Below are 144,179 nucleotides of genomic sequence, written 5' to 3' on the forward strand. Positions count from 1 at the left end.
AGAGAGAGAGACAGAGAGAGAGAGAAAGGGGCCGGGCTGCACCATCTGCGCTTTAATGAGTTACCCCAAGTGCCAAAAGTAATTTTCAGATTCGGGTTATTCTTTTCTGATCTTGCCTTTTCTGACCTCCAGGAAACACCCTGTCTGGTTTTATAAGCGAATTTCATTTCCCTACAAAAGTGTGAAAGCCAAAGAAGCCGTAGATCATTGGTGCCCTCAGTAAAAAAAAAAAAAAACCTGTTGCTGCATGGATGAATAATGCGTAAAAGACGCCAAAATTGTTACTTTACGCGTAAAAAAAAGATGTCCCCGTGGGTATTTCTGTCCTGAAGGAGGCGATTTAAATAACGAAAACTCCCAGCTGAGACTCAGCCTGCAGGTTAATGCAATGCAACTCTTAAGGGATGCTGGGAGGACTCCAAAAAGAGACCAAGGGAGCTGAGCTGAAAGAACGGGAAGAGAAATAATTTTCCGTAATTAAAGTGGCGGTCGCAAAGGGAGGTTCCGCAGTAAAATACGAACCACTTCACAGCGGAGGAAGTGCTCTTTCATTTTTTTTTTCTCCCTCGTCGTTTTTTGGTGATGTGCCATCGTGGCCGAGCTGGGTCATTATGGGAGAATAGACAGTGTTTGATATGTTATGACATGAACACTCAATTAGATCACCGAGTTCAAATACTCCAATCAGCCGTTCGATGCCAAGCAGCTCTCAGAGGGTCCAGCTCGGGGTCATAGCCAGTGACACATCACATCAAAATCACAGGAGAAAGTGAGGCGTTTTTCCTATCAGATCAGTTCACACTGCAAGAAATGGCCACACGGAAGAGCCATTTACACTCATATTCACTGTTTAAACCTCTCTGTTTTTGTGTCAAACCAAAGTGTGGAGTGAGAATTCTTTTCAATGTCGTTTTTTCTATTTCAAGGAAAATGTGTCAAATCTTCTAAAACACGTTTTTTTACGCTTCGCTGAGCATAAATCTTGAAACAGTTTATCTGAATTGGAAATAACTGAAGTTGCACCTCACTCCGCTTTGCTAGGTTAAAAAAAAAGTGATTTAACCAGCCGACTCTAAGCATGAACAACTCATCAGGATGGATATTTTTTGCAGCGCGCAGTCTGCGTCCCAGAGCTGAGGCTCGGAGTGTTTGAGACAGGAGGGGACGCAAACAAAGATAGCTTTTATTTCTCCTGCAAAGATTAACTCGGCTTATGCCCCCTTGTGTGCGTTGGATGTGTTTGTGTTTATCAGATAAGTGTTTGTCCTCGCAGACCGGTCAAATCACTTGGTTACACATGTTAACTGACCCAAACACCTGCTTCTCACACCGACCCGCTCTGCCCTGGCCCCCTCCTCCCCCCCAGCTGCCTTTGTCAGCACAAGTTGGCTAGACTAGATTGGGCACCATGATGGCAGCACATTTCACTTTTAAAAAAAATATGTGTTGTGTTTGGGGTTTCAGTTTACTTAGCTTTTTAAATACTCGCGCTTGTTTCATGGTGTTTGTATTTGGAGAGCAGTGAAAAATCGAAAATGAAACAACCACTAAGGGCTGTAATATCCAAAAGTGGAAAAAAAAACTTTCCTCTCTATTCACGTGGAGCTTGGGAGCGGAATAGTTTTTTGCTGCAGCCTGCACTGACACTGATTTACAGCCTTCATTTAGAGAGCGCCTCAATTAGTGTTTTACTGTCGTGTTGCCCGGAGGTTAATTTAAGTGTAATATAACTTAATACTTTGAAAAAAACTACACCTTTCTGCAGCTGTGCTTCAAACAGACCTGAAACGTGAGGCATTACTCATGACTAACAAATAATCCTGCAGCTTTCAAGACTTTACTTTTGTGTAACAGCTACTTTTTATGATTTACTGATGTTTTTTGCGCGTAAAAGTTATTTTCCTGGTTAAAACGTGCGTAAAAGTTGCCGATGTGAACCTATTGCGCCTTACTTTTTTATGCATTACTGTAGTTTGAAGCCACTTTTAATCACAAGAGGAGAATATTAGTCCGTTGAGGGAAACGGTGTCAGAATTATGAGAGACTGAGCTGATGGAGCTGGCAGCCGACTGAAACCAACCTGTTCCTCTGTCCACAAAACTTGTTATGGTGTTGGCAGATTTAGACGACCGGAAAAAGCTTGCGTTTAGTCCGAGCTTCTCTGCAGCCGAGTATGTCCTGTATATAGAGAGCATGTATTCATGCGGCACAATATCGTCCTTTAGGTCTTCTTTGTGGTGGCTCACGATAGGATGCGAGGACGCGAAGATGTCTTTTAGGAATTTGGTTGACCTCTGTCCGTTCTGATGATGGATCCTGGCTCCCCTGTTCCTCCTCGGCGCAGAGGGAGAGATGATAGCAGCTGACTGGAAACACGGTATATTCCCAAGGAAAACAAGGAGCAGGCCCAGATAAAGCGTTACGACTCGAGATGCGTCCATGGCTGGAGAGTCACCGGGAGATGTTGAGAAACTCTTTCTTTTTTTTCTTTTTTCCCACCCCGCACGCACAGTGAAGTTGGATTCGGGGGCCTGCCGGAGCCGGAGATGGTGTGCGCGTCAGGGTTGGAGAGCTGCTACTTTTGCGCTCTCCGGTCGCACCAGAAGAAGTGCGTTTTGCGCTCTGGACTCCACACAAGAGCGGAGACTGTTGGGCCGAGAGAAACACGCCCACATGGTCGCTCAGTGCGGGGCTTCCCAAACAATTTCATGTCACAGAGCTCCAAACAGACGCACACAGAGCCTACTGACCGCCACAAGATACAGACGCAGGAGTCCATGTGGGAACTTTTTGTTGTGGGTTTAGCAGCAAACTGTCTACACTATACACCATTAAAACCTGACTAATGTGGTCGACAATAACATAAAAGTTGATTTAATTATAATGTACTTGGGTAAAAACAAATTACAGTGAAAATAAACAGTTTCTACCCTCAAGAATTAATTTAAACCACCGATTTAAACTACACAATGACTATTTAATCCATGTTTCCCTCATGCCAAGTTTAAAATGTGGAACAGAAGTCCGCACAACACTCCGAGAAACCCCAACAGAGTTATAATGCTTCTTATCACAGTCGTTGAGATAATGAAGCTGCCAAGGACACATCAGCTCAGATTAGATTAGATTTTACACACAGATAATCTGAAGACAATACGTGATCATAAAGTTGTGTCATTTCTTTTAAAGAGTGGATTTTGCAACTGAATTTTACACTTTATTTACAGAAAGAGTTCTTGAAATGATATGGAATGAATAATAAAATCAAATAAAAAAGGGTAGATGATATTTCAATGGTTGACTTTGTGTTCAATTCTTGGAAATTAAGTGATTGAATTCAGAAATAGAAACCTGGTTAAATTAAAGTTTTGTGCGTTTAAATGTAACAAAGGCTTGAACGTAATAAACCCAAATACATAAAGACTTGATGTGGAGTCATGCAACTGCATCAACACATTCAAAATGACTCCAGTGACCTCTAGTGGCCTTTTTCGTCTATTGCAAGACAAGCGTACAGGAACGAGGACGATTTTTGGCTGTATTAGTCCAACAGTCTAACAAATATATTTTTTCTACTGTCTTGTAAGTTAGATGCAACTTTCTGTACAATTAATTTATTGCATTTAAATTGGTAAAAAAAATACTATTAATTTGAAATGAATATCCCCAGTACTCAATGACTTTAGTTTTACTATGTGCTTTATCTTTCCATGTGCTGGATGTATACACACATATTTGGGTACATAGAACATCTAGGAGACAGAAATTGTTCTTTGGGATTATAACATTAATCCTGTCTTTTTATATCAGCTCTGCACTTCAATACCTGTATTTGTTTTACATCAATAACATTTAAGTGAAAACTGCAAAATCTAACAATTACAAATATGTGATAAATGAGGAAATTAATGATTTTTACTTGAAGTTGAAAGTGTGTATTCCCAACACTAAACACATTTCCTTATAGGTAGCATTTACAGTTCAGGAGGCATCTGGGTAATGTACACTCAAAAAAGTGCTGGGTTGTTTCTGTATATGCATTGTTGGGTCGATTATGCTGGGTCAAAGGGCCTGTAAGAGGTTTATTTATAGCTGAACAACTAGTTGGGTTACGTTGACCCAGCAGTTGGTTCATTAATGTTCCTACTCCTCTTTTGTGGAATTTTCTAGATCCTTTTCTTTCATAGGCTGGCACACAGATGTTAGGTAGGTTGTAAGGAATACTCTTAAAGTCATTTTACTGTTTAAAAAAATAAATAAAAAATACTGGGATCATAAGGGTCCCAGATAATATTAGTGGTTTTTATTCTTTGAAATTTATTACAAGAAACGTTAAGTTATGTTGGCTCTGGTTAGCTTGCTTTTTTTTACTGGGTGTTAGCAATCCTACCACTAAAACCACCAGGCAACTGTTATTTATTATGCTTACTTATTAAATGATCTGTTATGAAAATCTTAACTTGTCTTTATTTTGGTAGTTATACAAAAGTTACATGTGTGGTTCTCCAGCTGCACAGCTGCAGACAGGATAGCGCTCCAGAGGGTCATCACCACAGCCCAAAAGATTATCGGCTGCCCTCTCCCCTCCCTGGAAGATCTGTACAGGACATCTGTGCAGGAAAAGCTCTCCATATTCTCAGGGACCCATCTCACCCAGGACATTCGTTCTTTGAACTGCTGCCCTCGGGCAAACGCTTCAGGACATTGAGAGCACACACAAATACAGAAAACAGTTTTTATGCTAAAGCCATAACTGCACTAAACTGCATTGAATAATGGCTTCCTTTTTTAGAGGCAATTATTTATTTACTATTGTTTTCTGCACTTTTAAGGACTGCATTTTAATTTCACTGTGCTTTGTACAATGACAATAAAGACATATTGCTCTTTCTAATAAAAGGAAACATTGTAATACTTCATGTGCTCTGGCTTTTTAACATCGTACCAACATTTAGTGTAGTTGTCCAGCACACCAGCATCCCACCGTTTTGGATAGGCTAGCATCCTGTTGATATTGTTGACCAGTGTAACATCACAGTTTCCAATGCTGTTCACCAGCATCCGAGCACCAGCATCCCATGCTAGTATACAGCTTTTCTGGTTTTCCCAGCAGGGAAGCAAACTAACTAGTATTTGTTATAAGGTTAACTGATAACTACACTATTATCTGCAACATTTTGGAATATGGCAACTTATTGTGTTGTGGTCTCCTAGGTTCTCTGTTTCACTGGACATTTTTTTCTTAACATTTTTACGTAGTGTTAGCTGGCTATCAGTTAGCTAACGTTAGGTCCGCTCAGAGCCTTCAACCCTTATGCCTCACAAAGGAAATTTTTGGCCTTTTTCATCTTTACTTTCTTGATGATTTTAGGCTGTGTTCATGCATATGGCATAAACTTTGCCAAGGATTAAAAAAAAACAAAAAACAATAATAATAATAATAATAATAATAATAATAATAATAATAGGTCTATAATACACTGTATAGACAAAAGTGTCACACAAACATTCTTAGGGACCAACATGTCCCTATTAAAACAACATTTTTTGATCCCCTGCCAAAATATGACTTTCATGCATTCCTGATCTGGGCTGTCATTTGGAGGCCTGGCTTCAAAATGGTAGTTTTTACATTTTCCACAAGATGGCGACATTTAGCATTTTTTAGCCTATGGAAGAATGCGATGCAGTGCTTCTCTGATGCCTGTGGTATTTGAGATACAGAGAATAAAACATGAGCTTGACTTTGATAAAGAATTTCAAAGCCCCTCAAGAAATGATCCTTATAAGTGCACTTGCACATGCACTACAGAGGCCAATACACTCTTATCCAAGTGTTTCCTCAGGAAATAAACACAAAGGAGCATCTCATAGTGCTGCAAAAATGCCACTGCAGGGAAACCCAAAACAAAGTCAGGCTGAGTTTTTGAAGCTGCTGCCACAGCCAAATCCGTAAGTATATGCAGCCAGAGGTGCTGGTCATTTCCCACCTGGCAAGATGAAGAGACACGTGTCTGTGGAAGAAGCTCTGGATCATGTTGACAGCTCGAGAGTGGGGAGGCCACTGAGGAGACAGCCAATCCAGACTGAAAATCAGAGAATGGGAACATTTCCTGGTCTCCCACCCACACTGAGATGCTGCACTACCTCCCCGCTGCCTGTGTGACGCCGGGACCCACATGCTTTGCCATCTCCAGGATCACTACTGTAAAGTCATCCTCCAATCTTTTTGTTACCAACAACATCATAAAGCTCTTTGTGGACATATTGAACATGCAGGGGAGGCGTTCTGTGTCAGATTGGAGAGATGTTGATGCCATTGACCTCCAAGCCTGCATTGGGCCAGTGTCTACAAGTCCTGACACATCAACTTGCAGCCTGTGGGATGAGCACAGCGGTCAGACCGTATTTAGGGCCACAATGTCCTGCTGTTGATTTTCACTGATAAGCTCCAACCTGTGTTTTGATGATAGACTGACAAGACCCAGGTGCTGCAGGTTTGACAAGCTGGCTGCTTACTGACCCATCTGGGAAAAGTTGACCAGTCGGTTCCCCCTGCTTTTCAGACCTGGCTGGGACTTCTGCATTGACTAGCAGTTAGTACCATTTAGAGGCTGCTGTGGATTCAGCAGGTATTTCCCAAGCAAGCCAGCTAAATATGGAGTGAAAATATGGGTGGCCTGTGATGTCACAACATTATACAGTGGAGGATGCAGGTTTACACCAATAAACCCGAGAGCTGTCCTGCAGAGGTTAACCAGATAATGTTTTCACTTCCTATGCATTAGCAGAGGAGCTCCTGAAGAGAAAACTGGCCTTCATAGGGACTCTAATAAACCTAAGCTCCCCCCACACCTACTGCAGATAAGGAAGACAGCTATCTTATCCTCCTTGTTTGTGCTCACCAAAACTCACATCGCAGTTTCTTATGTTCCAAAAAGCCTTTTAAGAGCCTTTGTTTTCTTGAACATAGGGTTAACTATAGATGAGAGGCACTGCACTTTTTCGGTGACAGGTGAGTTTTGAAAGAACCAGCTACAGTATATGTATTTCAATTAGTGGTTCCTCCAATGAAATTGAGAACACTGCTATCTGTGCATTTCTAAACATTTCTAGAGTCTTGTCAAAATCTACAGAAAATCATTATTAAATGAATCTAAAGATTCACTTAATAATGGCCTCTGTGTCCTCAAAGTGTTGCCCTTTTGATTTTTTCACAAGCTGAGGCAACAGACAACTTTTCTAACATGCATTTTCTTGTCCTCTGTCTTTAAAGTGACATCTTTTTCCAGATTCAGCCTATTGCTCCTCACACATGGTTGCAGCCTCCTCTGTTGTAACATCTGGTAGCTGCCTTTGTGAAAATCACTCACTGTTCATAAAAGTGTGTACCGCCTTATCCCTAAGTCTGATAGCCTCTGTTTTACACTACCAGTTCATCAGTGTGAGGAAATCCCTCACTCTCTTGACTATATCAGTGTCTCAGTCATCTCATCTCTAACGTGTGTGTAGATGAGATCACTCAGTTGTTTGATGAACTCCAGAGTTTTCCTGCTGGAAAATGTGTCTAAGTTCTTAAACACAACCTCATCTCCACCAATAAGGACATTGGTCTGCTGTACGCCCTAAACATTGAAATGAAGGTACACATTTGAGGCAACCCCATCTCAACAAGGTTTAGTTGACCTGTTGCTGCACTGGCCACCACCTGTTCCATGTGCTGTTTTGATTGTACTCATCTACTGTAATAGTTTGTGCTGTCTATTATGGCAAATGTTTATTAGCTTGTTTTTCTGAGTTGATTATTCATGCTCTCAGAGGGTTGGATTTTTTTCTTAAAGATTTGTTCAAACTGATAAATCAAAATAGTTGGTGATTAAATAGTTGATAACTATTTGATTAATTGCTGTATTTCTAATCAGCCTACTAAATCCAAGTATTATATAATCTTTAAGCCAACTACCCAATCCACATACTGTTGTTTTATTGAAATAGCTGTTGTAATTATAAACAGATTTGGAAAAATAAATGTTTTAAAAAGAGATTTTTGTGTATTTAATTGTTTTGGTGACAACTGTGTACTAGGCCAAGGCCAACTTGGTTTCAAAGAAAAACAATGACTAGGACCAACAACTGCTAAGGGTTAAGCCAACCTAATATTTTGACTAGAAGAAAAGGCCAACTTGATTTGGGAGAGAAACAATTATTTGATCTGCATCCCAGTCTCATGGCAGTTAATGAAATAGTCAGTAGGAAGTACATGTCCTGCCTGCAGCACATTATTCAGGACCAGGAGTACATAAGCTGTATTGTTTTTATTGCATCAGTTTTCATTTTAAAAATATCACCACTACATTACTTAACATTAATCCTTTGGACATTTATCCTGCTTGTGTCTTTATCAGTCCAGTGGACAGGCCAGATAAGTTGCTGTTGATTTTATTTGTATAATTTTTATAATTTTAACACAAAAACATGTGTGTTCTTGATAACGCAACAAAATAAATGGTGAATGTCAGGGCCATTAGCTTTAATTCTGAGAAATCCTTTTTTTTTTTTTTTTTTTTTTGCAGTTTTAGACTATAGCAGAGGTGGCTACATTAGTCTATCCATGATCCTCAGTTTCCATTACTATGGTGAAGACGTCAGCAAAAGACATGGAACATTATATAGTACTTTTTCTCTCATTTCTTGTCACAAAAATCCGTTACTTTGATGCAAAGCTCCCTGAGCCCCGAAGAGATCTTCGTGTACATAATGTCTTCTTTAACCATTGACCTCAAAGAGACTAGTATGGTTTTTATTATTCTATTATAGTTCTTCATTCAAATGTTCAAATGTAGGCAATGAAAGGGAAAATGATCATCATATTGTGTGTGTATTAATTTGTCTGCTGGGGTGTGTTTTGCTTTATTTTTTGAAGTAAAAAAAATCATACAACATCAATTCTTTTTATATATTTTAAGTGTAATTACTTAAATTAAAACTACTCAATTTTGGATTATTGGTTGAAGATTGTATTACATTCAGGAACATTGAAACAGTGTCATTCACCACAGTAAAATACATCTGTGTCACACATTACAGATGGGCATCTTTATGACAATGGCTCAATGGCTGTTACTGAACTGCCGCCCATTGTATGACATTATCTTGTTGTTCCAGCAGAGGGCCTCAGTGATAAGAAGACAAACTGCTGCTCATAGGTCACATGCTAATATTCCATCAGTGCCACCCAGTATCAAGAGCTTCCTCAGAAACCAGTTTGACGCACTTAGAAATGATGAACACAATTAAAACATCACTGTGTAGGTTGTCGCTTAGAGATATGTGTTTGTTTGTTGAGGGGGGGGTTTACTCCTAATTAACTATAATGATGGTCAAACTATCTTCTAGTTTGCAATTATAATTTATGGCGCAGTTGCTTTGGCAAACATAATATTTTCATATTGCAGAGTCTGTAAGTGTCTGCCTCACAAATTAACACGCAGATACTTCATTTGAATAAAATTGGATAGAAGGCAAATAAGGAAGAGCGCAGCATCAATTCTTCCCTTATTTCAGCACTATGGAACCAACACGCTGATCTGAGAGCAGTTCAACAGACTATATTTATCTTAATGTACATTACTATACACACATATATTCTGTGGGGTGTGTTGAACATATACATGGCCTATAGCCGATGTCCTGCTGTGCCTTTCAGCTATTATAATGTGAATAAAGGAGATATTATATTCCACAAATAAAGGCAAAATGTGTTGTGCATTCCTGGGTGAATATTCTGAAAATGAAAAATAAAATGTATTTGTATCAAGATGCATGTCATGTGTTAAATACATCTAAATGTATAGCATATAGCTACTGACAGGGATTTAATTCAGCTACATTTTCATATGTGGGGCTTACCAACACGTCAATACCAGAGGCTTTACATATGGGCCTGTCTGCAGCTTATGTTTCTATATGATGGAAGGGAGTCGCTGCCTCACGCGTTATGTAACACACTTGGGATGGCGGTCATAAGTGCGTGCACCGTCAGTGGTCTCGCTTCTTGTCCAATCATGCGTGTCCTCAGTCTGCACGCAGCTCTCCTCCACCCAACATCCAAACAGCAGAGCGGAGGCTGCCACCAGCGGAGCACCAGCGGCGGCGGAACGACCCTTTGTGCTTCACCGACTGACGCGCATCCTTCTGAGAAGAACCATCACAAAACACCCAGGCAAGCGTTTTATTTATGTGGCTTTCATGAGAAATATCATCACAAGCAATCCATTATGACTATTAGGTTAGAATATGAAATGAAAGTGTGGAGAGGATGGGAGCAGGTGGGCAGAGGAGGAGCTGTTTACAAGTTCAGGAACGAGTCATTTTTAAATAATCCGGATGATATTTTAAATTATATCATATTTCGGGTGAAATCTGAGCATATTAGGTTTGAAGTTGGTTGTTTACATCACCATTGCTTACATCCTAGCCTACTTCGCATGTTTTTATTCTAGAGGCATTTGAGGAAAAAAATATACCTAACTGTGGGGGCGCCACATGGAACAAAACAAAGCCAGCTGCTTCAAACAACATGATATAATGTTAAATAAATATCTGAAGGCAAAGTGTGGAGATGTACTATCATTGTCAGGTGAAATCTGGACATGAAAATCTCATGAGCTTTTATGATGAAAATGGCTCAGCAGGGAGAGGTGGGAAACAAAGGGAGGCATGTAAACAATGTAAACAAAACACAGAGAAACCAATCAAGGCCTTTTTTGTTCATATGGTGGATTCAATTCTTAAAATAAATATTTTTTTAATTTTACTCATTAGTAGAAATATGGATATTTTTAATTTATAACATTTTTAACAGCACCATAAATGTGCTATGGGAAACTATATGCTATAATAATAGTGTTTGTATGGTACAAGCCCAATAAACATCTACTGTACTATCAGGAAACCATTTCAAGTATGTAGATATTGTTTCTATTATAATTTATGCTCCCAAAAGTGATAGTGAAAGTCAAAGTGTTTAGGGCTCAGTTATGACATCATGCGATGATGATGCAGTTTATTTAAGGCTCTGTGCTCTCTGAACAAGTGTGACCAATGATGTGATAGTCAAGAAAAATGACATAATTATTTCCTCCATGAGAGACAATGGAAGGTGTACTACTGACATTAGTGGTCAGTTACACCCTCCAGGATGGGATAATATTAACTACAGAAGTTCATCATCTTGCGTTAAATGTCACCATCAGTGAAAAGATACAACTTTGCATCTCATTAACAATCACATAAGCACAACAAATGGACTGAGTGCATGGAGGTATTATATTAAAAATGGAGTAAACAGCTCCACATTAGTCCATGTGCAAGATCAACATCAGAAAACACATAGACGGAGTGGATTAAAGGGAATTATTATTCACGCCCACGCCATGCTGTTTTAGACCATCTGGATGAGGGGAAATAGCTTGAGTGGAGGCTTAAAGACTTGTTTATCAGTCATGAACACATTCTATCAGTAGTTTGCTTCCCTCCAGCATCCATGCTAAGATGCAATATTAGGATAAACCACATCTCCTTTTCCCAGTTCATCTACTTTCTAAACCAGTTTGCCTGTTTGTTATGCTACAAGAACTGAAAATCCTTTGTTTGAAACTGAGATCATGCTTAGCTTCTCTCTCAGTAGGTAGCCAATCAAGGTTGTCTGGAGTCAAGCAGATGATCCAGGTTGGGGACCGAACTGGTTGTATAATCCTACTTTAGGCAGGAAGTGGAGACAGTTGAAAGAGGGGGAAAAAAACAAATGACAGGTAGCAGAGCATGTATGGGCAGGGTGCCTGTATCCAAAACACCTCACAGGCTTCTGGTTACTCTAGCTGATACTATAGAGTGAACATAAGCAAAGGAATAAAGGCAGGAGCTGGAACAAATAATAATAAACAGACCTTGGCTTAAGAATAAAACAGTGGAGCTCATCTCCTTTTCTTCATTCTTCATGTTTTGATGACACCGCCCTCTTATTTTTCCCCTCACATGGCTGCTTGTTGCTGCGTGGATTCATAACCCTGCTGATGAAGGACAAGGCTGCCAGTGGAGAGTCACTTCTTAATCATATTAGCTAAAAAAAAACCACACCCTGATTTTAGAATGAGCGCTCCTCTCATCTTCTCTCCTCACCTCTAATTTTTTTTCCTTTTCAACATCCATCATCATGACTTCCAGGCTTCCACCCTCATTCTTTCACTATTAGTTGCTTTTCTTTTCTTTTGGATAAAGGAAATGTGATCTATTGCACTTATGGCAAGAGTATCAGTTTACAAAGAAGCTTATGTCACAATGGTATGTTGGAATAAATTAAACTGTAGCTCAGTAGCTCTTGGCTAAGTACATAAAGATGCTCCCTGTGCTCTCTCTCACACACACTCTCGCAGGCCCAAGGACAGAATGTTTATTCAGAATGAGAAAAACACTCTTTACAGCTGAATGGCAACACACCCGCATCACCTCGGTACACTCTAGATATTTTCACAATGAAAGATGAGCGGCAGAAGCCTTCACGTTGTGCGGATTTACACATAATTGGTCCCTTCGTTCTTGCAGTGCTTTCCCCTCGGTTGCTAAGACTGTTGCTAGGGCACGGCCGTGGTGGTTGCTCTGCCCCGCTCGGTGCCTAATCTGATTTGGCTGTGCCAGTTTGCCATGCAGGCATCTGTGCATCGCTACAACACGCTGTTTGGATGCTGTGGATGTCTGCGGGAATGCAGGAACCTGAAAAGTGAAACAGTGGGTAAAAGAAGGCGCAGGCCACCCAGAACTCTAATCTATTTTTGTGTCTGACAATGTGAGGCAGCGTTTGATTCCCGCAGCTCTCTGCTCTATTTTTGCAATCCTCTCTGGTCCTCGGCGGTTTGAAGAAAAGAGGATTTTTTTTTTTTTGCATAAGTCTGAGCCGCTCACACCGGGTTCGGGCTTATTTTAGATCAAGCAGTGATATCATAAGGAGTGTTGTTATTGATAGAGAGTTGCTTGGGAGATGGAGGCCTGGCTGACAACTATCTCATGGTGCCAGGCGAATTTTAAAAAAGTAGCATCTGGATGAGGGAAGAGGATGACGGGTTGAGATTCATTGATGCGACAGCAGCGCACAGGCCTTGGGGTCAATTACATCATTCTTAATGCAAAAAAAAAGAAAAGGAAACACGTATTCGCTTACGTAACTGACCCCCTTAGGCGTCGCCGTTGTGAGGCAGAGTAATCAACAGGCAAGAGGAAGTGAAGTGATTCTATGAAGTTCATTCAAGCATAAAGGAAATTCTGCATTATTCAGCTCTGAAGCATCAATAAAAAATGTTTCCTCTTAGTTTAAATATTGGACGTACAAAATAAAAAAAACAAGTCCAGCGTTCAAATGTTTGGTCTCTATTTGAAATCATTTGTAGAGAATGTATAATCACTCCATCATCTATCAAAGAGGAACTTTGCAGCTTTTGGCACACGGCCACACAGTTTTGGCAACAGAGGGATAATAAGGAGTGTAATTTTGCTTAGCAGGATAACATAATAAAGTTGGACAGCTCTCATCTATTACTTCACTTTATCAGATCGTCTTAATCTGGGATAAAAAAGAAAAGAATATTACCCATCTTTCTTTATTATAGATGTATCTACACAGACTTTAAATCTCTTTAGAAAAACTTTGTCATCTATTCTTTCTTATTAATGTGCTCCTGACTTTTCAACTGTTTTATCTTATTTGTATATCTCTATTCATTGTGTGGCAGCTTTTGCAATTATACCTTTACTTTCATTTGATTGTTAACATTTTATATAGAGGGTTTTCTTTCACAAAAAAGGCACCTGCTGCACATTTATAGGGGTTACACACAAAGATTGTTTTCATAAGGTCATAAATTTAGTGTGTTTGGGTCATGGCTGGCTCTGTGCTCGTTGTGCCATCTGTACCAGGCAGGGTGTGTGTGTGTGTGTGTGTGTGTGTGTGTATGGGGGGAGGGGGGGGGATTTAGTGGCGTAACTGAGTTTAGACAGAGGGCCCTTGTTTGTGAAGGGTTTGAGTGCCACGTCAAATGCTGTTACATACACGGTCCGCAGGAAAAATGACTCACCTGATCTTTCTCCTCTTTTCTATCCGTCAGGGGAAAACGCTACGTGAAGCACAATGGGACCGTTCCAGGAATATGAGGTGAGTCGCTTTTTTAAATTTTTTTATGCACGTTGAAAGCTTTGCCAATACGACTCTTTTCCAGTTATCATCACAAGTCAAACATCAAACAATATGAATTAAAAAACTAAGCTTCCATAGCACTGCATCCCTTGCCTGCGGCTCTGAAACATATTACTTTGAACAGGAAAAGAAATCACCGGAGAAAGGAAGCCCCCGCAGCCGCATCCCACGCTTGGTCCTCCATCCATTCCGACCCAAAGACAAAGGATCGCCACTGTCTGACTCCCCGTTTTCAGAGGAGGAGGGAAAAGAGTGTGACATGAGCTCAGACCACTCCAAAAGGACCATCAGCACCAACAGCTTTTGCTCTGGTAAGAAGTTCAGCTCCAGTTCAAAGACAGCAGAGTTCATGTAAGAATACTAAAAGCCTCACTTACAGGCAGTCAGATGCAAGATTGCATTGTGATGCCCCATTACATTTTTATAAAAGCAATTAAACATTTTAATTCCAGTATTAGTTCATGTTCTATTTTAGCACAGCATGCAGGCTGCAACGCCAAACACAATTAATATTTTATGTTCATCCAATTTGGCTCCTTAAAAAACAGAGCGAATGAAAACCACAGATTACACTGTAAAAAGCGCCTCTATGTGTGTGTGTGTGTGTGTGTGTGTGTGTGTATAAACAGCAACCACTTGTCAACAACTCTATGAACGTGACGAGCTCTTGTGAAAGTCGTGGTGCTATCAGTCAGATAACACCCCGGCTGGACCTTGAGCTCTGGTTGACTGACTTGTGCTCGCTGCCCTGCCTGCCCTGCTACCCCCCCCCCCCCCCCCCCACCCCCCCACACCCCCACCCCGTTCTTGGCTATTACTGTCTGTGTGCCTGTCTACAATAGATGACACCGGCTGCCCCACTAGTCAGTCTGTGTCCCCCTCCAAAACCCCGTCAGGCTCAGAGCAGAGTGCCCACGGCTCGCCAGTACTCCCCGAGCGAAAGACCAAAGTGAAGAGGGTGAGGGTGATGGCCGAGTGGAGCGGCGAACCGAGGAGCGCGCAGAGGCACAAGAGGGAGCTGAGGTCGGCCATGAAAGCCAGAGGTGAGGGAGAACGGAGAGATCAGATGAAAAAGATGTGTTTTTTTCAGAATGTGGAGCAAGGATCGGGCACAATTTGAAATCTTTAAGTTCCACACAATTATAATCTGATCTGAGTATGTCTTGATTTGTGTGTCTTGATGGTACAAGCACTTCTTCACATGCTCAGACCTTTTAAAAAAACATGCCGCACATATATACTACTGCATGCCACTGTTTCCCTAAAGACCAAAGTACAATATCTGTGTATTTTTCACGTCAGCAGCTAGCAGATTCCCTGGCATGTTGATTTGAACAAACACTGGCTGGGAAGCAGCTGCTTGCTTAACAAGACAGTAATCACTGGAGTGAGTTTTCTCTCTGTGCTCCTTTAAAACATATCACATACACAGAGCTTCAGTCTAGATTTCCTTTCTTTTAATCTATTCAAATCTGCCAGCATGCAAAAAACTGCTTGATCATGAGTCAGAATGAGGAAGTAAGCTGATTGGTCGAGGAAAAAAAGGTTCAGGAGCTTAGCCAATTAGGCTGATTAACAAGAGGTTACTATACTGATTGTATGTGCACAGACACACATTCGACTCACCGTATCACTCAGTTTTAACCAGTTTTGTTAGTCACAGTCGTCACGGGATACAGTAACATGGTTTTGTTTGATGGCAAGAGATGCTACTCAGGTACGGCTTTGAATATGATCTTTAATAATCGCAACACAATACTGTTGTCTGCTGAAGGCAATGAAAGCATCCCAGGCATCAATATTGTGCTGAGGCTTCTAGTTTTAAGTGTCTATTCCATGCAACATTTGAGAAGATTGAGTTTCATGTTTGGATTTAATTGGCTGAGTTTTTGTGTTATTTGTAATGACTTAAATAGATCTATCTTGTTCAATTAAAGTGAGTTTGAAGAGAAAAAGACACAAACTGCTGTTGTATGTTTGTTTGAGGTTGTGCTGTCTGCTTGGTCCCCAGTTTACAGAGACTGAAACATGATACTCTGGCTTGATGCTGTACTTGATCCTAACAGGATAGGATGAGGCTGTTAGAGTGCATTTATTAAAGGAGAAGCTAAGATGAACACACACAGGAAAACTGGACACAAAGGCTAAATATAATTCCAGAATAAGAGCATGTATTTTTGTGGAGGTTTGAGGTTTTAAAGCAAGGACTAAAACCAATGAAATGTTTAGCTGTGATATGCTTCAATGTGATGATAACAGTGGCACAAGTAGACTAATGTTATGGAGTGAGCGATTTCTTATCAACTCAGCTTTTCATTTAAATGGTTGGATTGTGTTCTATCATCTTTCTTAATAAACATAATCTCTGCTTTAAGCCAGGATGTTAACACACTGGTTCTCCTCTGTGCAGGTAGTGAGGCAGACTTCAGCTCCTCCAGCAGCACAGGCAGCCTAAAGATCAGGGAGAGCCTCACTTGCAATGCAGCTGGAAAGAAAGCACCTTCACGCAGGTATGAGGTTTATATTTGTATTGTCAGAATTCTCTAGTCTTGTAATCCCCTAAAAGAGTTTAAAAAAAATATAGCTATAAACCTATTTTTCTATTTATGCTTTGTTCTATGTAGTCGCAGCAGTCACATCAGATCGCTCCCAGTCTTCAAACCAGCCGGAAGCCCAACAGCAAACCGCGATGCAGAACTCTACGCTCCCTACAGGACCCCCCCCAGAACTGCATACTCAACCACCAACAGCAGCAGCTGCAACTCCAGCCCCACCTCCAGGTACCATACATGCCTTTTTTTTTAATATGATGCATTATTGAAAAACCACAGAAGGATTAAAGGTTTTAAAGTTTAATACTCTGTTCAGTTTTTTGCAACATCCTGATCACGTCTAGTAAGGCCATACTTCTGCACTTGGATTCATTACAAATTCAACCTTCTCTGCTTGAGGGCATATGGATTTTGGAGACTGAGTGATTTAGATTTTGGCTCAGGCAATGTGCATCACATCCTTTTGCATGTGGGGGAGCTGGATTAGGCTCAGACTTTTTTCTATCTTCTGTTCTCTTGAAGGCGGCTGGGATTATATCGGTCATGATTTAGCTGCGGTTGAAATTAATGAGGACTCAGTAATGAAAATGTCTGAATATGGCATGCAGGCGGTGACCCTGATGGCTGCAGTTGACTTGTAACTGGATTAGAGTGAATGCACCTTGGTTTGGAGGGGGAGAACAGGGTCATAAATATTTCAGAGAAGCAGAATTGATGTGTGAGCAGAGTAGCCTGAAGCTTAAAAAAAAAGTGTTTGGAACACCATGTATTTCTGGCTCCATATTACTTGGAAGGTTTACTTGGTCTTTATGTATATTGGCAGCTCAGTGCCGCATAAGGTTTAACCTAAAAATTCTCTCAGCAGTTACAAAAAACAGAATAAAATATATTCAACTCAGCCATTTTTGAGTTTTTATGCAGTATCAGTATCTGCCCTCCTTTTTTTTTAATGTTGTTTACAGCTTTCACAGATTCACTATAACCCTCCACTCTTGTCATTTGAAGGCTTTCTCATCCCACTGTCAGCTTTTCCTCTGCCTGGCTAAGTGTCATGTGACATCTTTTGCCTCTCGCATTCTACTTTCTCCTGGGCTGTTTCTATTTCTGGCAGGGATGCAGAACGCTCGCATCAAAGCCTCGAGTATCCCAGGTTGCTAGGATATTGTGCGAGTTGGAAGAGGGAGAGAGGTTTGCATGCTGCTTTGCATACTGTCCAAATCCGCCCACTCACGCTCAGCTGAGGGGGGGAAAAAAACAAAACCATGAATCCTTTTTATCAGCTCTCTTTTTTTCTTTTTTTTTTTTTTAATGATGATAAAACACTGATCACAGGACATGCAAAGGGCATCTGAATGCTAATGCAATTAGGTTCTAGATTAGGGTTTTTACAAGTAAGGTGATTTGTTTCCTTGCTGACTGTGCTTGTATTTAGATAAACCAGCATTTTAAGGGTTTTTTTAGTCTCGAGTCGGCACACCAGTAATCCTGTGTCAGACACTAATTCCTGGCTTCACAGAGCATCTGTCCTGACACTGCTCTCTCAGCCAACCTAATTACCTTCTGCAGGATTTTTACTCTTAGAACATCAAAATTGTTTACTGCTGCCACTTCAAAATGTCTAGTCGGGGAATGATAGATAACGTTGGTTCCAGAGGGGTAAACTTTCACCAATGTGATGGTCTTTCTGCCCAACAGAAGAGCGAGCCTAGGCCGCTACCACTCTTGTGGAGACAACCATGGCATCAGACCCCCCAACCCAGAGGAGTACCTCACACCTCTACAGCAGAAAGAAGTGGCTATCAGACACCTGAAGACCAAACTGCTAGAATCTGACACCAGAGTCCGTGACAGGTTGGTGAAGGTTTAGCAGCACAGTACAGTAGCTCCTGTGATTTTTGTATCTGTAGCTTTTTCGTGGTTCTTAAGGCAGGATGGTTGTGGGCCAATCAGGAGGAAAAGTGATACTGAAGTCATGACGTTATTCCTATATTCAGAGGCTCTTCTCTGCTGTTACAATCTCCTAAAGTGTGAATCCACAGGGTAATGACAATTACATGAGGTTAAAAAAACCTCTGCATTATGCTGTTATATCTTGAGAGATATTTTCACTGTATAAGGCAACTTATTTGAATCCTATGCTTGCTGATTCATCTGCTCTACATTATATTTAGAGGAATGTTAGACTTATGCTTATTCGTTTTCTTGCTGAGGTCTAGAGGAGAAGATTTACACCACTTTCATGTGTCCTTTTTATGTGATGCTACTGCCAGTTAGTTAAATTTAGCCAAAGATTGTAAATGGGGCCTGGCTGTATTCAAAAGTAGCTAAATCTGCCTACCAGCACCTTTTTTAGAGCTCAATAAATAACACATTATATATTGTTTGCATCCATACAAAAGAAAACCATATAAAATGACAGTTTTACACAAAGTCTATGTGCCAAACAATTTCTGGAGGTGCACTGACTTCCTAGAGTGTTGTCCACAAACTGCAGGAGTGAGCAAGGCACCAAGAGCAATTTGTAAGATAAATTGCTTCTTTTCACTTCTTGTCATAACCTTGATGGCTTTGCTCTCAGCGCAGCCAAGCAGTTTCCCTCCTGTCATTCTGCTTGTATCATTTTGATGGGTCAATTCACAGCTGGAAGCAAATATGTCTAATCTTATTCTGATAGTCAGAAAATCTGGTCTCACCGCACCTTTTAGAAGTAGCAGTAGGCTAACTGGATGTTGGTTGTAGCCTTTTTTAGCACAGAAAGCGAATAAGCTTGCTCTACAAAATGTCAAAGCATCTTCTTCCCTCCTTTTTTTTTTATCAGAGAGACTGAGATTGAGGAGCTTAAGAGCCAGCTGAGCAGGATGAGGGAGGACTGGATCGAAGAGGAGTGTCACCGGGTGGAGGCTCAGCTGTCCCTCAAAGAGGCTCGCAAGGAGATCAAACAGCTGCGCCAGGTGGTGGAAACCATGAAGAGCAGCCTGATGGAGAAGGATAAGGGAATACAGAAGTACTTCATTGACATAAACATCCAAAACAGGAAGTTGGAGTCCCTGCTGCAAAGCATGGAGCTCGCCCAGAGTGGTGCCAACCTCCAAGATGAAAACACCTTGGATTTCATCTGTGATAGCCCCGATAGTGGCGGGAAAAAGGAGGTTGGGGAAGAAGAGGGTGGGATTGAGTTAGAAGACCAAGGGGCGGAGGCGATGGCGGACAGCGGGCTTCTGGTGAACGATGAGATGGCTAACAGAGCTGACATTTTGGAGCAGGTCTTTATGTCCACAGCATTGGATTTCAGTCAGGACTCTAGTGGCAAGCTGAGGGTCGGGGTAGATCCTGGTCCTGGGGTGTCAGCACTGTCAGAAGAAGAACAGTTACTTGATAATTCTATTGCACCTCCACTAGCCCAACCAGATAGAGGTTCCACCACCTTCTCCTCAAGCACCCTCTCCCAGCAGATCACAGAAGAAAAAGGGGTCCAGACCGACCTGACGCCCATGTCTCCAGATCTGCAGGCTCTGCTTCTCCAGTTGCTAAAGTTCCACGGTGCAACAACAGGGGAACCAGCTCTATCAGCCTCTAGCACTCTCCTGGGCCTCCCAAACCTGCCCACCTCCACTTCCACCACTGCTAATACGCACGATTCGACACCTACCTTACCACCTAACTTACCAAGCATGCCCAGCCCCGCTCCCCCTGAGAGCCCAGACACCTCTACCGATTCTGGCATGTTCTGCTCGGAGCCCGGAGAGCCACGACGGTTCATGGAGGAGCTGGACTTCAGCGTCACAGAGGAGGAACCCTCTCTGTCACCGGGGCTGGGCGTGGTCGGCAAGCGTTACTGGAGCAACAGCTTCCTGGTGGATCTGGTCGCAGTAGCAGCTCCTGTGTTGCCCACGGTGGCCTGGCTGTACTCGCAGCACGGCGTGGATGGCAGCGCCCCGGTGTACAACATTGCGGCACTCATCAGAGGTTGTTGCATCATGGGTTTGCACTCTCTTCGTCACGTCGCTCACAGGCCTAATGCGTAATGGCTTCCAACCCGCATGCGCACACCTAACCTTGAACTTAGAGCACTTAAGCATTTGTTTCTCTTTTTTTCAAGAGTATTTGTGAGTTTTTGTTTAACACTTGATGATATCAATGCAGTATTTTTGTTGGTTCTGACACTTTCTTTGCACTTGTACAGTTACCATGAGTTGAAGCGAAGTGGTGACATGAAAGGGATTATTTATAATGGGGGGGGGTTATTTATGTATTTATTATTTATGTCTAAGCTGATCATCTGGGTAGATGGTTATATGTTATCATTGTCCTGTGCTATCCCTAGTTGTTTTAGGAGGGGAAAAAAACAAGTTCTTCATGTTAGAATGAGATTTTTAACGAGATGAAAGATTGAATGTTGGTTCAGATTGACAGGTTCTGAAATTTCAACAGTTTTTGAGTTATTGTTCAAAAAGAAACCTTAAACCTTCAGCCAAAGTTTAATGTGAATTCACTGTTAAGTTTTTGTGAAAAAGTACATATATTTTTTTTCCTCCCCAGGAGTAGAGCTTTATTAAGTACAGCCTGTGTATTGTTCATAGAAATAAGTTGACGCTTTGAAGCAACTGACACTTGTAATGTGCCTGAGCTATGTGCAATACTGGTGGTTTACATCAAATGTCCTTGTATCTTTATTATTAAAGCATGATAAATTCTGATCACGTCTTTGGACTCCTGACATTGTTTTTTGGGTTGTTTTTTTAAAATCTGACAAGGTTATTACGTCGGCACAATCCTTTAAAGTTCGACTTACGTAAGAAGCCTGCTCACACTGTTCAGGGGGGAGGCGGAAGATCTGAAAGTGCAAGATGTTCACATAAATAAATAAAAAGCGCAAATATCTAGTCTCGACCAGCACGCAACTAACCACTGTTCTCATGGCAGCTCATCTTACGTAAAAGCTTTCTCGGCCTGTGTTTTCACATGTCCCTTGGGTTATGGAGCTAACAATGTAAAAGTGCATTAGATTCACTTTACTGGGATATCTCTGAAGCTGTAAAAATGCTGTCTGCCCTCACAACAATAAAAACTGGGTCAATGCCAGAGCAGTGGTACGTCTGTCCGCCCTCACAATGTTTTATTTTAAAGTGATGATATAACACCTACCCATTATCTACTGAAGACTAGAGGAAAAAAGCTGATTAGGGTTTTAAAAAATGTATAACATTTGTGTTCACTATAATTGCTCCATTTCCACTCAACCATATGGTGATTTATCTTAAATTGCATAAGCATGACCTCTTGGTTCATAAAGCATCAACAGACTGAGTCATCAGATGCCGTAATCCCTCCCCCCCCCCCCCTCCCCACACTAGGTCTGTGGAAGCTAGATTAAAATCAGCGGGAAGCAGCGGTTGTAAAGCTGGATTTACTGTAAATAAATCAGTACATAGCAGTCTTGTAAAGTCTGTGTAAAATGTGATTCTCAAACCTTTAAGGAGAATTGTTCATTTAAAACGCGTTCACATTCTGAACAGTGATGTGCCTTTTCCATTTTTTTTTAAAGTAGGTCAATCTCTGAGTGGGTTTTGGCAGGCAAGCAATGTCCTCAGATAGATGGGATAACATCATTACTGCGAGGGTGGGACGAGTGATGACAAATGTCTGTCAACCTAGGTTAAGCAGCACTGCGGCAATTCAGTAGTGCGCTTCCATAAAGGTAGGGGACTTATCTGATTCTTATGCTTTGGGGTATGTCTAGCCCAATTAAGACTCTCCTCATCACCTGCTAAAGGACCAGACTCCACACTCCCACTTTCTAACATTTTTAGCCATGCCATGAAATTGTGTGCAGGTGTTATTTGTCCCCAGAGGATGAGTCACACTGATACTGGTAATCCTCTGGCTTTTCCATCATACCACCGTGATAATTGACAATTATGGTTTTTAGTTAAACGTCTCGACAACTATTGGATGGATATTTGGCGCCAACGCTGCAGAGGATGAGTCCTAAAGCACCTTTTCTTTTCACTTTCATCAAGTCAAAATTGTGACTTAGTAGTTAACCAAATACCTTAAAAAACCAGTAACATTCCCATCAGCCACAGCTGTACTTGCACTCTTTCTAAACTATTATACCACACAGAGCAGCTGGCATGGCTGGAGACTATTGTTGTAGCTTCTCCAAGACCAACTAGACCCTGATGATATCATCTAGGTTAGTTTCTCCTCCACAGAAGATGTTACATAACTGTTTTCATAGGATGAGAAGTATTCCACATGACTAGTTCATATTTGTGTATTTAATCTGGCCCTTCAAAAGGTCAACTTTTAGAAGGCAGTCCATGTAATGCTGTGATATTAAAAAGCACAAATCCATATGTTCCACATACAGCAGATCTGGGTCAATGTAATAATACTAATTTGACACAAGCCGATCACATGACAAGAACAGATTTGGGTCTCATCTATTTAATTTGAATATGGAACTTTGAGAATTACTAACACTGGGTGTGTCCAGATCCTTTGAGTGCTGTTTCACGTAGTTGTAAGGTTCATGTAATAATTACACATAAGTCTGTCAAACCAATCAGGCTCATCTAACACAGCAATACTTTAATAATTAATTACTTTAATAAAGATCTGGACCAAAATCTCAGCTCAAGGTTGAACTCAGCACAGTTTTTAAGATGGCTCTTCTCAATGGGAGATCCCTCTCTAATAAGACACTTCTTTTAAATGATTTGATCTCTTCTGCTGATTTAGATTTGATGTTTTTAATGGTTATAATAGTGATCACAGTCAGCTGCTGAATTGCACCCTCCAGATTATGAATATTATAGGCAACCCAGGGATTGTGGACATGGTGGTGACCTTGTTACTGTCTACAGGAAGCATTTCAAATGTAACCTAATAGCTTGTAATGATTTCTCTTCCTTTGAAGGGCTCATGTTTGAACTTCACACCCGCTCCTTTTGGTTGTAATTTATCGCCCCCCTGCAGCTGGCTCTTTTTTATCCACATTTTTATGCAGTCTTGATTTAAATGATGGTAGACTTGTTCTTTATGGTGATTTTAATATTTACACTGACAAGTCTTTTTCTATTGTCCTTCCTACTGAGTTTTTAAATATCACAACAAAAAGCCTTTTATCATCTCAGATCTATTTTAAATGTTAGAGATGCAGAACCTGTAGTTATTTCATTTATCTCCTCACACTTTAATTACCACATCAGTCATTTTTCATCTTAATCACAACATTTAGAAACTAAAACAGTTTCTAAAACACAACTGCCAGACTTTTAATCAGAACTAAGAGGCACGATCACATCTGTTTTAGCCTCTTTACATTGGCTTCCTGTTTATTTTATGATTACCTTTAAAGACCTTCATGATCTGGTTCCTGATTACATTTTAGACTTTTTAATCCCTGATGAACCTTTATGTAGTTTGGGATCTTTTATGCAGAGGTCTTCTGTTTCGGTCTCTTCCAGTCTAGTCTGAAAAAGGGGACAAAGCCTTTGCCATCAGTGATCTGAACCCACCTGAGGAAATAAAGTCTCTAATTCTGTTGTTTTTTTTTACCGGCTGTTAGTTTGTTTTATTCTGTTTTGAATGTGTTCTTTTTATTGTAAATCACTCTGTAACACAGTGTTTTGAAATGTGCAACATAAATCAAGTTCATTATCATTATTAAAAGTTGTCGACCTCTAGCGGTATGAATCAAATCATTTTATTAAAAACCTGTGTGGGACTACAGCAGGTACACAGTCTGCCATCTCTCTAGATTGAGCTTGTGAACTCCTTATTTCAATGCCAAGTCCTCATTTGTGCTCAACCACAACAATTACAACAAGTCTTACTGTACATATCAATGACAAAACAAACAGGGGGTCCTCCATGATTCATTTTTGGTTAAATTAAATGTGCAAAATGAAAACAAACTTTAATGACATTAAATAATGACATGCAGCCTTTCTCAATCAAAGGAGTTGGATGAAGAGCAAATCCTCAAAGACAGTTTGCTGAATTCCCTTAAGATAAGCTTTCAATTTAACTTTTTAAACCTGATCAGTGTCAATAAATCATTTGATAGATAACATTAAATCCAGTATTTCATTTTATGCATAACACTGCTGTTAAAGTTTGTCTAACGGCAACATTCAGTATAGAAACCTGCTAACCTCAACCTCCTTTCAGTCCATTTATCTTAAGTCCAAAGACATCTAACTACAGAAATACTGCATAATGTCTGCACATTTCAGTTGATCAAGGCTTACTCCACCTGCAAATGTTGCCATGACAACAGCTTGCGGTCTGACATTAGTACCAATTCTTCCAACGCTGACCAGTTATTCCATTACAATGAAGCCTAACAGGATACTCAATCAAAACCACTGCCTTTAAAAATAATTACCCTTACATTTTCAGATGCGAAAGGAAGCAAGAAATTTGTTTTCTTATAAGCTAAGATAACTGCTCTGAGATTATGCTGTCATGGCAATGCATGTTTTATAAAGATGGCATCCCAGCAGTTACTGTATCAACTATTCAAGAGCAAAGAAACATTCCCTCCCGCTGGAAAACAAAAACAAAAACAAAAATCAATGCAGTGTTCATTGGATATTTTCCCTCAATATCACAAGCTGACAGAGGAGGAGCATGAATGACACATCAGTAGCCATGAGATTACCATAGGAACCCACAGCTAGCATTTATAGTTGGGCTAGATTCTAGTCTATGGTCCTTTGGGCCATTTATCCATACTTAATTTCAATGCAGATTTCCAGTGTAAAAGGGCTGCACAGTACAAGGAAATGACGTGAAATATCAAGCAACATTCATTAGAAAAAAAGCTGTTTTCAGACAATGAAAGACATAAATATAAAAACACAATAACCAAGCAAACCAAGGGATATCACTGGTAAACAGTGATGCTTTAAATTAATTACACTCCTTTGTCCTTCAAGGTTATAAATAAGACAAAGAAAAGGACTCTCTGTTTGAGTTTCAAAAGCAGTACAGGTACCAGTTTATAATCCTGGGGAAAACTGAAAGAGATCATTTTCCTGTGCTACCTAACAGAATGAATCAGAGTCTAAATGGTTCTGTCTAATGTTGCATCTCATCTTTAGTCTAACCTAAGATAAAATGGATGGTAGAAATGCTACTGTCTGTTGAAGACCAGATGACCTTGCCACATGAAGAGTGAGAACACCAGGTGTGTTATCTGCCCCCAAGAATGATGCATTTTACACTGCAGCTGGAAAACGGACTAAAATGGCTGCTGGTGGAAACAGGGTGGAGGAGGAGGACTGTTTGCTAACACATAAGTAGTGTGGGGTGATAATAATCCTGGTCGGTTTGAGGACTTTAAAGATAGACTAATGATTGATTCAGTGTCTTTCCAACCCATCCCTCTGGCTCAAAACTGAGCATTTCTGAAACGTTACGAGAGCTTGACTGCAATCTTTTGCTCCTTCTTCATCATCCTCTGAACGTCTTTCTCCATCTTCCTCCTCTGCTGCTCCATGGAGCGCTTTTCTCTCTCAGCCATCTTCTGTTGTCTGTTAAACAACAACAAGACAAACATGCAGTTGAGCACTGTGTCATTACAATGCACATCAACAGAAGCTGGGTCAGCTGGGAGCTTCCTCCTTGTTCCTGTGTTGTAATAATGGCATACAGTGCCATCTGCTGGCCACTGAGGGAACCTACAATTCTCTATCTACTGCATATATGATCACATGCATTCCTGACATATTACCTGAGCACCTCCTCTGCCTCCCAGGCAGCATCAGACTCATCTTCCCAGGCATTTGTGTCCCCCTGCCAGGTGTCCATTTCTCCCAGTTCAGCCTGTGCAAAAAGAATAAAACGGAATCCATGAAGATACAAGAGATATCATTCCTGAATGTCTCTATATAAAGCAAGAAATCTGTACACTAAATGTTTGTCTTTCATGTATCTCTTGAAGTGTTCATCCGTTCGACTCTACACTTGGCGGGTACATTGTTGGGAAAAAGGGGGGTGCTGCGATACGTTTAATAATAGACTTTGAATACACCAGCAGTTAGTGAGCCGCTCTGCTCTGTGCAAGGGCAGGGCGGAGCTTCAGGGCTCTGTCAACGTGACACATGTCAGAAAAACATGCTCTAAAGAGAGAAAGTAGAGACCGAACAGAGCTTTTAATCAAGAATGGACATTCTGAGCCTGTGTCTTGAGACAAAATGTGGTGTAAACAGCACATTTAGCACATCAGCATCGAGAGACTGCACAGGTGGCGTTCAGGTACATGGTTGAACGTAGGTAGGGCTGGGCGATATGGCCTTTTACTAATATCCCGATATTTTTAAGCCATGTCACGATACACGATATATATCTCGATATTTTGCCTTAGCCTTGAATTAACACTTTGATGCATACAATTATGCCAGTATGATGATTCTACATTAAAACATTGTTCATACTACATTAATATATGCTGATTTTAAACATTCATGCCAAAAGGGTGAATCACAACTAAACAAATTCATCAAAACTGTATTTATTAAAGAGTTATTAAGCAGTGGCACAAACATGCCATTTCAAAACAAATAAAGTGTCTTTTATGCATGATGTAACTAATATGACACATCAAAATAACACTAAATTAAAGTGCACATTTTCTGCATAATGCCACTAGGATATAAAGGTAGAGCTGACTCTGCTACGTAGATTATATCAAGTGTGTCGATGATCTTTCTGAAACCGGGCTTTTAACCACACTCACTGGGGCCATGTCTTTCTCTGTGTGGTGTGTTACTGCGGACGTTATCTCCTTCTGTTTTTGACTGTTTTAGTCGTACTGCTGTTCTGGAAAAAGAAGACGCTAGACTCAGACGCTAGACTCAGTTGCGTCAGTGCTGGTCGCTTCGGCACTTTCTTCAATATGTCACTGGCCGGAGATGTGCTCTTGCAGAGTTTCAAGCACACATGGTGATATAACTTTGTTGTACTACCAGCTTTTGTGGTGACGCTTTTATGGCATACTTTACATATTACGGTTTGTTGTTCAACGTCCTCCCTCTTGTACCCAAACCACCGCCAGATGATGGATCCTGAATTGTTTTTTGGGGAATTAATCTCCCTCCTCCACCTGTCCATATCACCTGCTGCTCCCGCGACCTGAGATCGCTGCTACTGCTGCTACATGCTACCGGGCATATGACGTTGCACGCACAACAGAATGTGTTGTACGTAACTAGGTGCGCTTGTTTTATCTCTCTGTGCGGAGAGATGAGAGAGTGAGAGAAACCTGTAGTTCAACGGGCCGCGACTAAAAACAAACTGCGTGTAAATTGAATGTATACTCGAATATTCACGATATAGTCATTTTCTACATCCCACAGAGAACAAGCCGCGATACATCGAGTATACTCGATATATCGCCCAGCCCTAAACGTAGGTCACACGTTTTCTCAAAGCTCTCAGAGCCACAATACACAATAACTGTTTAAAATGAAATAAATCTTTCCATGGGCAGTTTACAATCAGTTTGTCTCAGATGCTCTGGGACTGTGGTGATTGTGAAGCACCACTAAAGGCAAAGCACAAATCTTGGGCACAAACACAGTGTGTTTAGCACATCAGCAACAGCAGCCACTGAACCATTGTGTCTACAACGCATTATTTAGCTTAGGCTACCTGCATTTTGGAAGCACTCGGAGCATTATACACAATGGGACTCATGCAAGAAGCCATATGCGAACTAATTCCCTCTCATTTTTGGTATTTCAGTATGTTCTTATTTTGTTTCTCCCCATTGCTTTCTGGGATTCACCAGTGTTTTCTTATTTTTGCTCTTCTCTTAGGTAAGAGAAGATTTTTCAAGTGGTCGGGTGCGCACGTACCAAGATAAAAAAAAATCATCTCACACTCACATCTATAATAAATGGATTATTAAATATGTGGGCTCAATATATACTATTGGTCGATTGATCCAATTAGAACTATGATGAATGTTTTATTATTATTGTCAGTGTGCGACACACACGGAGCGCTCAGCTCCAGCTTGTCTTTTACAGAAATTTGAGAGTAAGTATAAGAGAAACTAAATAGAATGTTGCTGCATGAGGCCCTATGACTGTAGTTAAGCGTGTAAAATGATACTTCCACAGGCAGAAAACCAGTTTGTTCTGAGACTGTGTCCATTATTAAGCACCATTACAGAAAAAGCACAAATCTTTGGAGCAAACCCACTCAAGTCCAAACTGAAGGCACAGAAGTGTGTAAGTTGCACACTGGACCACTGTTTGCCACCAAATTAGCTGACACAGAACCCATACTATTACAAGCAAACAGAGCAAAGATGACATCCAACTGATGAGAGAATAAATAAATGTGATTTCTGGGCTTGATATGTAATCTGATATTTTTGTTGGTTTTTTATGTACTCACACTTAGCTGCATTTTAGTTTATACTCCTCTATGATAAGCTTCAGATAATATGAAACTGTAACTCACTGAGGGAGCCGTGAAGGTCATCATATCCTGAGAGGCCGCCAGTCTGCTGGAGAAACCTGATGAGCCATCTGGCACCAGGTAGTTCAAAGGCTCCCTTTTCTTCAGCACGATCTGTAACATGGAAACCAGAGAGAGACGAAGTGTGACTTCAACTGACACACTTAATGAGGCATTACTAACATATTACAATCCCACTACAGGCACAGATTTTGTCATTTTTATATTCTAATTAGACTAAATTAAAGCAAATTACAACATAATAATTAGATATGCTCAATCTTTTATGCATTATATCATGCTCATGTGCATTATTGCACATTCAGTAACTTATAAGCCTTCAATGTAAACTATTACCAGGAAAGACCAACTAATAGTAAAGACAGGAACATTCCAATCAGTCAGCTGATAATTCCACTAGCCTTTTATTTATTGCTCTAACCTGATATTTCAACCAAGGTTTTATAATCAGAAAATACAAGTACATTGCAATTGGCCCCAACTGTCAAACTGTATCATCTATAATTGCAGGAAAACTGAAATATACAAAATACAAATACTTTTTGAAAAAATGCTCCAAAATTTTGATTTATCCACTTTTGTTTTGTCTGTTCAATACGGTTACAGATTTAAGATGTGTACTAATATAGGATGCCTATCAGCAACTCCAAAACCTATTTACACGCCATTAATATGCATCTATTTGCTTTGTTGAAATTGAAAACGAACACCAAAATTTACTGTCATGAATTTGGCACTTGCTTAGTAAAACAACTGAAAATGTATTTTATTATCTGACTGACAAAGATACTGAATTTCTTATGTTTTAAGACAAGCAAAGGCAGCAGATTGTTGCGATGTGTATTGACAAACCTTCTGTGTTTTCCTGATGGTTGGAGTCATGTCTTTGAAGTAGTCCGGCTCTTCGTCATCATTGTTAGGATCAGGAGAAACGTTTCCATTGCCACCTTCAATCTTAATACTAGTAGGAGCTTCTTCATCCCAAGAGCTCCATTCTTCAATCTCTGGCTGTGTGGAATAACATTAAAAAATCATTTAAAAATCTATCATAAGACAAAAGTGAAGAGGAAGGTGTCTGTGTAGGATTTATCTCTATGAGCCAGAACATTCAAATTGGGAAATGTTGGAAAGCGGACAGACTTTGAATATCTCTACCAAAGCAAGCTACTACACTAGAATACACAGAGAGAGGACTTTGGACAGGTTCTGTCAAATGACCAAACACTGACCTGTTTTGGTACAGATGATGAAAAATCCACCGTGGTCGGGAGAGTTATTTGATCACCACTGAGCTTGCGGCCCCTTCCACTCCTGTAATATAACACAATAGAAAGGAGAAAAGGGTTAATCAATGTTATAAATAGCAAAAAACAAGGAAATTAACCTACATGTGATCCACCATGCAATGCTCTCTTTGATAATACATTTAACAGAGCAGCATTTATCAGAGCTACTGTACATTACATTAGTTACATGTTCACTTGTGCTTACCTGCATATCAACCTTTTAAAGAAAGCAAGCAAGTTGGCTAGACATGTGCAAATCTTGAAAAGACGGAACTGAGTGATGGCCATGATGAAACTAAGCTGGAAAAAGGGAAGAAAAGATAAAATATCAACGTTAGAGTTATGTTTTCATTGCTCCACACCACCAGGGTGTGCGGTGAACACTATCTCCAACTCTCTACTACGCCAATATTTACGCAGGGTGGCATGAAAACAAGGAATAGTAGGCCCGAAGTCACAACACATTAAAAGAAATGTATGAACAGTAAGCATTAACAACCAGTCAGTCATGTTCTTCCGCATCTTTTCAACGGAGAGCAATGACAACAAACCCCTTTCATAATGCTAACATGCTAATGGCTGAAATTGTGCAACTACCAAGTACACTACATGAAAAAAATAACCAATTAAAACAAAAAAAAACACAATTAAATGCAATAATGCTATCAAATTTCCATTATGTAGCATACTATTCTCTGCATACAACAAACTACCGTGCTAGGGCTGACGGTAGTTGTTGTGCTGTCAACATATTAGCACACATAGCAACACTCTATTGACTTTACATTAGGTTTTTATACATTCTAGCTACTATACAAATACACACTCACCTTGCTAGATGTCAGTACACTATTCGCAGAGCAGCTGCTTTCCTCTCGTGTGGCAAAAGAGACAAGTTCATTTATTTGCTAACCGCTGCTTGCTAGCTTAGCCCATAGAAAAACATGATATTCCTCAATCCTTCAATTGTCTAACCAAGACGACACATTGGCGTTAGCAAATAATATCACTGTCATGTCATAACCGTGTGTGTCGCAGCTGCACAGCCCGGTGTGTGTTTCATGACCAAACTCTTAAAATTGTGTCGTCGCTCTTCTCTGTCCCACGGCTGCCATCTTTGAGCTGGGAGGAACAGCGTGGTCCTGCCGCATTCATGGGTTCACAAAGTGTGGGAGATATGGGCATCAGAATAATCATTTTTGGCGAAGGATTTTTACTCATATGTCAATGTACTTGCACAGGAATACAACAACACAACAATCTTCAGAATAGACACAAAAACTGACTATATACATAATGAAGCCTCCTCTGGGAACTATATTACCATATTAGTAGGTAGTATAAGGTAGCTAGTAGGTGGTAGGTAGTTATGTGCAGTATACAATGCAATTCATTTAAATATAATATATAATATATTGTATTGACTGACATGTATTGTAGATTTTGTATATTGGACTAAAATGAATATACATCATTTTTAGATCCTGTGTGTATTTTGGTGGTTCAAGGTCATAAGATAATATTAGATGTATCTTTATTGATCCCTCTTGGGAGAAATTGAACGTGTACTAAAAATAGAATCAACAACAAATAAGACAAAAATAGGATAAAATAAAATACTACAGTAAACTGGAAATAAATTAATGTGCAATGTGTTCTCCAGCATCATTTACATTCATTTCTATACACACTGGTCACCCTCATAAACATGGATTGATTTTCTGTAGGCTATGTTGTTATACAGTATCCTTTTCAGTTTATGGCTGTCAGGGTAGGTACTGAATACTGTTCAGTCGAGAACAGAATCCCACATGGGTACTGTATGCAGTCCACTGTTGTTCAAAATCATGATTTCTCACATTTTTGAACAGGAGAGCAGTGGCGTACGCAGAAATTGTATTTTCGGTAGGATTAGTTAGAAAATCTGACCGAAGAAAAGTTAGAAGAATATAGAACAAATGGACAAACTGGAAACTCTGTCCTGTCTGAGGGATCAGGCAAAAGGGACTCGAACAAACAACACACATACATGGCAAGAATTTGAGAATTTGACTGTGGTTTAATGGCTCTCAATGTATTTACACAGAATAACAATACACCAATCTTCAAAAAACATTCACAAGGAATGACTATATACAGGTGAAGCTACTTGTGCAGAAACCAAATAGTGCAAAGAAGTGACGAGTGCAAGGAGTGATGAAATAAATATTACATTCATTGTAAAGAAGAAGAGACTTTTTTATTTTTTTAATTTTTTTACATATAATAGGCGGTTATGTACAGTATCATACCACACATAACATGACAAATATCTACTCACCTAATTGAATATCCTAAATAAACAGATGTTGTATAGAAAATGTAGCGTTTTCTCCCTCTCTCTCACTCTCACTTTCTCTCTTTTTTAATATTGTTAGCTGCCGATCCACTGCTACATAGTTGTCCAGTAGGTGGCGGTACTACACCTTTAGGCTGGTTTGCCCAGCACCAATAAACTCAAACGAAGAAGAAAAGGAACGCAGCACAAACTATCCAATCAGCACACGACTGGGACGGAAGTGGCACATTTGAAAACTGGCAGTTGAAGTAGAGGATTTTTCGTGCCCCAACAAGTGAAAAAGGACTAATTACAACGTAGATACGGTGAGTTATATTATTATTACTATCATAATCTATTTAATTGTTTTGGGGAAAAAGACTTTACACTTATATTTGACCGCAATCCGCGTAATTAGTAAGGAAACCAACTCGCAGACCTCGTTGACGTTAACAACATCGCTACATGTCAGCTGGCTAGCTAATCCAGCTAACTCAGGTTGTAAACACGAAAGAGTTCAACAATATGTAAAGAAACGGTAGCACTGCCCAGTAATCTACCTTGAATAAGTCGATCAAACTTTTATTTGCTTCGCAGGATACCCACAATGACTCATAAAGACACGTATTAATACTGAACGAGGTTAAAGCCAAACAAACGACACATAATTAAGCAGCATAATTAAGCAGCGTGTCGTTGTGGCACCTGAAATTATTTACAGTTAACTTTATGATGTTGTCTAAACTTTATGTTAAATGTCACTTGAAAGTTACTGTTTTAGTTTCTTTTTTTGAAGTGGGGTTGTATGAGATACTTATCTTAGTGTATAACCTGCAGTAGATGGGGGTCGGTGTTATATCTGACCCGGTTTTAAATGTCTTAGACATCGCTAAATACAAGTGTAAACAACCACCAAGATGCTTTGTCAGTCAAACCACTTACTGAGGTGGTCTCTGACCCATTTACCCACATTTTTGGAAGTGTAAACGCTAATGGGTAACGTTACTGATTCTGTTACATCCAGCCCCGCCCCTATCGAGACTCCAGAGGAAGCGCTCGTTCACAAAAAGCTCGCCCCCGAGATGCTTTACTAATGAATCCTTCAGTCAGAGGGGAAAACCACAGCTTGGAGGGAAATAATCAAACAAGGGCAGCAGCATTGGCATCGTGCAACAAAAGGAAGACACGTGAAATACAAAATAAAGTTGGAGTGGGAAGAAATTGTTTAATCAAAACACCAAAGAGCAAGTCATAAGTTGATTAAGAATTAGTCAGCAACCTGAATAGTACACTTTTTATTAAGGAAAAGCAGCAAACTGGTCATTATAATCTGTGTCTGGATTTTTGAGACGAAATGGACTGATTACAAAACTAGTACAGTTCATCATTAAATTTAGAGGCAGGTAGTAATGCAACTAAAGGATGTCATCTACCCTAAAAACCTAAAGAAGAACGATGTGCTTGTACCAGTGGGGTACTGCGTGGAGAGCAAAGGTTCTAAACTAACATTTCTATCTGATAAATGTTGTATTCTAGAAGTGAAAGGCACATTTCATGACTGTCTAATTATATTTTGAAAAATGGGAAAACGGAACCCGTTTGTTGCATTTCTCATATCAAAAGAAGCAACTACTGTTATAAAATATATTTATGAGAGAGAGAGTCTTCATTTTGGATATTGTAGACTTTTGGAAGAAGTGTTTGCTCATTCACATTACTGTGGTTTTATAAGCTCTGTTGTCCATTTTATCTCAGCCTTTTAGAGTAAACTATATCTGATGGTTTTCTGTCCCAACAATTACACTTTGATCATGTTTTACCGAAAAAAGGTCAAAAGAAAATTAGGATTTAAAAAGTAAAATCATCACAGTGTTTTAAGGTTTTATCTTTGTCTTAAAACCACCTCCATTATAGCTGCCCCCGTCCACATCAGTACATTGTTTAGCTTCTGTCCTGGTACATGTGCCTGTTTCTCCAAACTGGGAGGCGTGCCTACCATCATCTACTGTAGGTGATACACTGACTTTAGATCAGCACCTCATATAACCCCACTTCAACAAATCTGAACTATCTGTTGAAGGCCTTTTCAAAGGTCAGAGGTCATGTGTGCCACTAATGCACACTTCATGCCAAATGAGGAATCAGTAAATAAAATTGAATTGTCATAAATCTGTCAATTTCAGATGGAGGAAGAGGAGCATACAGACAGAAAGCAGCAGCTTGCCATGCTTTATCAAAAGCTCAACAAAATAAAAAAGTCTCTCAATGAAGAAAACGGTATGTAGTCCCGTCATGGTAAGAGCAAAACTAATATATCCCATACTTCATCAAGTCATCATAACACTTTGCACATGTTACAGATGATGCTGACAATATTGGCAAGATCATCAGCTCAAACTCTCCTGAAGAGTGCCTCTCATATTTGATGGACCTGGAGAAGAAAGGGGACCCTCACTTGGACTGTGACCACCTCACCAGACTGACTGACTTCTGCAGCAGAGTATTCTCCAGTATGCCACTTGGAAAACACTGTCAAAATGAGAGCTATGCCAGGATGTTGGTCAGATTTGCAGAGCTGAAAGCGTGAGTAACCAAGTGATTACTAATGTCTCAAGACCTTTGTCCACTTAGAAGTTGTAATTCCAACTACATCAGGGAAACTGAAGTGGTGAAGAGTATCAGACATATGTTTAAATAGTCATATAATAGCCTATATTTAAACAGCAATAAAACATGAATACTATGATCTAACAAATACATCGTAGTCAGCAGAATGAACTCATCACAAACTCAAGCCAAAGTGTAGGGATGTTGATGGAATGTGTGGGTTTTGAATCACATGACCGAACACTCAGGGAATCTCTGTGTCTTAGCAGCAGATGCAATACCAAACCTTTGCATAATATAAGCTTATATTTCAATTGTCTCATCTCCCTGACCAGCCTTTTTCAGAAGACATGAGGCGGTTGTACCATTGTTCTTATGCTGTTCTTCTCTTTTTAGAATTCAAGATGTTAATGAGGCAGAAACCAACTTCATTGTGGCAACATCTCACAGCCAGAACTTTGCATTTGTCCACGTCGCGCATGCACAGTTTGAAAATTCTCAAGGTACAGAAATGCAGTTTTTTTCTTTGTTCCAACATCTTCATGATATGTGATCTGGGGTATTTCAGTGTCTATAAGTGCTATATCACTTTACCAGGCAACACCAAGAGAGCCCTTTATATATTGAATAACGCCATCGAACTGGGTGCCAAACCAAAGGAACTGCTGGAGTCCGCCTTGCAGAGCATGCAGACAGGGAAAACACAACCCCCCTGTTCAGAGGACAAGGAAAATTTACCACGTTAGTATTTTTCCATGTTTTGTTTCATGGCTGATCGCCTATATTTAGTTTACTTCACAGATATACAGCATTTACATAGTCAGTTTGCTGTTATGTATGTTATATTATAACCATATCATTATTTGATTTTCATAGTTGTCGTCTTTTCTGTCTTACAGTATTGTCCAACAACGTCGTGCACGATTCTGTGAAAAAAGGCTCTGAGTTCCAGAAAGTAAGCAGGATATCAGATGGGACTGGTGACTTGCAGCTCTTCAGCATTTTTGGTTCAGGGTAAGAATGAAAGCGCAGCTTTGGAAACTTAATAAGGCTTAAGCTTAGTCAGAAATGCATCATGTGTTGCGTCTCCTCTGTGGCTCTTAGGACTGAGCCCCTTGGGGCATCATCAGATGACCAGCTACCAGGATGGAGATCTGCATCTCAACGCAAGAGAGCAGTCGGCTTGGTGAGAGCTGAATTACTTCCTGCTTGCCATCTCTTACTCTTTCTAATAGTTCATGAAAACTAATTAACCAAACTGTCCCTGATGGGTTTTTTTTATTTGCATTGTGAACTTCCAGCCAGGTAGAGTCCCCATAGTTTCTTTATCTATCCCAGAAAAGGATGATGATGATGACTACAATAATGGAAGGCCCCCTAAGAGAAAGGATTCATCAATCCCCTTCAGTTCGTCCAGGTAATTTTGTAGACTGAAATTGATTTCCCAAACTTTTTCATGTAAATGCTTTCCAGCTACATGCCATATGAAAACAGTTTGTTGCTAAATGAAATCCATGTTATGCATAATACTTTAAACATAGCTGCTTTTACTAAGTATAGCGTAACATTGGTGTGATAAATATGGTCGTCCAGGGAACAGCTGTAGTTCACCAAATGCCACGTAACACAACAGTAATGGTGGAAACACTTTTCTTTCCCAGATGCCTTTCTTGATTTAACAATTGAAGGCACATTTTGTTAAACATCTGTAGAAAATTCACAGCTGTGGTCGTCAGGATGTGGTAATAGCTTCTATTTGTATATTGTAAAGCATCGCTTTTAAGTTATTTTGTTTTGCTGCTGAGAAACCACATGGTCCCGCATAAAAATTGATTGAATAATGACACTGCTGTAATGTGTTAAGCTGAATTTTGTGATTTGTCATCCCCCCTGTTGACTTGTAATTCTTTTCAAGTGTTGTAATGTTTTTATGGCATCTATTGATCTCTACAAAATGGGAGTTTTAATATATTGCAGAGACTTAATTGGTTCAATTGTATTTTTAGGCAAACATCTGGTTCTAGCGTGAGCAAGATGTTTGGGTCCTCAAAGAAAATTGCTGGCGATGGACATTTACTCAATCTTCAGGTTGGTGTAATCAATCTTGTTTTGGACTATAGCGCCAGAATCCTCAAAGGGTTTTTTCACTCAATGGTTTTCATTATCTTTGCTCAGGACAGATGTTTAACATGAAGAACGAAGTGTAATGACTGTCTCTCATATTGTGCTTGCAGCCGCCAACCCTCAGTCCAGATCATTGTCCATGGGAAGACCAGGCCACTGTGGACTCAACCACTACTCTCCTTCACACACACACAAAAGACACCTTGAGGATGGAAGGTACTAGATCATCAAGAAAATATGCCACACCATAATACTCTAGATCTGTTTGAACATTGAGCAAGTCTCGTCATTCGCTGATGACATGTTGCTTTTCCTTTGCAGATGTCACTTACACTTTTGACCAGATCGTCAATTCAAATTCCCCCGAGTCATGTTGGACTTACCTAAAGAACCTGGAGAAAAGAGGCAACCCTCACACAGACATCAGCCTCCTTAATAAGCTCAAGGATTGTTACTCCAAAGTGTTCTCCAGGCTGCCAATAAGACAATACAGCAAAAACGCCAGCTATGCCAGAATCCTGGTCAGATATGCAGAACTCAAAGGGTGAGTGTGTATGTATGTAAATGATGGACATTTTGTCACAAAGCCATTATAAAGAGAGATGCCAAATATAATGGAATTATTGCCCAGCCCCTGGTGTGGTGTGTTTGTTACTGAGACAGTTGCCCCTTTCACACATGCAGTCTGCTTCTGAAATGTTCAGTGACATTTCCTGCCTGGGGTCGTGTGTAAATTCAGGGAAATCTGTACCTCCAATTTCCCAACCCAAGACCTAGTAACATTTCAGTGGAAATGCTGCTTGTTAATGAAAGCAATAATATTGCAGAGACAAGTATGTAAAGGGTTATGTCCATCTGACAAAAAACACTTTCATGTGGAATGAACCAATCACATGACTGATTACGTATCTGAATCAGCAGCCTGTTTAAATTTGTCATGATAATCATTCTGCAGTTGAATGCTTTTTTTAAAGAATGGCTGGAAATGTGACAGATTCAGAAATGAGGGATCCTCGCATCTGCTGGACTGGCATTGGCATGGCATGAGTGAAAAGGCGCAATGCGCCAATGTTGTTGGATGCAGCTGCATGTGTGAATAGTGAAATCACTAGCTGTGTCTGGAAGATTATCCCGTTAATTGACTGGGAACTATGTGTAAAAGCGGTTAATGACAGAACTGTTGGTATTCCTGCATGTCTATTCTTGTTTAACATTAGTGCATGCTTCCCATCAATCACTTTTTTAAAAAGGCTATTGTCACCAAAATGTCCACTTCAATCTTTGAAGTTCAACATCAAATGATTGTCTGGTGATTTTTAATGGTAACCATATTACTTTCTTTATTTTTTCTTTTAAAGCATTGAAGACCCAGATGAAGCCAATGACCACTTCATAGTCGCAAGATCCAACTGCAAAGGCTTTGCCTTTGTCTACGTAGCACATGCCCAGTTTGAGGTTTCTCAAGGTAGAATGTCTCATTTATTTTCATTTTCCAGAAATTTGATATATTGAATACACAAACAAAATGCACATAGCTGCACTGTACACTACTGATTTACTCTTTAACAATATAAGAACGAGACTTTATAACTGATTATCTGTTCTATCAGTATCCTAATTATAAAACTTACAACTGTGCAGTTCTTCTAAAGCAACATTCACAGTATCACAGCTTTTGCATGTGTCTCCTCTATGCAGTCTGTTGTGACAGTCCTACACTGACATACAAACTGCATTAATTAATGCTGCATGAAAGTTAAAATGAGCTAAGCTTCGACCTTAGCTTTGACTGTACCTTTGTGAGTTCAGACAGTGGCTGATAGTGATGTGAATAAAGGGAGGATGAAATGATAGTTATATAATAGTTATATAAAAAAGTAGTTTTCTTTAAAACAAAACAAAACTGTACAATAACAAATCATCATCATCATCACAATGACCCCAAAGGGAAAACATCTGCTGGAAAAATTTGAGCGTTAGGTTCAACTAGCAGGTTTGGTACAAAAACACTGAGTCTCCAGCGATCAGACTGCTGTTCATATTCAAATTTTAGAAACGCTTTTTTCACCTGATAATCAGAACAGATGGAAAAGCAAATATTAAGTGTTTTTTTGTCTATAAAATGGTGAAAACATGTTGATCACTGTTTGCCAAAACCCAAGGTGACATCCTCCAGTGTTAAAGCTTTTTCTAGACCAACAGCCGATAACCCAAAGATATTCAGTTTATTGACACAGAAGACTAAAGAAACCAGACAACATTAACATTAGAGAAGCTGGAATTACTGGACTTTGAATGAGTAATCAATAATTGAAACTGTTGATTCATAATTTAATAGTTGACAACTAATCAACTAATCGTTTTGGCTATAAATATGACTGTTGATAGACTATTAGTCAGTGAAGTTGATGCTAATCAGCCTTTTTGTAAAATATAAAGTACATTTTTTCTTATTCCCTCTTTTTTTTTTTTTTTTAAAGGTAATGTGGTCAAAGCAACTTCAATCCTGCACAAAGCCCAGACACTAAATGCCAAGCCAGCTGAGCTCGTGGAGTTGGCCATACGTAACCTTAAAGCTGGAGAAAAACAGCTGGTACCCACCAGGGAGGAGGAACAACCTACAGGTAGAGACTCACTGAAGGGTCAATCTTTGTCGATTTCAAATCACTGGGATGGACGTAGAGTGAAATTTTACAATTGTTCAAATTCATCTTTCTTTTAGATTTGCAAACAGTCATGGCATCTTGTGCGGGAAACCAGGAATTGCCGCTTCCTGCTCGGCTCCCTGTGAACCGCTCAGTGGAACAGCCTAAACCTGCCAGCAAGGAGACCCTGTCAGAGTGGAAGATGCCAACTCTGATTAACCGCCATGTTTCTCCTGAGGTCTGATAAAATGATATATAGTTATATACTACTATGTGATATACCACTATTTAATGCTATACAGTTACTATTAAATGGCAGCTACTACTGTTAGAGTAACAGCCTCTGCACATCTGACAACATGATATATTTGTTGATTTTCTTCTGCCTCCACTTTTACCTGATTTCTGAATCTAAATAGTTAAACCTGTGTGTTGTCACTTCTCTTTGTTTATTTTAAATCATTGACACACTGAACCAGATTTCGTTTTCAATCTCAAATCATTGCTTTTCCTTACAGGATAAACGGATAACACCACCTGACCTCAGACTTGTTCCTCGAGTGAAGGAGTCCATCCCTACTCCATCTCTCAATCTTCCGTCCAGACCGAACCCACAGACAGTCTGTCAGACACCAAACAGCTACAGAAACCCCTCTGCCAACAGGTAACATCTTGATCTGGACGTCCCCAGGTTCTGTAAAATAATCGATTTTCGTTAAAGGTGCAATGTGTAGAATTTAGTGGCATCTTGCAGAATGGACTTGGCAGAAATTGAATATTCATAAGTATGTTTTTAATTAGTGTTGTAATCACCTTAGTGTGTTTTTTTTGTTACCTTTTTTAAAACAAAAACATACTTTATTAAAACACTTAAAATGCTCCTTTTGGAATTTAATTTTCATATGAATGAACATTTTGCTCACTCTTACAAACCCATTTGTTTTATTTCTGTCTCTCTCCCCTTCAGCTTTGTTACCCCTGTTGTAAAGAGAGAGCATGTAGTGTATTCCTCTGCAGTAGCAGCACACAGAGCTGGACCTGGTCAGCAGCCCTGCACACCTCTAAACCAAGCACCATGTTTCCAAACTCCTAAGGTACAACATGATCACACCTTACCTTTGCTTTCATCTATCCTTCCAGGAATTGAGCCTTAGAAATGTCTTTCTGATTCTAAGGTTCCTACACAAAAAGACATTTGAGCTGTAATGCAAGTTATATTTTTAATCTCATTTCAGGCTTCCCTCAGCACATTGTCAAATGAATCTCTAACCATTAAAGACAAGCAGTTCTTCATTCTCAAGATGATTGGACGAGGTGGATCTAGCAAGGTAAAACATGCAAACAGCGTTCATTGTTTTTGGCAGAGTTCCAACACTTTTGTTGTTTTTACCATTAGAGTCTTTTGATGATTGATTGATTGATTGAGTTTTGCCTTACAGGTCTACCAGGTCCTCGATCACAAAAAACAGCTGTTTGCTGTGAAATACGTTGACCTGGAAGGGACTGATGATCAGACTATAGAAAGCTACAAAAATGAGATAGAACATCTGAACCACTTGCAGCAGTTCAGCGATCAAATTATAAAGCTCTATGACTAGTAAGTACACAACCTATCTAAAAGAATATCAACATGTAATGCTTTGGAATCATTTTGAAATGAAATCATTGCCAGTTGTGAATGATTTATTTATTAATCACAGAATAATTGAGGAAAATAAGAAGGAAAATAGGTGGATTTGTTACAGTTACTCAGAACAGGATGTGAAAAATTGCCATGTGGCAGTTCTTTGATTTCTGTTAATGGTCCTAATAGTTGTGTGTCTGTGTGTGTTTGCAGTGAAATAACCAACAGCTACATCTACATGCTGATGGAGTGTGGAAACTTGGACCTTAACACTTGGTTGCGAAACCGAAAGACTGTGAATCCGCTGGAGAGGAAGTTCTACTGGAAAAACATGCTGGAGGCCGTCCATACCATTCACACACATGGTTCTTTCTCTCTATGTCCCTCACTATTATCCTCTCATTGACTCGGTGCCCTTTACTGGCACACTAAAACCATCCAAATTTTCTAACCACTGTACATATGTCTTTTGTTTCTTCTACACAGGAATTGTCCACAGTGACTTGAAGCCAGCGAATTTTGTCATAGTGAACGCGACGCTGAAGTTGATTGACTTCGGCATCGCAAACCGAATCCAACCAGATGTAACGAGCATCATGAAGGATTCACAAGTAAGATTCCTAACACATTAAGCCTCCGACATCCTGCCCAAGCGATTGGATGGTAATTAGGTTGCTTAAAGTGAAGGTGTAAATGCACACAGGTTCCTTTGTGTACAGTTGTTCTTGGCAATGAAACTTGTCTGAGTAGACACAACCAGGAAATACTGGAAAGGTTTAGAGCCTTCAATTGTAATATGGGTGTCTAAACTGGATAATATGAAATGACATAATAAGGACACAAAAAGATTTGATGAAGTGTAGTACACTGGAGGCTGTTATTAATGCCAAGTTAAAACATAATGCCGCATTTTATATCTACGCTAGGTTATTCCATGTGGAAAGAGCGGTGTATGTGTAATAGACGGTTGTTTGTCAAACACAGGTAGGAACTCTGAACTACATGCCCCCTGAAGCTATCAAAGACACTTCATCCCAGCCAGGAAAAGCACGCGCAAAGGTACTCATACTCCTTTAATTCAACAGTCCAAACAGTAAGTTGTGATTATATAAACGGTGGTTACATTTTTTTTTTTTGGATTTTGTTCTTAAGATCAGTCCCAAGGGTGATGTGTGGTCTCTTGGATGTATCCTGTACTGCATGACTTACGGGAAGACTCCATTCCAAAGCATTACCAATCAGATTACCAAGTTGCACGCCATCATCGATCCCTCACACAAGATCGAGTTTCCTGACATTTCAGAGAAGGATTTGCTGGATGTGTTGAAGGTGAGAGAATGTGAATAAACTCTTGAACTCTGTCAACACGGTCAAATTTATTGTGTTCATATCACAGAGTTGCACCTGTGGATATCCAGTACAGTACTCGAAAAATATGTTTTATAAATGATGGTAAACTAGTACATACTGTGCAAATATGTCACAAAAAAGTTCATCCAATCAAGTATGTAGCCACACCGGTCATAAAAATCCATGCTTTACTGTTTGTGGGTCATTATAGCTAACTGATCAATAGGAAGAGATGTGTGGTTGCATATCAACTGGCAAAAATTCTATTTTCATTTTGAAAACCATTTGGCTGCTGAGGTTTAATTCATTCATCTTTTCTTTATCCAATAGTCCTCTTTACCTCAGCCATACCTCTAAGCCCCACCCACCTTTTTAGCGGTCCAATCAAACGCAAAGGATTTAATTTAGCTCTCTCTTGTAACTGTACAGCATTCAAATATGTCATTTCACTGGAAAATACATCACAGTACAGTAGTTGCAGGTTTGAGGCTGACAAAACAAGATCTGATTTTGTTCAGTAGATGAGCCCTGTATGTTATTGCATGCTAATTACTGATGCAGGTTTAAGAAGATAAGTCCTTATACTGTGAGGAGGACTTGAAAGTGTTGCTGAATTTGAGAACAATACAAATAAGCTCATTAATTATTTGTCTGGTTGTAACAGAGATGCTTGGTACGAAACCCCAGAGAGCGAGTCTCTATTACAGAGCTGCTGGAGCATCCATACCTGCAGCTGAAGCCACAAGCATCACCTCAGCCAGGTACACACACACACACACACACACACACACACACACACACACACACACACACACACACAATCAATGTATTTATGTGTATTTATGAGTCAGTTTTCACCACCTGTACTCCTCTCACCTATTTTAGAACGCAACAGTGATCTCCAGAGAATCCTAACGGACCTCGCAGCCCTCCAGTCTCCAAACAGCATCATCCGAGCTGCTAATGTAAGATTGACTTTTTGTGAAACCTTTTTTCTCCGTCCTGTATTTAATGAGATACTAATTTAACTTTCTGCTCTTCACAGAACCTGGCAAAAATGTGCAGCAGCGGCAGGAAGTTGGATGTTGCAGAGTGTGCAAAGTCATCCTCCTAACTATCCTGAAAATGTGATGTAAATAGTTTTTTTTTTTTTTTTCATTTTTTTTCTTTTTCTTTTCTTTTTGTTGATGCTCGAGGCTGTGTGATGTGATCCAAATCTCACATCCAGATATATATATAGGTCATTTCATATCCAGAAAACAACACATATCACGATACATAGCACGTTTTCTGTCAATTTAATGAAACTGTACCAAATGACAGACAAATACTGTCAAGATAGAGCAATAATAAATGATAATAGAGCATAATAAGAAATAGATGTTTTTCTACTGTCAAACATATATATTGTCATATCACACAACCCCTTGTTGATGCCACTTATAGACTTTTTTTTTTAGTTCTACATTTTACAATAGAAAAACTATAGTACTATAGTTGTTTTCTTTAAACAAAATCATTATATTGCTTCATATTTACTAATACTCTCTGGTAATAAATGTAAGCATGCAGCACAGTCAAATAAACTTACTGTATCTCTCACAGTTGTTGCTTTATTTGCCTCAGCTTACATGTATTTGAAAGGCCTCACAAAAGAAGTTTCAGAGGAGGATTCTGTAAATTAAAGGGTGAATTTTAAAAATAAAATAAAATGATTTGCCTGTATATTATGTTCTGTATCAAACAGTGACAATAACAAGAAAGTAAAAACACAACTCTGCTTTTGTCGATTCCTGTGTTTGTGATTAACACTGATTTATTGTGGAAAAAAGACAGCTGTTTCTGCCAGAAGATGCGTCTCATTCAATTATATGTTCATGCAACCACAAAAAGTATAACCTCTTTTCTTATTAAGGGACTTTTGAGCCAACAGACTTGAAATATTGAATTAAATCTTGGGGGATATCATACAGACATTTCCTTGTGGAATCCTTGCAGTCAGGAGATGCTAACAAAATGATAAACTGCACCATCTCTGGGACAATTAGCATTACTATAATTCCTCTGAATCAATTTCTCACTAAACATAAGTCTACTGATATGATGTTGTGCATTAAACCTACTTACAGTTCCCCAAACTACTCAATGATCACATCTGCTACTGCAATGTTATGTACTATAAACTCACACAGTTGAGGTTCTAATGCTGCATGTCAGCAAGCTGTCTGCCAGGAAAGAAAACAAATGAAGTATTTTTATACAACATATTATCAAGAACAAAATGTTTCCCACAAACGGAGGATTTATTTGTGGTGTTTGACCCTTGAGGAGGTTCATTTGGAGTGGTGCTATAACACATCCTCACAGATTTCATGTCAGCCTTTTTGGTGAGCCACTTGAATATGGGATTTACTGCATGAAGTTTCATTTTTGCCTTCCTCTTCTCTTAGTTAACACAAACATATTCACAAAAGTTTCTCACAAAATGTATTTCATCTCCACACATGTTTTGATAATCTATTTGAAATTTCCCTTACTGGCATGACAAAATCCATACATGTGCACCACATTTTAAACACTTCAGTGTGTACATCCGATCTGTTTTTATGTTTCTTAAAAAAAAAAAAAAAAAAAAAAAAAAAAAGATTTCATAATGGATATGGAAATATCTGTGGGCCTACTGGTCAGTACAAATCTAGTGGCTTTTATGAAAAGCTATTTAATCTAAATCATTGCTCTAATGAGAAGACTCCATCACTTGGTTTAAAAGGTCACAAATATCTACACATAACTGTACAATATTTTAAGCAAACATTTGTCTAAATCAAATAAGAGTGATATTTTGGTAAATAAGTGTCTCTGAAATGTATTTTCCATTACTGCCATGACCAAATTTTGCATTTGCACCGGATTTTAAAACTGTATCTAATTTCAACTTTTTTCAAATTTTTCATCATAATTACCTGCAGCACCACTGCAATATGAAACTATGAATTTGATAACTACTGATCTGATTTTACACATTTTTTTTATTCAGCTCTTGGATTCTGTTTGATTATTCCTTCTGTGAGTTCCATTTTTCCTTCAGAGCCAATTTTAAATGAGCCCAAGACTCCCAAAATAAAAAGAAGACACCAGAAGAACCCAGCAGGACAATGAGACGAGGGAAAACCGTAAGATGAGATGATGAATATGATGAAAACCCCTTTGATGAGAGCAGAGACAGGAGAAACAAAGGCTCTGATAAAAGATACATGCAGAACAACAGCAGGAAGGGAACAGAGATAAAGGGTGACTAAAAACTGCACTTTAGATACTGTCTGTCTAACAAAATGCAGCTTGTTCGAAATTCAACATTTTTCTGTCGTTTTTACTTCTTTCTTTTGGTGACTCAGAGACTTTAAATGTCAGAGAAGACCATTTATGATGCTTTCAACATATTTCTGTGACATGACATTTACTAGCTAGTGGAGTCTCTTCATTCACACAGACAAGTCTGAATGAGAGTTGGCATTCATATACAACTAAAAATGATTATATTCTAGATCCATGTGTTATGCATCTATGAACAACAACTTGTCTTGGAAGTTTTGTGCTAGATATGATACAAAATTGCATACAACACATGGTAAACTCTTCCAGTGCTCATTTTTGTTTAATGACCTCCAAACCCAAACCCAAACATACACCATAGTATTATGCTGTAATATGGTAAATGGTAGTGAAAACTGTAAGACATCATATGGGGACTGTGGCAATAGGAAGAATTTTTCTGATGGTCTTTAGTGAAAGTGAGTCATTTGTACACTAAATGCTAATAGAAAAAAACACAATCACTGGGTTGCCTGTTGTACTGATGTATGTAGTGAAAGCTGATTCTGTGGTTTGAGAGCAAGTGAGTGATTAAAACACATCAGTGATTGAGTGAGTGATTTGTGCTAGGAGTCAAATGGAAGTCATAAAATCTCTGCTGCTGCTGCTGCTCTTAAGAGGAAGATAAGAGTGAATAGTGCACATGCGTATCTGTGGACAAGAGCCCAAATCTCGTTCACGCACACCGCCCTCCTATTTGACCAATCACAATCTGCGTCTGTACCGGGACGCTGACAAGGTGACGTAAAAGTAAGACGTCTCACTGTGCCACTTTTACTGTGTACCAGATTCGACGTCCCTTCTTCACAGACGCTTTTGTTGCACTTTTGTGGACAAAATACCTACATGATAACCTGGATTTTATGACCACATATTCTGAGATAAAATCACTACTGAAATAGTTCTTAAATTAAAACATAAATTGACCGCGGGATGTTTGGCTAGCATTTCAAAGACTTGTAGTAAATTTACACTGAGTGTGAACAACTATAACTGGGTCCCGAAAACGTATAAGATAATACAGTAGTGGACAAATGTTATTATATTGCCACCAAGTGACAGAAGAATCTAGCATAGCTCGAAATTTGAGTTTGATTCCGAATTTTCATCCAGGTTCTCTCCACCGAGTGAGGTCATCCTCCTCTTTATAGACGATCTTCACGGTTTGATTCATTTTGCCCTTACTGGCCACAACAACAGTGATGGCGGCTGCAGCACGGTTTCTTATCCGAGGTGCAAACCCGAAACTTTCCATCTCCGGCGGTGGCACTTTGCTAAAGCTGTCGCCGAGCTGCAGCTCCCGCACAAAAACACAACGCAGGCATGCAGCACATTTTACGTATCATCCTGACCCCGTCCCGACACAATATGGTGAGTGGCTGGCTAACCGGCGAAGCTAACATGAGCTAGGTTAACTTAACCTGAGAGAGTTAACTTAGCAACACAAGTTTGTATTGTTTAACTGTTGAAAGGACGAGTGGCTTAATACTGACAGCTTTTAAAATATGTTTAAGTCGGATAACGTGAAAGAGTTGCAACGTTACTTGTTACTTGCTGTTCTGACAAGCGTGAACAAGATGACAGTAGGGTAAAAGCACAGTCTGTAGAGGTTGAATACAAAGCATGCCATATTTAAACATTCTGCATTGCAAACTGGCTCATATTCAACCACTTTAACATGTACAATGTCAAATTCCTCATTAGACGGAAGCTGCTCAGATTTTGTATCAGTACATCCTGTACGTTTTACTCACCTTAAAAGTACGTTAACTTTATGAAATGTTAATACGTCTAACTGGCGACAGCGTTATATGTACATAATGTACAGAAAAGACCAGACAAATATAACGTTATACTTGCACATATAACTTAAGGTATAATCATAGACTGTATAAAAGAAAGGGTATAATACGTAACCTTTCCGCATTTTAATGTCTAAAAACGATTAGACTTGTTAAATATTTTGTTACGTTGTGTACTTATATTATTCCAAATGTTTCCAACTATTTTCAAAACGAGACAACATCTCATTTTAAACAAGTCGATCCGGTTTTATATGGTCAGCTGTCAATGGCACAGGGAAAGTCATATTTCTCTGTGCGCATGCGTCAGTATTGACTTGACAGTGAAACACTCTTTAGATTTTGGTCGTTTTTAATCATATAGTGTAACTGTATTTCAGTCATTTAGATGTCTGCATCTAAAATTATTTGAGAAACAAGCTGAGCAAATGTTAGCAACCTCTCTGGACTTCCCATTAGTGTTTTAATGTGAAACAGTTTTATTGAGTGTTTTTACCAGTTTAAATCAGTTTGTTTTGGAGAGAAGGAGGCCTCTGGTAATAATTTGACTTAGGAACAAAACCTCCTGAAAGATGAAATACCAAAGGAAGAGACTGCAGTAGTGGTTGTTTATCACTGGAAACAACAACTCCCATGAACCCATGCTACTTCAGGGCATCATTTGTTATTGTTTTGATTGAGAGTAACTGAATTTAGCTTTATCTAATTAGTTTCAGACCTATGTGGTTGTTTACAGTGAATGAAAATAGTACAGGCAAGAGCCAAACTACAACACTGACATTTTATTAAGAGGAAAACTCTGCTTAGTGGGTTAATTTACTCATATGTTGAATTGCGCGTGTCTGCCTTAAAACGGACATTAAAGAGTTAATAACATCTCCACACACAACAGTGATGATATCTATGGGTCCAGCCAGACCTGTTTTGGAGCTGTTTCATAATGTGGGACAGCCGAGATTTGAGCCTCTTGTTTATCCTACTGTACATATGAGCAGGATGTTGGCATTCACTAAACCAAGTGCTGAGAAGTGAATAGTGTCATTTCTTCCTCATTCTATTACAAAGAAGTGTTTGTCCATTGGAGGCTCTGAACCATTAAGTTTCCTAATGTGTTTTTTCTTTCCTGCGTTAACTGGTATGGTAACTTGTAACTGTGTCAAATGCTTGTCAAATCCAATTGCTGCATGTACAATAACAACTTGGTGCTTGTGTCAAGTTGTAAAAAAAAAAGTGTATTTGTCACTTTCAGGACCCACCACGAAGATGAACTTGTTCCAGTCCGTTACAAGTGCCTTGGATAACACTCTCGCCTCTGATCCCACAGCAGGTAGGACGTTAAAACAAGAGATATGTTATTAGATTAAAATCTGCACAACATCAGCCCTGTTATTTACTTTACTTACAATCATGCAGTTTTCTAAAGCATGCACTGGCTTACAATTGGACTGTATGTATGTATGTTAGCTACTCATGCTCTCCTCCTGGGACCTGCTGTTACTGTAAGTCAACATATTTTAAGACCTATGTAACAAAAGCCAACGCAGCATAGGATCAGTTGCATCCTCATAGTAATGAGTTTGTAGTGCTTATCTAAACAATGTCTAATGAATCCCCTTACTGTATAAAAGGTGTGAAATGTTGCTATATCAGGCCAGTATTTATCTAACTTCTCAGAATCAGATTATACGACTACAAACACTCCTAACCCAGAGTACAACTTGTGAGTGACATATTTAAACTTTAGCTTCCTGCACTGACTTTCCACATGGAGAAGAACGGCTCCTCAGAGAGAGAGAGAGAGAGAGGGAGAGAGGGAGAGAGGGTTAGATGACATACAACATTACTACATATTTAGCTGCAAAGTTGGAAATATGATGATGAGGTGTTGTAGTTCTCAGACAATTGCAATCTGAAATGTTTGGTCATTTTAAACAAATAAATAAATAAGTATTATAAATAAACCCACATTTTTTTCTATGTATATTTTGATAACCTTGTTGTCACCAGTGAACATCTCTCCTTCCTTTGTAATATTTGTGCATATCTCTAACAGAGCGCCATCTCCTGGTGACTCCGAACATGTTAGGGCCCAGCTGGAGGACAGTTTGGAATATTTTCCTAAATAAAGAAAATTGCTAAACTGCTTTTATTCCTGGTCCTAAAAATAGGACAACATGAGTCATTTTTTACACATTTTCTGCCAGTTAGATGTGTTTTCCTACTCTGAGAAGATTGATAAATATTGGCCCAGTCCTCTTTGCCAAGACTATTAAAAGCCCCACCCGTAGTAGAGCTGTAGGTGGAGCTCCTGGCTTTCTCCGACCTCACGTTCAGATCTTCCACATTGATCTTTTACAGTGTATTTTTTCCCCTCTGTGCACTTTTCTCACCTGCTGTTTTGTGTGCTTACCTGCAGTCATCTTCGGGGAGGACGTGGCATTTGGTGGAGTATTCCGATGCACAGTGGGCCTGAGAGACAAATACGGTGAGGAGTTCATTCACCTTTTTTGATTGCCCTGCATTCAAATGCCACTACCGCTGAGTCTGCTAAAAAAAACACAGTCAGCAACCTGTTCCTGTATCTGCTTAACATGATTGTGCCACTAGGTGACAGCAGAACACTTTGAAGAACCTCACCTACCTCTGTAGCAAGGTCATATTACTGTTCAGTGTTCACCTCGAGGACCATAAGGATCCGTTTGCACTCATTTGTCCATTGTAGCAGGGTAGCCTTGCAAAGTTGATACAGTAAGGCGATAGCGTATCACAGTGGTTAGTAAGGATATATGTGTTACTTTAATTTGAAATCCTACATTAAAAAAATCCTACATGTTGATCCAACAGGTTATAATGTAGTCATGGTAACACAGACAGAGATTTTGACAGTCATAGCATCAGAAGCACAAGTGTAATAAACAACATAGTTAGTGGCTGCAATCCATTTATTGCCCGGTATAGATCATTTTCACAGTAAGAGGTTTTCACATGTCAAGTCAGTAAGAAGCACAAGCCCAGTTAATAACATTGATGATGGCCCAATCACATTTAGCCCTTCCAAATTCAAGACCCCGACGGTTCCACGGCTCAGCTTCATGGGATACTTGAATGTCATCATCAGTCCCTACTGTGCTTTTCCCGCTGCGACAATTTCAAATTTCTACTGTGGTTTAAAAAAAAAAAAATGTCTATGGTGCATGCTGGCTCACAGGCACAGCTCACTGTGACACTTGCATGTAAAAGTGTCACAGAGAGTGTTAAACATGTGCTTCTCCTGCCGCGATAAGTAAAAATGTCTCCGCTGATTAAAGCCCCTTCTCTGATGTTTTTGGCTTTGCGTGAATGTGTGAAGAGGGATGTGTAGTTTAAGTAGTATGTGAGTGCTGTTGCCTTCATATGCAACTGCTCTATATGATTTGGGTTCTTAAAGGGTAAATCAGCACTAATTCCACATGACAGAAACTGATGGTGCTCAGTTTTTTTTTTTTTACGAGTTTAAACCTTAAACAGTTGAGGTTGCAGTTAAAAGTGAATTGGTAAAATTGGTGTATATGTCAGCTGATGAATAACAAGAAACAGCAGCACAGAAATGCCAAAGTTATGAAAAACAATGAGGCCATTGCATAGTTTGTTCACCACAGCAAGTAAAATGTGGTATTCCCTAAAACATGGTCACATTTCCTTCAAAACAAAATGTAGGAATCATTATTGGATATTTTTTAATGAATTTCAGTTAAAAAGAAATAACACCAAACTGATATCTTATAATATTTTTAAAACTTGTTTAATAATATCAAATATCCATCCTGGTCACAGCATGTGTTTTCAGTAAATGTAAAATCATTGATACTGTAGGGTTTTTTTTCTCAATAAATATTAAGACTTTTCACAGCAGGTGTTACTAATATTCAACTATTCAAGTGTCCCAGTGAGTCACGACAGTGAGCCAACACGCACGGTACCAGAGTTATGAAACTAAAGTGGCTAAATGGAATTCAGCGGTCATTAATTTTATTGTTTCCACTTGTGCTTCCCTACTGTGGCATGTCAAAACGTCCTCAATTAATAAAAAGGCGTTTTGGGATGAAACCCATGCAACTTGCTTCAAAGCTTGCGTGCGTCCACAGAACATGTATCAATAGTTTATTTAGTCATTGATTTGTCTTCTCGGTGTTAGCCAGTAAGGATTTCCCTTTTAGAAGAAATTGGTGGCTCCATATTAACAGTCAGAACAGAAATACCTACTGAAATGACTTTAGCATCATGGTTTTAATATAAAATAGGATGTATGGATGTCTAGTGTTGGTGCTTAGCAGAATGACAATGAATTTTTTCTTTTTATGTATGGAACAATATACAACATTTTAATCAAAATTAGCTTGAACAACCAATTTGCTAGCCCTAGTTATTCTCCTCCAAATGGTATTAAACAGCTGACTGTGTCTTCAATTGATTTCAGGTCTTTTATAACTGGTTGATAAGATGGAAAGTGTCTGGTCACAGTGGGCTTAATTGTTTTTCATGTTTATAATAGTAGTATAAAATAATTAGATGTGTGTTTCTAGTTTATATTTATGTGTGTGTGTGTGTGTGTGTGTGTGTGTGTGTGTGTGTGTGTGTGTGTGTGTGTGTGTGTTTTTTTTTTTTTTTTTTTTAATAGCGAGGAGTCTCAAATCAATCCAACAGTAGCCGGCTTTGCCTTTTTTTTTTGTTTTTTTTGTTTTCATTGACGTCAGAAGTGTTGACCTTTCGGAGAGGGATCATTATTTTCCATCTCATCCTTGTGTACAGTGACGAGCACAAAGCTGTTTTTATCCCTCTCACTACTGAAAGGGATGGTGCGCACACCTCTGCCACCCGCAGCCATTATACAGAACAGAGGTTAATGCGGGGCGGACACTATACGAATGGCTTTTTACAAGGCTGATGCATTCACCTCAGCAATCCAGCTCTCCCGCCGCGGGCTGGCCGCTACCTCTGAGTGCTGTTTCCCTGGAAAAGAAAAGGAAAAAAAAACACACAGACTCTACGCTTTGACTCTCTCTCATTGATGCATTAAGCCTTTCTTTTTTTTTCTTAACTGAAAGCAGCATCAATGTCAGACAGCAACACATTTTAGACTCAGACAGTCGTTAGGAGGATGCATTTCACAAACACACTACTATTTCAACATCACTAGATTGTATTTTTCCTCACATTAGTTGACTCACTACTTGTTGCTTTGATGACACACAGAAGCACACACACACACACACACACCCACACACACACACACACACACACACACACACACACACACACACACACACACACACACACACACGTTATTCACTGTCACTTTCACATCAGCTGCGCGTCTGAGGTCGGCTACAGCCTGAGAGTCGAGGCACTAAATGTTGATCACTTAATTGTTCATTCCTCTGGGGGCTTGCAGTGTCACTTTCGCTAATTGAACTCTGCGAGCACAGAGGAGCGCGGTACATACAAGCAGAGTCAATACTGCTCAGACTTAAACTTCCCAGCAATCCAAAAAAAAACCAAAACAAAAAAAAAAAAAAACACAGCGGATTGGCAAATACACAAAGAGCAAAAAATAACATTCTCAATCCAAATTTAGAGTCGGCACTCTTGCGGCTCTCTTTCAGATTATAGGGTGGAGAGTGGAAATATATCTTTTTTTTGTTTCTTCTGTTTTTACTCCGTGGGGGTTGTTTGCATCCAAGCTCAGTAAAACTACAGCTGAGGAGGAGTCATCAGCTCGTCACCTCACTTATTTTAGGACCGCGTGGCATTTAAGAGGAGTATTCCTCGCTGTCTCATCACTCAAGTGTTTGGCGTGGGCTTTTCTCTGTTGTCAAAAAAAAAGGCCTGCAATTACTGAGTCACTCTATAAGTGTGATCAATGATACCAAATGAATCATTCCATGCAATCCGAGCTGCTTTTTTCATTTTTCATTCTTCCAGTTTACTCCCTCACTTAATAGCCAGCAAGTGTCTTTATCCTCTACTTCATCCTCTTTGTCTGTCTTTTCCCCCTCTCTTCTACTGTCTCCAGGTAAGGACAGGGTCTTCAACACTCCCCTTTGCGAGCAGGGGATTGTGGGATTCGGTATCGGTGTAGCCGTTGCCGGTGCCACCGCCATTGCTGAGATCCAGTTTGCTGACTACATCTATCCTGCTTTTGACCAGGTAAGACACACTCCCTCGCTCAGTGAAATACTGCCACTAGTTTCCTCTGTGTCAACACAATTTAAAATTTGTAGTGACAAGACGTCTGTAAATATTTGTACGACTTTGCAAAGTAATGCATGCGTATCAAAATATCTTTTTATTGGCATTTTATGTGTTTTTTTTATATTGATGTGCTCTGTCAGCAGTGGATGAATTTCACTGGCACTTAGCTTCTAGGTATTTGGTCTAACGGATAGGAGTTGGAGTAAAGGAAAGTACACTAGTGTTAAAATAGTTTTCTGGCATTTTTTGGACATCTCAAAGAAGAAATGGTATAATTTTCCTTTCAAATAAAAACAAAAAAAGAAATATAGATGTTGGAGCGAACTTCATGGCACCAGTATACTTCCTGTTTACATCATCCAACCATAATGAGACATTTATTGAAAAATCATTAAGTTTTTTCCCCCCTTTTTTCATTTTACACAATCAGTAAAAAGAAATGTCATCTCACCAACACACCAACATTACCACTTACATGCCAAAGGATAATATATCCTAGAGTGGCTTCACTTATCCTGAAAATAAGAATGAATGGGAGTAAAACAATTCCAATATTGATATATCAGCTGATCATTTTATATAAACAGAATATATACATAAACATATTTTTTGCAGTGATCCCTCAGATATGGTTTTAACACACTTGTGACAAAGATATGTAATGTAGGCATGATATTTTGCAGTTTAACAATACATTTTATTGTATACAATGACATCAGTGCACTGAAATAGTAAACCTTACTAAAACCTTTACAATCATAACATGAATAAAGAAAAATGATCAAATATAGATAAAATGCTGCCTAAAAAATAAAATAAAATAAAATATTGGCACATTTTGGACATTATAAACACTGATACTGATAGATCTGATATCAGCTGACTATATGGGTTGAGCTTTAGAGCACACTCTGTTTGAATTTAACAGAGCTTTGGACTGTGTGCAACCAGATCATGGTTGTTGCACACAAATCAACAAAGAGAGAGCAATCACTGATTTAAAAAAAAAAAGTCTAACATTCAGTCAAACAATAGTGGTTATTAATGCATAATAACAATTTGGTTTGCTTTCACGTGACACCTCCACAACTACAAATGCAACGATCCATGCCGATATGTGAGGAAGTTCATTTGTGTAGGGGCTTCTGAGCCTACAAACATTTTAAAATAGAATATCTTCAAAAATATAGCAAAGAATTTAAAGACTGAAAAAAACTTGTTTGATAAACAGAGCTCTAATCTCTATTATTTCATATTCTATAATATATCATGTATATATCAGATGATCAACAGAAGTGCTTTTCCACATCCACCTGCTCTCCTGAGAAAGATTAATGTGGCATTAAAAGGCTGAGCAGGACAGTGGGCCGCGCCGCTGTTTTACCATTCATACATGTCAACACTAGGGTCATTCTGTGTATTCTCGCCCTCCACATGATAAATGCGTGTCCCTGCTAATGTCAAGGAAACTTAAACAGAACGTGCTACCGGAGACGCTCTTAACAGGCTCCTGTTGCAGCGCAGAGCAACAGTAGATATTTGGTAGCAGGTCTTGAGCAGGTTCCCTCTCTCTGCTTCTGTGCTCTCGCTTAAAACTGTCCAGCAGTCCAAACTGACATCAGTGAGACATAAAACCTGAATTAATAGCCCACCTGAGTTTTAGAGAGGAATACTTGGGACACCTTTTTGGATGAAGCCCAGTAACACAAACAGTAGATTTAGGTAAAAGAAACCAGACTCTTGGTGATTTTTGCTTGTTAAAAGTAAAGTAGGGTTTTAATGGCTTTAAAAGAAATAGCAGAGGAGATCTGCACATAAAGCTGAGCTCTAGTGTTCACCAGTGTAGTCTTGATTCATAAGAAATAAATATTTTTCCACTGTTACACATTCTTTACACATTCTCTTTCCTTATATTTTCATTACAATATTTGAATTGTCTTTTCACTTATAAAAACAGCTGCTTTCACCGCTGCTGCAACAACCCAGGTGTCCCATTAGGATGATGAAAGGTTCTTCTTCCAGTCTCATCTTGTTTGTTTTAACCTGAACTATTCTGGTCTCTTTCCAGATAGTCAATGAAGCAGCTAAGTACCGCTATCGCTCTGGCAACCTGTTCGACTGTGGTAACCTCACCATTCGGGCTCCGTGGGGGTGTGTCGGCCACGGATCACTTTACCACTCTCAAAGCCCCGAGGCCTTCTTCGCCCACTGCCCCGGCATCAAGGTCAGCCGCACAGCTCATTACACACACTGACTGGTGTTTCTTTCCTTTTTTTCTTATAATTGTTTCTGTTGTTTTTTTCAGTTAGGAAATGTCACGTCTTGCCCTAGAACATGGCAGAATATCAAGGTGTACAGACTAAGCCCATTACATTGATGAAGTGCAGTGCAAATATGCAGTCATTAGTTATATTCATTCTAATATTGTATCAGAATAAGCTTGGTAAGCTTGGTGCTGTTTGTTATGTAGGGGTCAAGAATATATAGTCAAAATATCCACAAAAGTAAAGGGGTCCTAAATAATGTATATAAAAGAATTAATAACAGAAGAAAATGTGGGATATAAAATATAAATTATATTCTCCAGCTATATATTAAATATGAAGGAGAATAGAAGAGGATGAGTGTACAGGAGTAAACAGTATATTCAGTATCCATTATTTATAATAACAGTAATACAATTGGTGTTAATGTTATGTGCCATTTAGGTTCAAAGATCACTGCTACGCTAATGAGCATTTATGGCTTGTTACATTAATATAATGTATAATATGTATTGTGGTGGTGGTTTGGGGGGGTGGGGGGCTGTGATAGAGTTCATGTCAGTAGGGGTCCAAGTTCTTGGCAGATGGGAACAAAGAGTTCATGTGGCCTGACAGACCTCAGCTTCTTGCCGGGGGGAATGTTTTAAAAAGTTTATGTCCAGGGTGGGACAGGGTTTTCATTTTTCTTGCTCGCCTTGGCCTTTGGAGGCATGCAGGTCCAGCAGGGATGGTAGATTGCATGATGATGATGATGATGATGATAATGATGAAGCTCAGGGCCATGTTTACAGCACCGTCCACAGACCTGTTGACTCTGTAGTTGAACTACCCTGGGGTCTAGGAGTGGGCACAAAAATGACATGTTTCTGTAATGCCGCCTTTAAAACCAGGAAAAAGAAACACTTAAGCTATATCACGATATAACGATATTCAAATTCTAAGACGACGTCCACTCGCATGCAGCTTTTTTCCACAGTCTGCAATATTCTCCACAAAAACAGTGCAGGATTAATATTAGATCAGACCTGGATCTGTAACCATCTTTTGAGAGTGACAAGTGTTATTTTCTGAAGCCCTGATAATGATCTGCACATTACAGTAGTAATCCCAGTATTATTGAAGTAATATGTCAATATTTGAATTTATTAGTCTCCACCAGTGCTAATTTTCTGTAGACTGTGGAGTCAGTCAGATGGGAACCAATGATCAAACCATTTAGTAATTTTGCCTGAAGTGACTCCCAAAAAACATAATTCATAATTTCTCTCTAGTCTGATAGTGCTATGCTGTAGCTTTGTTCTGATGCCAGACACCCCTTCCAAACTCCTCATGGTGCCATATAGAAATGTGCTAAACATGTGCTCTATCCAATGTTCAGGAAAGAACAAATCTTTACTGCATGCAGGAATGAGCAGGCATCAGTATGCTCTGATAATGTCACTAAGATGGAATGAGCGGCATCTGCTCAGAGTCAACAAGTCTATGTTAAAATGTCAGATGTAACATCCTTCTCTTTTCTTTTCTGTCTTTTTTTTTTTAATTGTTTATCCCGGGAACGTACATACATATGTCATCATTACAAAAGTTTCTCATTCGCTGCAGACTGGAAACGACTCGATGGTTTACAGCTACAGCTCATCCACTGTGTGTAACCATCGCTGAGAGCAATAAACATGTTGTCTCTCTGCAAAAGGTCAGGCTGATAAATGTTAATCTTTCTGTATACTATCAGCACAATTTGCACCATCTGCCGGTCTGTCCCAACGCGCCGCCTGACAGGCTCGATTCAGCCGTGGTCCAGCATCGCTGCGATACCCAAATTTTGACCTAAAAAACCATTTCACAGTTACAATGCCAGAGAGAGGAATAGGCGAGAATATGATTGAACCACCGATATGAAGTGATTATAGCTACTTTAGCAGGTTTTGAGTCACTCTTTCTGTAAATTGAATAGTCCCTAACAGCTTTCTCTGAGATTACAATGCATCATTTTGGATGTTGAAAATGAACACGTTATTGGATGTTTGTAAGCAATATTTAGTTAGTAGCCAAAGTTCAGTTGCCATGCCAACACGACTGGGTTTTAATGAAGTGTGCTGTCTTTTCCGTAGGTTGTAATACCTCGTGGTCCAGTGCAGGCCAAGGGGCTGCTCCTCTCCTGCATCGCCGACCAGAACCCGTGCATTTTCTTTGAGCCCAAGATCCTCTACAGAGCAGCAGGTAAGCCGGATCATACTTAAACCTAAAACTGAAGCGGACACGAAAACCAAACGCTCCTTAGTTTTTGTTCATTTATCGTCCTGCTTCTCCCAGCATCCTGCCTCACCCGGCCCTCTCTTTGTTTGTTTGCCTGGTTCGTTCTATCTTTTTTTTTTTTTTTTTTCAAGAGGTGCAAGACAAACAAAATAAGACGCCTGACTGCAAACAATGCGAGTAAGATCAGCAGGATCATGAGTGTGAAGCTGAACGTCTAAATGGGCTGTGAAGCGTCGGCAGTGCCAGCTGAATCCTCTCTGCCTCCTCCCCCCCCTAAACTGAGAGAACATGGTTGTTTAGGCTAGGCCGGATAAACGTTAAGTACAGCATGACTTTTGGCGGACCGTTGCGTGAAAAAAAGGTGTCCAGCGAAGTCTTTATCACGTCTAAACATTTGTTGGCGGCTCTTGCAGAACAGTTTGGCCTTGGCCACATCATAATAATTTGACATATCTGAGCAGGGCGACGTCGGAGGTTCGAAGATGTTGTTTAAGGTCATTATACTAATAAAAGTCAGAAGTGGAACAGATTTGTACCACCGGCCTCAAAGTGAAGTCTTTTCTTCTTGATAAGAGCCAGATGAGATTGTGAAATATTACAACAGACTACTGAGACTGTTTCAATCATGGCACTGGGTTAGTGATAATTGCCCCAAATATTTCTCATGTTACAGCGTGCGCCTGATATTGAAGCCTCTCATCACATCTCCCACACAATTTCTTCACTTTTTAATTAAAGGGCAACAAAATTGTATCCTTCACACCTGCATATGTTACTAATAATGATTAAAAAAAAAAAACATATTCAGACACTATAATGGTTTGCCTGTTTCTTCTGAGATGTGTTGGCAACAAAAAGGGTAGATATGCACGAAATATATAATGGAGATATTCACTTTCTTTCATTATTACTCATATCTTTGATACCACACAGCTGTGGTCTAACAATAAAAACGGTTTGTCGAAGCTGTGTAGGATCCAGTATCTGAGTAATGACTTGATATGATAGTAAAATACAAGCATGATGTGTCAAGATTGATGTGGTTCAACAGGGCAGCCAACAGCAGGTGATTGAGTTCTTTTGGCAGTGTTTTTGTTTGCATTGTTGCTCGGTTCATTTGGATTTCACTTTATTAGCCCCTCGGGGGAGCGATGAGATAGTATATCAGCGACATGCTTCGTGTAACCCCCATGTCGTAACACGCAGCCAAATACAAACTATACATTCAGTGTCCTCCTTTTTAATAACATAAAATAACAAGAGTCGAGACATGTTTGTGAGAGAATGTTCTTCCTTAGTAAACATATCTGTAGATAAAGAAGATGACGAGAAACAGGAATCAGAAGCACTTCTTCTAAAAGTTATATATTTGGCTTAATCTGGTGACGCACAGTCGGGTTGGAACGTTATGATTTTGGATGCAGCTCTAAAGTAGATGAGTGTGGGCTCATCACAATCTGTTGGTTTAATTTTCACAATTTCCCATGAACAAGATACTATTAAATACACAACAAAATACAAACAACCCTACACAATATCTTAATACATTTTAATTGGAGTAAATACAATTCATATAAATTAAAAAAAAATTCTAAATGAAAGGTAAAAGATTTAAATCAGATCTGGCTATGCAATTAAATTTTGATCATTCACACAACATGATTCATGGTCTAAATGAATGAGTGGAATTAAATAACACAAACACACGTCGCTGAATCTCTTCCTTAGTTAACGCTGAGAGGCTTCCCCGTATCTACCTCGAAAGCCCATTCATGTGATCATCATTCAGCCAATCATATAAGCTCTTATCAATGTTTCAGTCCTCAGACACATGTTAGTTAGATGAGAATTAACAGGATTGTTTTAACTCAATAATGGCTTGTTAGCTTGAATTTGTTTATAACAGGCTCTGGATTTGCCACTCTAAAATGAACACATCACTTTGTAGTCCACACACACACACGCGCGCACACACACACACGTGCACACACACACAGAGGGGTTACTGGTCACATTACAGGAGTGATTTCCCAACCAGGCAGAGTGAGATAGCTCTCATGCCAAGTCCACATGTCTGTAATAATTTGTGCTTGGATTACAAAGTCATGTTTTTAATTGCAGCGGCCAAGTCGTATTTATTTGTATTGCCCAATATCACAAATCACAAGTTTGCCTCAGGGGGGCTTTACTGTCTGTACAGCAATACAGCGTTTTCTGTCATTAGACCCTCAATTTTAATGAGGAAAAACTCCCTAAAAAAACCTTTTTAACAAAGAAAAAAAAAATGTAAGAAACCTAAGGAGGAGCAACAGAAGAGGGATTCCTCAGTCAGGAAGGATAGATGTTTTTGTACAGAGTAGAACAGAAATGAGAGAATACAGAATAAAATAGATTTATAATATTTATGAAGCGTCTGACGAAGAGGTAGCCAAGCAACTTTCAGGTGCCACCAGAACAGAACCAGACCTGAGCCATGTGACCTCCCATCACCATGGAGACCTGGCAGGAGGACAGACTACACATGAACCCATCACACCGTTCACATACATGGCAGAAGATGCACGAAAAGACATTACTCATACAGGAAAGAGAAAGAGAGAGAGAGAGAGAGAAGGATAAAGACGTCATTCAGAGAGAGAGGGAGAGAGAGAGAGAGAGTGAGACATTATGTGTGGCTGAACTCCTGCAGGCTGGTGAACCAGATCCAAAAACTCAGGAAATGGCACCGACGGCCAGGGAAGCAGAGCGGTTCCTGGATGAGTGCTGGTCCAACGAGAGATGCCTGAGAGCCGAGAGAGGACAGGAGGAGGAAAAAAGGGAGAGGGATGGAGAGAGAGGGGGGCACCCAGCTTGGACGCTCATGTGCGGTCTCTCTGCTTTTTCAGAAGAGGATAAAAACCACACATCTGTCCCATCAAGGCCATGCTGTTTTGTAGGGCCTGAGATTCCACTTATTAAACCATAACCTAGTTTTCATAATTCAATTTTAATATTCTGCAAAATGCTATAATTCCACTCAAAAGCTCTATTTTCTGTCTGGTCTGGAAGCCCAAACCAGGAGTTGCATATGATTTGCCCGAGCTATTTATGTTGCGAGTCGTTGACATGACAATTTTCCTTTCCTTTACGGCCTCTCGAAGGCTCGAAAGGTTCATGGAAGTCATTCAAGGTTTCCAGGAAGGTCTCAAAGCCCCCGTCTCCCCCAGAGTATAATTACTGTGCCTAATTGTAATTTTTAGTTTATGTGGAATGCTTTTAGCAGTTCAACCCCCCCCCCCCCCCCCCTAAAAATCCACTCACACTTCAAGATCCTGTCCTCAACGTGTTCCGGAGCCAAAGCCGTAGTCGTGAATGAGACTCAAACACAGTTCAAACGCTACATTTTGCGATTGTATGTTGTGTCTGTGCAGTATAAATATTGTTAATAAGCTTAATGCTCTAAAGTCACGGCAGTTCGAGTTTATGATAAATTTTTGCTTCGTAATGATTTCCATTACCGTGCTGAAGTTTTCCAAGACATTATTAACTGTTATTCAAACCATATACTTACATGCACTTTGTCTTGGATTTTAGTTCAAAGAGAGCCTGGCTGCGAGGCTCCCCCTTTTGGACCCATGTCCCCATTCTGTGGCCCCTTTTCTGATTGATATCCCATCCCACCAATGTTTTGTTGTCAAGATTAATCAGGTTTATGAGCTTGTAGCTGGCGAAAGTTATCATTAGATCATGCATTATATTGTGCTGATAAAAGCACTCTGTCTCTGGTGAGAGATGAAGTCCTGGAAAAAGCATGGAGAAGCATTCGAAACAGGCCAGAGAAAATGTTCTTTAGCAGGAATTTCTGTTTTCTTGATGGTTTGTCATTTCACCAGTTTTTCAACTGCTCTATTATTTAGAGGCATAGAGGCACGGTCAGTTTGGGTTCGTAGTATTTTGCATGTTTAACCACAGGGAACATACTGAATTGATTAATGACTGTGTTCAGAATCGACCCCTGTTTATTTTGAGTGTGAGCTCGCATTTAATGCATTTCCATGTAAGCGCATCGTGGCACTGTTGGAATATTAATCTGTTATTTGTGTGTGTGTGTTTTCTCAGTGGAGCAGGTTCCTGTGGAGTCCTACACCATCCCACTCTCGCAGGCAGAGGTCCTACAGGAAGGAAGTGACATCACTATGGTTGCCTGGGGGACACAGGTAGGTCACGCATCAGTCACCGATTCTCATCAGGTTACCTGAGCAGTTTAAAGTTGTCATCTATCTTTGGATCATTTTCCATGGTTACTGGAAAAAAAAAAAAAGGAAAAACGTGGAGTCTCATCAACACTAAATGATGGTTAAAGCTGCAGAGGCAAGCAGCGGATTAGCTTTAAGTCTACCACAAGCCCCCCTCTGTGCCAGCAGGGTCTCTCAGCCAGCAGTCTGAGACTATATCTGCTCAGACATCTCCACAACAACGCGGCCGTTCTCGGCTCTCCACGTGTTAACAGTCCGTGTCTGCCGCACACTTTCCATTGTTGTCTTTCTTTTCATCCCGGAGATTTTATTTTCTGCAGCTTGGTATCAAGGTGCCTGTAACTCTCCGGGAGTCAGCCCCGAGTTTTATTGTATCCAGCCACTTAAACAAGCTTATCCAGGTCATAATGTACCTGCGGCGTGGGAGGGAGGGGGTTGGAGGGCACTGAAGGGAAAAACGTCTCCATCAAAGCCAGTATTATTATTGAAGGGTAGAGAGGAAAGAAAGAAGATCCCGTAACATAGCGGAAACTGTGCTTCTCCTTTTTTTTTTTTTTCAAATGCCACTCTTTCTTTTCCCTTTCCCACCTCATTACTCCTCTCATTTGTCAGACCTCAACAGACGAGAGCAAAGAAAACAACTTACACAGAACGGAGCGAAAGTTCTCACAGCAACAGTATGTGGTGACCCAAACAGAGGAAGTATTCCTCCCCCTTTAGTCCATTTTTATCTGTGGAAACGCTGTACTAACAGCATCACTCCAAAGTAAATGCTTTAATGTTATCAAGCTAATTTGTTAGGCTGAAGTCAGCGCCTCTATCTTTCAAATAACTCCTCCAACTGTGACGATTCCGACTGATCACAGCACTTTTTCTTTGGGAGCAACCAATTACGCTTGCCAGTATACATGGTCTCTATGAACCCAAGTACTTTATTACTTCAATGACACAGTAATTAGACTAACTTGCAGCCAGTTTTCAGCTTTTTATTTATTGGACATTGAGTAATGATAAGCTTTGCTTTCTTTAGCAGAAGGTAGAAGAAATATAAATGCTATATTTCTTTCTCATAATTGTTATTTTATTTATTTATTTAGTCCCAAGTACTAGTAGGTTCTGATAACATTTTAAATTTAGTCGTATGTGTCTATATTATGGCTGCAAAAAGGCTTGCAGTGTGTCCCAGTTCTTATCAATTACACATTGTGGGTATTATTTTGTTTGAATAGCAAATCAGCTTTGCTATTAAAAACTAAAAAAAATTTGTTTCCATATTTTGTTGTTTATGTAGCAATTGCAATGCTTATATCTCAAATTACACTACTACATTATTAATGTGTTCATTATCAGATGTAATAAAACAGTTTACATGTTTGTTGTCCATCCATTCATCCATAGATTTTTCAGTGTAAATCTATAAAAACTGAAATGTAAGATTCAGAACACATGGAATATAAAGTTTGTTGTAGGCTGATATAAAACTTAGCCCACTTTGACTGTAAACTGAATGATCTCATTAGAGTTTTCTCCTTACACTCAGATCCATGTGATGAGGGAAGTGGCCAACATGGCTCAAGAGAAACTGGGAGTGTCCTGTGAGGTCATCGATCTACAGACCATACTGCCCTGGGATGTCGAGACTGTTTGCAAGGTGACACACACAAACACACACACACACACACACACACACACACACACACTACATCCCAGCATCCTGAATGAAGACATGTCTCACAGACTGCATAAATCTGAACGTTAAGGAGATACAAAGAGAAACTGTCACTCTCTACTGAGTTTAAATGTTTTATTTGATGTCATGTACACGCATGCAGGTTTTATGATACATGGTCTTACAATTGGTTTCACACCATTTCACTGTGTGACACATGGCATTAACGCCCCATGAAATGCAGGAATACATCAATAAAGATAATATAGCATATTTTGTTGAGTAACGCTGCTTACAAGAAAACTCTCAACTGTCTTCTATATCTATCTCAATTTTTTTTGGCGTGACAGCAAAATATTTCAGTGCCAGTCCTAAGTGATTCCTCTCATTTAGACCAGCATTTGGCATCAATACTGTTGCTGTTGAAGAACTGTTCAATGGAATTATCTTTTTACTGTAGATGTGTTCATTGTGGTGCAGAGGCAATGAGCCTCATACAAGAAGCGCTCATTCACTCAAACAAATGTGTTCTTAAAATACATGTGCGAGTGATTTAGGAGCATTTGTGGCATTCATCATTGTTGGTAGAGTTTTCTTTTTGAGCATGAATGAAATTTCCGAGCGGTCTCATCTCTGCCTGCCTTCACTGCTTTGACTTACAATTATAATGTCCTAATCTGAATTAATTTGGTGTTTTAAATATAGGGCTGAAATTTACAAAATAAAATCATTTCATTATGTTTCAGTAGTTGCTAGAGAACTTCTCACTCTGACAGCTGCTTCTGTGTGTCTCTCTGTAGTTCTCTGTCTAGTATCACCTTGTAGACCTGTAGACTATAATATTCTCCTCTACTATCTCACAGACCACTTCACTTCAGAAAGACTTTTTTTTAGCATCTAACTTCACGTCAAATCATCCCCTCTTTATTTCTGTCCGAGTGCAGAGCTGCTGGACTGACGTGTAACTGTTCCGAGTCTCCTACTGAAGCTCCGAAACTTCCGAAGTTTATCATTTCTAAAAGCGGGACTGGAAGCAGTGTTTTAACTCTTTGTGAATGAAACTTGCACACAAACGGAGCAGAACATGGAGCCTTGTATGTCAATTTTAGGGCCGTGGATTATTGCATCTCACAAACCTCATGACCAGGTGACATTCATCAGGCTGAAGCAAACCATTTCTGACAAGTTCAGGCAGTTTAGAGAGTTTGTTGCATCCCCGAATCCCTTATTGCCTTTGTACAAGAACAAAATACAAGACAAAAATGAGAAAACATTCATAAATGAAGCCCAATGTTCCTCTGGACAGTGTGGTTCTCTTTGCTTAATAAACAGGATTCCTTCCACAGCTGGTAAGATTTGACTACTAGTTATGTTGTTTCGGTCTACTGCAGGCTATGGCACAAAGCAAAACAAAACATTTTTGTTTTGGAGGGCTTTGAGAAGGGGGTTTGCTTTCCAGTGGGTAATCTATTTAATTTTGAATATTTGCATAGAACAGTTTTTTTCTCCTGGTCAGCATAAGCAAGAGTCAGTTGACTAAACCAGCGGAATAGCAGCCACACAGAGTCTGATGTTTTCAAAATGCTCTTTGATGAAAACCAAGGTAGGTGTGTGTGTGTGTGTGTGTCAAGGTGGATCTCGAGGAGCTTCACAGTTTTTTCCACTCTCAAGACACTGCTTTTTAAATGCCCCCTCCCTCTCAAAATATGCCACAAGCTGTCTTCCTGTGTCAACAATCACCAGATAAATTTTACCTTTTGGCATATTTATCATCCAATTTCCATGCTCCTCTGGTGAAACATACGACTTTGTCAGTTTAGCATCACACTGCCCCTCCTGCCAAGCAAATCTTATAACCAACGGTTAAAGCACAGGACGAAACTGCGGTAAGAGGCTAGTAATTTAATAGGGAGTCAGTTGGAACTGATGGCAGAGACCGTAGTATTGTGCCGGGCACTGAAGACCTTGCATCTTGAAGTGCGCAGTAGTCAGTTACAGGCTGTTTATTCAAAGAGAGGACTTCTCGATTGATTGCGGTAATACTTTTTTTTGAAGTACAGCCCCATTAAAACAAGTGCCATGAAATTGAATAGTGTGTTTATGGGCTGCTCAGTGGGCCTAATGCCAGAACTGCCACCTCAAGCTTGTCAACAACATCTCTCCTTGTCATTTCCTCTTAACAAATGCCCTCTTCAATGTTGATTTCAACTACATGAATCAATTTACCAACAACCCACAAATACACACACACACACAGATCCAGTTTCTGTTTCCCGTTTCATTTTAGGCAGTTTTGTCACTCACTGTTGCATTACTCTGATAGCCTGGTATCTCTACCATGTGTGTTTTTTCCCCTCTACTCCTCCATTGAGACCCTTTTTTGTCCTGTTGTGTTCTCTGGCTAGATTCAGAAAAAGCCTTTAATCAAGCTATTATCAACTCTGAGTGAAGGCACAAAATGAATTCCAGGCTAGATCATGATTATTATCACACAGACTAATGCATAGGAATGCACATTAAAGGCCTTTATTGTCACTTTTAATTCTTCTGAAGCGCATCAGCAAATATCCAGATGTGCATTAGTCAGAATGAAAACAAACCTAGGACTGTGATGCTGCTAATGCATCACAGCGACAAGGCTCATCAACAGAAATGGTGATGGAATCAGAATTGATGTGTATAAATACACATCCACACATATACAGTAACAATATAAATACATATTATGTCCTGTTTTTTAAGGCATAAAAGGTGTTGAAGGTATAACACTGAGATAAACTGCCAGTGTTTATTTACATTGCTTTGGTCCCTCTTCTTTTATTTTAGAACTGATCCAAGTCAATGTACATGGGTACAGAATACATCTGTAATACAGATGTATTTAGACTTGCATATGGAGGGCTTATTTTGTGCTGATTGTGTTGACATATAGCATTTTTCCTATATGATTTGATTGAGTACGGTAATTTTCTGTTGAAGGAGCGTCATTTAGCTTCACAGAAATATTATCGAGCTGATTTATGTTTCGTCATCAAGAGAAAAAATATCTTGATAATTATCATTATTGTATCAACAAAAAAAAGTTTTATTATAATCTGCCAGAAATTACTTTCACTCAGTCTATTGGATGTCAAAATGGGCAAAATGCTTCCCAAAGGTTAATGCGGCCATGAAGAGAATAGACATGTGTACAATAATGAGAAACACGTCCCTTCGTGTCCTCAGTAACCCTGCACAGTGGTGCCCTAACTACTGGGTGCTGTGCAGCTGCTCTGGGCTGGCATGACATCTCGATGGTTCTGTGGCTGCAGCTCTGCTGATGCTCTGACATTAAAAAGAGTTTCATCACACAGGAACCCACCCACACAGACCTAGTTTAAGTGGAATATCTTTATACTGCAGCATTAAGGGCTGCAACGAAGATTTTTTTTTTATTATAGGTGAATCTGTCTGGGTTTTTTTTTTTTAATATATATTATGAATTGATTAATTGTTCAGCCCAGCAAATGCCACAAAATGCCCAGTGTAATGTTTTCACACTGACTGTTCTGTCTGACTAGCAGTTCAAATCTGAAATCTAATGCTGTTCAATTTACAGTACTATTTAAATCAGATAAAAGCAGAAATCCTTACAGCGGCAGGAAAAGCAAATGTTTAGCACTTTTCATCAATGAATTACTGAAACAATGAAGCAGTTAGCAAAATTGTTGACATTTCTTCTGTTCACCAACTGATCAGTTAACGACTAATCGCTGCAGCCTGTTTAGATTTACATCAGTTATCAGCATCTATGAATTACATTTTTTCAATTTCTTGGACGTGAAGTTGTTAATCTTAAGCTTTTCCATTATTGATGATATTGATGATACTTTTAAATTACAAGACATGTTGTAGTTTTAAAAACCCCACACACAAAAAATCAATTTTTATTTAATCAGTAAATAAACAGTTAAGAGCTGTTGCAGTCTTTTGTGTGAAAGGTTTCATCTCCTGATAAATAGATTTTGGGGACCAGCACTATTCTTAGCTTTAGAGAGGGAGTAGCCAAGACGTTGTGTCAACTTCTTAATTCAAAAGATTGTACACCTGGTGTCCGGCTCTTCCGGCATGCACACATCTCTCTAAAGCCGTCCTTTTGTACTGCTTATTAACTCGCCGTCAGATGCAGCGAGTGTGCAGACAGTGAGATAGGCCGCAGACACACATCCGGCTGCTGGCAGCCAATTAAAATTTTTCATGTCCTGTGAGTCACATTTACCTTGAATATCTTTCAGTCGAGGATGTGTGTGTACGTGTGTGTGTGTGTGTTGTGAGTGGCGAGCTGACAATCTATATACATATATACCCCCATGTGTTGTTTTTGAGCGCGCATGTATAAAATAAATGACGAATTATGTGTCTTTTAGCATGAGAGATCATTAAGGCAGTGCTTTTGGAGGGACGTGCCATCTTTCTGTTTCCTGAGGGATCCATTCTGGCAGCCAGCAGCTATACTTGGATCTAAATATATACAACCCTCATGTTGACAAAGGGAGTCATGGGCAGAAATTTCTGTAAAAGTACAGAAAAAGTGAGTGTATTTTATTTTGTCCGGCTGTCTCGAGCGGTCCAGTAAATGTAATAGTCGTTCTTTAAGGGATAAACAAAATGGTTGGTTTACCCCTGCCAGACCCATGGCTCAGATGATATGCTGTGGAAAGTCTCCCTCGGTCAGAGTACGTGTGGAGATTTAGTTGTGTAAAGACTCTCGTGTTAGGCGCACGCTTTTTATTGTCACCCCGATGCCAGTTCAGCCAACATTTCTGTCCGATCTTACATGAATCCACATTTGTTTGACTTGGCTTGGAGGCGACTAGTCAGCAGAATAAAATAAAAAAAATCTCTACCCCTATTATTGTATCAGTCCATCGTTAGTGATTCAGCCTCACTCTCAGGTTTTCCAGACTCCAGATCCGGCCAGTGAAGGATCAGAGAGGCTAACCAGGGCTGCTGTGTAATACAGTCATTGGTTCTTTAACCATGATTGTAGATGACACTTCCCACAGCACCACACGCAGGTCCTGTTGGGCAACAGCTCATGCACCTGGAGCACTTCATGGACCTCCACAACTGACTGCTCTGTCTACCATCAGGCACATCTGCCCCTCCAGACAGGTCTATCCAAAACAAACCTGTTGGCTAATGTGGTCATTATGTAGCCCTACAGAAGGGCTCCAATTGACTTGTATGTGTGTAGAAATGTAGAAAACTTCAACTACTGAAATGACTTTTCTTACTACAGTGTGCATTTCAGTGAATTAGAATCATTCTAAATTGACAGGCATTATTAGTTATTAGTATACTACCATGCCCCCATATCTCTATATAGGAAAAGCTCTGTTGCAGCGGTGCAGCAGTGTAGAGAGCTGTCGGTCATTGCAAAGAAGACTGTGATGGTAAAAATGTAGAAAAACTTTACTGCTAGTGAAAATCAAATAGTAGTTTCAGACGTAGAAGCCAGAAAAGGCAGATTTGGCTTAGAAACATGTCATTGGCACAACCGTTTGGAGCCCGATTGTGAACCCTGTGTACAGCCTGCACATGCAGTACGTCCGTAACATAATAAACAAGTTATATGAGCAGATCTGTGGAACTGATCTAAATAAATCTGTTAGAAACACTGAACAGGCTGCTGGTTAACAAAGCGCATATATGGAAGCCGAATCTGATGGGAACATGAATCACCTTTTTAATATGGAAATTCTGATATATAAAACTACTGTATACATTAATCATTTTGTAACATTCACAATGATGATTTATGGATTACAATATCTTTTTTATTAATAATTTTATAATTAGTAATTAAATTGTGAAATAGCAAGTTCACATTTGTATGTGTATATTTAGGCCCAATCATTTTTTAAATGATTGTATTTCTAATACACTTGTTACACTGAATAAATATTGTCTTCTTTATTTGTATTTGTTAAAGGTCTGAAGAAAAAATCATGTTAAATTATGCATTTTGTATTTTACCCGAGGCCCATGGACAAATTGGATTGTTTTCACCCTTTATCCCTGATCCATGTTTTACAGTGATATAGTATAAATACTGCATTTGTATTATTATTATTGTACAGCAAACCTAAGAGTGGAGTTGAACATGTACTTTTTTTCTTCTTGTTTCCTTTTTGTTCTGATCGATTGCTCCGAAGAGTGAAGCTTACATCACTAATACTTTTACTGAAAGGTAACTGCACATGTTGCAGCAGGCCAAGAGGCTGTCACCGTAAGCAGCGGTGATATCTTGTGAGAAAAGCTGTTTTCATAGCCTGTGTTGTGTTGGTATCTCATAGTTACTCGCTGAGCACAAAGCTTGTTCTGTCATTATTCTGCCTGTCTCCCTTTATCTCTCTTTCTCCCTCTCTCGGGTGTTATTGGCCTCATCCCATAGAATCATTTCTTTGTAATGAGTATGGGCATGTCCTTTCAGCAAGTCTGTGCTAGCCTTTGAGTCTGCAAGTCCCATCCACTCCTATAAAAGACCTTCAGTGATACTGCGTTCAAAATCTGTCTTTTGGGTGTTATCCACTCACCTCTTCTAGGGGTGAAAGGTAAATAATGCTATAATTTACTCGTCAATCAAAAAAACTTGCAGCTTAAATTCTCGTCAGCTACAGCAATTTCCAATGGCAATGAACTGTCACAGCTTAAAGCATCAAATATCTCTATAAGAACTCAACATCACAAATCAAAGCACTCCTGCAGCATAATCCACTGCTGTGTAGGCTTTGTACTCTCTATGGCCTTGTTCAGCATGCATGCATCTCTTTTAGGGAGGAGACAGGACTTTTTCAAGTGTTGACTTTTTTCCAAGTATCTACCTTTCTGCAGCCTTTTTGCAAGTATTTCATGCATACGTGATGGGTTAAAAATATAAATTTCACGCATTAAAATTGTTGAATAATTGGATCTGTTTTCAATTACGTTGCATTGGCGAATACAGCGAGCATCCCCTATGCAGCGAACAGAGGGAAAGCACAGAGCGGCTCTTTGTTATGAACACCGGCTGTGTGACTTCCATCCTCACACACATTACAGCTCTGCAAACACAGAAACTGTAGCTCTATAAAAACAGCCAGTTCAATAACTCGTATTTATTGTATTAATCGAATAATAGAATATTACTTTTGACGAGTTTGGAATTAAGCATGCATTGTGCAAACCTGTGTGGATTACGACGTGTCAAAGAGAGCTCTTGTCATGAAAATGGCTTGCTGTTGGGACATCTTGATTTGCTGAAGCAGCTACAGTGTGTGTGAATACTTGGAGTTTTGGCTCAGTGCAGCTTCTCATACTGTCAGGACATGAGATGGCCTGTAGGTCCCTAGTGTGCCTGGTAATAGTTTTCTTCATCTCATTGTCTTCTCTTAAATGTGTGTGTGTAAACTTTCTCCCACAATAGATGTGTCTCTTGGCCCACGCTCCGGCTGAAGTCTCTGTGACTGCAGTGCCGTCTGGATCTCAGCCCTCCTAGTGATGCAACCGATTTGGCTGAACCTGTTCAACCCTCAAAACACATGCAGGAGGAGTCACTTAAGGACTTTGCAGTGCACAAGTGCAAAAGTATCTCAGGTCTTACAGGACATTAATTAAGTTCTGTCGGGGGCCAAAAACAAAGGCAGGAGTTTTATGGATGCATGATAGAGGAAGAGGAGATGTGGGGTGGAGGGAGGCGGGGGCTCTTAAGCAGGAATGTGCAGCAGCATCTGTTCTGTTGCACCGATTCTTGGAAGTGATGCAGGTTGCAATGTCTGCGTGTTCTGAGTACTCTGGGGTCTGTTGACTCACCGCACAGATAAGACCTCCTTATCACAGCTCTCCCCTCCCCTCTCCTCACTCTCTCATAATGGCTTCAAGCTGTAATGTGCGTACCCGAGCCAGCCGGCTGGCAGGTAAATACAGCGCGAGGAAGCAGCCGGCAGTCAGGCAGCACACTGTATGCTCACAGTCTGTTTGTTTGTTTATGCATCGAGGTGGAAAAAGATCCGAGGACAAATGGACTGAGGGAGCCACCAGCATTTTCTGCTCAGTGTCACATTCACTGTGTTGTTCTGGCTCTCCACTGCTGTGGTTGTCATTGTTTTTAATAATACCTACCATAATTATATGGGGTGAATGATCTGTCATTTAAAGTCGCCCGTAAAGAGACTTTAGAATAGCTGTGGACCACTGACTGATGGAAAAAATTCCAAAATTGCGACCACAAGTTAATATGGAACATAATCATTAAAAAGATGAGACTTAAATAATATTTGATTTCCTGTATTAATGAAAAACTAATCCTGGATTCATCTGATGGAAACTACAATTTGATAAAGAATAAAAACAGATTGTGAGGCAGTTTTCCTCCCTTTTAAACCATCGCTGTAATATTCATCATTTATAAAGGAGCCTAGCTGTTGCCTTCAGTGGGGAAACAGTGAAAACCAAACAAACAATATCGATGCACTGATTTTTTTTTTCTTTTCTTTTTTTTTCTTTTTTAATCCCCAATCCAACTCATCTCAACTCTCTTCTGAAAATATTTAGGAAAATTTGATCTAATATCATAATGTTGGAGTCTTCAGATCATTGCCTTTTTAAGTGAGCTTTCAGTTTGATGATCAGCTTTCCTCGTGGCAGGAATCCGCCAGGGGTTTTTCCGCTTCCCCCCAACTTTTGACACACGATTGTTCTGCCACATCTGGCAGTAACATTTTTTAATAACTCCATAATAAACATCAAGGGCTCTGCTCAGTTCACAAGAGACCCTGAGCTCAGTCGCAGAGAAGTTATGATGATGTCAGCTTATTAACGATTCTACAACTCTTAGCCTTGACTTTTTCTTTTTCTTTTGTCAGGTGGTCAGTGGAAAAAAATAAACCTTTTTTTTTTTTTTTTTAAGCGTTTTTATTGTTAGGAAGCCAGAGAAAAGTGACAAATTTATATTTTACAGGGACTGGACACATTCCCTATCCCACCAGAGTTTAACATCTAGCACTCTCACTAGCCTCATTATCCTTGTGTTTCAGCTAAAGTTGTGTTCAGATATTAAAATGAGTCCAGCCGAGCCAGGTTTTTGAGCGGCCACATGGAAATTCGTTGAAGCGAGTCCACTGGCAGCCCCGCAGCCTGAACGTGGCACAGCGGGTTTAATTTATGTTGTCACTGAGCCGCTGACACTGAAACCCAACCTTGAAACTTGTTCGCTGATTGTACCGTACCTCCTCGCTCAAGACGATGGAAACATCTCACTTCAAACAAAAGCCAAAGAGCCAAAACATAATTTGAACCTGGCGGCATCACCGTTCATTTAGGGTAATTTGAATTGGGCTCGTTCCAGCAGCACTGGGCTCTTCCCTTTTTGAGCCTCGCGTTTCCATGAAAGCCAACTCGAAAACTTACAGTAGAAATGGTGGCCCATCTTTTTTTCTCTTTGTTTTCCAATCTGAAAGACGAGCCTTGAGCTTGTCGTCATCATAATAGAGAGCCGCACATTACGGCTGGCAACAGGTGGCCTCCAGATGATGGCCCTGCTTCTTCTAATCAATGTTATTAACAAGAAAGCCTTGTTTCCACTTTATTTGAGAGCAGTGTTATTCAAATAAGGGCAAGGCAACAGGAAAAATATCTGACAGTAGTAATGTCACATAGGGCAGGCTAAATAAACTTCAGTGTAATTGTTACCATAATGTACTTCTAATACTTCTTCTTTTCTTTTGTAATAATTGATGAGCATGATGACGATTCCTACAAAGAACCACTTAAAGTAACGTTAGCATTTGATATTATCATGCTTGCTCGTAATGATTGGTCTCACATAGTATTTTAATGCTACATCTAACTTCATAATACAAGGAATGGCAAATGACATGACTAAGCTGTTTTTACTTTTTAGTTTGTATTCATCTTACCAAACTTTAGATTTACTGATTTTCTGTTTGTTTAAGTTGCTGTAGTTATTATGAAAAAATAAATGGTCAATTAGAACTCTTAATTCTGTGTTTCTTAAATTCAGCAGTAGCTGCCAGAGGGGGAAGTGGAAAGATTGTGGCGTCTCGCAGCTAATTTGAAGGGGGAAAAAACGAAAGTAGGATTTGGTTAAAAAAAAAAAAAAAAAAAAGAAGCCACAAATATATCCATGTATTTGTGTTTTTAAGAATGAAAATAAACACAAAAGTAAGATTACAGAGTGGTTTGTGGCTTATCTTAGCTTGAGTATCTACTGTATTATTGACAAATCGTAAATAATGTAGCTTTTACTATTAAGCAGCTGGAAAACATCAAGCTATCAACACTCTTAAGTAATGGCATGAATGCAAATTTGACCCATTTGACTGTACCGAGGGATTATAAGAAGCAGACCAAGCTTAAACAAGCTCAGCAATTCCAGGATTCCTTAGAAGATCGTAATAATAATGTATTACAGGATTCCTCAGAAAATCATTTTATATTTATATTCAGGATGTAACACACTCACAAATATAGCACGATACAAGCCACAGAGTGTTTGTGGCCACAGACATGTGATCATTTGTCATTCCAGTTTAGCCTTATTTTATGCACTTATGCAGTCATGTGGCTTCTCTGAGACCTTTTCTGCCATAGCGTCAATCATAATTGAGAGAAAAATATAGTGGGCATGCCAAGTTTTAGAGGAAATTTGTGATTAAAACTAATAAGAAATGGGGAGAACAGAGAAGAAAAAAGAAGAGTTAAGTAGTATCACAAGCATTAATCATCCACAAATGCTAACACCCGTTGGTAATTGGCCATAACGTTTTAGCGTCTAACAACTGGTCTCAAAGTTGGCTATTAGCATGTCAAGTGTTTGCAAATCCAACAAATGAGTATTCCACGCAGAAAACATTATTAGTCTGTAGGATGTTTGGAATTCACAGGAAAAGGATTTTTTTGAAAAGATGGGAACCCCTGCTGTGTGCCAGAGGATTGTTCCCAGGAAAAACATACCAGACGCAGAGTGTGTAGAGCAACAGATGTCAAACCTTTGATGAACTGGCTGTACATTCAGTCAGCGTCGTATCGATATGTGGGAGATTACAAAGTCAATTTCATCTAAATGAAAAAAGTCAGGAAATATCACTTTGAGCACAGATGCGCTTCACATTCGCGTCTGGATTCGTTGTAATTCGGTATCTTTGCTCTGATGACACCCGGCCAGATTTGACACCCACCGTGGCAGCGAGCTTGACTACCTTTATCTCAATCTGGGGTCTGGAGGCGGGCCAGGGAAGGGGCAGGCAGCCTGCTAGCGATTATCACGCAGACGGACTGGGATCATGCCTGTGTTTCCTTTTCAGTCGAGGGGTCTCAGCCAGTATGCGCTCACTGGCCCACCACAACACTCCTAATATCTTTGGCCCGCTGTCACACACACACACACATATATACACACACACACACACCTACACACACACTGGAAGCAATCAAAGTAAAAGAAAATGGCAAAGGAAGAAAGTGGCCAGAGGTTTGGGCCCCACTGACTACATTCTTATTATTGTAGCCCACGTCTGTAATTACAATGTTAACACTGGGCGCTGCGGACTGAACTAGCAGGACTTTGTGGAGAGGGAGAAAGAAAGAAAACATGTGGGGCAAGAGTGAGCTGGATAGAGAATGGAGTCAGAAGAGAGGGGGGGAAGGAGGGGGGATTTAAGGGGAAAGGGGGTCATACTTGCCTTTTGGACAGTGTGTGTCATAACTCTTGTCATGTGTCGTGCTGCAGCAGTGTTTCTGCAGTTATATAAGTGGAAAATTACTCATGGTTGTGTTTCGGTGATGGATCCAGATCCTCTTCTGGTGTTGCTGGTAATACCAGGAAAAAAGCTTCATTTTAAAGCATTAGGATCATTTATTTGAAGCAAATGCACATGTTTAAAAATTTGACTTTGAAGAAGCCTGTTTGTAGTTTTTTTAAAAGAAAATTTCAAGGTATAGTAATCTTCTCTCTGTGTGTGTCTCCTCCCGTTCAGCCACCCCCCACTTGTGTCCGTCCCTCGCTGACTTCTTTTCCATTCTCCTTCCTGGCTGAAACCGGTGTTCACATTCCTCAGCTAGGCACTGGAGATTTCTCAAATTCTTCCCCGTGTCACTCACTGGAGAAAGGTGGCTTTAGATTTGCCAAATCCACTCATATTGACATATTGAAAAATCATATAGGCTCATAGTTTTGACAGACACTCAGAATAAAGACACATTGTGAGGATTAGCCGCGGTTGTTCTGTTGTCTTTGAAAGAGACAGACTGTATCACTCAGTCCAGGCTGTCTCTCATGCAGATCAAACAGATGAGATTAATTACCGCAGACTGTTTAAAAACGGACATAAAAATTAAAATGAGGCAGCGGAATTACACTTTTTTTTTTCCTGTTCCTTCTCTCTCGTGCAGTGATTGTTGGCTAAACACAATTTTGATACCAGATGATAATGATGATGGCGATGACAGTTTTTGTTATGAAACGGACCTTCTAAAAGCAAAGAGCCCTTTAGATTGGACAGGCTTTTGCTTCTTTGGGCCAGGTCGTCAGTTTTCCACTGGAGAAGACGGTTTAGTTAAGGAGCCTTGGCCAGAGGAGTGGGCAGATTGAGATCATCGAGGTCAGCCTGAAGGCTGATAGCAGGGACTCAGTGGAAAAGGCAGTGTCTGAAGTCACAAGGACAGAGAGACATCCAAGACATCCACTAGGATACAATACACTGTACCAGATATTCTGTGCCCAGGGATTCTCCAGATCCGTTAAAAGTCAGTAATAAATCATGAAGTCAGTTACACACTGTAATCAGACCAACTGTAATAAAAATATTCCTCGGCATTGATTAGAGATTTTTATGGGTTTTTGTTTCTCACATCAACATTTCAAGACTTTTATTAATATATCATGGACTTGCATCAAACAAAGTGTCATGACTTTTTTTTTATTACATTATTTTGGATTCTACTATCAAACACAGTTGGGAGTTATTAACAATTATTTAAACCCATATTTATTTTCTCAGACCTTCCACTTATTGTTTCTGAACTCATAATAGTTGTTCAGTTTAAAAGATTTGACTTTTTTTTTTTTTTGACTTCAGAGTTCACAGCAGCCAGCACATGTATTTTATACTGAAAGTTAGTCCAGTTCATTTAAAGTCTTCTCCCATGGAGAAATATACTGTCAACTTTTGTGGTAGCCCTCTATTGTAGCCCAATCAATATTAATATAAGATGTTTCCCTTCTTTTTTCAACCAGCCCACATTGTTATTGTAATGAAATGCTGCTGATTGGAGACGCCTGGCCCTTTTCAACACTAAATATTTGGGACCTATTGTGCTATTAAGTTAGTATTTCTTTCAACAAGTGGAGGTTAGCAAGTTTGGCTATTCAGCTTTTACTGGAAAAGTCAAAGCTAGTTGACTTTTATCACTAAAGTTAGAGCTATTTCCCACTAGGGGTTATTTATCGTTGGTGTTATTTCAACACCTGCCAGTTCCCCACAACCCACTGTGTTGGTCCCACATTATACAAAGTCAGGGGTCTAGCTAACATCGGCTGTCAATTTTTTATTGGTCCAGTTGTGATGGCAAATGACCAGACTGTTAAAACCTTGAGGAACCAGCAGTCCTTTAAACTCAGCACGCCGTGTGTTAAACCATGATTCAAATCCCGACACAGAGGATTAACGTATGGAGTGCTGAAATCACAGATGAGGGTTATTAGCGGCTAACAAAGTACAATGTTGAGAATTATTTTTAATGCATTTCTTACCTTTTAAATTCTCAAATTGCTTGGAAAAAGTAAATTTGAAGCGACTGTTTTCTTTGTCTGTTCAGCCATCACTGATCACATCTACCATCCAGTTATTTTCTTCTTATTTAAACAAACCTTTGTTGCTTCTGGTGAAAACATCAGTATCTGAAGACCGGATTTTTCTAAGAAATATCTACCTGACTTGAGACGTGAAAGCTTTTTTGGATTGAGTGTGTTTGAGCCATTTTTTTTTTTTTTTTTTTGTGTTGTCCAAGTCAGTGATAAAGTCTCAAGTCTGGAATTCTGAAACTGCGGTTATTAATCCTCTGGAGCATCTGAGCCGCAGTATGTCCCTGCCAGTCTAAGCACTGATATGAAGTACTGTAATGGTGGCGGGATATAATATATTACTTTTTTGTCCTTATGCTCAGGAGTTCTTGGATGCTGCAAAGTTTTGGAAAAATAATAGATATTTTTATCCTTTTTTAAAAAATATATATTCTGTGTGCATGATATCCATTGATGACACCAATCTAAATTCTTCAGCACGGTAAATGATGGTCGATGGTGTGTGACTGTCACGTTGATTACTACTCTACACAGAACAGTTCAGTCACTGTAAAGGAGACAATAGATTTAGGACATGGATTTTGGGAGCCAGATGCAGTGGCCTCTGTAAGATTATTGTGCTCCTGTAGGAATGTTATGGCTACTTAGACACATTAAACACATTTCCTGTGCGGAGGTAGGTTGGGGGGGTGGGCTGGGTTTGACTTTTCTCCTTCATAGCTTCCTCATATTGTGTTTAGTGGTGTTTTAATAGAGCTGTGGCGTTGTCTTGTGATGCCGCTACCACCACAACTCACCACAGCTCACACAGTATTGTCTTTCAATTGTTATCATTGGAACTAAATCTCCCCAAAATTGACACAATGGTGCAGACGCTTTTTTAATATTACCTAGGCAGGAAACACTTCTTTCTCATTTTAGTTGCTAGGGAGGTTTGGATATGTTTTAATGAAGTGATGAATATTCATATTAAAAGTGCACTAATGTAATTATAACATTGTTTTGTACAGTATGTAGGTCTAAATGCAAATGCTGCAAAATGAAAACGATTAATGATGCAATATGAAGTAGGCTTGTTCAATTAAATTCAAAACACTTTATTTGTCCCCGAGGGGCAATTTAAAAGGCATGAGGACAGCATCATTAAAAAAGGACAAACAGAATATCAACAACATAAAATCATATAAAGTGCTATAGTCAGTATTTTCAGTGACCGTCACAGTCAAAGTGCTCTGTACTTCATGGTAAAATGCTGTGTGCTATGTGCATTCAGTCAGTTGAGGGGCAGTGATGTTGGGACAGGGAAGGGTTAGCGTTCAGGAGCTGGACTGATGTGGGGGCAAAGGTGTCCCTCCTCCTTTGTGCAGCATGGACAGCGCAGCCTGTGGCCTGATGGGAGCCACTCAACTGTATTAGAAGAAAGAAATGCCGTCAGACAAAGATTGACTTCCACTTAAATATTCATATTTTACACAAAAACACATATTTTAAACACAGCCAACAAGAGTTTATTAAAACTATTAAACTAAAAAAAGACACAAAAATGGGTATGATAACTAATTAGACATTAGGATTTTTTTCAGTGATTAATCTGCTGATTATTTTCTCAATAAATCGACCGATCGTTGGTGCTTGTGGTTGTGAGGCTGTGGCATTATATCGTGCCATGCAGTGTTTTCCTGTTATTCTTTCCACCCCCTGTAGTGTTGAGTAGCCTAATCTAGGAGGCCACTGTGGAGGAGGACGTTGCTTTTCACCATGACATACTACTGTCCATTTAACATTTTCCATCTCTCTAGAAAATTCAAGTCCATTTACACCAGATACTATAATTAATTTCATTTTATATACAAGTTATCCAACTGAGAAAAACTGCTCCTTACAAGAAATAGTAAAGATGTTATAACCACAGGAACCCCTCCTTTGTTATGTTATATGTGGCTTTATAGGCCCTTTAAAAATCGTTGATTGATTTTTATCGCTTCGCTGTCTACCCGTACATGCAGCTGCCTGTGAGATGCTCACAAAGAGCTGTCATCAAATCCAAGTGTGTGCAGCAGTAGTTCTGTCTATGTGTACACACTGATGCACAGTCAGGGGTACAGTGTGGTTGGAGGGCAGAAAGGTAGTGTGTGTGTGTGTGTGTGTGTGTGTGTGTATATGCGTGTGTGTGTCAGGGAGTAATTGAGTTGAATTGGTTTTAATGGGTCTTTATGGGATGTTTGGAGTTATTTCTGTCTGAGGTCTCCTCTGGCGTCCTGGCTCCTCTGGAGGATGGCTTGGCCCTCCGCCCAGTGCAGAGGCTGTTCCTACACTTTCTCCTCCTGCTCTTTCATTTCTTGTGCTCTCTCACCCCCTTCTCTCTTTCTGGTTCTCACTTTCCCTCTCTCTGTCGTGAGAGAGAGAAAGAGAAAGAGCGAGCGATTGTATGGCACCAAAAGAATGAGCGAGTGTTTGTGTTTCCTCCCGCTCCCGCCTTCCCTCTGAGCTGTGATTTAACAGGGGCCTCTGGTTCGCCGAGCACTCACCCCTTCTCCGCTAATCGCAGAGCGCCACTTTAAAGGCCCCAGCAAGTAGTCGAGCCTCGTCCCGACTCTCATTTGTCATGGAGATCACATGGTGGCGCTTGAGTAAGGACCCTGCGGTGGCCGCGCAATTACAGGGTCGGCGGGAAGAGAGCGAAGCCAGCGGATCCAGCGGCAAGGACGACTCCTCGGTGGCGGCACACAACTAAACTTTCTCTTCCTGTCACATTTTGATGGACGGCCTGAGGGAAGAGAAGACGTACTATATGGGAAGACCAGGAGTCACTTACAGTCTAGCGTCGCTCTGTGTGTGTGCATACAGTACAAGCACAGCCTATTTTGTTTTTGTCATCATCACTATTTTTAAATGATTCTTGGACTATTTAGTGGCGTAAAAAAATACAGATCCAACAAATAAGTGTTGGCAACTTCCCCTGGAAAGACTCATGCATGTGTTTTGAAAAAGTTTTAGAACTCATTCGAAAGCACATTATGGGATTCTGCACCAGTCAAACCGCAGCCCAAATTTAGCTCCAAGTATGAACTGTTTTTATTCACTTCTCAACCCCACAGTCTGTACACTGTCCTCTTTGAATGAGTTATTGCCCTGTGATAAGGGTTAGATTTTTTGTTCTCTATTTTCATGTCTGTCCCTATATATCGTTACATTATGACACTTAACGCAAAAATACCACAACAGCATCAGTGGTAGGAGATAACCCATTAAAGTGACTCGCTGTCATTTATCAATCAATCCTGAACGAGCAGCAATGGGGAAGCCATGTGTGTCCGCGCGTGTGGTTATGTGGTGTTGCACATGCTTTTGTTGGGGCCCCCCCAATCTGTCTATGTGTGTGACAGAGTACATATGCCATGGGAGAGTGACAGCTCTGACCTTAGCCTCTGAGGCCATGCCAGGTCACTGGTCGCCAGGTTCTCAGTGGTGAGGCCACATAGTGGGGAGCGCTGGAACTGAGAGCACAGGCCCCCGTCAAAGCAGAGGAAGATAAATGGACGTTCTGAAGGTGGAGCGAAGAGGGGGGAAAAAAATGAGTGACGAGCATGAGAAGAACCACTTCATGGAGGAAAGAAGTGCAGGAAGGAAGGAGCCTGATGGAGGAAAGAGACGAAACGTAGCGAAGTAACGATGATGGAGCGACTGCGGCAGGACGAGCTCCACGCTGCTCATTAGGTTTGGGTGTGTATGGGAATGGCAGTAAACATGACATTTCCCCTGCAGCCAGCGGAACGACTCCGGCATCTAATGACAGCCTTGTAGCACAATGAGTAGTAAAGCTGCAGCCACCAGAGCTGTCGCCCTGCCCAACTACCACCAGCTGCCACCAACTCTTTCTGTCTGACAGCCAGGGCTGAGGCAGGGAGCTGGATGTTTCGAGCACTCGCAGAAATAATATACTGAGCTGATAACAAACAGTACAGTAGTTGAAGAAATGCATTCCACTGACCAAAAAGGGTCACAGTCTTAATGTTGGTGTGGGTGCTAGCCAACTGCTTAAGTATACCCCCAAATATTTTCTAGACTTAAAGGCACTAACTTCTCTTTTTGGGCTGTGTGAAAGCCATGTGAAGCAATTACATGTTTATCTACCCGGCCTTACATTGACATGTGTTCACCCTCCACCAAAACGAAACTGGTGTCACTGAGGTGATGCCGCAGTTACCCGAGCTACCACTTAAATCGAGTATGGCTGCGGGTGTGTAGCCTTGTTTTGTCATGTAATTACTGTCTGGGAAAATTTTAGTAGTAAATGACAAGTTTACTAATTTATAGCCCAACGTTTCTGCAGATTGTTGGCTTTTCTCGGAATGGAGACAGTGTTAGGAAACATTCAAAATAAATTGTAGTGAACTTGGAACTGTGAAAAAGTTATAAATACAATCCAAACACAGTAGAAGTCAAACATTTTCACAACACAAATTGTAAAATTAGTTTTCTATACATGTGAAATGATGTGACAAAGCAGCTCCATCACTTTCTGGTACAGCTTTCTTTATTTATACATTTTATCCATGAATTTCCCCAATTGAAATATTTTCACCCTTTTCGATTTGTCAACACTCAGTCTCCTCTAGCTTTTGTTTTACTGTAGAAATCCCTTATGACTTTGGTTTAGTCTTTGAAAGAGATCCACTTTACTAGCAGAACAGGATTGTTTCCAGAATAAACCCACATTCAACTTCACACTCGCACTCGCCTCGCATCTCTGCTTTCCCCACTTGCCTCTTTTTTGTGTCCTTTCTTAGATTGTCTACCATCAGTATCCTCCTTAATGTCTGTGTAGAGTCAGTTGCTCTGTCTAAACAAGCTCCTGTGACTGCTCTTGTTTTGGTAAAAGGATGCTCTTTGATTCAGAGGACATGAGTCACACAGTAATAAACTCATCAGGCACGAGTCCATGGTGTAAAACCATAACAAAGAGGTCCCCCAGCCGGCATGTCTTCCTGAGGTTGTGTTGAAAGATTCATGACATGTTTAACTGTCCTGTCCTCATTCTAGGCATATAATTTCTCCCCCTTGGATTCGACTAACTGATCATCTTCATGCACTGTCCAAACGTACTTCCTGTGGCTCCACCGCTGCCTTATAAGTAACGGCTTTGCCCCCATTCCGAGTCCCAATTTTACTGACATGAAAGGTGGCTGTCATGGGCAAATAAGAGGACTGGATGACTTTTAGAGAAAAGGGTCAAACCGCACAATGAGAGTGGATGATTCTGTCTCCTGAAACCCATCCAGCAACCGGAAGCAACTGGGTTAAAGGCTAGAGCCACAATTACTATGTAGACGCTAGAGTGCTGTCACAGTCTCCTGTCAGAGATGTAAAAAACGACACACTGTGTGTGTGAGTGTGTGTTTTGTTTCCATCTCTTGAGACTGTGTGTGATGGACACTCAGACAGGGAGGTGAGTTGGACATTGAGGCCATGAATAGGTTATATTCTGACAGCAGGAGCCATTACACGTGTCCCTTAAAATAAATACTGAATCCAGTACATTAAAGTGAAGAGAAATGTGTACTCAACAAATGTTAAAATAGAAGGAACAGTTTGTGAATTAATTTAGCCATGGTAGTCACTGTAGGCATGGCTCAGTCGGTTGCTTGCTTGGTCGGTCGGTCAGTTAGACAGATGGCCCACCACTTTGGTCATTTGATCATTTGACCTCAATCACATACAAATTTGTGATACAACTTGAACATATTAAAAATATAAGTATCATGCAGATTTATATCTGATATCTGATTGAGGTCAAATGATGCCCTCTGACCAACTGTTGGAGGAGTTCACTGTAATGAAACATTAGTGGTATTTGGTCACTGTGACCTTGCCTTTTGTTTATAAAGATCTTTATTTCCATTTGTCAGCACATACCTGAAAAGGGTCTGTGACTGAAACATTACATGTATTGAAGTATCTTAATTTAGAATGTGTCAGTTCCAAAAAATGTTTTGGCAATTGACTCTGTTATGACCAGATTCTTGCCTCAGCTGTACCTCCAGCGTAGTGATAATGAGCAGATGCTTGCATCCTATCATGGTAAACATTATACTGGCCAAACATCTGCATATTAGTATTTAACTCAAAGCAGCTCCGTACAGCTTCACAGAGCTCCTAATGTAGCTGTGGACAATTAAGCTTCATTTATACTTTCGCTGTAAATGGATTGCTCCCTGACCACTGTAGCTATGGTAGCTATATGTTGACTCCGTAACTAAGCTGTAGTCAACCTTCTTAAAAATGCATTTCAGACTTAGTTGGCAGCAGATATGGCACATACCAACCCACAAAAACTGGATTTGGTCAGTTTGTGTTTTCTCCCGCGAGTCTCCAATGTTTTAAAAAAGGTTTTCTCTTAAATGCACCTCTAGCAAAGCTCTGTGAATTGCTCACTGCAAATCCCACTCTGTATCATAGTGAACAAAACAGACAGCATAGAATAGTCCCATATTCACAAATCAAATCACATACTCCCTTGCGTCAAAAATAAATCCAGCTTTAGCCAGGTTATACCTACAGAGGTGGAGCAGTGCAATGCATATCTACCAAGTCCAGAAAAGGAAGCGATTAAATCAAATATCTCTGGTTCTGTACCTTACTGAGTTCATAAGGCAACACGTAGCAGCAGTTCAGTGAGAAAGTGTCATAGTGGTAATGTAACAGTGTGTATTTTTGTTTCTCCTGTTACTCTGTGACTCAAATGCAGTGATTTCATTTTATGAATTGCATTACCTGCTGTACCAGCGCACCCACTGCCAATTTACTTCCCCCAGACATGACTCCATTTTGCCATTTTTCGAGCATATTGTCATGTGATGCAATGGTATGCACTCCTCCTTCTGGAGTAGCCTACCGAAGTCGCTAATGCCCAGCTAGTGGAAACTTTGGCGGTGACCGTCAATTGTGTTTAAGCAGGAGTGTTTAGGGGCGAGTCTATTAACTGGGTCATGAGTTTTTCCCCGAGCCCCCAGTGTCTGACATTCTATCCCACGATATTATAAAAACAGTGGCAGCCTCCTTTTGTGTCAAAAGCATCTGAAGAATGCACTCCTGATGCAGCGAACACTATGATGGGTATACCGTATCCCCTCAGGGAGATGACCAACAGGGAGATCAGGGCCACGCTGGTGTCCCAGTGTAACATTGGAAGTTTTATTAGTGCAGTGTTTGTGTATGTGTCTGCGCAGTGTGTGTAGGATGAGGAATGGGTTCAGCATCAGGGCGGGGTAAAAGATCGGGCAGCGGCACTGTTTATTCACCAGACCTGCATGAGTCATCGCGCTCAGGCCAACCTAACAACAACATGTCATATCAAGACATCGCCCTACTCTCAACCCCTCGCTTGATTCCTCCTCACCCTGCAGATTGCCAACTGTTGTTATTGTCTTCCAGTGTTATTAACTTCCACATTCCTGAAGACGGTGTCATATAATCAGTGATTTTTGCACACTGAACTCATTCAACTCGAGGTACTAAATATATGCACGCCTGGTAACCTGGAGTGGACATTGGGGTTAGCTTTTTCGACACTAGTGTTGAATGAAAAACTTTAAGACTGTTCACATTCTAGCTTCTAAGTAGCTCAGCGCACATTACAGTGTTTCCACTGTGCCCCACCAGGAAGAGGCATGTTGGCATCTCGTGAAGTGTCTCAGAGAATGACACAGCGCTGACTCACCGAGCCCCCGATACAAGCGCCTGTGATAGTGGTACAAGCTTTTCCACAGTTATTCAATCCTTCACAATCACAGCCAAACCCAGGACCTCAGCAATGTAAACATTTGCCTGTTTAGCATCAGCAAGAAGCCCCAGAATGCCCCTGTGTTTGATACTATGCGGTGCTGTCAGAGGAAAAAAATCTGTCAGGCCTAATTTATAGTGCCATATGGCCATGTGATGCTTATTTTCAGTGAGTTATGTAGTTACGTTAGATGCTTTGCTCGGTTTGTGGCTTTGAGAGAGTTACCCCCACTGTGTTTAAATGAAGAGGGCATCGTGTTGTGCTGTTATTTCAGTGCATATACACTCAGCAGGGATACCTCTCCACTTGCACATAATAGTCAACATACATTTGTGCTTCATTCTTACGAAATCACAACTTCAATAATCAGTTTTGGTCTTCCGTTGTCTTCACTAACATAAATTATAACAGAAAGACAACAACTGGGTAGAGGAGAGAAAATGTTTGCTGAAGTTGCAGAGAACAGACATAGCTTTGGTCTGGACCAGTGGCAAGTGGATGAGATTATAGTATAGTATTGGTTTTATGCTGTGGCAGATAACGGGTGGAGCAGAGGCATCCTGCAGTAATGTCAGGTTATAGAAAACCCAAATGCAAATGCCTGGGAGGCTGAGACCTCTAATGTCCATGATTGTCCCGTTGGCCCCGCGTACCAGCCTAAATCAGCCCTCCAGCTCATACTGTTGTGTCATATCCATTTTATACACACAGTGACACAGCCAGACACACACAGACACACACACACACACACATAGCCCGAGGGTGGTAAGCAGATATAGCATACCACAGCAGGCAGCCATGTGAACCACCCTTACTTGGTAACAGCAGTTGTCTCCCGGCGCCCACGCACCACCTCGCCAGTGGCACCTCCGGTAGTTAAGCTCTCACCTCTACAGTATCTCTCTCACACAAGCACACATCCATCATACAATCATCCTTTTGTTTCCAAGCAGAGAAGTTTGTTTGCCTGTTGACCGTTTGACAGAAACTTTAATGCTTTTTCCATTGGCCCTCCTGTAATAATTAAACTGCCTGGCTGAGTTCAACTGCAGGCCACTTTCAAATGTGCGGATACATGCTGCCGCTCCTGATTATATGAGAATATGTAACAAGATGCTTGAGAATATAAAAATGTATTTAATTCAGTCATAATCATCCTAATTGTCAATGTGCTGACCATATGATTTACTTGATTTGAGTGAGCCTCCCTATTTTAAGCAGATAATACCTACCATATTTTTTTAGAGTCTCTGCTGGTTTGATGCTTTGAAGCTAAACTGAGAACCTTCTGTAATCATTTGTATGTGTCTTTGTTTTTCAGTCGGTGGTGAAAACTGGACGTTTGCTCATCAGTCATGAGGCACCAATAACCGGAGGCTTTGCAGCTGAAATCAGCTCTACAGTACAGGTGAGTGTATACATGTCTCTGGTGGCTAAGATGTGTGTGTGTGTGTGTGTTTGTCTGTGTCTGGAACACACTATGTTTGATTAGATTTTATTGGGATTTGAAGCTCCCAGGGGTAGGAGGTGGCCTTCAAAGGTATTGGGCTTAATAGGTTGCAATGGTTTTGTCAATAAAAGTCCCACTTTGTAATAAAGCTAAAATAGGCTTTCACTGAATGGCCCAGAGCAACAGAGACTTCATGTTACTGCTCACTAAGAAGCCCTTACATCTGCCTGTCTGTAGCCATGTACAGGAGTATTGCAGGGGCAGGATGCTGGGTTTCCAGGTGTCCCCCCCCCCAAAAAAAAAATAGTAAAAAGGATTTCTTTAATCTCACTTGAGTGGTATAGATTAACATAATCTCCCCTTGAATAGTATAAACAATTCTAAACCCACAAAACATCTTTTTGTATGCATCATAAGGATTCAATATTTATCAAATAGGGTCTGTTTTAGAAAGGGTTGTGATATTAAAGTGCTGAGAACACCTAATGTACAGTTGCCTACAAAGGTACACGGAGGCTGTTTTTGTAAGTTTATGATCCTCATCTGAGAGTGTTGATACAGTGGATCTTACTAACCATATAAGGTTTACGAAATATTGCCTGTTGCTGACAATACAAAAGGCCTGGACAGTGTAACCAAGACATGCCAGAGACTGCGTGCTGACAAATTCTAAGCTAAGTGTGACGCATGACTAAATGAAAAGTGTTCCCCTTCCTGTCTTCTTAATTACATCTATTTTTGCGTAGTGAGATCATGATCTTCAGTATGTAGGGTGTTTCTGCTCGTGAGGCTCTTAGCAGTGAGTATCACTGTCCTCTCAATGAGCAATTTGCATCTCGACAGTGACGATGCTTCCCCTTTATACACGCCTCCTCACAAATCATCTAGTTGTCTGCACAACACTTACCGTGAATGGTTTCCTTCATAATATGCATGAACTAAGAGCTGAAGCTGTAAAATCAATCAATCCTCCTCGTTTACTGTCAGTCAGATGTTTTCTCCCCCTTTCACTGAGGGCTTAAATGGCCAGTGAGTCATCGTCATCATTTCCACGTTTCCATGTTTTCACATTGTATAGGAGTGACGTATGTTGTTGGTGTATTGCATTGATTGCATTGATTTGCAGTTGGATGCTCTTCTTGGAAAGAACACTTTAGAATAGTTGATCTAGCCGAGCTTTAAAAGGAAGCGGTTCTCTGTCACACTAGCCCTGTTTACACCAGGCACTAACATGCATCTTGGGTGATCCAATCACAAGAAAACAGCTGTAAGAATGTCTGACTACACCTGGCATTAGAATGTGTCTCCACATGCGTCCCTAGTGACAACTTGTGATCAGATCTCACTTTCCCGCTCTATATAAGTAGAAGTAAACACGTACATCATTTCTGCTCACAAAGACCACATTAATTTCTGTTTTTAACCAGCAGGAGGATCTGGGGTCCGTTTACCCTCCATCCAAAGCTGTGTTTAACTTGTTCTATAACAGAATAAACAAATATTCAGTGAATTGTGTACCTCTCATGACAATCAAATGCCTATTGATTTTCTCTAGTATAGGGTCTGGACAAATGTATATAACAGTTATAGAATTATGTAGCGATCCACCTGTAGCTGTGTCTCTTCATTGAAAGATGGCACAGCATGAGGCACAGCAGCGTAACTTAATTGATTATCTAAATCTCCCAACATACCGACAAGTCAGGATCTGATGTTTAATTAATGTTCTGTGTTCTTCTTCTCATCCAAAAGGTCAGCTGTTACACACACAGTCCAGGTTCATACAGTGAAATAGTTTGGAGTAAAGCAGCCGTCCTTCTGATTAATCCTGACCTCCATCATGTTGAGCAACACAGCAAAACTAAAAACTGTAATTATCAATTTGACAGGACAGAAACTATCCAGCGAGCAAGTTTAGCTTTTGAAATATTTTTGTATTTTAGCCAGATGAGCAAAAACAAGTTGTTTTCCGATTTTGGTCTTGATCTAGCTGTCTATTTGAAGACAAAAATGACTAGAAGGATTGGGGAGAAATGGGAAGTGGGTTTGGTTGGGGTTTTTTATTCTAATTCACACAAAAAAATGCAACAACAAAAAGTTGAACACAGCTTTGGACAGAGAGTACACATACCAAGAGGCAACAAAGTACTTCCTGTACCTAGTCAGCAACAAAATGAAGGACTTTCAGTTGAGTTGTATTATCTTCAGTGTGGTCCAGGACATTTACGCATTCATACATCTAAAAGAATGTGGCCACACTCAACCACTTCTGAATGAGGTCTGAGCAACTGGATCTCAGTGCATCTTGGGTGTCTTCACACATGTGCTCAGAGCTGTTCATTTGTGATCGTATTACCCAAGATACATGTTAATGCTAGAACCCTAACCCTAACCCTAACCCTAGATGACAGGACCACTGCTGAACTTTACATTATATTATAGTTACTTCTTCAAAGAGAGTGTGATGTGCTTGCTTTGGGCACACAGATGGACCTTCTCAGAAATATATAATAACTTGACACAGAGCTGCCATAATGTAGGGCTTACATATAATAAGGCTAGCTACTAGTTACTATAGTTACTAGCTAAAAACAATAGTGTAAAATAGTCAATAAGCCAAATTCTCTTAGACAATGCGTGTGTCATCAACATCATACACATTTCAGCCAATTACCAACTTATGAGGCTATAACATTTCTAAATAAAGAACCCTCTGATTCAGCTAGTAAACAACATCAAGCTTTGTCTTTTGCCAATTCAGCCCAGATGATCATGGTAGGCATTATCAGAGCCAACAGCCAAAAACCATTTGTGTCTTTTGTGTGTCTTGTTTGGCGGACATGTGAAGGCTTGAACTGATGGTTTAACCAGATTAAGAAGAAAATACAAATGTTTGATATTTACAGAGCATGTGGGAGAGCAGTAGAGAAGTGGCTTATTTCGAGTGGTTTAGGAGATTTTTTTTGGCTGTTTTTATTGATTTTCCTTCACCATGAAACTGGGTCACCATATTGAATCCAAGATGACTACAGCTGCTGCCCTCTGAAGAGGGGCAACCTGAACCCAACTTTTTAAAGTGTATTTTTCTAAATATTTCTTTCTACAAGGGGGTGATAGGGTGTTGCCTACAGAGATAAGATTTTGGGCTGAGCCTTGCTACGACTCAGAGTGAGGTCGAAACCTCAGTGACTCACCATAAAATAACTGGGATGTGGCGCTGGCTGCGGTTTAGAGCTCCACATTGCTGGACTAAAAGTCAGAATCTGAACCAGGACTGATGCCTGAATTTCTTATTTTAATTAGTTTCTTAAGGAAGCTATTTTATAAAATGAAAACATTCATTGGATTATCTTTTGTCTTGATGCTGAGAGAAGTGCAACAAACAATATGACTATAATTGTGTTCTTTCAAAGCATAAACAAAAGCATATTCTTAGGACCTTTATAAAAGCTTCAAATGATATGTCATAGTGCATTGTATAGTTTTAGATTACATGTCACCAGGTGCAGTTTACATATGTTTTGCATTAAATGGTTAACATGGTTAAAAACACAGTAATTAAACATGTACCGCTAAATGGTAAAGATTTTGAAAAAAAGCTCCCCTATAGTCAGATACAAACTGCACCTTTTAATGTACACTAGTGTGTAATATCAGTATTACCGGTATACTATTACTTTGTTTTCTTTTTTTTTCACTTTAAAATCTGTGCAATATGATACTGAGGTAAATTATCATCCTGACAACACCAATATTACTCTTGTACATAATGTTGCTATTTTGTGACTTATGTACTTATTATGTATTCTTTTTTTATTGATGCTCTGTCTACCTTTGCTATCCACTTGCTGATGTAACACTGTACATTTTCCCATCATATCTTATCTTATCTTAATCTTATCTTATATAGTTTGTGGCTAAAACACTGAAGCCCAGTCATTAGGTTGCTTTCACAATGCTGGAGCCACTGTCTGTTAGTATACATGCCAAAATGACCCCTTTCATGATATTGTCATAACAGACTCGGATAAGATTGCTTCCTCTTCCTTACTGTCATCACAGGAGTTTCCTTCATTACCCTCCATCATTTTTCTCCTGCCTCCAGAGCTTTTCTCGTACAGTGTCACTCTTCTTTAACTCACAAACACGCTATGATTTGTGTTTGTTTCAGATGCTCCAATGTGGTCTTCTCATTCATCGATGCAGTTTTGATTTTGCGAGCTGTATGAATGAATTTGAAAAGGAGTATGAGTCACTATGCCGATGTTGATATGACTGATTGTGCGGTCCCACTTGGCCTAGATAATGGGATGGAATATAAAAGCTACCAAAAATACAGCTTTGAGCAGAAACATTGAGTCACAGGTCATCAGCAAATACCATAACTGTTATAATAAATAAAAGGCAGTTGGGTTTCAGGATGCAGGAGGACTTACACAGAGCAACAGCAGTGTGGAGCGGTAACACACCTCCCTGTTTATTCGTTTATTGTGGTTTTTACCCCTCCCAGGCTCAAGATAAAGGGACACTGGTTGTCAGTAAACCTTGTATAGTCTAGGCACTGTTGTCTGGGAGCTGTAGACTATTATTTTTGGAGAGTGGCTTCAACTACTACCTATCCACCTAAGGCTCCTGCGCCCTCACAGAAAGCTCCTTCTATGTGTTTGGTTTTCCCATTTGTATTAAGAACAGAGGGGAGTTTGGCAAGACCTGGCAAGTTACCATCATCAGGCTTTGGCTGCAGCTCTCGTGATTTAATTATGTGTCATTGGCTGGCTCTTCTACGAATGTTTGGCTGATGACTGGATGGGACAAAGTGGGGCAGAATGAGATGTGGCCATTGGCGATGCTTTTATGGACCTCGGGGATGCAAAGAGAGAAGTGGTGAATCACCCCTCTTTCTTCGACTCTGTAAGCCATCACAGAATTGATGGTTTGCAGAGTAGAGATTCTTTGCCTGATTGGTTTGGGTTTGGAGGAAAAAGTAATTTTTTTTCATTGGTCATTAAAGAAAACAATGAAGTGCTGCGTAAGTGTTACCGTTAACAGACTGTGTATTACAAGAACTCTCAACTACTTGGCAAGATAAGTGCAGATCACATGCCTCATATACCCCACAGTATTAAAAGTCTCAAGTAGTCTTAACTACAGCTTGTCCTCCACTCAACCATACATCATACTGCATTGAATCACATAGCTACGTCACTCAGGGGCTCTCACAGTTATCTATGAGGCCCTTGAATTTCCTGGTTTTAGTTTCATTATTTCTGTGTAATTCAAACCAACAGAATCCAGCGTCCAGCCCTGAACATCCCACCGAGTTGTGGTACTGTTCTGGGACACGGTTCAAAGACTGCAGACTCTATTCAGGCTCAGTTGGTGTTAGCTGAGGATGAAAGTTTGCACGTTTTCTGCCATGAAGTCCTTCTGAATCCCAATCTAACTACTGGTTGCTTGTCTGGCTTGTCTGACTGAGAAACAGCATGGGCCCTAGGCGGCAGGCATGGTGCCCTACTGTAAAAGTAATGGCAGCCGCTCCACGTCTTTCTCCATCAGGGGAAACACTAAACTGCCTTCAAAGGATAGCGTTTATACAAGAAGGCCCCTTTATAGACTGCAGAATTGGGTAGAAGTACCACTAGGCTGGACAAGAAAGTTATATAACGGTGATATATCGCTCCTGATGCTCAATCCTGTCAGGCCCTGTCAGTTGCCTTTACAGCCTAAAGCTGATTGACTCATTAGACATTTGGTCCCTTCATATAGCTGCAGGGGTTATAGAGTCGTTTCAACTTCTAAACTAACTCAACTTCTGAACTAAAATCAATGCACACCATAAATTGAGATGAACAGATAAAAAATGTTGAGACAACTTTGGTATTTTTGGAGCATTACCCCCGAGCAGAAAATACATTAAAACCTAGCTAATTACGTTTTAAGGTCTGTATTTCCTGCAGCAGACTTAGAAAAGAACAAGGTTTTATTGAAATAGGCTACTTGTTGGAGATGGTTCTTTTTATTTTTATTTTTCCCAGTTTCAAGTTCATAAGATCATGTCTTCTGTGAAATAGTTAAAACCTAAAAACATCATAGCAAGTATAAGTGATTTATGTAAGTATAGCATGCTAATGTTTAGCCTGTTAGTATGCAAATGCTTTGATGTTGGAGTGTGATTAAGAGATTAATGTTAAGTCTTATAAAGGTAAGGGATATGTTAGCTTGCCACTCCCACAGTCTATACAGTAGGTTAAATAATACAGTCTGTTTCTTTTGACAAAATAAGGTTTGGTAACATGATATGGTTTTACAAACCAGTATCTGTGTCCCCAGCCAGTTCTCAGTTGAAATCAAGCATCAGCAAATGATATTGTTCCTTCTCTGTCTGACTGCAACCCCCAATCTGTGGGTGTTTGAGACAAACTGATTGTTTTGAGACAGGACTTCATCCCTGCAACTCCAAGCCCCTGCTGTGAAGTATTTTTAAATCCTGCGCCACTGCAGGACGCAAGCTTTTTGGTAATGCCATGTTGACATATTTTTATTCCGACATTTAAGTATATTACATATAATGATGCACTTCCCAAAAGATAAACACCGATTTGAATGAAATCTGAGTTGTGTGGCCATTCTTCGTCCAGCTGTGGTGGCAGGCAGGCATACTACTGTACTTTGCTCCCACTTCCAGTAAATGTATTTAGAGGAGATTGCAGATGTGATCCAGACCAAAGAGAGAACTCCCTGGTACTGTCTGCCTGGTCGTCTGTAGTAGGGCAGAGAATAGCTCTTGAGGTTGTAATCTCGATGGATATGGATAATCACACTGCTACCTCCATCAATACACTGAGAAAAAAAGAAAGCAAGGTAGTTGGTTGCGTTTTATTATTTTCGGTCATTGGTAGGAAAAGCTATTTTTTGTTTTCTTTCACCACGGCTCATAAATACCTCGGAAAAAGGCTCATTCACTGCTTATTATGTTGTCAAGTTAATGCAGTAAAAAAATTAATTCAAGCTTGCACAGGAGCAAATTTATGAAAGTTCTCCAATTGTGTCAATGTCGACCTGACAAGACAAAATCCTCTTATGAGTGTAATGTTGTGTGGGCCTCCCATCTGCCTGTCAATTCTTAGAGTATGACAGCAACATCCAGATTTGCTCCAGGCCCACTCTATTCAAGTACACTCCTGTTCAACTTGACGTTTCCCAAGTTTGTATGTTTCCAGTGAATTACATCGAACTTTGCCTAGGAAAACAACCGGTTACTGGAAAAAGCCAGTGTGTGTCTGTTTCAGTTATGGCAGGCATTATAACTGTTTAAATGACCTAAAACAAGACTCAACTGGTACAGTGAGATCATGGATATAGAATTAGTCTTTTAATTAAGATAGATTTCTGAACATATCATGACCCCCTAATAAATCTATGACATAGTCCTGACGTAGCTAGGATGTAAGAGTTCAGGAAGAAACATAAAACATGCCTGCAGGCAGTACTGTAGCTTTCAATAAAAGCCTAACATTTTCACAGCTTTTCAGAATCCAGAACCACTGGCTATTTTACCCTTTTTTTCATATGCAGCTGAGTTTAAATGCACTTCATAGACCCTGCGGCAGTGGACATTTGTCAGCACATGAAAGCAGTGCGCTTAAGCAAACTTGAAGGAAATGCATAGAAAATACCAAGATTACAGTTTAGGTTTCACATCATCATTAGCATAGTGGCTGTTGTCAGGATCTGCCACAGCCTGTTGGAGAGAATCAGTCTCAGGTTGTTGGAGTCCACAAAAGAGGGAGGAGGGAGCAGCAATAAAGAGGAAAGGAGGGTTTGTTGAACTAGTTGTCTCCATTCATTCTACATTCATTAAACCTAATCACTGTTAATTAGCCGGGTGGAGCAGACTGCCAATCCTAGGGTGCGGGAGTCCAGCTGCCAGGGAGATAGCAGTGCCAGCACAGAGCCCTGCACAGCAGATCAGGTGTCTGGAGCTCCCTCTGGGTTTTGGTTTTCATTCATACTGCCACCATGCACCATACAATGCAAGACCACTACACCCTTGTGCTGGCCTCCCTTCACTGGCTCGCAGTGCATCAAATGATTGATTACACATCATCAGGGTGTTTGCAAACCTGTAGCTTGTGTGCTCTGGTTCAAATCAGTTGATGAGTTGGAAAATTGGTGCATTTTCCCCATCATCCCTTGGTTTCTTTTCACACATAGAAAAAAAAAGCTACCCAATATGCATCACTACAAGTCACGTGACGGCCTTCACTCCATTCATTGGTCAGATGTGGCTGGGACAGAAGCAAAGCCTAAACACACGATGAAGGTTCTGAAGAAGATCCTTACTGCCCAAATATCAAAAATGCAACACCGTTCGTTGTGCTAGTCTAGTTCAGACCTCAATTTATTCTCTAACTGCTAGCAACTGTTGTTTCACTGATCTGCACCTCAGTATGCAAAGCATACCCATTTACTCAAACTTTTAGTACATATCTAGTAGTTGGGTTGGATTGCAGTCAAATCATGTTCTCACTGCTAACAAACCTCTCAGGAGTTTGTTTGGGTCAAGGCCCAGACCATCTAAGGGGTCTTAGTACAGGTGTCCTGTACAGACTTGCCCAAATAAATCACACTAACCAAACTCCAATTCAACTGGACTAATAAACTCAGGTCTGAAAACGTCCTTAAATGGCTCGAGTCTTCTCTAAAACTTTGAGATCCGCATCACCAAAGCTGAAGTATAAAGATCTGAAGACACTTTGAAATTGTATTTTCGAAGCCTCACTTGGAAATGTTTTGTTCTTTGGTCAACTTACACTGATGATCAATTTTTAGTGCAAAAGATTGTTTGGTTTGTATTAAAATTGGTCATCAAATCAGCTTCATTAACAGTAGTGTGTCAACGCCCTTTAGAGTTGCCCCAGGTTTCCCACCATGCCACATGTCCTTCATGCTGTCTCAAACTAAGATTGATAGGTTTGATATTTTTACTGCACTACTGTTAAAGTAATTACCTCTTGCATCCAAACTTTATGGTTGTACTTTCTTTTACTATTTGGCAGTCCTTTGAATGTATGAATACATCCTAAGCCATCCAGACTGAAACCCTCTCACTGTACCATGTCAACTCCACAGGCCCACAGAGCAGCAAGCGTCTGCTGCAGTCTCTCCCTCTGTTTCTCTCTGTTGTATTTTAACAGGCTGTAAAAGTACCAAAGCACAAAAGGCTCCTCATCAAGTCTGACATCGCTCTCGTCTCTGCCAGATGTTTTATAAGAAATGAAAAACATAGTGTGAAACATACAAGTCCTGCCCTGCCAAACGCCAAGCTGCTCCATGGCAGCCAATTGGTGGGTTTGTAATTGTGGGATTACATGGACGGCTGAGTTTGCGATGCTGTCAGTGTCACAAGAAACAGGTTAAAATCTGTTAGATGTCAAACAGGCCAAGTACAGGAAGGGTGCTGTGCAACTTCCTCGAAGTAAACTATTACACTGTTGTTTTGGTTGCTTCAGTTGTTTGCTGGTCAGTGTAATCTGACAGAGGGTACTTCAGGTCTGTTTCTGCAAGTCTGTGTGCATGCATCCAAGTGTGTTCATTCAACTCCTCAGGGGGTTTGTCCCATTTGGAGTGTTTTGGCCAACTTCATTCGGCTTTGTCTCCATGGGAAGAGGTCAAAAGTCAGTGTAGAGACATGAATGATGGCTTGTTTTGCACTCTGACCAAATTGCCTGCTCAGAGGGGCCTGAATGAGCCTTTTTGGCTTGTATTGTACAAGTCAGATATGGTAATAAAAATAGTATTCAGTGGTTGTTTCATTGGTTCTGAAGGGAACATTACATACTTATTTCAGTTAATATTACATATTCCCTCTTGACAGTTTTGGAAAATGGGGATATGGAGAGAAAGGTAAACTAGATGACTATAGTTTTGTCAGTGAGAGTGTGTTTGGGACAAATCCCTCAAAGTGTGACCATGATAGTCTGCTTACAAAACTGTGAAACACCTCAGGTGATCAAAGCTGCAAGCCTTTCATTTCAGAGGCCCATAACTGGCGTGCAAACACGCAGCACAATCCTACAAATTTTGACAAATAATCAGTAATTAACACTAAATTTTCCACTCTTCTCTAGCTCACTGTACATTTCCATTTCTACCATTTTTTCCTTTCATATCCAGCTCACCATTCTCACACAGCCGCATTGCTAATTTATTACAATTATTATTTCTTTTTGACCTTGGTGATTTTTTTTTTTTTTTTTTAAATCTCAACTCCTACTTTAAATCTCATTTCTTTGTCAGCAAGCACAATAGTGCACATTAATGCCCCTGCCCCCAGTGACAGGTCAGCTGAAAATCCATGTGACATGCAGAGCCCATGTGAAGCCTCTGCTGTCTGTCAGAGTCATGGCAGTCTGAACATGTTAGCATGGCTTCAGGCTTAGTTTGAATAAAGAATGTTTGCACACTGACAGCATTCAAACCACACAGAGTATTTGTCTTCAACATTTTTCTCTTTTTTTTCATTCCAGGAGGAGTGCTTCCTTAACTTGGAGGCTCCCATCAGTAGGGTCTGTGGTTATGACACCCCCTTCCCTCACATCTTTGAACCCTTCTACATCCCAGACAAGTGGAAGTGCTTTGAAGCAATCAAGAAGATGATCAACTACTGAACTCCACTCAGGTAAGGAACACCTGACAGCTTCATTTGAAGTAAATTTATGAAGTGGCATTATGTCATTTTCATACACTTACTGAGCATTACTGCCAACACCTAACCTATAATCAGCATTTATTCCAGTAATGTAGCGTTTAAACACTGTCTAACCTGCCATCTATAACAAACAACCATCATTCTGCGTTTTTTTCCTAATGCCCTTTCACTCATCTGTTAAATATATCCAACCACTAGACATATATTTTATTTTTATCCAGACATCACTTACTAATCTGCATTCCAGCGACCCTTCCAGACATGGTATACTCTATTTGATTCACCGTTCACACCTGGCATTAGAGTGTACTATAAATCTTATATGAACCTCAGGTGTCGATATGCATTTTATGTCCCAAAGGTTTGACTGCTAAATAGTCAAAGTACAAATTTACACACGTGTACCTCAAGTAGAGGCAGAGGGCACTGTTGCTTCCTCAGTCAATTTACTGACATGCATTTTATCCACTCGCAATAAGTGATTATTTTTTTTATTGTGCAGCCAACAATAAGGGCTTCATGCAAGATGATGGAATCAAATACAATTATAAAACCAAGCAACTCAATTAAGACTAAACAAAATGCATTAACATTGTGCCTGCACTGCTGAGTGTGTTTATAACAACTATTACTATCACAGACTTAAATAAGTCCATCTCATCGACAAACCCTGCTAGTGTTATTTTTATAATGTGATTATTGAACGGGGCACTCAAGCGATTGACACATTGCTTAAGTTGGTGAATCAGTACAATCAAAGTTGGTGGATCAGTTCAACAGAGGTATGGACATCCTATCTTTTAGTCCCTAGTATGGGTCAAGCCTACACTTCCCATAATGCATCTTGATACACTCTTTCATTAGACCCTCTCCAATCTTGGAACCGTCTTGGCTATCTGTCAGATAATGATTTAGCCGCTGTGGGCAATGGACAATATAACAGATATCTGGGCCAAGACTTCCTGCTCTGTGCACTGGTCATTGTTTACAGTGTACTTAGCAACTTGAGACAGTCCAGACATAAATGCATATGAATGCAGATCATCTGATGATAGCCGATGGGTTCCAATATTGTATTTCAGCCAACGCATTCACCTTTTGCTCGCCACAGGGACTTTTCACCTGCATGCAACAAAAGCCGACTCAAACATCATTATAACTCTGACTACGAACAGAAACCAGAACACATCTGGTACCAAAATCTTATCCCATTGCCTCCAGAGTCGGCATTCATACGCAGATCTCTGTTTATAGACATTAGACCCCACCCTGACATGATAAATACAGATGTCTTTCGAACTCCACAACCCCAGTTTTTAACTCAAACCTTCTGAAAAAATTGGGGTTTTCAAACTCAAGCCAATAAAATCCTCATCATGATAGTACCCCCAATTACGAGAAAACTGATCTTGATGTGTAAAATCGACAGAATGCTCCTTTTATTAAAGCTTCACATATTCAAATAATATCCATCAAGCATATTTTTCCAGTATATTTCAGCGCAGCATACTTGGCTCAGCATAGCAAGCTTTTCTACCTAGAGGCAGACATTGGAGGATCATTGGGTTCTTCTCAACAAGGAAGAGTTTTAATGAAAGTCAGAGCAAATTTTATGTGTCATATTTAATTTCCACATGACTTACTCTTGTTTTTCAACTGCCAGTCATTTGAACAAACCACTGACCAGCTTTATGAATGGACTCCAATATGACACAATCCTGTTTTGTCCTAACATGCATATTGTCTTGAGTGGACGCTCCCCCTCACTCTATCAGAATGCATTAGCAGCTGTTGATAAAAAAGTGTGTTAGAGGCCAGCAGCTAAATTTTAACACTCATTCCTGCAAGGCCTTCAATGCGGTCTGGGTTGTGTTTACTCTACATATGTGGAAATGCTGCCTTTTAAAGCCTCCAAATGTGGTTTGAGCGTTTTGAACCCGAAGCATCTGTTTTGGGCACACTCACACCTGTATTTAGAGCCACTGACTTATAATCAGACCACCCAAGACTCATTTTAGAGCCAAGTGTTGACAGGGCCTCAACATCATGGATATGCCTCATCTAGTTGCGTAACCTCTTACTGTTGGTTACACTATTGTCTTTCATTAGTTGCAGAAGCGTTCAGTAATCCTGCAAGGTGGGATTCCGTCAATCTTCAAGCCTTATTCTAAATCTCTTTTAAATTGTCACTTTCATCTTGAGCCATAGCCATTAGTATGATGGCCTAGATTGATCAGTAGGAAGGAGCCATCAATAACATATGTAATTGAATCAACATGTCAACACATGTCACCTCTCATCCTCTCCATTCTCCATCGCATCTCCAGCCCTGCTTTTCCTCCTCATCTGCCATCCACTGTGGACCGCCAAGTTATTCACTTTTTCAACCTCTCTCCTCTCCCAGAGCCAACTTCTGGAAGCCCTGAACTCCGCGTTCTCCCTTTTCCTCTTCATTCATCCAATCGGTGGAGAGCAGCCAGGAAAAGACACTTTGTTGACCATCCAATCAGGAAGCAGTATCCAGATGGGCTCCATGTCCCTCTGTGTCCTCCAGCCAAAAGACTGTTACATTACCTCTGGATTAGGGAGCCTCATTCTGCTGCAAGGGGGGAAAATAACGACCGTGGTGAAGACGTAATCCATTCTATATGATGTAACTACTTTGGCATCAGCTGTCGACATAATGCACATCATTTAATTTCCTCACAGATAAAAGTTGGAGCATTTTTGGAAGTAGTATTGGTTGAATTTGTAACCGTTTGCCTTTCTGTGCTGTTACTTTTGATTGAATGTCTCCAACTCTGCTCTAATCCTTATTTAGTTTGACATGAACTGAACCTTATTGTACTAATATAATGGACCTGTGGTTTTTAAGGAAAATAAAATAATCAGAACTGGTGAAAACATATGTTTGGACGACTTCCCTTACTTTGAATTTGTTGAGATTTCATTGTCCCATTTCATCGCGTGCTCTAGGTGTCATTTTGGCAGCTGTTGAAGGTTTCCCTATGTCCAAGAAATTTAGAAGAAAGGATAATAGACCAGCAAAGTCTGTGAGTTTGATTAATCTTCTGATGACCTCTGGAAAATGTACAATGTCGGGATGTCTTTTACAACTTGACCAGCACATTTATTGCATTAAATTGTGATTCATCAGCCAGCTGCTCATCCTAATCAAGCCTTAGGGGGAAAAAAACAGAAGAAGATATTTCAGTTACATTAGCCAGTGTTTCCCCCATGAGTTTTTTTTTTTTTTCAGCAGCGGTGCTGTTGTGCACGTGCACTGTCCACGACACCAGGACCCATATTGGTGAACACCGGCAGTAAAAAAACTTACTTTGATTTCTTCCAGATAGGCTTATCCATGTCTAAAGGGTCAGGATTTACAGACGCTTTAGACAGCAGAAGGGTTGTGGAAGTCCAGATAAGTGTCTTTGTAATAAATAATAATAAATATCCAAGAGACCATTTTCATTTTGCCTTTTCACATTATTTTGGACTATTATCATTACAATATATATATATATATATATATATATAATGAAGAAAAAAATACATATTGTAGTGTTTCACAGTACAGAAAAAAAGAAAGAAATCTGCTCTCTGATGAAGTAAGCAGTAAATGCTGAAGTTATCCTAATTGAGAACAGGATAGGAATTGTTTTTTATTTTTAAAATAACTCAATTTTGTTTCTAAAGCAGCAATAGCACTGTTTGCAACAGCAAAGTCACTGTATAAAGTGAGTAATATCTCACTGGAAACAAACCTAACATATAAAATAAATATTCTTGACATAAAAATACTGAGTGGAGTTCAGAAAGAATGAAGTACACAGACATCAGTCATTATCAGTCATTCCTACTGTCCTCTATCCTCCTCCCTCTGCTGCTGATGTGATTTACTGCCTCCAGGTAGCGCTCGCGGAGGGAGGGGCTGCAGTCTAAGCCGGTAGCCAAGTTTGCAAGATTTTGTGTGCGTGTGTGTGGCAGAAGAGCTGAGCTCACCCTCGGTCAAACACAGAGCAGATGCCCCATACATGACACCAATTCACATTCTCTCAACACCAGCTCCAGTCAGATGCACGAAGCAGAGAAAGTGTGCGTGGTTTGCATGGTTGTGAATAAAGTATTATGAACACTGTGAAATTTCAGCAGTGGCGTTCATCATTTAGCAGCCGCACTGCTGTTGAAAGCATACAGGAAAAACACTGCAGTAGCACTTGTATTTAATGATAAATTGTGGAAAAGTCAGTATTTTACATCATGATCACTGTGCAAACCTTTGTCCTGCTGTAAAATTTAAAGACCTTTCCATTTTATCAGCGCTTCCATGAAAAAATTCTTTCCTTGTTAAACTTCTTGTTCATCTTTTACCATCATGGAATCAATCAGGACTATTGCTTGAACTCTGTGTCCTTATACTGCATGTGTTTCTGAGAAATCTTGAATCATAAGTAAACGATAACATAAATGACGATGAAAACTGCAGACAGGAGTTGGATATCTGCCAATGCCTCCATTACCAGATGCTGGAGAGAAACAATGGTGTCCTCAACTGCTTTTACAGGTAGTGTGTGCAGGGAACACAAATATGTTACGAAAAGTAAGAGGAAAAGTGCAAAGGGTGTTTGCCTCTAGATGCTTGACTGTTCATCACATTATGACAGTTAGGTTGAGTGACTGAGAGTATGCTATTGTTAAAGACGGGCTAGAAATGTAAAGGTTGACCTCAGGGTGGCATTACAAACCGGGTCACAAATTCAACTAATTCAAAGGAACTAAACAAATATGTTGACAAGCCTGTTAAATTGAACACGTCTCTGTATACGAGTCGAAATGCTGGTGCAAGTGTGATACCAAAATGCTGGAATCATTAAGTTTTATCCTCGTTGGGTCATTATCACTTAGAGCAAATGTGAAGCTAAACAAGCCATTAAAAACCAGTTGTAAATTAGTTGAATGGTATAGAAAGCCTGGGGAGCATAAACTGTAATGAAAGTCTTGTAATTTGCCTAATAACTTTTGAGGCATGTATAACCAAAAATGAAGGCCAGGGAGTGGCGATAAAGTGTAAGACATGCAGTCACCACAATACACTGGGTTTATCCATAAATAAATAAACCATTTAAAATCAAACAGTTATATATTTTTGTATGAATGTCACAGTTTGACCTGAAGGTGGTGTGAGAGAAAAACTACAATCAAGTAAAAGAGGCTAAAAGCTACGTACAACTGGAGTCATTTGATTCAGTGTTATGATCAAGTGTGTTATGTTGTATTATCACTGTATGAAATGATTCCAGATAACATGTTAGCAAACTGTTGACTGATTACAAATCTCTAATCATTGTCTTTTTTTTTGCTTGGTAGAGAAACATTTGGCTAGCTTCTAAATTCAAACTTCTTCATGTGGTGCTGGGCAGGTATTGTACAGTTGGTTAATTGGCACTTTTTTTTGCTGAGACCAGCTACAGTATTTCTTGTGGCTGGAAATGATGTCGAGGGCAGTGAGGGTGAAACAATGGAAACGTGGGCCAGGTTATGCTCGAAAAATGTCCGACTTTTTCGGAAATGGTGTTTATAGTTGTTACGAATGACCACACTTGAAGGCAGAGTGAAAATCCAAACATCATAGAGACAGGGAAGATGCAACATGTTGGAAATATGGGTATAACAATGCACATTTAACCATTTACATTACACAGCAATTGGCCCCAGAGGTGAGAATATTAGTAGGGTTTGAACTTCTCACTCAAGCCCCCCCCCCCCCCCCCCCCATTTTTTTCACAACTGTTTGTCATTTTTTGTGTGCATAACCAACTGCAACACTGAACATATTCCAGGAAAGAAAAAATATCCCCTTCAACAGATTGAAATTGACTAAATTATTAGTCTTAAAACAATTGTTATAAGCCATTAAATCCAATATCTAACACCTTATGGCAGATTGTTCAATGCTGACAAACCTTCAGGCCCTTCATGACACTTCAGTCCACTCCCATGCAAGTCTTTTTTTTTTATTATTTGTATTCATGCATGCTATCTCATCAGAGGAGCATGTTTAGACACAGCACCTGGACTCACACACAGCACCGGGGTCTCCTGCACTCTTTCAACCACACACTGTCAGCATACAAGAAAACATCAACATGTAGAAACTGCTTTCTTCTTTGTGAAATGTAAACATTAAAATGATTTATTTTATTCTATGTAGTGTTGTATATTTTCTTCACGTGGCAGGTTTTTTATTTCCCCCTCGCATATGTTCAGTTTACATTCCACAAAGCATGCTAGGTTTCGATGGTGTCGTTTTGGAAGGTTTCTACAGTAATTGCTTGGCCTCGATCTGTACAGTATTGCTGCCTCATGACCAGCTACTCCTTATGGAGTTTAAGCCTGTAGGGAAAAAATAATCAGCCCACTAATGAAACGTTTACAGTGAAGAGCATAAAGATGGAGCACCTAGACCAGATGGCCCCATGCCTCAAGGTCTTTGCTTTTAATTTGCTTCTGAAACGCTGAACTCAAGCCATCAGCACGGTTTAGGAGAAAGGTGAGACCGACTTCAAAGTGCATCTAATAAATGAACAGTGATGTTTTCCCCATGGCATGGGCCGGGGCCTTTTTGAAAGTAAAGAAGTATGGCACAAACGTCAAATCTGGACACCAGAAATCGTCGTATGCTTTTAACTCAACGCAGCCAGCTGGAATATCTTCTGATAAAGTCTCAATCATTCATCAGTTTGTACTTTTGGCCGTTTCTTTGTATTGTTTGGAAGTATTTTTTGGAGTCTCGAGATCAAAAAACATGTGAAGCGTTTGACAAGCTCACTCTTCTAGAGCAACTGCTTTCAATATGTTACTTTGTAAACAGTTTGTGAAAGTGACCAGAACAGATTTGTGCACAGTAGAAGAAAACTGCATCGCTGGTGTTTTTGTGGGGATTGTTTTTTTAGGTATCCAAGTAATAAACTGTGCTGCTAAATAAAACCAGTTGGCAATGTATATTTCGGATTGCGGCTTGTAAAAATAAATACATTCGGAACGCTTGCGATAGATGCGAAATGTTTTTATTTCATGGTAACAATGACCAGACCCTTTCCATTGTACATATACAGCCAATCACCATCTTGAACCTTCAAAGGGGAACATTTGTAAATGTCTTTATGGATTGGCTCAAAGCTGGAATGTAGGAGATTCTTGCCTCTGCAAAAAAAAAAAAACACTTTCTCCTTGTTTTTTTAATCGGAAGAGTTTCGTTGGACTCCGTCTCACCTTGCCAGCATCACACCTATCATAACATTTACAGCACCCAGGAGCAGCTCACAGACTAAAGAGAGCAAAGATTAAAATGGATTGTAACCAAAGAAAACCAACAAAACCAAAGAAAATGATTGAAACAATTCCACTAATCAGCGAGTATCTGCGAAACCCTTGTAAAGCTTCAGATAGGATTCTCAGCACTCTCCACCACAAACCCTTGGTCAAAATGTAAAGATAAAATCATGTCTGTCATTTTGGTCTGGGTGAAAGCAGGGCCTTTAACCACGGTGGTGAGGCAGCCCCTCCTTTGGGCGGGGTGGCAAAGATGACCTCTGCTTGGTAGGAAGGCCATAATAGCATCTGTGCTCTGACAGTGTGTTATTACACACTATATTTACATGAAAAGCAAAACCCAGGGGTGGCAGGTCACAACTAGAACTACGGGGGGCAAGGATGCTCTGATGCATTTTGAACCCTACAACCAGAGATTACTGGAGATTATAGAAACGCTTAGCCTATAATGTGGGCCACTGTGCATTTTAATGGTTGCCATGTCATGTTCTACATGTTTTACAGTGTCATCAAACATTCATGGGATTTGATAGGAATGTGTTTATCCAAGTAGCATTCAGTTCAAGTCAATTTAATGGTATTTATATAGCAGTAAATCACAAGAGAATGTACTTTTCACATAGAGCAGATCTAGACTGTACTCTTTAATTTAAAGAGACCCAACATTCCTCCATGAGAAAGCACTTGGTAACAGCATTAAGGAAAAACTCTCCTTTAACAGGAAGAAACCTCAAGCAGAACCGGGCTCTAGGTGGGAGGCCATCTGACTTTACTGGTTGGGTTGACAGAGAAAGAAAGGGGGAGAGTAATAAGTAATAACAGTAATAAGAGTAACGATGATAGTAATAGAAGTATGATTAATAAGGATAGTAATGGCAGCAGTCATGGTAGTTGAGCAGGACCATGGGTGTCCCTGCAGCCACAGCATCCACCTGAAGGATTCACCTGTGAGACAAGAAAGCAGAAACACTCCAGGAAGAATCTCCATGACAAGCTAACTAACATGCATTAATGGTACATAACTGTGTACATATGGTAAAGTGCATCATTGGAAGCCGTCCCTAACTATATAGGAGAGTTTTAAGTCTACTCTTAAACATAGAGAGGGTGTCTGACCACTGACTGAAAGTGGAAGATGGTTCCACAGGAGAGGAGCCTGATAAGTGAAGGCTCTGCTTCCCATTTTATTTTTGGAGACTCTAGTAACCACAAGTAAGCCTGCACTGGATGGTTTATTTTGATAGTTAAGTATGTGTGTGGGTGGGGGTGGGTGTTGAAGGTGGTAGCATATGTTTGTATGCTTCAAGTCCAATCCTGAATTAGGAAATAAATTATGAGTTCAAAAATTCTTGTAGGATGCCACATCATTTTCCGTTTAGGCTTGTTTGTCTTTTTTTTCTTTATTTTTATTACATTGTATCAATAATTGAATTAGGAACTCATTCCTGAGAGACATGTTCATTTCCCCCCTGATAAGAAAAACACTCCTGGTTCTATTGAAAGGAGCAAATGAGAGCAGTACACCATATCATTGCCACAGCGTTTGACAGTTCAGATATGCAATATAATTTGTGTTCAACACCTGCAGCAATGACTGCTGGTGCCTGGGCTCTGTCAGTCACTTCAAATCAAGTCACCTTGAGTCAGCCTTCCAGACAAGTCCTCTAAAGTTCAAACTTGGAGTTGTGTGTTCAAACTGAGCCTATTTATAACTTTTTAACTAAGTGGAGATTAAACTAGAGATTTGTTACTAAATATTTCCACTCATTAACCACCAGGTGTAAAAGGCGCCTTCAGAGAGCAAGTGATTACTGATATGTCTGTGTTGGTTTGACGGGTGGTGGTGGTGAGGCACAACAACCAGAGTAGTCAACAAACAAACAAACCCAACCAAACACCACAGGCTGCTGCTCTCCTCTAACTATAATCTCATCACTCTACTAAAATAGAGCAGGTTGTTGCTTAAAATAGATGAAATAGTGAGTAATATTATAGCCAAGAACATCACTGCTGGTGAAGTGGAGTATAATTCATGGAACTCAAATACACTTGAAATGGTATTGTGTTTTCCTCCCGGTTGCTATGATCACATGGCGAGCCAGGGTGGCAAGTTGACAAAGTTGAATCATTATCAACTCTGACGGCAGCGGCACATTCATGTGTGTTCACGAGAGCAGCAGCCACTCTCCCTGCCTACCATGGTGTTTACACTGGAAACTATGAAAGCAGCAGCAGCAGCAGCGACCGCTCACTCTCTGAAAGCACCTTAACATTACTAACATTACCTTGGTGATATATGACCATGTACAGTAAAGTGATCACGTGGATTACGGTTGACACATGTGACCCAACATTTAAAATGCTCTTTATTAATGCTGTAAACTGGAAGATTTCAAAAATATAATTTCATATAGAAAGAATAACACAACATATATCATATAAAATCAATATACCAATAGCGTTTTGCTATAAGAGACATAATGCCAGCTAGGTTAACATAATCTAATATTTCCCATTTCTCTATTTTGTCGCTTTTATAGCACTCTAATCCTCTTTTCTCAGGCTTAAAGAAATTGGATTATTATATTCTTTCATACATAACTAGATTGTGGTGAATTGTTGAGTAATATGCTGTGTAACCTCCAGGACAGATTTGTGGCTACCATGTCTGGGTTCCCATCTTTCCCATTCCAGTTCAGATCTAACAGGATCACTGAATTGCAAGGTTCGTGGAACATAGAGTTAGGACATATTAATGCCAAACAGGATGTATGTTTTATTACTTCCTTGTGATGGAGCAATATGATGCTAAGCCCTTGTTGGACTTTGAAAAAGGGGCATTTGAGTTCAGTTCCTAGTATTGTGGTCAACACTTCTCATTGTGTTTCATAGAAAAGTAGATTACAGTTTGTAAATTATACAATTCCTGCCTCAAGGGCAGACATAAAAACCTCTCCAAAGCTCTAAAAAAATTATGTTATGTTGAATATAAAAGCATATCTTCAATTTGCTACCTATAAACTACTGCTAGTGTATGATATGTGTACAGTATTTGCTTTTAGAAACACTCCTGTGTTTGCCAGTTGGAATCACAAGGGACGGATGGAGAACATCGGCTGTTTTTGTTCCCTTTATCCAAAGCTCCATTACCTCATCAAACATTTACCTGCACACCCACACACACACACACACACACACGCACACACACACATTTAAAGTATGTACTGTACATGAGTTCACTGATGCCATAAGATTGAAAGAGTTCACTGAAAATCACATACTCTTGAGTTTCCAAGCTGTGGTCCGCTGCCTCTTTAAACCCAAACAGAGCATTCACAACAGTACTAAAACACAAAACACATGTACATCTGCACATTTACCATCTGACACTCAGAACTTTCCCTCACACACAAATGAGCTGGATATTAAGAATTTCTCTCCACTCATCGTCAGCTTGGGGCCGACAAACGGTTGCTAAGGCGAGGGCGGGGGGAGGAGACACAAAAACACTCTTGGTCAACAGTGGTAATTTTGCCTGGCTGTCGGCTTGACGGGCTGTTTGTGTACCAATGACATCCTGTTCGACACAGAGGGTAGTTCAGTCTCATCTGACGTAAGTGCTACTAATTTGTGTGGCAACGAAATAATTTCCAAGCCTAATTGTAGGAGAGTTGCATGTGAAGCTCACACGCTTTTACACCCTCCACTGCAAACAGGGAGTCTGTTTTTAAGTCAAGGATGAGATGTTGTCCCCCTCCTCTCTCTTAAACAAGAGACGCATTTCTATTCTCTTGCTTGGTGGGAGCAGCACATTATTCTCTGTGAAAGTTGATACGATACAAATGTGTACCATCTGGCCAAGTCTTGAGAATGAAGGGAACATGATGTTTGTAAAGCTCCAGCACACAGTTGACTGTTGTAAACCCAAAATGCTTTTGGTGGAGGAAACATCATAGTTATTGGTAAGGTTATGTCATCATAGCACTGGTTGCAGTGGAAACAGATTCAATTCTAAATTTGGATTGGCTTCTTAGGGGCAGATAATTAAAACTCTGATAGATGCGTTGCCAGACTACTCTTCTGTTTTGTACATACAGCAGAAAACATGCATAGTCTCTAACTGCTTTCTATTTGAAAATCAAACAACGTTTTAAGCATTATTCTTAAAGTTATTCTCAGACGTAATCTAATTTTCTTCCCCCACTATTTTCACTGAGTTCAACTTTTTTAAATGCACTCGTTGAATAGAGTTTCTGTGGAGCAAAAGTCAATAAAAGAAAGATGAGGAAAACAAGAAGGTCTTAGCCTGTCTGCCCTCATGTTTGCCAGGAGATTATTTAATAAGGATTAGAACTTTGGTTTAAGTCAATGAGTCTTCACACAGGACACAATTTTCTCATCATTTTTCACCTTGCTTTTCATGGCCTGTGGAGGTTGTAGTGGCGTTATATAGAACATCCAAAATCACTTCATCAAGAGCAATAGCTCTTATTTGGCCAAATACCCGGAGTCGCTGAGTGCCAGCGCTAACGAAACCCATATCAAATCTTTGATCTCTTCTTTGGTTTGATCAAATACAGCATTCAGGTAACGTTAGCAAGTATCTAACTTCTAGCAGAAGCTGACTGTCGCTATATATACCAGCTGTAACTTGTTAATATTAATTTGGTATGTGACTTGACTGTAAGCTAATGGAAACTTTAGTTTTTGTTTGGTAAATGTGCTCTCTGCTAGGAGCAAGTTCTTGAACCTGGACCTCCTGTGTTTGGAGCACCTAGCTAGAGAAAAATAATGTGTGCAAACATACCGAGGTGCCTTTCATTTCAGATCTTGGAACTGCTCACCTATTTTCAGGTGTAGCTACAAACATTAATTAGGTTACCGCTAAAAACAACAGCGTTTCGGCCTTCTCCCAAACTAAACGTGATTGCATATCTAAATTAAATCTTAGCGTTTTTGTTATTTACACATTTAGTTATTTGGAAATGATGAAACCTAAACCTTAATACATTTGATAACATTTTCCCAAAGGATTTGTATTTTAGAAGCGGATTCAATACTGGATTCAATGTTGATAAAATGCCAAACAGGGTTCCAGGACAAAATATTTCTACAATCTTTAATGTGCAGTATTGGCAAATCATGCTATTTAAAGCCAAGATATGTAAAATAATATGTCAATATAACATTATTTGTAGAAAAATGTGGCAATCTTACTGAAATTGTTTTGCTTTAAAAGGGATCTATTATGCTTTTCCTTAATTTCAGTTATACTGTATTTATATATAATATTACAATGTGGGATGTTCATATTAAACATAGCCAAATTGTCAAAATAATGAGGTAACCACATGTAGAAATAGTCCCAGCTCACATCAGTTTATAACAGATTTCTTTATAAGGTCATCTGCTCCACACACAGTGCACGGGTTCACTGCCCCGCTACGCTAACATTATAGCATTTTTCCATTGCTTTGGGTATCGTCACGTCGAACCATAACTTGAGTCAAGCTTGCATGCTGTGAATGTTTTTCCATTACACAGCAGGCAAAGTAAAATAAGTAATTTACCTTTTAGAGGTTTGCTGGTCGTGCAGTTCTTCATCAAACATCATCATCACTGTGGCTATATCTGCTTCTACTTTTCCTACCTGCAATTTGTCTAAATGATGCAAATGATCCAATAAATAGCTACAAATACCCCCATATCTTCTTATGTTCATTGTTTTGTAGCGCTGTTAACAAAGGTTTGTTAATTCAGAGAGGCATATTTCTGTACATTTTTCACTGATAAAAGTGTCCCATCATTTAAACGATTTTAATGTAAAGAAATGTTGGGTTTGCATCAGCAGTAATTTAACATGGCTCTGGTACTGCTGCCTCATGGCAGGCCTCTGGGAAACCGGTAGATCAGAACAGAGTGGGCTCATTAGGAGGAGGGGTCTTAAAGAGACAGGAACTAAGACTGCTTGTTAGAGACAGAGGCTGAACTGAGTAGCTGTGTAAAGGTCCAGTATAAAAATATTGAGCTGAAAATGAGCATAATAGGTTCCCTTTAAGCTCATTCATTTCAGTGCCTCGAATCAGATCTTTTTTATGATACCCTTAATTTTAGTTTTAGATTTTAGTTTTACACATAGTGGCTTCAAATCTGAACCTGTTTTTCCTTCATTGTCTCTTCCATCCCTCTGGCAGCTTCCATTGACTTTAATAGGCACACAATGGTTCCACCAGAACATACTATGCTGTCTTTTGCACTGTTCAAGCTTCGGTCACATAGGGTGACTGAATTCAGTGAAATGACTAGAGTAGGAGTATCCCATCCTACATTAAAATCCCTATTGGGTCTGAACTATTAGGTTTACGCTTAGGTTTTAAGTTTCATTTGGAGGTTATGTATTATGGTATAAATGTAGTTGTGTCTGTGAATGAAACACTGCCAAGTTTTGGGTTTATTATCTTTTATGTGAATATACAATCCAGTTCAGTGCACTATCTGCTGTGTGTGGTCAGCTGGTGCTGACACTTCTCGGCAGCTGGCCGTAGAGAGGTTCAAGATAGGTGAAAGAGTGTGGATGTGCTAGATCAGCTGGTTCCACTATGCTTCATCTCCATCCAATACTTTGATGTCCATGTGGCAGTGCTCAAACTCAGGGAAGGACAAGTGTAAACCAATTGTATCACTCATCACAAGATGCTGTTTTGATTTCAAAAGCATGTCCAAGATTTATATTTGCAGATGAGCAAAGCCGCGTCTTTTTTCTTCTCCCCCAGGAACATTACTGAAACTTCCTTGGGGAAAGTGACTCATTTCAGGCTGTGGGGTTAATCAGCTTAGACATCAACAAAAGGGGAAAAGGCGTGGTGGGAAAGTTCAATTTACATTAGGATTCAAACTATCAGAGTCTGTAATTCATGTGCAGCTGTAGCAGATCCAAACAGCAGTCCTCTCACAACATTATTTTTAAGAGAAAACTTGAATATGCAATGTGTAAGAATTGGTCACATGATCAAGACAAATAGGAGCCAGCATCCTCACCCAACCCCATCATTATCACGCACTGAACATAGTGTAAAGCTTATTGTTTACAGAGAAAATGCGCTACAGAATTGTCACAATATTAAAATGCTAAGGACACAGTACCAGCTGTGAATTATAAAAGAGCTGCACAGATCAGAAAGCAGTAACACCATATAAATAAGTTACATCATCACTCTTAATAACAACTAAATAGTTACTCACATGCTTGCAGGGCAGATGTAAATGATAAAATGTCACAGAACTCACTAAACAGTTTTTCTACCAAACAGCATCTTTTTTCAATAACTGCATGCCATTTTACAACACAATAATCCAGTAGGAAACCCCCTTTTTTTGATATATTTCAATATTGATCTAGCTTACTACAAAGTGCTACGCTCATGCCAGCTTACACATAGTTGGTGTAACTCAGTGCAGTTCTTATCATGCAGCTGAGTCGACTACTGTAGCTGATGTGTCACCCCACCAGTCTACAGCTGAATGCTCTAACAACGAGGATCTTTACTTTCTTACCTGGAAAAAAGAATAGAACTTAATAAACTGTAGGGCTGCAGCTATGGATTATTTTTGTAATTGATTATTCTATCAATTATTTCAGCGATTAATCGAGTAATCGAATAAATTATTTTTCCTTATTAAATAACTCGAACAATCAATAGGGGTTTTATTATAGTATATTTATTCCTTCTTAAAATCAAAACTAAAACCATTTATTGCATTTAACTTCAGTGCCATCTGAAACTGAACTTACTTTTAGTGTGGCTGATTTTAATTTTTGCATCATTAGGCTACCATACAAATTTAGTGCACTAGGTTCCCTCGCTCCTCCTACTTCAGGCTTTCAGTGTAGAGACCTGAGGTCAGCCTGCTCCTCTCTTCATCTCCTACTTCTGCAGGTAGCAGCTGTTAATTCACTAACTAGAACAACACAGTGACAGTTTTATACACAGTGATTATAAAAAGAAGACCTGATGTGTAAATAAATGATAGAAAACCGATCGTTTTTGGTGTGTGTGATGCCGCACACACTTTCTAGTTTTCACACTCTAGTAAACTGCTCCGCAACATAGCGAGTGACGTGATGTGTATCAATAATAACCCTCCGTGTAAAACACAAGCAGAGCATGTCATATAATGCGAGTGGAATGAATTAAAGGAAGCTTCGATTCAAGAAAAATTGCCTTGATCATATTTTGTTATCGAATTCAGCCCTAATAAAATGACATATTGACAATCCACTTACAGCAGTTTTCAGCCTGGCTCCGGAATTACTGCCAGTGTCTCATGGATGTATTATAAGAGCTGGACCGGACAAAAAATGGTACCCATTCAGTCCAATAAGAATTGCTCGACTGGCACATACACCAAAAAAAGTTTCTAGCTTCCAGGTTTTCTCCCGTATTATGCAGCCCACTGAATATGTGCAGTAGTGTCTCCCTATTGGCCACCACTTGCAAGTTCCCGCTCTGTTCATAGATTTTACATTGTGATGACATGACAGATTTTTGACTCGCTTTTCTCTGCTTGAGGAAAGTTTTACATATATAAAACCAAAGATGAAAAATTCATTAGAGAAAACGTAAGAGGTGGTCTATGGGGTGAATGCGTTTTGGGCCGCAGGGAATTTTTTTGCTCTAAACTAAACAAAAATTGTGGCCAAATCTTACACATAGTACCTTTAACAGTGCCCAGTAATCATCACTACTAAAAATGTATTAGTAATGTTGTTATGATATTAGTCGGTCAGGAGCTGCAGTAGGAGCTTTGCCAGACCATTAACACAGCTTGATATTAACATGACTCCTACTTAGCCTGAAAGTCAAGCTCATAAATATACAGTTTTAAATTTTTGCTGGTCACATATTTCCACAGTTTGAACATGCCAGTCAAGGTTTATAGCATAGCTTCCATTCTTTATCCCTCAACACACTCTAATTTGTCAAAAACACTTGTAGACACAGAGCACTTAATCCAACCTTAGTTCCCAGATGTGTCAGATGTGCCGTTGAACGGCGGTGCTGAAGGATCTCAAGGAACACTATTTTGCAGGGAGGGAAGAGAGGAGTCATTTGAGGTTAGCGAGGGGGAAATGTGTGAACAGTAAATCATTTCACCTTCCTGGAGGCAGAGTTAGTGTACTTGTATCTGAGCTGGGAGCAGGGCAGAAGTGAGAGGGGCTGCTGAAAAGACAGTAAAAATGATGACAAGCTACTGACCTGTGACACTGCTGAGGAGTGAATTAGATAATTCCCCTTCTGCTAGTACGCACAGACAGAAAAACGCTGGAAACTAACATGCCCTACTGTCTGGAATGTCAGGACTATTGGATATTTTGTGTAGTAGGGACATATGTTTGCAGAGAAAATTCAATGTATTCCTAGGGTTTGGATTTTTACTTATTATTTCTATAATTTGTTAGTTGAGAAATCTCTTAATCTTGCAGCACCAATTTTACTAAATCTCTGATACTGTACAGCATATGGCATGCAGCATAAGAAGTCCTTATCTGTAAATATATTGCATATGATATTACAGTAGAACACTGTAAAATATCCATCTTCAACACTTTTCATTTTGTGGTCTTATTAAGAGCTGTAGGACATGAGACGTAATGAATATCTCCATATTTACTGCAGATCAGATCACTATCACTATGTGTCATGTGTTAAGACCTTTCAGCTTATTATTTTGGTTTTATGGCCCATAACTCTAGAGTGTGAACCAAATTCACTCAACAACTTTTGTTTCCAGTTGCGGTAGGTAACAGTTTTCAGTGAAAGAGCTCTGGTAAATCCACTGTACACTACCTGCCTGAATGTTGGACTTACATTCATTAGTTGGACTCAAAATTAATGAAAATGTTGCTTCCTGTCTGCTGGATGGAACTGTTTACTAACAAGTTTGCAAGGATGCTTAAACCTGCTGATTTTTTTCTACTTGGGGGCAGCAAAAACAAGTTGTGAACACGTCACGTTGTATCGTCACCATCACTAATTTCTTATTTACACATCCAGCAATTTAGGAGCAACTTTATGATTCATTTGGAGTTGGGTTTCTGTCCACCTGGTGTATCTAAGTCCAATATTCACTCTATTTTGGCTCTGTTTTTGATCTCTACCAACTCCTGAGGGAAATATCTGGCTGTGTAGCTGCTAAATGCTCCACTATGTCCACCAGCTTGTTGCTAGCTGTGTCTGTTTGCCATTTGGTGGTGTGCAAATAGAGTACATTAGGTTTTTATGACTTTCTCGCTGAAAACAGCTGCCTGTTACAGCTGAAAATTACACTATGAGAGTGGAGAGAGGGAATTAAAACAGTAAAGTTGTAGACAGTTTAACAATAAGCCGAAACTCACTATAAAGCTCCATAAAGTCGAGGGGAACTGTAGTCAGTACATAAATCTCTGTAGGCTCATCAATATCAGCGATGCCTTTGACATAACACATCGTTGTATGATTATGAAAAATATTAATCAGAGCTGCTTTACAGTAATATGTGAGCGTTGTTCACAGCTTGTTCCAGTGCCCCCAAGTGGCCAAAAAAAATTACAGCAACACTGCTTCACATATTACACAAATGATCTAAATTTACTGCCATGACAGCCATAAATATGTCTTGTACATCTTCCATGAAAATCTACTTGTGTGATTGTGATGATAGTGATGTGAAAGGTTAACATGTTAGTCAGAATGAGGTTATATTGTTGCAGTGTGGATAAAATCTGAAATTGTATAGTAAGCCATCAAAAGAAGGGAATCACAGTTTCTTGTGTCTAATTTTTCTATATTTCTTCAGTGTGACAGTGTGACCTTTCCTGCCTTTTAAAGTCACTAACAGATCCTGCTCTACTGTCACATTTCTGAAAGCCTGTGACCAAACCACTGACTCCTGTCAGTGCTGCGCTCCTCCTTCAATAAAACAAACTCACACAAAAAGTCACCTTTCCAGTTACATTTGCAATTTCGTCCATGACTTTCTGTCTAAATGTTTATAATTTTCCGTTTGGAAGCTTTGTTTTTGTTTTGGTATATTTAGCCATCCCTCGTTCTGGGCTCAGTGCCCGCTTGACAGACAGTCTCTAATTAGTACAGCAGAAATACATATTTAGAGCTGTGTGGCTTTGGAGACTCTCTTTATTTAAGTCACCAGGGAGAACAATGGAGGAAACAATGGCTGCCTGCAGCAGGCAAGGTCTTCATAGCACTGACTCAGTGCAGATCTTTTCAATGTGTCGGCCCAGCTCAAATTGAGATACTGTTAAACAACCCACTCATTGCACAAGCTAGAAACTAGTTTATTTTCTTCAGTGACAGGGAGTTGATTGTTGTGCTGCAGGGTTTTACACACATTATGAATAGCTGTGGTAAAGTGTCTGGTAAGGATTTAGTTTAAGTGAATGTTTTTGGCACATTTCTTGAATAAATAATAATGAATCATAGATTATTGTGGCTGCTTGTAATTAAGACAAGTGTTTGTTCCCCCTAATCATGGGTGACAAGGGTGATTTCAGGCGTAATAATAGACTTTTTGGGAACAAACAGTTTTAATCTCCCTGTGGCAGTGTTGATAAGAGGAAGCTGTGTCTTAATACTGATAGCTGTTTTGGGTTTAAGTCCTCCATGGAGGCAGGCTTATACAGGAAGTGTGGGTGCGGCCGGTAGACATTTCCCTTGGCTCCCCGCTGAGACTCCTTTTAAAGTGAAACTTGAATCAAAGCCGCCACACATTCACTTGTCTGTGGGTCACAAACAGTAGTAGACAGAGTACAGAGTAAACAGTAGGGGACTCCACTTCTACTGCCCTATATTTAGGGAATAGATTCACATCAATTTTAATTTTCATGAAAACTGTATGGCAGCTGCACAGTAAATGATACTTGAAGACAGTGAGAGCTTAGATTGAACCGTGAAATAAAAGTGTCAAAATAACAATGGGGCGTGAATGTGTAGGTGGAAGCTTGACAACACAATTCTTCATTAAGCTTCATTAAGTTTCCATCAACGGTTGCTCAATTATCCTACTGGCATGGATTCTTTGGTATCTATATGAACTATGATAAAACAAGTGTACTATACAAGTATACTAATCTGAAATATAATAAGATAAAATATGTGAACTAATATTAAAAAAGGAACAATACTACACTGGTTCAAAAAAGAGCCAGGGTTGCTCAGTTAATTCAATGTCTAACAAGTTGATCCTTTATTAAGCTATTAGGGACACTTCATCAGTCAATATGGTTCAAAAAGAGAGAGACCCAATCCAGAAGACCCCAAGGTCAGTCAGACAGACCCAATCTGATGAAGTGGCAAATTGTGGCACAAGATCATTACTTCTGATCCTCAGTCCCAGACAACATAGAAAAGGTTGTCTTTTCAATTCTGAACCAAAAATGTGATGTGCCTTTCAGTTACTTCACTCTTGGTGCGCATGTGTTTTCAACCCTGACTGAATGAATTTGTCCGTGTTGGCCCACTGCCATGTTCGCCTTCGCTCAGCAGAAGGTGGCACGGCCCAGATGTGTAGGTATAAACATGCTGGTAATTAGGCCAGAACTTGCTCTGATCTTCTAAAGGCACTGAGTCGCTGCAGACACACCCTCTCTCTCGACGGCCCCCTACACCCAGCCACTGACCAGCCCTACACCCAAGGCAAATATTTGGGGAAATAGCAATGAACTCTGTGTTATAACACACACTTATACACACTTGCATTTGTATTACTGCACTTGTGGGAACCTTCCACTGGTCCTTTACGGATCATAAACTCAAACAGAGTCTTGACCCATAGCCTATTAGAAAAGTGTCCATTGAATCATATGTTGCACGATCCTTAGTGAGTATAACACCATATATTATAAGAACCAAAGTGGTGCAAAACTGAAATAAATATCACTGACTGGGAGAATTTCACAACCAGATATTTGCACATATTTAACTTCTTCAGCTCAGCCACATACTGAGAGTGTCCTATGGATGCTGTTGGCCTGGTATGCCATTGCCATCAGCCTGTCATGAACTAACGTGCATGTTAACACACTAATTTTATCATTCACAAACTATAACAGCAGTGCTGACTTGCATGTTGGCAAGATTATTCTATTCTCAACATCAGTCGACATGGCAGACTTTTTGTATTTGGTGTAATGTATCTATTATAATGGCACTGAACCATAACACATATAACCCCTACCTGCTGCCAGTAAAGAATGAAAAACAAGGACAGATACTGTAGGCATACGCTTGCCCAACCACCAGCTCCTAAATATGGGGAATTCATTATGCAATTCAGTGATGGTCTGGGTGATTTCCCTCACCAAGGCACCATAAAAGAGTCTTGAATGCTTTCCATCTGGACTTGAATGAGAAAAGCCAGGGATCTTACACAGAAGACAAGAAATTGGCACAATTGAACAAGGTGAAGCAGAGCTCCGGGTGCTGATAGAAATATAAAAGCCAGATGAGATAAGGAGAGCTGCAATTTAGCTTCACCTAGATGCCCTATCACACAAGATAGATAGATAGATACTTTATTGATCCTTAACAGGAAATTGCTTGGTTATAGCAGCTATATCCGTAGTCAAGACAGCCACACATAACAAACATAAAGACACAACTCTAACTATCCAATGGAAAACTAAAAATGAACTACTAAAAATACCCAAAAATTGTGCTAATAAAACAAATATATGTAATTTATAAATATATAATTTCTTATATATTCTCTCTGTTAAATAAATTACCAAATACATAGATAATATATATTATTAATATCAGCAAATACTGAATGTTGTTTAATTTTTCAACTCAGAAACCTCAAAGTAAATTCATAGCATTAATCTATTCTCCCATAAAGAAATTAACCTGATGTAATTTCTCATTGTCTGTTTCCTCCAAAGCTGAAGCAAGGGAGCCAAGCATCGTCCTCACATTAGTAACAAATCCTGATCTAAGAGAAGAACTGGCACATACACCACAATCAAATCAAGCTCATTATGTAATACTCCAATCTCAAACATTTAGGCCTGTTTATTTTTTCATGACATCACAGATTTTGAGGTCTCCACTTCCCGGCACTCGAAGATAGTTAACCATATTAAATGTTGACTGGACTAAATGAGATCATGTGGTTTAACTTTATCTTAATTCTGTGTTAGGGAGAAGTTAAGCTCTGACTCTTCAAACATGTGTTGATGCCTTTTATTCAAAGTAATGATGTGTGACATTTCCACAAAAAAAAAAGTATTAATTTACCTGCTGTCTGTCTTTGACCTGACATTTAAGTTTGAGGTATTGAATGAAGTTCCCCGAGAATAAAATCAGCATTATTTATGTATTACCAATCAATAAAACACAGTAACCAGTACGTTTATAGCCAGTTAATTTGCTCTTCTAAACATTTGGCGCTGGTATCTTTCCAGGAAAATCCCAAAGCTAAGAAGCCAGTTAGAAGCTAAAAAAAAAGCTTGATGATCAACACAAGCTTTTCCACAGAGACAAAAGTCTGCCCACTTTTGGAAGCCGGCATTTCCAAGTTCCCAGTCAGAAACTTCAACTGGAACGCCCTCTTAAGTCGGATTCCCAACTGGGGAAGTCGAACGTACCCCACCAGCCCTGACCTTAAAATCCAAGATGGTAGCCCTGTGCATCGACAGTGTTAAAGTTGTAGTAATATCCTGTTTATCAGCAGTTTTGTCTTATTTGTGTCTCATGAAATCAGTCATACACACAGCACTGTCCAGCCTCTATCTGTGGACATGTTGCTATGGTTTTTGAACATGTAAAATACAGCAAACTTTTTATCACCTGGTATTACTATCAATGTCTAACCTGGCTAGAACTGATTGTCTGACTTCTTGACTAAATTGGAACAATACAAAGTAAATGGATCTTAACAACGCAACAAGTACAAATGGTGCTAGTTACACCTGTGTTCAAATAAGTAAAATGGCAACTGTGTAGCTAGCATCTCTACAAAAACTCAGCCTTCATCAAGAATGGGTTGTTTCGAAACTCACATTAACACGAGTTACTGTAATTACAATTGCAATGAATTAGTAACCTATAGTACGTAAGTGATTACAATTAGAAATTCAGTCATTATAATACAGGCACTAATTGGGAGCGTAGCTATGTTCCCCGATCGCGGCTAACTCGCCTGTTAGCTCAGCGGCTAACTCGGCTGTTAGCTCGGCGGCTAACTCGGCTGCTAGCTCGGCGGCTAATTCGGCTGCTAGCTCGGTGGCTAACTCGGTTGCTAGCTCGCCGGCTAACTCCGGCTAACTCGCCGGCTAACTCAGCTAACTGGCTAACTATAGACGGGATCATCCCTATGTTCCCCGGTCACATACAAAGCAGGGAACATAGGACCCGGGGAACATAGGGATGATCCCCACTAATCCCTGTATCGCTTCATTAGATGGATGTATTGGGGATAGCTTGTTAGCTGTTTTACCGTAGCTTGAAAAGTTAATCAGTATCGTCTCTGGGCATTCAGTGAAGAGGCTAATCCACAACATGCTAGGTTGTTACAAGAGCTAGAGGTGTGTGGCAGCTAACTTCAGCCAAAACAGGAGGATTTTGTCTTCTGGTAGCTCTGAAGATGTATTCTTTACTTGTTATGTTTTCTTGGATAGCTTGCTAATGTAAGTCACTGGTAGCATACATTCAGGTAGGTGGAGGGTGAGTGGAACTGCCTGTTAGAATCAGTATGAGGACAGGACATAGGTGATAGGCTGGTCACCTATTAAATCACACTTACTACAGTAGGTATCCATTCAAATTTAGTGCCGAATTTCCAAAAATTGGCTGCAACGTTGAGAAGCGGCACCCTGCCCAGCTCTTATAATACATACATGGTGGCAGTCAAACCTCAAGCAGTTAAACATACCATAGAAAACATTGTGTCTTCTCATCAGCCCACACAAATCTGATGTTTTTGTCTGTTGCTATTTTTCGTCTCTTCAGTGGAGCTGAAACACAAGTAGACATTTAAGCCACATTTTTTTTACGTCATGATTTAACCACAAAATCTGTTTCCATCGCTCTTTGTCAAATTTTGCTTTCGATACGCCAACTTTTCCACCTCAGCCATCATAAAAAGTGTTTGCGATGTTTCAAATTTTTAAAAAAACATTGTCACCTTTTCCACCAATAATTTCCACAGGTGTTTGGAAATGATTGTCTTGCTTTTACTCTACACATGTTCAGTGGTTGCAACATGTAGGTGCTCTGGTTTCATAGTTTTATGGACTGTGCTGGGCTAACAAAAGTAATGTAAGTCTACATTTATTACACAGCCGCTAATATTTAATGTCCTTGTGGAAATTATGAATGTTATTGTTACTTCTGGAGTCTTTATTCATGTGCTGTTGGACCTCCTTCCATCTATTTGAGAGGCTGCAGCTTCTACTGCAGAATATGTCATACGCTGCATCACTTTAGCTTCACTTTTTTGAATTTTTTAAAAATCTATAAATGTTCCTCTGAGCCTTGTATATATTTCTGAAGTGGTGCCATAATTTTTTATTACCAGTAATTAAGGTCACCTCCAAGTACCCTCAAACATTTACTTCACTTCATGGATGAAACCCATCAATTTCTTTCTTTCTTTCTTTCTTTCTTCCTTCTTTTTTGTAACTCCTTTCTATTCGCTCTGATTTTCAGTTGATTCATGTTTGTATTTGTGTGTTTATCCATCAACTCGCCAGGGTTTCTTGCACCGAGGGCTGTGTCTCATCTCCACGTATACCCTGTTTGACACATCACTAAATACAGCTGAGCCACTCTGTTTTTTGACCCGGTGCTTTGTCTATTCACTCTATCCTTTATCTTTTGCTTGTCTTAAAACTTCCTCTGGGTGTATCTTATCTTACAAGGCTGTCATGAAAATATTATTATTTTTGATCAAAGGAAAGTATGCCGAATGGGAGGAAGGAAGACCAGATGAGAGAAGCTGCAAGTTTCTTCTCATTTCTGTATTTGCCAGAACTTGAGTGTTGGTTGTTTTTATGAGATTGTATGATACCCACTAATATGTACAGGAGGACACACTTTTTGACATTCTCATGATGTTCATTAGGGACCACACACCATGGTTCAACGTAACACTTTTCCCCCAATGGCCCTCTTGGCCAATAGATCAGAGTTTTACTGGCCTCTTGTATATTTTCACTGGCCCAGCAACCAAAAATGAAAAGAACTATTTTCCCCACTATTCTGGTGATTTATTATACATAATATTTAAAACAGTGAAGTTCCCTTTAGATTTGGTTGTTTTCCTTTAATTATCAATATCTAATGTTGATATATTATGTTATTTTTAACTCAATGCTTTGTCTATTCACTCTATCCTTTATCTTTTGCATGCAAAATATAAAATAAGGCACATGTTGGATCAGTAAATGAATGGTGGGAAAATGTAGCTTTCTCTACATTTTTTGTAAAGCTGTAGCATATGGAACACACAGAGGAAAAAAGAACATAATTTGTGATGAGAACATTTCAGCGAGTATGGATGACCTTGATAAGAACACTTAAATAAATGAAGATTAGCAACATTAATAATCAAATGAATGCTGAAATGTATTCAGAAAGAACATAAAAGCATTTGTTTGTGTTCAGTCTGGGTTAAACCTATATTAACCCCAGTTAAACAAACAGACAGAGAAATAGCTGTACTTCATCACAGATTTCTGTAGATGATGTTGACAAAGCCAGCAGGAGTCACAGAGATGAAGGCTAGACCTCAATAATATAAAAAAACACTCCTTGGTCATCAGCTGCAAGGTTTTTGTTGGTTTAAACTAAACTGTATATGTTGTAATAAATAAGCCTTGGTGATTAACATTTAAACAGAGAGTTGTGTGATGATGCTAAATGACCAACGAATAAGTCGGCAAACATACCACAGTCATTGCCATAGGAGTATTGTTGCCCATATTGCATCATATTCATCGATTAGAGTCTAGCGGGCTAAGAGTGCAGAATCCTCCATGTGAATTTCAGTGAATCATGATGTTTGTAATTGGTCACGTGCCTTGAAAACAATGACGTCTCCTAAAATCTGCTCATGTCCGATTGGCGGTCATTGGCTCGGGCCAATCAGCTTGCCCTGCATAACCTTTTACTGGCTCAGTGCTATTGGACCATGTGTTATGTCGAACCCTGCACGCACACTCAAAATAAATGTACATTCAGTACGATATAGTTTGACTTTGTGGTGACACCAGCACATTCAAAGCAATAATCTAGAGTCTCTTTAGAGAACCTGATATCCCAAAATACTTTATTCATTAAAGATGGGAAAGAAAAATACAGCTTTCAGACATTCGCAGAACTCAGTCTTCACCACCAACTGAGAAGATAATGTGAAAATATTTTTTAACATACCATATGATTTAGTTATACTTCCCCCCCCCCCCAACCTTCCCATAGACCTGTGTCTGCCTCGCTCGTCAGACCTGGAAATGCAGAGAACTCTGCAGGTTTCCCTTAATTGATTCTCGCCACATTCCAGCAACAGCATGCCAAGCAGCCGATCTGATTAAGAACACAGGTAAGATCTAGGAGGCCTGCCAGTGCTGTAGGTTTGTGAGAATGTGAAGCTAATATTTGGACCTGTATAGTGAATCTTCCAGCTGGAGTAGCAGAGGATCGCAAAGTATCAACTGAGGAAAAACCCATAATTCAAAATAAAATCTTGGCAGAGGTGATCAACCTGTGAGGTCACAAATTAAAGACAGGGGAAAATATGAGACCACAAATGCCAAATTCCCTAAAATAAATTGCCTGAAGCACTCCTAAGCCCCAATTAGTATCAAATTATCAGCATCGTATTCATTAAATTGTCAATCCCTTGCATGAAATCAGTGCCAGGTTTTCAAAATTAATCATTTTTTAGTAGATATCATGTGTTTTTGGAGTTAACGCATACTAACAACAGGCAAGTACATTTGCAGCAGGTGTCCTGACTCACTCTGTATCATTCCCATTACTCACCAGATAGCCTGGGAGACACAGCATCTCTTTCTGCTTTCACATCCCACAGGAAGAGTTTCAACACAAGATCAATTGAAGAAAGATATGAAGACGGTTTATCATTTTGGTGTTATTTAGCTGTATGTTACACTATAGCCCCTGGTTACAGATGGAGATGAACGCCAACTATTTCTACCATACTGTGTTTGCCTGTGGAGTCTGTGGATTGCTCACTCCTGCTAAATTATTGTGTGTTTCCCATTATGGGGCCTTGAATAGCACCATGCTGTGCTTGTACTCGTACAGCGTGTGTCCTTATGTGACCTCGGCCGTACCAGGCGATATGGCTTCAAAAAGCAAGGCACTGATATAATTACAGATCTGTTGGTTTTCACCCTCTTTTCAACCTTAATTCCCTTTTTTAACCATGTAAAATATTTACTCAGGTCAGTCATAATCACAGTGTCGCTGGTGTGGACACCAGTCTTCACACAGTTTACCATACCCCCAAACTCTACTGTACTGTACCAGAGATGGAGTAAAGATACATCTGCCTGTCCTCTTTGGCTCATCAGTTTATCATGATGGTTGGATGAGTGGAAACTTCATGCCGTTATATCATGAGAGGTTTTAATGTCATCTTCCCTCCTCTATAGAGAAGTACACCCTATCATTTGACCTTACTCATAAGATCCAGTTGATTATATCATACCACTGTATATAGCACTCTTTCCTGTTTTGCATTGTAGTATATGTAACAACTATGTGCTACATCCTCTGTATATTATTCTTGTGTTACGGGGCATAACAATGCCAACAAAAAGAACTCTAATTTCCTCGTAATAACCTGGCCTAAACTGACCTGAACGGTGCCTGCAGTAGCTTTTCCCACACACAGTGTTGAAAATGGACCTTGAAGTGTTCGGCCCACTGGGTCTGATAAAGTATGCAGGCAGCAGCCCAAGACAACGCTATGGCTAAACCTCAAGTACCGTACCACCCTGTGTGTTCCTCGTCTCATCCATGTCGTCCCGTCTGAACTAGACTGACAGCTGTGCCTTCACTTTCTCTGTGATTTCAACCTCAGAATTCAACCATAAATTGGGTTCCCATGTGAAGGGAAAAAAACATCCACCCTGTGCTGATGTAACCCCTCATTACAATTGATGTTTTTCCATGGATTCAGACCAAAATGTTCAGTGCAGACTTTACAGATGGACAGTATGTGGATGGCAATGACAATTTTCGCTGCCGCAAATGTGTTCCAATCTTTCTAATGGGATTTTCAGTACAAATGCAGCCTCATTAAATTATACAATTCTGATTGCTTACAATCGTCTATGTACCAGACTTGACTTTAATGCGAACCTACAGCATTCATATCAGCCTGTCCCTTTTTCTGCTTTTTCAGTGGATTATCAACGCTGTGTCTGTCCAAAACATTTTTCGAAGTCTCAAAGCCCAACGTGATCAGTTTTCATTTTGAAAACTAATTCAGAATTTACTGTTTTGTCATTTATTTTCAGTTGCACTGATTACATTACTAATTAAATGACTCATAACATGTTTAAATTAACAATGGATCAATTACTGTGTGTAATGTTAAAGAGCAGGTTTCAGGATGGGTTTTTTTTATTGTTTATGTATCATGAAAGTCTTCTTTTTTTGGGGGGGGGGGGGGTCTGATCATTTTTCATCATTGTGAATAAACCTGTTTGTGCAGGCAGCACAAATTCCAGCTTATCAGGACCTATAAGTTGTCGCTCATACTCTTGAACCCACAGAGAATAATCTAGCATTTCCAGCTCGATGCAGCATTTTAGCATCTTTAAGCTCATTGTTTTGGTTTTATGGCCTGAAACTTCACTGCGTGTCCAGCAGCAACAGGTAGCTGTTACACCAAAAGCTCTGATAAATCAACTGTACACTAGAGGCCCAGAACCACACATTACCAACTACAGTAGCTGTTAAACTTAGCAAAACTGGACATTCATCAGGAAGTCAGACCCAAAGACCCCAACTGAACTCCAAATGTTGCTTTTTGTCATTTCATGCTGATTTAAGCTATTTTAATGATTCACAACAAGAAGCATTCATCTGATTTACCTGTTTAAACAAAACAACTTACATTAAAGTGAATGGTCAGTGTTTGTGTGGAGAAAAGTGTGATGAAACACCCAAAATGTAATGTTCAATGTAATGTAATCCTTATCTTTTCCTTCACATGAAGCAACAGATCGAATCACAATAATAAGAACAGAATACAAGATGAAAGGTTAAAATCAAAAGGTCTTACAATAAAAAACAAAATAAACATAATTTCTGATAACAGGCAAAATTGTGTTAGTTTTGTGAATTCCATTCTCTTGAATCACTCTGAGTCTTTGCCAGACCCCGGCACCAACCAGAGACCCTTACACTAACTGATAACCTTGACCATTTGATTGGTTGTGCTTGTTTGTGATGGTACACAGCCTGGAGGAAAACACCAAGACTCTATTCAGGGCAAAAATGTCTAATCTCTCAGAGCAGCTGAGGCCTGGGACAAAACTTGACTCACCAATGTTAAATTGTTTGCATCTCTCATATCATAACAGTGCTTCTTGCAGCTTTAATGATCCTAAATATCACAGATGCTTTGGGTCTTTAACACACTGTACACATTTAGATAACTAAACTGTTCTCATGCTCCCAGACATGAAGAGGATTTCAGGCTCTCCAGAGGGCAGGCTATGCTTTTCTACTGTGTATGATAGGCCACTGGCTATGATTCATGCCCATAAGCAGACGTCATAAGGGGTGATCTTTGACTGATGGTGTCGAGCCACAGGCTGCACGTCTCTGTTACAAGCCAGCATTTATTAATTCCCGTCCCTTGACCTTTGACTCCCCGAGTGACGTCTCGTATCACTTTGCAGTGCTCAAGTGTTGACTAATGTTATCAACGTCATGAATTTCTGACAATGTGAGGAAGTGAGTCACAGGAGCGGGGGGACATTTAGCCTCTCGTGTCATACAAAGCCTCGAGCATCACTTTGGATTCAGATATAATTAGATGCTGTTGTGTTAAAGGCAGAACGGTGAATTATTCATATGATTAGGATTAAATGATGATAATATGGTAAAGTTAGCGATCAAAAGGATTGCTTTATTGTTTGCTCTTTTATCTCTTCCCTGTAATTTATTTTTAGCACATGTCATTTCCTCTATAATGATATACGAATATGTAAAGGCACGATTCTGAGATTGGTCTCTGATTAAAATATGCCATCAGCATGTTTGACTGTGGAAACATTTCCATTTCATAAAAAAGTAAAATAAATAAAAAGTTCATATCCTCTCATGTGTCATGTTTTCACATGGTCTTGGTTTTGACCATATGGATCTCATACTGCAAGTCGTATTTACAGCTGTGTAATCCTCCTTCTCTGTTGTTGTAACTACTTCACCCTGTTCCATAGGACAAAATGTGCCTTCAAGGTAAGATGTGAGTCTGTGAGGGTTTTTTTGTTGTCTGCTCTTTGATGTTCACATTCCAGCAACGACTGATGCTCCTACAGCGTGATGATAGTGAATTTTGTCTATTCAGACCTTTCAATCTGATGTCAGGTGACACAGGCCTCTCAGATGTACAGTTCAAGCCAGCATGATTTAGACCAGATAAAACCCCTATATCCAACCTCATATTCCAGCTCCTTCTCCTGAGATCCAATGAGACATTCACACATTCCCTGTGAAAAAAACATCTAAAGCCTTAATGCACTTAATACATGTTTGATGGCAGGGATCACAGAAAAGCACTTCTAGTATTTTATTATTCATACCCATTATGACCCTCTTTGTATAATAGGAGCACTTAATCACAAATAACGAATTCTCTCGGCAGTGGAAGAAAGAGCACCACCAGCTACAGTGATGAAACATCCAGAGAGTGTGACACACATGTGACAGGGCCAGCATCCAAACAAAATAATGATGTGCCGGCCTGGGCAGAGGCGATGGAAAACAGCTTGTTGTGGTTAGATGCTGACAGATGTGTGACCCGCATTGAAGCCAGAGCAACGGAGAGTCGACAGCAGACGCACCGCTCATAATATAACAATAAAACAGCTATGTCTATGCACTCTGCCTCCAATCTGCACAGTGCTAATCAAGCTCAGAGGACCAGCAATAAATATGTAACAGTTGGAGAGTGTGCACTCGAAAGCATGGAAAGACCTGAACGGTAAAGCAGACAGCAGCAGTGAAAAAGAGGCAACTGTTTTATTTTGTTACCTGAAGAGCATTTTATTAGTGCTGCTGACTGACAACAGATCAGTAACAGCAGCTGTCCGGCATGACCATGAGCAAAGCATGCTTTATTGTGTGTCATGCACTTTTCATACGCATGATTTAAGTAAAAGCCGACCAGACCGTCCACCATATGAATCACATATTGCCTGACTTAGGACCTAAAACCACAATCAGATGTTGATTTGATCCTAGATATAGATCATTGTTATATTATTATAAATTGCATTATTATCCATGTCTCTTCAATGCTACTAAAGGGATGATGTTTTTCCCAAAGTGCTCCCTCTTATTTGGCAATATGATAATGGTGGTGGATAGTGATAAAAGAAGTATTCTAATCATTTACTGAAGTAAAAGTAGCCATATCATAATTTATCTGCTATCGCCACTTTGTATCCAGATTGCCTTCACACGCTTGGAGGGATTCCCACAAGGCATGCATGAAATCTAATGTAATTTTCGCTCTATTATAATATCCATACTGCTTAACTGTTCACTCTCCTTACATTGAATCAGAGCTGGGGTAAGTTACTGCTAATGCAAACCAAACAACCACTGCAGAAAAGCATACTGTCACATTAAAACTGGATGACTGGTGGAAAGAAGCCAAAGCAAACACAACGTATTTGTCATCATGATCAGCTGCACACCTTCAACTCCTCAGCAAGGCAACCAATTAATTGTCACCCAGAGGGACACTTTGTCAAAATCTAGTTGTAATATAAGAGTATTCCAGTTGATATTATGCTGATATATTGTTTTTCTTAAATAAAGTTGAATTTACTCGAAATATAACCAAACTAACTTTGGGACCCCAGTGGGACCCCATTCAATTTGACTCAAGACCATCATCACGTGACTCCTTCTATTATTTGATCAGTAGCAGTACATCATACAGTATATGCCCATAGGTTCTCAAGTCTTCTATGTAAAATTTTAATCTGAAAAGTAATTAGAAACTAAGAGTAAAAAGTAGTAAAAGAGTTCCTTCTGGAATGTAGTGGAGCTGTAAAAGTATAAAGTAGCATAATAAGGAGGTGAGTACTTTAAATTGTACTGAAGAACCACCAAACTCTCCACACTCCAAAATCTCCCATGATGTTCAGTTGGCTTGAGATGTGATGACCGTAAAGGCCATAGCATAAACATAATTTCCATACTCAAGCATCCAGTGGGTCCTAATGCATGCCGCAGAACAGTATGCCTGTATACACATATGTGCATTCCTCATGCTTTTCCAATTATATATCCAGGCTTGTCCTTATCACAGTAATGTCAGTTTAGATTGTGCTGAACTCAAGACAAAAAACTGCAGCATATATATATATATATATATATATCTACCTATCTATCTATCTATATATATATATATATATATATACCTATCTATCTATCTATCTATCTATCTATATATATATATATATATATATATATATATATATATATATATATATGTATATGTATATATGTATGTATATATGTATATATATATGCATATCTTTATATACATATATCTTTATCAGGCCTCACTTTTCATCTCAAATTTTGACATCCTTACCCTGACTACAGTGCAGTGGCAGACACGCCTGTCTGTAAAATCTCCACTGGACCAAAACTCAGGATGACTGCCCAGAGTAATTGGACGATAAAGTTGTCAGACCTCTGTTCCCTCCTGTGGTGATGTGCTGCATTTCTGGTAGTATTGTCTAATAGTAGATGTAGAGTTAACAGATCCACAACAGCTCCAAGAAACAAACAGGGTCATGCGTTGAAATGAAGTGGGCTGTCCCCTTTTAAATCATGTCCGCTGAGTCTGTAGTGAAGAGAGATGAAGAGGAGGCTCATGTTTCCTTGGCAAAAATACTTTCTCTGGACAGGACTTTAACCAATCTGTTAAGACCTTGCAAGGGTTTCAACTTTAAGGGCAATCAACAGTGAGGAAGACAATAGTGAACACAAAGGATCAGCACTGATGTGTTTAAGTGTAAGTCAGCCAGACAATAGTTTACTCTACAACAGCATAGATGTCAAAACATAAGAAGTACGCTACAGTGTACACTGTGGTTCCAGTTAATGTGATTCACTTAGCTTAAACAAATTCAGACCAATACAACAGCCCTGCTGTTTCAGACATGACATTGTGTACTTTTTCATACATTCATCCCAAACTATAGTTTTAGCAGTTGTATTTTTCCAAACTCATGGGAAAAATCCAAGTAAAACCTGTGCCTAAAGTCTCTGGAGCAACATTTCTTTAAGATTTTAGACCAGTTGCACTCAATCCACTTTTAGCTGAGAAAAGTCAGCACCCATCTTATGTCAGGAATCAACTCCACCTTCTATAATTTGCTTATAAGTCGCACAGGGGGAATGGGGACACGGGCCCAATTAAAATAATTTGCTCATGTTCTTTTAATTGATTTTAGCTCTGTTTTCAACACTATGCAAATTGACACTCTTTTACAATTACTTTTTAAAGACGAATGATGGTCTCATTTATTGGATTAGAAGCTTTCTAACTGACCGCCCTCAGAGAGTTTTAATGAACGTGGTCTACTCAAACAAGCTTTTTTAAACATCGGGGCACCACAAGGCTGTGTGCTGTCACCACTGCTGTTTTCCATTTATACAAATGAAATAACTGTTCAGAGCACTAATGTCAAGCTGTGCAAATATGCTGACGATATGGCCCTAGTTGATCTCCTGGAAGACAGTGCCATACATGAGGAGGCCTTTTACTGACAGGTTATCTGCAGGACTGGTGTCATGCAAATAAACTAGAAATCAGTGTGGCCAAAAAAAAAACCTGTAATAGATCAAAGCCAAGTGGAATCAGTAACATCCTCCCTGTCACATGCAATAACTAGCCTATATAAGAAATAGTAAGTACTTTGGCACAATCATTGATCAGACCAGAACTTTTAATGAGAACTCAGTGAGCATTTTAAGAGAGCCAAGAGGGCTTGTTTTTAATCAGGAAGCTAAGGAGTTTTGGCGTTAGCCAACACATACTTGAAATGGCATTAGGAGCCTGGCTGAAAGCATTTTATCATTCAACATAACGGTTTGATACAGCAAGTTATTTGTAACGAGCAAAAGCAAGCTCTCCAAAACATTGCAGGGAAGGTGATCGGCAAACCACAAAAACAACTTTGCAATATATTTGAATGTGCTGTACAAAAGAAGGCCAAACATTCAACTGCAAATACCTCACATCCCATTACACTCAGAGTTTTAGCTACTCCCGTCTGGCTGTCGATTCTGGTTCCCAAGGGCCAGACGGAAAATATACAAGAAGTCTTTTATTCCCTGTGCCATATAGTCATTGAACACAAAATGACTGCATCAGGGAATGCTTATTGTCTTATAAGATTGCCTATCTGGTATGATTTGTTTATATAACCTGCTGTTGCGTGCCCATTCGCACTATTATATGTTGTAAAATGTGTATGTTTATGGTGTGTTGCGCTATGTGTGACATACATTTGCTGTACTATGGGTTAAGCCAAAGACAAATTTCCACTAAGGTGGATCACACACACACACACACACACACACACAGAGTGTCCATGTCACTCATTCAGAAACTTTCTTCAGTCCATTGTTTCCTAAAATACTGCACTACTCACAGTCTGGATTTAGTTTGAGAGGAGCAATTAAAACCCTAAAGCTATTAGCTAACATTAAAAAAATACCAATATCAGTTGAAACTTTCTCATTCACATTCATTTCTGAGCATGTCCACAATCTGGATTGGTATTGTAAATATTAGTTTACTGGCTTGCTTTTTTTCATAGTGTGATTAACAGCTCCTGTCTAATTTTCAGTTATTTTCAGTATGTTACTTTCAAAATGTTAACGTTAGCTAACATTTCCTCAAGCCATGACGTTACCAAAACGCAAGATGTTGCTCATTAGTGCCACATGTCAAGCTAAAACTGAGTTGGGCGGAGGATAGTGTTTTCCAAATCAGGAGAATATTTGATTCCACACATGCAGGTCATTAAATGAGATGAAATTAAGATATTCATTGTCCATCTTCCAAATAACCATGTTGCTTGTCTTTGTCGACAAACTTTGTAGGAACTATCATTGTCGTTTTTATTTTAAAAGGTCTAGTGTTGTTTTTGTGTCAAAAAACGAAACAAAAAGAATGTTAATAGTTTTTGTTGTAAATTGGCTTTTTTTACAGCGCCCATTTTTAACATATCATTGTTGGAAAAGCACAGGTGTTACTAATAATATTAACAAGGGTTCGACTCTTTTCAAGGATCCCAATAAACCGTGACAGTGCGATAGTGAGCCAGCATGCACACAACACCAGGACCGTGATTGATTTCAGCCATTGTTAATTGTTATTTAGAATATACTATTTACATCTGTGATTTTACCACTGTGGTACAAAACATGAAAAAGGCCTGCTACAGCTGTGAGTTGCTATATTGTCATGGTGTACACGGGCAGAGCACCAAGCAAATTATTACCTTGTGCTGGACTGGACATTTGTGTTTAATAGGGCTAAACAGTCAAAATACATCACTGTGCATTAGCTGTAAGCTAGCTAGGAACAGACCATGTCTGTTGGAGTGTGTATGTGTGTTTTTGCGTTTAGCTTCACTTCTTATTGAACTCACCAAAAACTTCTTTTCTTTTTTATTTTGAGTAGCTCTCTTTTTCCCTCTCTTGTCTCTGTATGTTTATAAAGCACACTGATAAAGCCCCAGCATAGGCTACACGTAAATGTTTCGTTCAAGTTGAAACATTTTAAACTCCTCTAAACAAAATATGTGCCAACTTGAACCGCCCAGGACAATTTCACTTCTCATGTCTTCTGCATTGACTTTCTATGTAATCATGCTGCTTCTAAAATTTGCTTTGCGTCCCCACAGTCAGACATGGGAAGCTAACGCAGTAGGCACATTTAAAACCAACCACTTAAATTAAAAGGATACTTGTTTCAAATCAGGACCATACATGTGATTCGACACATTTAGGTGGTTGAATGAGATTACATTAAAACAGAACTTCGTTTTCCAGAATATAGTTTTTGTCATTTCACCACCATATGTATGTCAACTTAAAGATTAAAAAACACCTCTTAGTATGACGTAATCCAAGTCAACAGCACTATAAATTATAGCCTCCAATATGATTCTGAAGTTATATCAACACCTCTCTAAAACTGTTTCAACAGAACTGAACTATAAGTTTCATGAAAGTAGGAATTATTGCAGGGTTGTTGCATTGACCGCTTTGGTTTTTAGCTTGGTGTACCCAGACTCATAATGTTTATTAATGAATTTACAAGTCCTGTTTGCATTTCTTGTCTTATGAATATGAAATGTAATAAAAATGTAGCACCACAACGTCCTAATTATGAGTGAACACATAGTTCAGCTACTTTCTAACCACATATTTTGACATGAACTGCATATATTGGCAAAAATATAAATACACCAACTTTCTGCTAAAGATTCTCTATTAGCTACAAGCTGCTTTTAGTTTGGGCATGCTTATGTGTCAAGCTTGAAGAGCTGCGTCAGGCAGGGTCTGTGAGAGTCAGCTGTATCTCAGATAATTACAATCTTCTCACTGCTCTTTGTGCATGCCAAACGTTCCTCCATTGATTACTATGTCTTCCACTTAGTGCTAGGAGTTGGAGTGTTTCAGTTGTCTCAGCACACTTGAGTCTAGACTTCAAATTTAAATGTTTTTTAGTAATGAGTGTTGCACACCTCTCAGGCCACTATAATGCAGGACGCTGTTTGTGTGTGTCAAGTAGTAGTTAATACATTTATGCTTCATTATCCTCCCAGAATATTAGCCTGTATGCTAATAAAGCTGATAAAAGAATTTGCTTTTTATGCACTTAACCATGATAATTGTGGTGATGGTTCACAAGTAAGATTTTTGCAGTAAATAAAGCGGGAAAAAGACAAAATAAGAAAAGATCTGGACAAAAGAAAGATATTTTCATTACAATGCAAAACAATTAACAGGCACTAAAGTAGTCTATCGAATCAACTCAACTGCAGTATTTCCAAAGTCTACAAAGCAGCAAAGTATCCACAGGCTAACAAGCACTGAGTCTGTTGTCTTCAGGCTACCAAACACATCTGGGACATCAAGAAATCTGATGAGCACAAAGCGGTGTTTGGTATTTTTTGCCATATGGGCAATAGATCATGCACGGGTTGTGTCAAGGGCGGCAAGTCTGTATTTATCCCAGGCAATAACAATACCTCCTGTACTGCTGCCAGTAATACTACTACTGTGGCAGCTGTGTGTTAGTGCGTCAAACTCAGCTCATTGGTTTATCAGGGGTGGATGTCATGAGAAATTAAGTTGTGACTCATGTTACCCAATAATAGGATATTGTCATCTTATGCTGTGTTCTTTATGCTACATTAAACACTACAAGAAGCTTCAGAAGGTCATTAGTGTTCAGTTGTTTTCATTTTTGCTTTTTTGCATCATTTTTGTGTCTTCTAGTGCCAATAAAGTGGCCAGTGTCCCTCCCAAAAATCCTAATGATGGCGATATTTAGAAAAATGTGTGTAAGTATGTGAATGGAGAGGTTTAAAGAGGAGCTCCCAGTTGGGTACTTATAATTAAAGGACAATAATAAACGGAACAAATCTGCAAGATCCTTATCTTATCATGGTTTAAAATGGGGTAAAGCTTTAAGATCTTCTACTCAGCTTTGAAATACAAAGACAAGCCAGAACAATGCAGAAGATACGTAATAGCTAAAAACAAAGCACGCCTAATCTAAGTGCTTCTTGGCATATAGCGATTGCTCTCACATGACATGTTTACACACAATCTGCTGCGGACATTGCCAAGTCTTGGCTGACTAGGTTGCGGTTGAAATAAAACATTGATGCAGTTTCCCATAGCCTTATATGTGCCATGAAACCTCAATCAAGAACACACCAGCATGAAACCGCAAATTTCTTAAACAACAATGTGGTGGAGATTTTACTAAAGAGAAACATCTATTGAGTCGCCCCTCAGTTTGGCATGACATGAAGCAGCATTGATGACGTAGCCTCACAGCTTGCTATCGGAATGCTCCTGGTTCTGATGTTCTGTGGTGTTTTGTTGACAGGATGTTGGAATTTGAGTCATCACTACTTCAGACAACATGTCACGTCTGATTTTTAATGGGAACCTAATTTAAACCCTTAAAAATTGTGTAAACATCTCTGAACATGCCTGTATATTTCATGTGATTGATGCATTTTTCCTTTTCACCTTTTCAATACTGTAGTCTACATACATAATCCTGACACTTCCTGTTCAACTGCAAGATTATCTAAGAGTCTGAACTCAGCAGACATTTTATTAAACATCACCGCGGGGCATAAACTTGTGGACTGTTGCCCAAGCTCACAGAGTAACATGAGGAATTGAAATTGATTTGCTTCCCCATCCTCAAGGGCAGCCCCACTGCAGGTGTGAGCCAAGTGTGATAAGGGGCCTTTTTCCTATCGTTATACAAGAGCGTGGTCTTTCTATTTGAGAGCATGATTTATTGATTTCACGTTCAGATTTTGTACTTCTTTCCCTCAAAACCCTGCTCTTGCACTTAAATAGCCCCTGCTTGCACGCAGATTTACTCTAGACTTCCGCTCCTGAGTCTCCTCCAGCACTGCAATTATATGTAACTATTAATACAAAGAAAACATAAGAGCACTGGTATATACATTAATGTCTTTTTAAATTCCAAATGTTGTAAAGAAATGAAGAAAAGTACATTTAATAAAGCTCTGGAGGGCAGGAGTAGATGAACCCAGTTAAAGAGTAACCGCCCATACAGGATGCTCTAGTAGTAAAAGTGAACATTTCCACAAAGGCAGGGATCATATTATTGGTCAACACCACACCAGGTATTGTATTAGTTGGGGAATTTTGGTTATTATTACATAAAAAACCTGAGAGCAAAGCCGAAATCTGGGAGCAGACCGTGTGACGAGCGCACAGAAGCAGCCTGAGTAAGGAAATCTGTTAGAGCAACAATATGTCTGAGTGTAAGCATACAGGAAATGTAAATGCAAGCAGGGACTGTTTGAGAGCGACGACAGGATTTTGAGGGAATGAATTGTAAAATCTGAACGTCATGGTCTCAAAATGAAAGACCACGCTTTTGAATGAAGACAGGAAAAAAAGCCACATTGTCTTGGATGCTATGACATGTATAAAATTATAGCCCAAAATCTTACAATCGGCTAATTTGACATTTAAATAGATGGCAAAAATAACAGGAAAATAGTACATATGGTATACAGTAATGCTAATTTAAAAAGTTAGCGTGACGATGACTATGTCTATTCAATATTCAATTGATGCTACTACTGCTATTAATAAGGCCGCAGTCATAAACAGACACTGACATGCTCACACGAAGGCTTATGGGATAAAGATATGTTTGTTTTCTATTGAGCGTACATGTATATAAAGCTACAAAATATCTAAAAGCACCTTCATCAGATCTGAAGCTTATTCAAAAGAAAACCACCGCCTGATCAGACTTAGAGGTCCGATTGGATTGTTGTCAGTGAACGAGTCAGTCATATACTGGACAGCCAAACCATTGTATCTCTATAATCTCAATAAATTGTTTCTGTGATGCCCATATCTTTGATTCCGTCCTCACTGATACATTTAAAAATGAGTCCAGGCCTTTGAAGAGCCTCCTGGACTTGGTTGATGCGGTTGCTTCTCATGGATAGAGTCAAAGGTAGATTCAATGGTTGCCACAGTGTCAGTTACACTTGATAAGTTTATGTTGTTTTTCCTCCAGCAGCTGTTGGTACTTAACTGGATCTAGTCATTCCCCGATGACCATCAATCAAACATCACTGTTCAGCAACAAAAGTGAGCTGGATCATTCCAAGATGAATTGTGAAAGAAATAGGGTCTTTCCGGTGTCTTGCGTGTCTTTTCTTTCACCTCTTGTGACCGACCAATCATTTTGTCAAAGTGCATATGACAGTAAATTTTGGCACAATATGTTTCTTACAAACAGGAAACACAGGAGAGAGAGAGAGGGGTTAGACATGCAATAAAGGTCCTAGGCTTGAATGGAACGGTGGACGTTTATGTGGTATGCACCTTAACCAGAAGACTGCCAGGGTAATCTGAAAAACATATTGTATAAACCTGTAACGGTCTTTGGCTCTGAATGAGTTCCAAATTTTGTAAAAAAAAAAAAAAAAAAAAATTCCATTAGCTCATCAATCATGGACTCCGCTTCTCAACCACTGTGTGCTTACTGTAGAAAACACTTTGCTGAAACATGCAAACGTGCCAGCACACACACACAGCTGTTTAGTCAACAACTTCCCATTTTTGGCAGTCTGGTTTCCACTCTTCACACTGACCGGCCAGTACTCCTCTCATAGGGAGCCTCCTCTTCAGCTTTTACAGACTGTGTAATTATGCCAAAGATGCTTTCAGTCTGCTTCACAACATGCCTCTAAAACATTTACACTCAGCAAAGGTACATATTAGTGTCCAACACCTTGCAACATTAGTACACACACACACACATGCTAATGCTCACACACTCACATAAACTTTACAGTAAACCTTAGCTTCAAGCTAGCCCTGCTAAGCCCGCATCCTGTCGTCCTCTCCCTACCACAGGCAGGTTCAAACACACTTGGAAACGATGTTCCATTGAGCATTCCCCAAATTCTGTCTTTATGGGAATGTTTGATGTGCGGGGTCCACAAGAAGCAATCTGTTAACCCTACACCTAAATACAGAGACCCAAGTGTTTCTCTGAAAACCAAAATGTTAGTTTATTGGTGAGCGTGTGTGTACATGAGTGTGTGTTATTCTGCTCGCACCTGCTTCTCTGTGTGTATGCGTATATTGTTGGAGGAATTTTATTTATATATATATATACATGTAGTCTGTTTGGGCAGCCATAGGGTAAACACACTGTAGACCTTGGCAGTGGACATTTCCTATACAGTAAACGTGGAACCCCAAGAGGACCTCATGGCTCTGGGCGAACGTCCTTCCTCCATCTTTAAAAGAGTCAGTTCACAGCTGCTCTTCAAAGGGAGACATGCTGTGCAGCGTCTAAACTGAGTAGAATATGCTTTCAGTTATGGCCACGTTTTTGCCGTTGAGCCCTGTTCATCAATATGAAATATGATAGTGAAAAATCTCCTCCTGTCATCTCATCATACATCATAAAAGCTCTCAAACTCTTTCTTGCATGCCTATTGTTGTCACTGCATATCATTTGTTGTTTTGTTTTCTTTGGCCTCCCCAGCAGTCGGAGAAACTTTTCAGCAGATGTCCTCATATCCCTGTGTACCTAAATATGAATTTATCTGAAAGAATTTGCTTTTGTTCCTGCATAGCCAGCCCACAGCAGCAAGAGGCCAGTACAGTAAAACCCCGTCAAGGTTTTCGCAAATGCCTCATGACATCCAAAACCCTGTTGAGCATCAGCAAATGGCCATGAGAAAGCAACAGTCTGAACATTCCCTACCTGGGACAGTGTTACATGACGTACGGTTGGCACATTCTGTCATTTTCTCCACCTGAGAGAAACAGAAAGCGGTGCCTTTTGCAGGAATCACGACTGGAAACCAGTATGACTTCCAGCACTCCTGTTAAGTCGTTGGACACTGTGTTACAAGACAGAAATAAGTTCCATCTGTGGCTACCATTGCACACAAGTTTTGTTTTGTTGTTTTTTTTTTTTTTTTAAGAGTCAAACGGGGCTGCATAATAATACATGCACTGTTGCCTTCAAAATGTACTAACACACATATTGGAATATGAGAAAGTGTTGTCTAAATAAAAACTGTGTTCACATGGAAATTATTTGTAATGGCTAAGTCATTTAGCATGTGTTAGAGTACGCTCTGTGGTGTGTTGCATGTACTTAGACCAGCGGAAACCCGATAGATACCATGATTAGAGTGTCATTATTTTGTTATGTACATGAGACATTCAAAACACAGTCATTAGAAGCCAATGACTATATACAGGTTTTTATGATCCTTGTCCTCAGCACGAGCTGCCGAGCGATCGTACCAGCCAGTCTCCTACACCCCATGACAAACATCTGGGAAGTGTTTCTGCAGCTTCAGCATCTTGTTTTGCTTTTGGATGCTGGAATGGTAGGAAAGCTGGGGTCTTGTTTATAACTGTTTTATTTGGTAAAGCCCAATGGAAAAAATGTTTGTGTCTTGGTGGATTTGCACTCTGCCAGATCTCATCAATACTGCAAGCACAGACATAAAAGTAAAACCAACGAGCCATAGAGATCATGATCGCTCTTTACTCACTCTCTCTCTCTCTCTCTCTCTCTCTCTCTCTCTCTCTCTCTCTCTCTCTCATTACATAAGAACAGCAGATTGTGTATGCAACACATAAACACTGATCAGAGAAGCGATGATCAGCATTTCTAATACTTAAATGAAGATAAATCCTGATGAGACTAAAGCCTGTGATTTACTGCTTGAATGTGTGCTTTTAAATAAAGAGCACGGAGCAGGGGTGACTCAGTGGACATGGATGCCACACAGATGAATTCTTGGCTTAAATGGCAGCAGTGTGGCTACTCATCTGGTTCCCATGTCTCTTGGAGAGCCAGTAAAGAAAGGGGCAAGTTTGTCAGCAAGCACAATGACTTTGAACTGCCTCCACCAAATGCCGCGCTTGACTGAACATTCTGTGCCACTACAAATGCTATTATTCCTTATTACTAGGTTGCATTTTTTCCATAATATATCAGCCAAATGGTAAGATCAACAAACAACAGACCCCAGGAAGAGGCAAGTGTGGCTGAGAAGTGACTGAATGACCCCACTGCTTAGATCACTTACATAATATCTGACAATGTCTGAAAATGATTAAGATGCTCAGCAAGCCTGCAATGTTAACTAGTGTATTTATGTACAGAGAAAATATCACTAAGTAGTTTGGTCTCATTCCAGCAGTCTCGGAACATTTATGAGTAAATAAAAATATTGATACTTAAAGAGGTTTGCAGAGTATAAATTGGTGTTTGTTCACTGACCTGGCGAACAGATGATAGTGAAAGAGGGAAAACCACATGGTAGGAAGCAATTTCTGATTTAACCATTGTTCATTATTACTGTAACAAAATAAAGATTGTTTCCAGTCAGCTCCACGGTTCATTTTTCTACCTAGATTGTTACTGGAGATGATGCATTTGTGCACAATTAAATAATTTCACATCAAAGCTAAATTATTTGCACAATGTGAAACAGCTTCCATGAGCTTTCATCCTATTTTGTCTCTGAGTTATATAAAAAAAAATGAGTATATATTTATAAACCTTTGGATTTATAAAGTAGTGACAGGTCTGTAAATGGGATCATTAAATATTTGTATGGAGTCAGTGTAAATTAAATTATTTACAAAAGAGACCATTGTCAAAATTGTTTTGAAAAATGACCAAAAAATTCTTGACCAAGACATTTACCAAACACTTGCAATACATAATACAAGATTTATACAGCAAGCGTTTCAAAATTTACATTTGTACTATTGTGTGCACAAAGTTACACTGCTGTATTTCTGCTGTATAGTACAAAACTGTTTTTGTAGAGCACTGATCACCATAAGTGCTTCTGGCAGTCTCTGTCTGTCAACACAAAGCCGTGCCAAGACAGATATTTTTCACAAATAACACATCGTTCCATGGGAAGACATGAAATTTGATTTGGTTTACTGAGCCAGAACTGTCAGAACTAGCTGGGTCGGCTCACACGAGCAGCTTACAGTTGAGTAAATGTTGAATTCATATGTTGAAGTTTGGAGATATGATCTAAGACCTCCACAGATTGCTCAAAAAGTCTGACTAAAGTGGAGTTCATTGTATCTCACAAACGTTAGTTAGGGGTGTTTATGAAGGTTATCCTATTGATCAGTTGGTCCACTAATTATTTCCTGACTAAAATATCTCAACAACTACTGCATAGATTGGCATGAAATTGTGTACAACTTTTTATTGTCCACAGAGGACTGAGGATGAATCCTAAAGACTTGGGTGTTCCCCTTACTTGCTTACTCTTGCGCCACAATGATGTTGACATCTTTACTTTTTAGAAAAATTCCAACAGTAAGACAGTTGGAAGAACGTCATGAAGTATGGTAATTTTATTCATGCTGCTTAAAGGATGGATCCTTGGTGATCACCCCACTTCTCATCCACTTACCCTGAGAAACATCTTCATATTAACTTGATATATTGGCACAGATAGTGATGGCTCCCAGATGGTGAATCTTCCGCTATCATCGGGTTCAAATTTTAGTTTGTCCAATACTTTGCGTGTTGACGCTAGCATTTAGCTCATAGCACAGCTGTGCAGACTGCTGTGTACACTCAGATTTCTGTGTGTTGGTGTGAGGGTTTCAAATGCTCTGCATTGACAAATTACATTCTATCCATTAAACAGGGTTTAATTATATTGATTTGGATGACATGAAGCATCCATGTTTGTTCGTTTTCAGGTATTATTAAGTGTCATCAGTGCTTTCAGAAAAATCTTAGTTTCCCAGTTGTCATTATGACTTGGAGGTTAATGTGAATGCTATTTACAAGCAAGTCATTTATTATGGTAATGATGATATGACATGAGAACAACACAAGTACAGCTCCACAGAGCTGATGGGGTGGCTGTAGACTATTAGTCTTGTTTCAGTCTTATTGTTGCACCAGCTTTATTTAACAGAAATAATCATTTAACAACTTCTTGCTTTCCTTTTCCTTGTCTGTCCATTAGTAGTCCACAGCTGGTGCTGGTCAGTAAACTACAATAAAGAGTTAGACAAGTAAACATGCCGGAGGCCGCTTCATTATTGCCTACATGCCTGCTTCAAACCTCAATGCACGGGGACTGAAACGCAAACTATGTATTTTAGTATTTGGGAGATACTGGATGGATGAACAGCAGAGAGGAAGATTACATAAGAAGTTTCTATGGATATTTTGATGTTTTTTTCTTCTTTGTGGAACTTGGTCAATCCATTATAACTGGTGTGAATCCAAGCTTACACAGTCTTGGTTTTCCACCACAAACATTTACAGCCACCTTTCAAGTCCATGAAGGGTTAGTGTTTCATACTTCAAAAGATAGATTTTGGGTGCAGCATTGATTTAAAGGCACAACAGTCTGCTTAATTCAAAGTATCTGGACTCACGCAGTAATTAAACCAGGAACCTATAATAAATCATAAAGTTAAAGTAGCAATCCCCTAATACATTTCAGAGCAAATAATTTCCTATCACTGGACTCAGTTCCTTTTTCTGACTGGCTACAGTTTCACAGTAATACATGGCTTTGATTTCTGTCCTGTTATTCTGGTTAATCTATGAAAGCTGTCTCTATTGATTTCTATGGCAACCTGCTTGCTCACATTAACCATTGACAACAGACATAAGTATAAGGAGGGGAGGGAGTTAATATGTGTTTACATGAAAGAGAAAGACGGGAAGGAAGGGGGGATTAGAGAACATTTTTAGAGTATGTGGTGTTTATTCACATTTATATCCCAATTCTGATTTCTACGTGTATGTGTGTGTGTGTGTAGTCGTTTGTGTGCGTGTGCACATGCATGTGTTTTCCAAGTGGCGGAGAAGCAAAGCGGAGGCTGACGTCAAGCG

The 144,179-nt window shown here is 39.7% G+C and overlaps 5 protein-coding genes across 5 annotated transcripts in view; 3 read left to right on the top strand and 2 right to left on the bottom strand.

The window, feature by feature from the left end:
• The window catches only part of gdf6a (growth differentiation factor 6a), a 5,963-nt gene extending 3,522 nt beyond the window's left edge, over positions 1 to 2,441 (bottom strand). Inside the window, exon 1 of the mRNA XM_053327013.1 lies at positions 2,081 to 2,441. Within this exon, the coding sequence (XP_053182988.1) occupies positions 2,081 to 2,441 (361 nt within the window). The remainder of the gene's footprint in view (positions 1 to 2,080) is intronic.
• Positions 2,442 to 14,125: 11,684 nt separating this feature from the next.
• Positions 14,126 to 20,858, top strand: sybu (syntabulin (syntaxin-interacting)). The gene is made up of 7 exons (XM_053327366.1): positions 14,126 to 14,203; positions 14,370 to 14,556; positions 15,142 to 15,288; positions 16,656 to 16,755; positions 16,870 to 17,025; positions 18,493 to 18,648; positions 19,616 to 20,858. Exons 1-7 carry the CDS (start codon positions 14,180 to 14,182, stop codon positions 20,820 to 20,822), a joined length of 1,977 nt encoding a protein of 658 aa, XP_053183341.1. The 5' UTR covers positions 14,126 to 14,179; the 3' UTR covers positions 20,823 to 20,858.
• Positions 20,859 to 24,380: 3,522 nt separating this feature from the next.
• ebag9 (estrogen receptor binding site associated antigen 9) lies at positions 24,381 to 31,700 on the bottom strand. Its single transcript, XM_053327906.1, has 7 exons — positions 31,415 to 31,700; positions 30,790 to 30,884; positions 30,528 to 30,609; positions 30,151 to 30,306; positions 29,281 to 29,391; positions 26,543 to 26,634; positions 24,381 to 26,342 (listed from the first exon to the last, which is right to left on the bottom strand). Exons 2-7 carry the CDS (start codon positions 30,870 to 30,872, stop codon positions 26,225 to 26,227), a joined length of 642 nt encoding a protein of 213 aa, XP_053183881.1. The 5' UTR covers positions 30,873 to 30,884; positions 31,415 to 31,700; the 3' UTR covers positions 24,381 to 26,224.
• A 1,464-nt stretch (positions 31,701 to 33,164) lies between these two features.
• ttk (ttk protein kinase) lies at positions 33,165 to 44,917 on the top strand. The gene is made up of 25 exons (XM_053327907.1): positions 33,165 to 33,227; positions 35,085 to 35,178; positions 35,262 to 35,484; positions 35,905 to 36,011; positions 36,106 to 36,249; positions 36,408 to 36,522; positions 36,613 to 36,694; positions 36,810 to 36,925; positions 37,515 to 37,596; positions 37,743 to 37,848; positions 37,954 to 38,176; positions 38,991 to 39,097; positions 40,113 to 40,256; positions 40,355 to 40,515; positions 40,796 to 40,941; positions 41,245 to 41,371; positions 41,513 to 41,605; positions 41,717 to 41,874; positions 42,115 to 42,266; positions 42,388 to 42,512; positions 42,886 to 42,960; positions 43,054 to 43,230; positions 43,916 to 44,012; positions 44,137 to 44,216; positions 44,297 to 44,917. Exons 2-25 carry the CDS (start codon positions 35,085 to 35,087, stop codon positions 44,363 to 44,365), a joined length of 3,003 nt encoding a protein of 1,000 aa, XP_053183882.1. The 5' UTR covers positions 33,165 to 33,227; the 3' UTR covers positions 44,366 to 44,917.
• A 2,896-nt stretch (positions 44,918 to 47,813) lies between these two features.
• bckdhb (branched chain keto acid dehydrogenase E1 subunit beta) lies at positions 47,814 to 101,773 on the top strand. Its single transcript, XM_053327904.1, has 11 exons — positions 47,814 to 47,994; positions 49,675 to 49,752; positions 50,842 to 50,910; positions 54,478 to 54,611; positions 56,725 to 56,880; positions 59,032 to 59,140; positions 63,275 to 63,372; positions 64,952 to 65,062; positions 88,028 to 88,114; positions 98,686 to 98,837; positions 101,272 to 101,773. The coding sequence occupies exons 1-10, from the start codon at positions 47,826 to 47,828 to the stop codon at positions 98,824 to 98,826; spliced, it is 1,152 nt and encodes a 383-aa protein (XP_053183879.1). The 5' UTR covers positions 47,814 to 47,825; the 3' UTR covers positions 98,827 to 98,837; positions 101,272 to 101,773.
• The last annotated feature ends 42,406 nt before the right edge of the window (positions 101,774 to 144,179 follow it).

Source organism: Scomber japonicus, chromosome 10, assembly GCF_027409825.1.
Source record: "Scomber japonicus isolate fScoJap1 chromosome 10, fScoJap1.pri, whole genome shotgun sequence".
NCBI lineage: Eukaryota > Metazoa > Chordata > Actinopteri > Scombriformes > Scombridae > Scomber > Scomber japonicus.

Excerpts from the sequence above, each read along its gene's own strand:
- sybu (XM_053327366.1), top strand. The coding sequence starts at position 14,180 with ATGGGACCGTTCCAGGAATATGAG. Across the intron at positions 16,756-16,869 it reads AAGAAAGCACCTTCACGCAG|TCGCAGCAGTCACATCAGAT; the intron begins GTATGAGGTTTA and ends TGTTCTATGTAG. Across the intron at positions 17,026-18,492 it reads AACTCCAGCCCCACCTCCAG|AAGAGCGAGCCTAGGCCGCT; the intron begins GTACCATACATG and ends TCTGCCCAACAG.
- ttk (XM_053327907.1), top strand. The coding sequence starts at position 35,085 with ATGGAGGAAGAGGAGCATACAGACAGAAAGCAGCAGCTTGCCATGCTT. Across the intron at positions 36,523-36,612 it reads TTCAGCATTTTTGGTTCAGG|GACTGAGCCCCTTGGGGCAT; the intron begins GTAAGAATGAAA and ends TGTGGCTCTTAG. Across the intron at positions 42,267-42,387 it reads CCATACCATTCACACACATG|GAATTGTCCACAGTGACTTG; the intron begins GTTCTTTCTCTC and ends TCTTCTACACAG.
- ebag9 (XM_053327906.1), bottom strand. The coding sequence starts at position 30,872 with ATGGCCATCACTCAGTTCCGTCTTTTCAAGATTTGCACATGTCTAGCC. Across the intron at positions 30,610-30,789 it reads TTTAAAAGGTTGATATGCAG|GAGTGGAAGGGGCCGCAAGC; the intron begins GTAAGCACAAGT and ends GTTATATTACAG. Across the intron at positions 26,635-29,280 it reads TGACCTTCACGGCTCCCTCA|GCTGAACTGGGAGAAATGGA; the intron begins GTGAGTTACAGT and ends CTTTTTGCACAG.
- bckdhb (XM_053327904.1), top strand. The coding sequence starts at position 47,826 with ATGGCGGCTGCAGCACGGTTTCTTATCCGAGGTGCAAACCCGAAACTT. Across the intron at positions 59,141-63,274 it reads GATCCTCTACAGAGCAGCAG|TGGAGCAGGTTCCTGTGGAG; the intron begins GTAAGCCGGATC and ends GTGTTTTCTCAG. Across the intron at positions 88,115-98,685 it reads AAATCAGCTCTACAGTACAG|GAGGAGTGCTTCCTTAACTT; the intron begins GTGAGTGTATAC and ends TTTTCATTCCAG.